Raw genomic sequence first — 125,829 nt, 5'->3', positions numbered from 1 at the left:
CGTTCGAGACACTTTATCTATATTGCGCATGCTTGAGAATGCGCAGAACCGAGCTGGAACATCGGAGGTTAGAGAAATCGTTGCCATTCTGTTTTCCTCAGTCGGAACAGCTTCCAATTACAAAAACTGTACATATAGAAGTATTACATAATATATGTGAGACATTTTTATCCCTCTGACGCATGTGAATGGAACTAACGTCAGACAGATAAGTTCAAGCTACAAGAATTACGATATCTGAGAAAAATGGCTGCTCAATCTCGTACTCGTGAAACGACAGTTCTCCATCACGTGCTGTCATAAAAATTCAACAAGGTCATCAGTGATGAGGGACGGTCACTATCACGACCTTTTGGAAACTGATAATTTACCTGACTGAGCTGACTATGAATTTCATGTTTTATGCGCTCAAGAACTTTATAGAAAAATAACGGCTTGATGGGTTCGTAAACTGTTCTGAACTGATCTGAAATCGATTCATCGCACCAAATAAATCGATTTATTAAATCGATATGTTGTATTGAATCGATTCAATTTATCGATATTACACCTTTGAAAATCGACATTTTTTTTGAAAACCATAAAATTATTTACAATTAGCTGTATGTTTTAGTAAGATTACGATGTTGTCGGTTATTGGTTTAATTACTCAAAATCTCGCAAGATGGCTTTGTGCTTAGTTTCCTTGTATTCTTCACTGGCAAGAACAAAAAAAAACTCGAGAGATCATCTGTTGTCTTTTTTCACCATGTCGGCAAGTGATTAATACGCTGGGATCCCAGTAGACTTGCAGGATGTTGTTTTTAAAAAGTTTAAATATTGAGCATTGGATACTATAAGTTATATTATCTTTTTCCTTAACTTTTTAATGTAACAAATACATTGAAAAAATAAATGTCTTCGTCTATATTGCTCTGATACTTTGATATGGAAATAAAAACAATTGTTAATATCGAATTCCCTGAACTATAAAATTCCTGTTTTTACTGATAAGAGATCCCAGAGATTGTTTATTATGGTATTTTTCTTGTTTACCATAAATTTAATTTATATTTACATGGTAAATATAATCTTAAAAAAACATCGAATTTTTAGAAATCGATCTTTTAGACCTCGATTTTTTTTAATCGATTCATCAGATTACGATTCGAAAATCAACCTTTTTTTGTAAAGAATCACCAACCCTATATATACGAGGCGGAGGGGGGCTCCCGAAATCAAGGTGTCGTCTAAAGAGATGAGGAATATGAAGAAATGGGCGTTAGTCAAATCGATGACAACCAGGATCGCGGCTAAGACTGAATTCTGGGACCGACGGGGACCGCTGAACGTTGACTTGGTGCGTACAGAACGTTCCATAAAAGCTGCATACTGCTCTAACTTTCTCAAAACACCTGTGAAACCCTCTTATCGCTTGAAATGGAGAAGCATTCCAGCGTGAAGGTGGATTCTTCTCCAAGATAACGCCTGTTCTCATACAGCGCGTCTCACGCTTGATAGAATATAAGAACTGAGGTGGAAGATCCTAGAACATATCCCCGACAGTCCGGACTCATCACCCTGCGACTACCACATGTTTGAACTACTGAAAGAAGCCCTCAAAGATCAAGAAGTAACACCAACGAGTAGCCCAAGGAATTCTTCGATACCGGCATCCAATAGCTTCCAAAGATGTGGTGAAAATGTGTAACTAGTGAGGAAAATTATCTGGGAAAACTGTAAATTCTTGTAAATATTTTATTATATTAATAAATAAATGTGTCGATCATATCGGAACCACTAAAATTTTATACAAGGTTTCGTATAACATATACACAAACGTGATTTTATTTCAAAATTTTCATTATATACATGGAGTACAAGTTTTGAATTTTGTTGTTTAACTAAACGTTTAACCGGGTAATAAATTACTAGTTACCAAATCTCCTGTCAGGGCAATATAACAAAACGCGCCATCTTCAGGAACTGGCTGGTTCATCAGAAACTCATTAGCTTCAGCACCGGTAGGATCAGTTATGGGTTTATTTTCTGCTGCGGCTTTCGCTGCTTCAGCTAAAGGCGGTAGAGTTTTCCAGCTGGGCAAATCAGCGAATGGTCCTACTGATCTCAAGTCTTGTAGATAACCCAGAAAAGCCATCATGTAGTCATTTCTGATAGCTTTCATGCTGGAACAGCAGTCGTTTCCATGTATTGAACATAACATTTGTAACCAAGCAGCTACTCGAGTGCGATCGCTTCCATTTCTTATCAAATAAGCGTAAGGTCGAGATATATACAAATAAAACTGAAACTCCTGATCTAATATCTTATCCAATGCATGATCATCTTTACATTCTTGAGGAGTAGCATGTACACTGCATTCCAGCATTTGAAAATCATCCGGTAATCCCGATAACGAATCTTGCCACATGTTATCTGTCTCCCATTCGGCTTGGGCTACTTTCAATTCTTCGAGTTGGTTGCAGTTTAATAAAGCACCCTCCGGAGGAATCGAGCCAAATGGACCGATAGCCTGATCCAGAAGTAGAGAACAACACAAATAAGCTAGATATCTGTTTCTTTTTTCTTTCAATTTAGAGCTATGATATTCTGGTCTAAATAATTTCTTCACCCACGGTATAATCAATTTTCTATCTTTTTCGTGGGTTAATGTTGGTCCTAGAACTCTCAAAGCTGCGCTGTAATACAGAAATTCCGTATTCATTGGATCTTGACCGACTTTGGGAGGTGGAACTTCTTCAACGGGCGGTGGTGCTTCCTCTGTTGGTTCTTCCTGTGGTTGTTCTTCTGCAGCCTCTTCTTCTGCCATGTTAGTTGATTATTGTACTAAAAATTTAGGTAAATATGTGCGAAAGAATAAATTAAACAATCATTTCTAACATGTCATACTAATGTCATTAAAAATTTTATTTCAACTGGCACATCATACGCGTCGACTGTTTTTAAATAACTACAAAATCTGCTACATGTACAGTGTTGCCAGGGCTAGTACAATTGTACAATTTTAGTACATTTTAGTGTATTTTATACGCTAGTACATTTTTCCTTTTTTCTAATACATTTTCCCTGCGTTCGCAAATATATAGTTATTTTATATTTTCGTTTAATAAAATAAACTAGAAATTGTACTAGATTGTAACAATATTTAGAAAACAGAGCCAAGTTGATTTCTATTTAGATCGTGAGATTTTTGTACTACATTGCTAATTTTATCGGTAAACTTTATATAAATTTTTCATCCTTAAAATAATAATTGACACAATCTATAACATTTTTGGAAAAAAAAATTTAATTTAAACTTATGTTTATACATCATTCTATAATTTTATTAAATTTGTTTGAAGTTGGTACAATCTGGTACATTTTCCAGTTCAATTTTTACATTAAATTGTGGCAACACTGTACATGTAGTCGCCCATCAGTTATATGTTAGAGATGGATCGTTACTACAAAATGTTCCCAAATCACTGTATACGTCTATAATAATTATGGTCTAACCTTAGACTATAAGAGGCTTAATGGGGAAAATATAAAAACTTTCCCGTTTCTAGAGCTTATCTTTTTATATAAGAATAGTATATTTAATTTTAAGGAACAGAAGGCTTAACATTTTATCAAGAGTTCCAAATGCTGGAATGGCCTTCTGTTAATAGAGTTTTATACTATATTCATGTTTGACAGATGACTTTGAATATATTATTTGAATTAAAAAGTTTGCCCAAAACATTCATTTTAAGGTTAGGTCTTTCCAAGAAACTGCTTCATTGTAGACTTGTATGTTTTGTCTATATTTCATGATTACGTTTACATTATCCACAATCTCATCATAATTTATTGTAAATAGTATCTTAAAATTGAACTAACCTCACATCAACCTCACACATGACCGAATTCTTCTTCTTCTCTATTTTGGCCTCCACCTAAACAGTATTTGACCAGCGCTGGTTTTCGCTTTGATCTATTTTAAACCAAAGCTTATACTTTTTCTTTTTTAATGACTTCTGTACTTCTTGTGAGCTAGACATGTTAAAAAAAGACAATCACAACAGAGGTTAAAACTCTTCTCTTCCCTGAGCGAGAAGAGTTTTAAAATTTTTCTTCGGTTAGGAAAAATGGGACCAGGGTATTAATAAGAATAATTGACTTATTTTCATATTTAGTTTTAAGTGTATTATAATTATTATTTTTGTTTATATTTCAATATTGTATATTTTGATAAATTTCATGTTGTAGTTTTCTATGTTTAAAATGTGGGATAACGTAATTGGTGTAGGTATTTTTAGTTCAATTAGCTTGTTATATAAATCTTCCGTGGAATAATGTATTGTCCAGTCAGCTGTCAAAATGAAACAGTTATTCAGGAGCGCCAACCTACTAGAGAAACTTACCAAAAATCGTTTAAGAATGGAGTCCAGTTTTACACGAAAATGCGTGCAAGAATAACGTTGTTCTAATATCGAAACAGAGAAAATGGAGGAACCACGCGATTAGGAAACTTCATAGAAGTGTATGTAGTGTAATTATGCGTTTCTTTTGTCAATAGAAAAGGATATAATATTTGTAATATTAAATTACTGGATCGAAGGTAGTCATGTTAACTCGTATAAACTAAAAGTTAGATATTTCGCTTGGCAACTAATTATTTTTCGAACTGTCCTTACTCAATAATTAAAAATACGAGTTTTAGAAGGTTATTAACCTTAGAAATGTCCACTCTGAATTTAGCGAAAATCATTCGTTCAACATGTGGATTTTAATCGCAGTCACGGAACAAAATGGAATCAGTATCGCTTAAAAACCATAATTATTTGGTAATTCTATATTAGTCGATTTCATTAATGGCATCCTAAAAGTTTAAACAACCTTGGTGCGTTGACCTTATTATCTTAGCCATTGTTTCAATTTTTGCAATATCATGTGATGTTAAACGCTTTAAAATTTATATTTAGTTAACGTTTTCAATGGAGTTAATTGTTATACAATCGAAAGATTCAATATACTCATTGATTCGTTGTACGTAAAATAATATTAATTTCGACTACCAAATACGAGGGTTGACAATATTTCGGCTACGGGTGATTATATGGTTAGTTTACTTTGTTTCTGATGTCATCTGTCAAAGTTTTACATTAATCTGACATGTAGATTAGTTTAAAGAGTGATAATTCAACATTATACAAATCTAAGAAGTGAAAAGTTGATGTAAATTAAACATTAATTTAACATTGAATAACAAAGTAAGAAATTGAGGGAAAGTATGGTAAATATTATTCTGTAAAGTTATCATTTAAAAGTCACAGTACCGTCAAACCTCCCTCGTATATAGCATGTTTTTATTAATAAATGGACATTTATACTACTTATTTTGTTTTTTTTTTTAAAATTTAATTGTATTAAACAGAGAACTATTTGAGAGTGGTGACCGTTGAGAACAAATTTAAATGTTTCCAATAAAAAAACTTTGTATTGATTCGAGCATCTGTGATGAAATGGTAGATTGTTGGTAGTAGTACCAGCACTGGTCGATTATTGGTCTACCACCTTGGATCTTCTAAAGAAACCATACATCGTCTCCTAAAATCATTAGGCAATATCTATAATTATGGAATAGTGTCACACAAATTAATCGAGATTCAAGTGAAACGTTCAATACGATGTGTAAACTCTTGATCTGCAGAAAAATCATCGTTTCCTTACATGCATTGTTACTTGCCATGGAAAATGGATTTACCTAAACAACCCGAATGTGGTCAGTTAACATACTGCTTAGAACAGGAGGCTACGAGAGTCGGTCGGAGACATCGGTCAACTTTTGTAATGAATTTATACGAGGGGCTACTTATAAGATCCTAAATTGTGCGTTATGCTTTCCGTTATAAGTATAAGAAAGAAAAATTTTAATATAAATATCGATATAAATGTAGGTATAAACAAAATGCTTCTATACCTACATCAAAGTAAAAATTAACAATATTGATGATCATTTTCTGCAGTGTTTGACTTGGATAGAACTGAGTTAACAAATTCTTTTAATATTTTAAAGTCCTCATTCCGGATATACTGGACATTGTTGACTTTTTGTTCTTCAGAAAACCATTGGTTGAATTCTTAAAAAAACAAATAAGTAAATCCCTCCGTTAACACTGAATCTATTCAGGAAACATGTGTCTTCCTAAATCTAATAAAAATTATTATTTTATACTCACAATCAAAACTTGGAAACTGTAAAATTGTGTTTGTGCTCCAGATGACTTCTCAAGTCTCCATTAAATTTAAAAAAGAGACTGCATTCCACACACATATATTTTGTTTCACTTCCATATTCATTCCATTTGGATGATTTATTATGAATGTTTCTTAAATGTTTATTTAAGTTAAACTGGGTTGAAAAAAATTTGTCACATTCAAAACACAATACCGGCATCTTGAAATTAGGACAAAAAAGATTCAGATTCAGAGTAGTTTGAAAAAAGTGAAAAGTATTCAAAAAATCAAAACAAAACCAAATTTAAAGTTAGGTTATGTTATATTATAATTTATTATTTATTCACATGCGCAGATGATTGATTTTCTATAGGTTTATCACTGAAAACATGACAATTTTTATTTTATCTATATTTTATTTATATATTATTTAAACAAAATTTTGCCTGATAATATCAAAAAATATAACAACTTTGCAAAACCAAGTTTGGACAATTATTGCGTAGGATCTAAAAATTAAAAAAAAATTTTGAAGTATGGATTTAGAACCGTCATTCCGTCAGCTTTCCAAATATGTAAATAACTTATGGGTTTAGTAACATAATAATCAAATTTAAGGGCAAAAACCAAAAATTTTCAAAAAATGTTGAACTTTGTCAATTTTTTTCAAGGTCAAAACATGACCTCGAAGTAATCGGAGTATTTTTCTCGTATTCCTAATTACATATCCTGAGATTTACGGTTTTTTCTTATGTGCGACGGTTTGTTAGATATTTACTGGATTTTATACGGGGAGTAAACATTATTTTTCATTTCTTAATTTGTTATGAGTGACGTACGTATTTATGAAATATTGATTGTTCCTCGTATAACTGTTTTCTGTATTTGATATTGGAAGAACTATAATTTACTATTGAAATATATTGAATGTAAATGTTGAAAAGAAAACTGAGTACAAATGATTTATTTATAAGAAACCGATTTTCTCACTACTGTAATTGTTTAAAAAAGAGTAGAGGAATTTGTCGGGCAGAACGAAATTGCGAAAAGTCATGCAACTGTGTCGGATGCATCTGATATTGGGTTTCTGTTGGAATATAGGTACGATTTTGTATAAGAATACTATGTCCAATTACAATTTTACGCTGAAAAAGATAGTACTACAAATTGTATTTCTTGGTAAAACAGTAGTTACCTTTTCTTCTTTTTAATAAAAAAAATTGCTATTACTTCGCACCTATTATTTAGCCACATTTATTATTTAATCACGTCAAAAACATCTAAACTTTATTAATACGGGTGTTCGATGGCAAAATTAGGATTTAAAATCTATATAATAAAAAAAAAAAACTACAGAACATATGCATTTCTAGTTTAAATCAATATAAGGTAGACAAATGCGAGTTTTATTTTGTAAAAATTACATCGTACAAATGTTGACCGTCGCATCCGACACATTCTTGGAACCAGGCTTCGGTATTTTTTGCCACTCTCTGGATATGCGATTGACATCGCGTACTATATTTTCTTTCCGCTCAGAGATTATCGCCGGGCTTGTTTCGTACACTTTACTTGGTCCATGTGGGTAAGATCCGTGGCCAAAAGATGTCACCGACATGGCTTATCAATTAGCTACGGAAGAAATCACGAAGAAGCTCCATGGTAGTAGCAGTACTTGGTCTGTGTCTGTAAAGTGGAGGTAGGATGTTCAATGTTGGAAATGAATAATCGTTAAGCAACAACGTCTAAGGAAATTACTTTCCCTTGACGATTTTCAAAAAAATAGGGTCAAATTATTCCCCTGCTTAACAACGCACACCAAGCCATCACTTTGGGACTGTGAAATGACTGTTGATGTTTTAAGCGGGGGATTTGTCTTCTAGGGGACCATTAACGACAATTTTGCTGGTTTATACTTCCATTCAAATGAAAATGGGCTTCATCACTCCAAAAGATACTGTTCGAAATCGCTCCAACAGTGTCTCACTGAAATTTTTACGTATATTGTGTTCATTAGGCTTAAGCGCTTGCACAATTTGAATTTTAAATGGATGAAATTTAAGATCTTTCTTCAATATTTCGGGCACTATAGTTTTTGGAAGCCCCAAGACAGCCGCTCCTCTTGCGAAAGACTAACGCGGATTATCGCGCAAACTTGCCGCGACGAGTTCAATGTTTTCATTCGTTCTCGACGTCATGCCGGGTTCCGGTGGTGGGTTTTTTTCAGCTGAATTGTTGCTCGGAACCTTCGCACCTATGAACTCAAATCTTCACTTGGGGCGTCACGTAACCGTCGAATATTATAACGTGAACAAAATCTTGCACACGTACCATTGGCTTTGAAATACGCTTCGATTGCAAACATCCACTGCGACGTCGCGACAAAATAACCCGCACGAGTGACTATGCCAACGCTGACCCCTTCCCGCCGCTCCGCTCAATGATTACGGAGATATTCGAAATTCAAATCCTAATTCTGCCAACTGACGATAGAACAAACATAAAATTTTAAATAATAATGTATTTTTCTTATTTATATAAACAATTTTTAATCGCAAGGGGTCATCCATAAATTACGTCACACGTTAAGGGGATGGGAGTGGTGCTTAATTTCGTGACGTCACATTTGGAAATGTGTTATAATCTAAATGTCTCCCAAATGTGACCAGCTGTAACAAGGACAGGGGGAGAAGCAATGATTGAAATTCGTGTGACGTAATTTATGGATAACCCCCAAAATGGTGGGATGAATTTTAATCCTTGAGCCCAGCGACAAATTTTTTATTTATGACCACACCGTTGAAACTTTTTATATCAGTTTTTAGTCGAATTTTTCAAGGAAAAATTACGGTAGGCATGACTAGAAGAAAAATGGGGGGCACATCATTTTTCCCATGTTTTGAGACCTCCTGAACACGATTATGATGGTTTTTCGAATGTCTGTAGTTTATATATATATAGCTAAAATTCTTATTTTCGTCTCTCGTGCAATTGCTATGGGTCCAATTTGGTTCAAAATTAGCATACATGGCTTCTTTGGCGGCGGATTGATGTTATTAGAGTTTGGTTGAAAACAAATGAATATTTCGAGGGGTCGCAGTGCAAAAAAGTGGTTTTTGACCTTTGCTCACCTCTGCAGATCAAACGAAAAGCGACTGAAATATGAAATTTCACATGTAGGTTCAATTAGTTGCGAGATGATTTCCTGTCTAAGGTCGAAACTTTCCATCTCCACCCCTCTCCATTTTATGGTCATTTTTGTTATATTTTCTTTTTTTTTTGGCCAGAAAAAGTTTAACTAGAGGGTTCGAACTTCGCATGCAATTAGGGGTGATGTTGAAGAATTGTCTTTCTCAAGTTCAAAGTTTTCTTCTTCAGTTCTTCTAGCACAAAACGCCCGAAATCATTTTGATCATTGTAATTGTTGAACTGGACCGCCTCCTATTTAATGAATAATAAGAGTATGATCGAAATTTCTTGTCATTATGACAATTTTTTCTTTGTAGTCAATTGGAATTGAACAAGAGTGTTCGAGACCACCGGATCTATTGAAATTATGAATTTTCATTCCAGAGAGAGAGAGAGAGTTAACTTGAGAAATGAAAAGTTATTGAGGAATAGCAAATTTTCCATATAAAGAAATAAGATTGAGAATTGATATCATTTCCAAGAAATTCATTTTGTGGAAAGATTTGTTTGTGTATTAGTTAAATTCTTCATTCGACGAAAAATTCGACTTTCGTGATGGAGCTCTGCTGCTCACGGCTTTTTTTGTCAATCTGACAGAAAGTTGCGAATTTTATACAAAAAAAGTATAACCACATTAGTAATTTTATTTCAATCAATAGTATTTCATATAATTAACGAAAAAAAATTGTGTGTGTCAGCTCCGACGCACGACTGGAGTTTACTCCTTAAGTTCGATAGTCTAACCAGACGCAAAAAGAGTTTATTTAACTTAAAAAAGATTGATACTGTATAAAAGGGTAAATTTGTTAATTAATGAAAATAATATACATATATAAATATATATTTATTCAATTTATTCATTTCATATACATTTATTATAACTAATCGACGAAATATTTTACATTAAACTTTTTACAATAGTCAATAATCTCGATAATTCATATTGGGTTGATTATCTAATTTTATGTCTTGTTTCAAATATATATTTATATGAACTACATCGATAATTATTAAAATATTTAATAAATACAAATTGCACATGCTCATAAATATAATACATGAATTATAACGTACCATGCAACCACGTGTTTGTTAGATGTTCCGGCAATATCATCTACACCTCTTTCTGCCATAGTTATTTGAAAATACTTTCAGTTCACTTTAGCGGAACACAATGATAATAAAACTTCACAATAACAATATTAATTATTGATATTTATAATAAAAACAGCAATATAAGTATATCGACACTGACAAATTAGAAAATTGCGCATCATAGGGTACGCACAAAAAACCTAACGAGGTCATTCATCGATAGATTTTACTCCTCACATTTTTCTCATACCGGGCCCATTATATATGCAAATCGATTCTTAAGGAGTAAACTCCAAAAATTTGTCGTACACAAATAATGGGTCACTTGATGCGTCGGACACGCCAAATATGTTGAATATATGAAAAAATATGTATCAACACAACAAGATTTACTATGAACAAATTTTGTAATAATGTGGTAACCTTGTCGGACAATTTTTACAGGGAGTTTGTACAGTAGAATGCGCCAAAATTGTTAATTTCCTGTAGATATGTTGTTTACAACCCTTTTTTCGACAAACCAAGTTATAAGTAATTAATCTAAATCTAATAATATAACCTAATTTTATTTTCATTGGTAATCGATATTCGTCAACTGAGCAGGGTTTCTACATCCCTTATTTCTACAACCATTTTTCTGAAAAAATTAGGAAGGAAAATATATTCTCAAACGTTAATTATTTCATTATTTTATACAGGGTGATTCATTAAGAATGTCCAATCTCTGAACTGTAGATTCTAGACCTCGAAATATGATGATTCTGTTCAACATGCTAGTTTCCGAGATAGTTCAAAGTTTAAATTTAAATTTTGATTTTCGCAATAATTTTTTATGTTTTCACAATTTCTCTTGGAAAATTGACAATTTCACGTTTTTTGACATGAGGAATCATAATTTGCACTCTAATTTAACATTGCTAATAGAGGGCGCTAGTTACACTTGTTTGTGTTAATTAAATCAAAGGAAACTTTTTTTGAGCTAAACTTACAACTAAAATAATAAACAAACAGCGATAAATTCTACAAAAAAAAGTTACTCTTCTTTGATTCGTGTTACTCAATCGATTATCGAGTTATTTGTTTCTAAAAAGTTCAATAAATTTTAATTTTTTTATAAAAAAATTTTATTATTCCTTAAATATGTAACAATAACAAATTTGTAAACAAAAATAAAAAACCTCCATAGCAAATACTCAAAATGCCCACCATAAAATTGCCAATTTTCAAAGAGAAATTGTAAAAACATAAAAAATTATAGCGAAAACCAAAATTTAAATTTAAACTTTGAACACTCCGTATCTCGGAAACTAGCATGTTGAACAGAATCATCATATTTCGAGGTCTAGAATCTACAGTTCAGAGATTGGACATTCTTAATTAATCACCCTGTATACATTGTTAAAGAATAGAATGATTAAACAAGTATTGTTCAAAAAATAGAAAGATAATAATGTTATTGATCTAATTATTATGTATAAAAACTAGCTTTTACCCGCGGCTTCGCTCGCATCGAATCCATTAAATAAGTATCAGAAATCATTACAATAGAAAAGAACGAACTCTGTAGCTATATTATAACCTGAGATATAGATCTTTGAATGTAGAAAAATTGCCAAAAACCTACAAAAATCCATAACTTCAGATTGAATGTCCGCGCCTAGCTCCTCTCCAACTCAACCGATTTAAGTGTTCAAATACTCACAAGAAAGAATGTGTTTCAGCGAGTGTTCTTAAACTAAAACGAACTCTGTAGTTATATTAGAACCTGAGATATAGATCTTTGAATGTAGAAAAATTGCCGAAAACCTACAAATATCCATAACTCCACATTGAATGTCCGCGCCTAGCTCCTCTCCAACTCAACAGATTTAAGTGTTCAAAAACTCAAAAGAAAGAGGATGTTTCAGCGAGTGTTCTTAAACCAAAACGAATTCTGTAGTTATATTAGAACCTGAGATATAGATCTTTGAATGTAGAAAAATTGCCAAAAACCTACAAATATCCATAACTCCACATTGAATGTCCGCGCCTAGCTCCTCTCCAACTCAACCGATTTAAGTGTTCAAAAACTCAAAAGAAAGAGGATGTTTCAGCAAGTGTTCTTAAACCAAAACGAATTCTGTAGTTATATTAGAACCTGAGATATAGATCTTTGAATGTAGAAAAATTGCCGAAAACCTACAAATATCCATAACTCCACATTGAATGTCCGCGCCTAGCTCCTCTCCAACTCAACAGATTCAAGTGTTCAAAAACTCAAAAGAAAGAGGATGTTTCAGCGAGTGTTCTTAAACCAAAACGAATTCTGTAGTTATATTAGAACCTGAGATATAGATCTTTGAATGTAGAAAAATTGCCAAAAACCTACAAATATCCATAACTCCACATTGAATGTCCGCGCCTAGCTCCTCTCCAACTCAACCGATTTAAGTGTTCAAAAACTCAAAAGAAAGAGGATGTTTCAGCAAGTGTTCTTAAACCAAAACGAATTCTGTAGTTATATTAGAACCTGAGATATAGATCTTTGAATGTAGAAAAATTGCCGAAAACCTACAAATATCCATAACTCCACATTGAATGTCCGCGCCTAGCTCCTCTCCAACTCAACAGATTTAAGTGTTCAAAAACTCAAAAGAAAGAGGATGTTTCAGCGAGTGTTCTTAAACCAAAACGAATTCTGTAGTTATATTAGAACCTGAGATATAGATCTTTGAATGTAGAAAAATTGCCAAAAACCTACAAATATCCATAACTCCACATTGAATGTCCGCGCCTAGCTCCTCTCTAACTCAACCGATTTAAGTGTTCAAAAACTCAAAAGAAAGAGGATGTTTTCAGGGAGTGTTCCTAAACCGAAGCGAATTCTGTAGTTATATTAGAACCTGAGATATAGATCTTTGAATGTAGAAAAATTGCCAAAAACCTACAAATATCCATAACTCCACATTGAATGTCCGCGCCTAGCTCCTCTCCAACTCAACCGATTTAAGTGTTCAAAAACTCAAAAGAAAGAAGGTGTTTCAGCGAGTGTTCTTAAACCGAAACGAAGTCTCTATCTTGAATAGAACCTGAGATATTGAGGATAGAACGTGTATATGTGAAAAACTCCCATAAGTAATGTATAGGGGGAAATCGCATTTGAGTATAACTTAAGAATGGTGAAAATTAGATGAAATCCGAAGGTTGATGGCTGATCTGTGCATCAATACCTTCCATTGAAAAAAAAAATTAAGCAAAATGATTGGGTAGAACGCCTGAACGGACTCGGAATGGAAATCATCAATTTTTTTAATATATAAGATAATAATTAAATGATTTTCTAATTAATCTTCTCATTATCCTCACTCTAGTCGGAAGATCCATTTATCTCCCACTCATCTTTATAATTAGAAATGAAACTTGCAAATGGAACATTTAATTAAAAAAACGTTATGAAAACTTTTAAAAGACATTATGAAACATTTTTTTAAATCACAAACAGCATATATAAAAAGTTTTAACGGTGAGGTCGTAAATTAAAAATTTATCAATGGGTCCAAGTACTATTTGTATATACATTACACGTTATATCTTGCTTACGTAATTTATTTACTTCTAATATTCCACGCTTTCAACAGTTGATCTAAAGATTCTTCGCACCGCTACCTTACTCAAGAAGCTCTCTTACAGCCGTTGTATTCATCAACCATCATCATGAGTTTCTGGTGAGAAATAATCTCTTCCTAATCTCCATATCGTAGATCACTGATTCATCCGCCTTTAAGGTCAGTTTCCCTACACTAGACAACCTCAATAATTGATAAGAAATCCACCATGCTAATTTATAACCTCAAGGGAGGAAGCGCGGCAGCGTTATCTACAATGTGTCTTTACATTTTAAACAGACTCTCGGCAATGGTGGATTTACCAGCAGACTGAATAGGCCTTAGCCGAATACGGCAGATTTCAAGGGATGTCTAATTTTGTAGAAAAATTTTATTCGACTTGAAACATAGCGGGTTTTCCAATAAGAGGTGTTATTTTGATAATCAAAGAAAAATGCCATTTTTTGAGATAAATGATCGGATGTTTATTTCATTATAAAGAGGAAGGTATGCCGTTAATAATGGAACACAACATCAGCCAAATGGCCGTCACGACTGCGCTTACAGGACCATATCCTTTTCATGAAATTTTCCGTAACCAAATTGCAAAGCGGCTGCCCTATGTCCTCGATAGCCTCGCGAATTCCATCTTTGAGGTCTTGAATCGATGCTGGACTGTTGGCGTAGACCTTATCTTTCACGTGGCCCCAAAGGAAAAAGTCGCAAGGTGTTAAATCACAAGATCTCGGTGACCAATTGTGATCACCTCTTCGAGAGATAACACGGCCCGGAAATTTTTCCCGTAAAAGATCGATGGTTTCGTTGCTTGTCTTGTTAAAAGTAAACGTTGTCCAAATCAATACCATCCAATTCCGGTCTTAAAAAATTATTAATCATCTCTCGATAGCGCAATCCTTTCACCGTAACTGTTGCTCCAGTCTCGCGTTGAGGATGGAGAGGATTTTCAACAATAACTCTTGGGTTTTCCGAGCCCCAGATTCGTCAATTTTGTTTATTGACGTAACCACCAAGGTGGAAATGGGCCTCATCAGTTAAGATGATTTTTCGATTAAATTCCGTATCATTTTCATGCATTTCAAGGACCCAATAAGCAAAGACACGACGTTGTTGATGATCGGCCAGCTTGAATTCTTGTGTTAACTGAACTTTATAGGCCTTAAGATCTAAGTCTTTATGCAAAATACGGGGTAATGACGTTTGTGGAATGGCTAATTCCAAAGAACGAAGAGAAATGGACAAACCTGGGTTTTCTTCAACACTTTGGGCTACAGCAGCAATATTCTCAGTTGTTCTTGAGCGACGTGTACGGGTTTTATTCTTCACATCACTAACTTGTCCCGACAGCTCAAATTTTTCCACCAATTTCTGTATTGCGGTCGGAGAAGGTGCTTCACGTCGACCCAAAAATTTTTTAGTTTTACGAACCGTCTCTGCCCAACTTTCACCATTTTTATAGTGAATTTTAATAATTTCAATGTGTTGTTGAAGCGTGTATCGTTCCATTTTCATTAATGGCGTAGTTTCTACTTGTCAAATGTCAAAAAATGACAGCTTCAAAAGTGACATTTACCGAAATAGCGGGCTATTCAAAATAACACTTCTTATTGGAAAACCTTTTAAAAAAAATTGTTAAAAAAATTGAAATATAGAATTATATGCAGTATACTAAGAAATACTTAAACTTCTCTAAATTGTTTCAAATTGTGAACCATGGTATCGAATTTCAGAAGGAAAATCTGTAAAACCGCCACTGACTTCGGTCACAAATTTCATAAGAAACTCATATTTTCTGATATCGAAATTATGGATTTTTTAACCCCTGTTTGTGTATAAAGTATTGTTATAGTGAATAAATAATCAATCAATCAATATTCACTGGAATGAAAATTCTTTAAACAATATAATATCGGGAATATTGAGGAAAAACGAATTTTTTTAATTGAAATTTTTTAAAACTACTCTTTCCTTCCAGAAAATTCTCGAATTTCAAAGTACTAGTCGGGATCTTCCACTTAAAACTTGAATAAAGACTCTATATGATTTTCCCAGCTTTCTCAATTATTCGACATCAATTTACTGGACTCTAGTTTACGCATAATAATTCCAAAGATAAAATTTTTGAAAAGCACTGTATATAGTTAGCTATAGCTAGTTATATGTAACTCTATGAACTCCACATTTATCTAAAATTTTTAAAAGTAATTTTTTTATATCAAGCTAAATAGCAAGCATAACTTAACCAATTATTTTTACTCTAAATTACTAATTCGCTACCTGAATTTGAAGGTGGCACCTTTACTAAAATACACAGTATTCACTTTACCCTTATAAAAATAAATCACATTGAAATGGGACTCAAGGTGCACAAGAGGGTGGACAAAGGAAAAAAGCACCATGCGGCAAGGTGTTGCATCTCTTTTATCTAAAAAAAAAGACGAAGAAAACTGAGCAGATGCAACCAATAATATACGGTACCCCGATACTTTTGATGTACTTAAACGTAAAAAAATATCTAAAAGAAAGACATCCATCTGTCGTGTCTTTTGTGTGTGAAATGAGGTGCTGTAAGTTCGATGGTTTATTTAATATAAAAGATATGTTGGAAAAATATTTTATTTTGCTAGTAAAAAGTCGAAAAAAGTGGAGTAATTTCTCTAACCAAAAGAAAAACACACAATTGAAGCCGGTGTTCCAGCTTTTGTATTCCTAAGTCGAAGAAGTCTCCAGCCTATTCGTATTTCCTCAGATCGAACTTTATCGTCGCTCGTGAAGCGTTTGCAGCCTAAGGTTCCTTTAGCTTGTGGAAAAGGTGATAATTGGGGGCTGTACGGTGGATGGGTCGTAACAGTCCACCAAAATTTGTTCATAAGTTCTTGTATTTGACGAGCGAGGTAGTAATGCATCTAGGTTTCATCTACAGCAAAAAATCTGATTCATTTTGTTTAAACCGTGTGAAGAAGGCCCAAAAATGTTCATTCTATTGCACTTCTGACGCAAACGCGGAACCCAACGTACGGGTCTCCGGTCAATATATGTCTCTAACCTTATCCTGATGATCCTCCAGTACCGTTTGGTAAATTTTTACGATAATATTGCTGGTTATCACAGTTTTTGCCCGATCAGAAGGCTCGTACTTAATCAAGCTGATATGGCCGCGTTTGAATTCAACTGCTCAAAATATCCCGGTCGTAAATGATAATCCAGAATCTCCTTTCAAAGTGTCTAATTCCTTTTTAATATGTGTAGGTGTATTGACTTTCAAAACAAGTATTTAATGAAAGCAAGATCTGCAAATTTTTCCATTTTCAGAAACAGAAACTAAGCGTCCAAAATGGCTGAAATTTTAGCCTAAATTTATTATTCAACTCATATTGGTACGTGCTGACGTCGGAAACTTTTCAAACATCCCCTGTATATGCACACAAAGTAACTTACGTACAGCTAAAGCTAAAATTGTTGGAATACGAGACAAAAAAGTGTATAATTATAATTCGTTCTAAAAGTGCATCCACCATTTTGTTCAATTCAAGTTTTCTAATGAATTTACAAAATGAAAGTAGATCGATTTAATCCATGTTTTTTTATTTATATCGCGATGTTTGTAACCGGGGGCGTAGCTCAGATGGTAGAGCGCTCGCTTAGCATGCGAGAGGTACCGGGATCGATGCCCGGCGCCTCCATCTTTTTTTTAGTTTGAAACGAGATATTTCGTAAAATCATCTTGAGGAATTAATGTTTCTATAGGTGTAAATAAATAATAAATCAATAAGATTATCCTAATCAAGGCTTTGGTTGCCGCGCTAAAATTTGCTTGCAATTCCAAATTTATCGAGGCAAAACTACGACCATTTTGAACATATGGTATTTAGTCTATGTCGTAGCGTTTTATTTGATAAGTTGAGGCTACCCAACTTAAAACATGGACATACGTAATCATCCATTAAAAATTCATAATGTTGTAAGTTCTGATTTCGCAACTTTAAACGCCTATAACTCATAAACGAGGGGTCGTATAACTGTATTAGTCCCGGAACAACCTGTATATAAATGAATTCAATATAATTTGTTTTTTGAAAATCACAACTGAATCAAGGGAATATCTGAAGCTGCAAAAAATATATTTTTTGCGTAATATCATTTTCGTTTGTTATTACGGTGTTTTACTTCTTATTCTTCAGTTATCTCTTCTTCCATATCTATTTGTAACTTTTTATTTCATCTGTCTCAATCCCGTTTATTAGTTTTCTTCTTTGTATAACTTTTTACAGAAAGATATCGACTATTTTTCCACAATCACTAATTTGTCTTACCTCAATATTCTCTTGAATTTCTTTCCCGTTTAGTCATATTTTGAAACAATAATACTTGCAGGTAGACTCATAAAATTATAAACATTTATCATAAAATTTCTCCTTATTAAGAAATATTTAATGTTTGTTGTCGATTCGACATCATTTTTCTAAACAAGATATTGTGTACCAAACATATTTCATAAAACAAATTTGTTGTTAATGTGGATATAAGTATTTTACTATAAAATAATTAATAGCACATTACTAATTTAAGTAAATAACCTTAACGTTTCTTGTATTTTGATACTAATTGTCTTTTAATAGTTGTATATACACTATCGGTCAAAAATTTCTACCCACTCCATAATCCATTGTTCACTTCTTGAAAATTCAGACTTGTAAGTTTTAAAATTGGTTGAATGATAGGTCCACACTCACCAATCTAAAAATACCTCGACGTACCGAAAAAATATGCATCCACCAGGAGCTTTAGCGATAGAAAACGTTCAGGGGCGCCCTCGAGGCGCTGAAGATTCACGGACCCAGAGATAGCAATTCAGATCAATAAATCCAGAGATCTGCGTTCGAGGATTTCTACAGTGAAAAGGATATTGAGAGAAGCTGGCCTTTTGTGAGGATGACAATGAAGAACCTCTTTTAAGACGTCAAAATGAAATTAAGAGGGTGCAGTGGGATAAAAAATTTGAAAATTGGAAGGAAGACTGTAAAACACGGCGGAGGCTCAGTGATAGTTTGGAGATGGAAAATATAATACGTTCTAGTCAGCTATTCCAGTATGACGACGGTCCCAATCATTTCTCGAATTGGTTCAAAGTGTATTTGAAAGACTTGGAAAGGAAAAGTTTACTGAAAGTAATGATTTGGCCGTCAAGTCGCCTGACCTCAACCCGATTGAGTTGTTGGGGGACAAATGGGACAGGGAAATCAGAAAGCAGTGTCCTTCACATTTTTGGAATATATTGAAAAACGAATAGAACCAAAATTGTTACAGAAAATGCCAAAATTGTGCAAAGATATTAAAATTGATGTGTTTCAATCAAATTAAAGAGTGGGCAAAAACTTTTAACCGGTAGAGTAGCTGTATATAGCTTCAAAACAGAAGAATCAGCTAAATAAGGGTTTAAATAGTTTATGAGTAGCAAGTATGGAGTTTTCCAAACCATAAGGAAGGAATGTGTAGACTATAGAGAAATAATTCACTGAAAACTCAATTGCATTTTCTCGGAATTTATACAAAACTACTAAATGTTTTCTAGTTTGTTTTCGGCCGAAGCCTTTCTTTCCTTGTATGCTCCATTGAGGTATTGTATATCTTTCTCTTCTAAGAACGTGACCCAAGTATCCAACCTTTCGCACCTTGATCAAATTGAACAACTCTCTCTCAGTCCCCGCTCTTCTTAGTACATCCTCGTTCCTCACTCTGCCTGTCCATGGTATACGCAGCATTCTTCAAAGGGTTCACATTTCGAAGGCTTCTAGTTTATTGATGGACTATATCTTTAATGTCCATGATTCCATGCCGTACAGTAAAAAAATTCAATGACTAGACCGTCGATATTCAGTTATCTGCTCTACTGTGAGCTCCTGTCTTATATTTGTGCTTTTGTAATAATTTTAGAGGATTGTAGAAACTTATTTGTATTTATAGGGTTCATAAACGTCTAGGAATAGCCCATTGTGGAAATGACATCCGATTTTGGACAACATTCGCCACTGGAGGACGCACGACCGAGACGAAATTGTGCAAACCAATTGTAAACCGTCTTTTCTGGTGGTGCTTCATTACCACAAGTTGTACGAAGCGATTCTATGCTTTGTTGTTGACTAAGACTTTTTTTAAAATCATAAAAATTGATTCAAGGGGGATTTCTGTTTTCGAACAAACTTGTTTCTTTTAAACGTTCACTAATAACAATTGTGTATATGCACTACCTAAAATTTTCTTTACCAACAAGTATAAGTAGGTATTCGTCAAATCTTTCCAATAATAAGAAAGGGAAGACGATTTTTTTAATAGCACTTTTTGGTGGAAAATGAATAAGACTATTAACTTAAATTATTCTGAAAATACTTATAGTCTAGAAAAAAAAAAAAAAAGAAATTGAGTCACAGTAAATTACGCACATAGATTCTAAAATCGTTTATAGTTATTTTAGTATCTACTTCATGCTAGAACAATGTAATCAGCATCCTCGATATCCATTTGAATAACAAGAACGTGTTAATCCGGTCAAATTAGACGTTCGAAGTTACATAAATTCCCATCAAGCTGAAAATATGTAAAATTGTTTAAAATGCAATTTAACTTTGAATGTTCCCCATCATTTCCGTGTATGGAAAAAGTTTTATTCAAGGTCAAAGGTGAAAAAATGAGTTTTTCGCAATTTTTTTGTATACTTTTTTCCTACAAGTCACTGTTTCTGAGATATAATGATTCAAAAAGTTGTAAAAGTAAACTTTTCTTACAACATTGAAATGAACCGAGAAGAAGAAATTTCTGTTGATTGATGGGAGCTATCATAAGTTCATCAAATAAATTATCAATTGACGAAGATGTTGCTAAACTTCGAGGATGTTGTTCTGCAGGTTTGGTATTTCTCGTGCAATCATTATAGCCATTAAATACGACAGTAAATCTGAAACATTATATCTCAGAAACGGTGGCTCGTAGGAAAAGAAGTATTGAGACGTTTCTTGTAAACAATTTTATGATCTACAATTTTTGTCTAAGGTATTTTTATGATAAAACTTACCGTTTTGCTGATAATCAAGAAAAACTAATTTTTTTTACCTTTGACCTTGAATAAAATACACGGAAATGATGGGGAACATTCAAATTTTATTTTCAATTGTATATTAAACAATTTTACTGATTTTCAGCTTGATGGGAATTTATGTAACTTCACTCTTATTTTTTGGTCTAATTTGACCGGACTATGTCGGTGAGCTTCCACCAACGCAATCGTGTATGCCACCGTACTGTTACCACTGTAGTTTACAGGAGTCGTCGAAACCTCTTTTCATACGCCTTGTATAATCAATTAATTCTTATTATATAATGAAAAATTAGTTTTGCCAAAGAAAAAAACTTTATAACGGCACTCTGTATAATTTTAAGCCTTTCTACTGTTTTTTTTTGTTTCAAATAAAAAATATGCAGGATATGTCAAGTGACTGTGGCCAATATCAACTTTCTCATTTCAAATGTATATTTTGGGACTTAAATTATAACTAAAATTTTTTGATGAACCAAAAAAATTATTAATATAGAGGGGGTTGCATTTAAAATAAGAAACTTCGTATTGGCTATTGTTACGTGTATATTTTTTTTTTCAAAAAAATGTGCATCTAAAAATACAAATCAACGTGCCCAAGGATTTTTACCCAACACACCTTCATTTATTTATCTATTAACAAATTTATTGTTGTTTTGCAAACAACAACAACAGCAACAAGCAAATAACTTTATAACTACACTCTGTATAATTTTTATATTCCCCTTGTGTATTTACATAATTTTTGTATAATCAAATACATCCACGAATTGTCTTGATTCATTAATCAATACGCAATTTCTTGTAATAAAAGGTAGTAGAAAGGGGATGAATTATGTGGGTGGCGTCCTACACCTAACCCTGGAACTGAAGGCACCTTAATTTTCAAAGCTCCAGAAAACTCAGGTAGAATCTGAAATATACCAAAATCGCCGAAAATATTGTAAAACAGCGCGTGCGCCGTCCCCACATTACGGTTACTATAGAAATGTACTTTAGATGTCATGACTGCTAAACAAAATATGGTTAGTGGCGTGATGGCGTTGTTATAGTGTGCACTGAATTTTGATGTGTGTACTTGATAATACATCGCGACGTGGGGAACTTTATTTTCGATTTGACATTTCAGTGGTTTTGTTGTTGTGAAATTTTGTTTCAAGGATTTGTATTTACCTTTTTGGAAGTACCAAGCAAGGTTAGTTATTTTTAAATTTTTTTTGTTCGTTACATTTCGCCAATGACATTGTTGTTTAATTCACTTTTTTGACCTTTATTGTATTGTACCGACGTTTCAAAATTTTGTAACACTAATAAAATTATTTGATTCATCTCGCCTTACGAAACTTATAATTACATTTTACTGTTTCATTGTATTGGGTTATTAACAATTTCGTTATAAGATTATGACAGAATATTATTACATTCAAATATGCAATTTTATATTTTTATAACAATTTGAATCATATATTTCCTGTTTTTATTAGAAATAACATAATTTTATTCGAGGAAAAAAATGTATTTTACATTTCTGGATATTTTTATATGTAGTAATACTTATTTCCGCTTCAACCACACTTTATATGACGTTTCTTTGAATAATATTAGAGTATATGGGATTGGAAAATTTTCCAGAGATATAATCATTTCAAAGATTCATTATTAGTCATTTCTCTTTGTGTTTTTTTTTATAGATCCATGATAAATTCAGTTTAGTAATCATTTCAATAAATTTGACAATGACATAATGTTTTCTCATATATTTTACTCATATTTCGATAATAATAGTTGTTTTTGTGTGAATAATTATTATCGAGTGGCTAAGGTTTTGGTATGAATTATTTTTATACGTCAAGGTCGATTTATTTAGGCTGGTAAATATATATTGATATTATAATTAACCACATTTACCATTATTGCGAAATATTATTCAAAATTTGTTTATTGGGACAATTAGATAAATCTTTTTATATCTATTCAAAATTTGTACAGGTCCCTACTTGAAAACCGATGAAATTACAATCATTTATAAAATATGTAAATTTCGCTGACTACTTGGACATGTGTTTTCCCACGTATGTTTGTATTTATTCAAGGAAATAACCCATGACGTTCATTATTAGATAATATATTTTAGTGATAAAAGAAATATATATTATTAGAGCGAAAAATGTATTAATATACAAAAAATTGAAAGGAAAAATATCTGTATAATATTCCTTTGTTTATTTAATGATTTTTCCACGTAAAAAACATGACATCAACTAACGATACAATAATTATAGCGAAAGTCAACTTCTCCAGAGTAATTTTTTTGTTAAATGGTCCTCGTACATAGATGATAAACAAGGGTGGAAATATCATCTTAAGGAAATTTTGAACACAGACATGAATAAGTCAAAAAAAAGGAAAATACTCGGAACACCAAGTCATTGATGTGAAAAAATTATCAGAAAAATTGTCAATATTGAAGAATGTTTATGTTTCTAAATGTCCTTGATTTTGGGTCTCTTCTGTTTAAAAATTTTGGAACAGAAGAGATCTAAAATCAAGAATATTTAGAAAGATATCAAAAGATCTAAGAAATACAAAATTTTAATTTTTTTTCCAATGAATTTAAGTTTCCTTGTGACGGTGATAACGAAATGAAGCAGACTAATATTTTTTATAGAAATTGCGTATTGTATAAAATGCAGTTACCATTTAATAACATAATTCAATCGCATACCAGGTATTTTGAAAAATAATATCAAAATTTGGGAGTACAAAATATATGTTATAAAAAAAATTTGAATTAGTGAAGAAGTTATCAAAATTACTTCATTGTATGTTAATAGCGTAAATATTTGATCCAGTATCGCTAATGACAATACGCCAAAACGGATCATTGTATATACAAGAAGAGACAAAACGAAGAAATTGTTTCTTAATAACATACAGAGTATCCTATTCGAGAAAGATTTCCACATATAGATGCCTTCAAATTTTCTTATTTTAAATCGACAAATATTTGATTTTCGCATTATAATTATGTGAAATGTCTTGAAAAACAGTATTCTCAACGAATGTTATTTTTCTTGGTTGCAGGATATTCATCGAACAGTGTAAATCCAAGAAAATCAATTGAAAAACAAAGCTGTCAATTCCGTCTTGTGCGCGTGTGTTAATTCTAATCAAAATGCAAAACGTGCACGTTCAAGAACCGCCGTCGAGCGTTCGTCGCGTAAACGACAAATCGGTAGAAGTGAGTCCATCTAGTGGCGATATAATGAAATTGCGAGTATCGCTACTCCGCGATACGCAATGTCGGGTTCCGAGAGTGACTTCGGATCGTAGAAATGTTCTTCTTGGACCTACTAACGGTGAAAGACTCTTACAGAATTCGATTATCGAAGATAAATATCAATTATTTGAACAAGTTGAAGGTAGCTCGCTTTATCGTTGCGTGGACATCAATACTAAGGAAGAGCTAGTATGTAAGGTAAGTTAAATTAAGTTTTAAACCGAATTATCTCCATGAAAATATTGACTGTGGTCGATTTAGGGTTTATGACGTTTCTAAAATTTTATATTTTACGTAACTGAGGTTTATTAATCAGTTGTTCTAATAATGGGATTGAAAAAGTAATAATATAGAAAGAGGTCTCAATTTTTGAGATTGATTCTTTGTTTCTTTTTCTACTTTATGTTGAAATATCATTTTGTAGCGGTATAACTTACTCGTATAGGTCTCGAACTGTCTTTGTGTAATAGCCCATTTCGAATGCTCCAATTTTTTTGGACTAGAAAAAAATCTTTTCTATTCTCCAAATCAAGAACCAGTATTGAATTCAAATTACCAATTTTTGTTAAGATTGCAACTTTAGATCTCGGAAATTTTACTATCCAGATGCAGTCATCAGTTACTTGTTTGTTATATATACAGGGGCGAATAAAGAGAATGGGAAGTAAGATTTTATGCAGAATACTATGTGGATTAAATCGCCGATAAATGAGAATATTTATAACTGCTCCGATATTATTTCAACTTTTCTGTTATTAATAGCGATATCTAGTAGGAAGAATCATGCGATATCATGTATAAATATAAAATTGTCGTATTTGAATAGGGCAAAGCACGTTCACGGAAAATATATTCTCTTCCACTGGGCCCTGGGTCTTTTGGGACATTAATAACATTTTTCTGGAAAGAGTAAATCTGGAATCGTCGGTAAACAAGACTTCGTCTAGTGTCGTGCTCAAATTCCTCCTCTTCTTTAAGATTTCACTCAGCTATGTTGATTGTTTCTTCTTGTTTTAATTGAATTTCCGTGAGTTTTGGTCCAACACGAATTCTGGCAAATCTTCTAAACGAAAATCCTGTTGGCAGCGCCAGAAATATAATATTCAGTTGCTGGTCTAGTGTCGTGTTCAAATTTCTCCTCTTCTTTAAGATTTCATTCTGCTCTGTTGATTGTTTCTTCTCATTTTCATTGAATTTCCGTGAGTTTTGGTCCAACACGAATTCTGGCAAATCTTCTAAACGAAAATCCTGTTGGCAGCGCCAGAAATATAATATTCAGTTGTTGGTCTAGTGTCGTGTTCAAATTTCTCCTCTTCTTTAAGATTTCATTCTGCTATGTTGATTGTTTCTTCTTATTTTCATTGATTTTCCGTGAATTTTGGTCCAACACGAATTCTGGCAAATCTTCTAAACGAAAATCCTGTTGGCAGCGCCAGAAATATAATATTCAGTTGCTGGTCTAGTGTCGTGCTCAAATTTCTCCTCTTCTTTAAGATTTCACTCAGCTATGTTGATTGTTTCTTCTTGTTTTAATTGAATTTCCGTGAGTTTTGGTCCAACACGAATTCTGGCAAATCTTCTAAACGAAAATCCTGTTGGCAGCGCCAGAAATATAATATTCAGTTGCTGGTCTAGTGTCGTGCTCAAATTTCTCCTCTTCTTTAAGATTTCACTCAGCTATGTTGATTGTTTCTTCTTGTTTTAATTGAATTTCCGTGAGTTTTGGTCCAACACGAATTCTGGCAAATCTTCTAAACGAAAATCCTGTTGGCAGCGCCAGAAATATAATATTCAGTTGCTGGTCTAGTGTCGTGCTCAAATTTCTCCTCTTCTTTAAGATTTCACTCAGCTATGTTGATTGTTTCTTCTTGTTTTAATTGAATTTCCGTGAGTTTTGGTCCAACACGAATTCTGGCAAATCTTCTAAACGAAAATCCTGTTGGCAGCGCCAGAAATATAATATTCAGTTGCTGGTCTAGTGTCGTGTTCAAATTTCTACTCTTCTTTAAGATTTCACTCAGCTATGTTGATTGTTTCTTCTTGTTTTAATTGAATTTCCGTGAGTTTTGGTCCAACACGAATTCTGGCAAATCTTCTAAACGAAAATCCTGTTGGCAGCGCCAGAAATATAATATTCAGTTGTTGGTCTAGTGTCGTGTTCAAATTTCTCCTCTTCTTTAAGATTTCATTCTGCTATGTTGATTGTTTCTTCTTATTTTCATTGAATTTCCGTGAATTTTGGTCCAACACGAATTCTGGCAAATCTTCTAAACGAAAATCCTGTTGGCAGCGCCAGAAATATAATATTCAGTTGCTGGTCTAGTGTCGTGCTCAAATTTCTCCTCTTCTTTAAGATTTCACTCAGCTATGTTGATTGTTTCTTCTTGTTTTAATTGAATTTCCGTGAGTTTTGGTCCAACACGAATTCTGGCAAATCTTCTAAACGAAAATCCTGTTGGCAGCGCCAGAAATATAATATTCAGTTGCTGGTCTAGTGTCGTGTTCAAATTTCTCCTCTTCTTTAAGATTTCACTCAGCTATGTTGATTGTTTCTTCTTGTTTTAATTGAATTTCCGTGAGTTTTGGTCCAACACGAATTCTGGCAAATCTTCTAAACGAAAATCCTGTTGGCAGCGCCAGAAATATAATATTCAGTTGTTGGTCTAGTGTCGTGTTCAAATTTCTCCTCTTCTTTAAGATTTCATTCTGCTATGTTGATTGTTTCTTCTTATTTTCATTGAATTTCCGTGAATTTTGGTCCAACACGAATTCTGGCAAATCTATACGAAAATCCTGTTGGCAGCGCCAGAAATATAATACATATTCAGTTGCTGGTCTAGTGTCGTGCTCAAATTTCTCCTCTTCTTTAAGATTTCACTCAGCTATGTTGATTGTTTCTTCTTGTTTTAATTGAATTTCCGTGAGTTTTGGTCCAACACGAATTCTGGCAAATCTTCTAAACGAAAATCCTGTTGGCAGCGCCAGAAATATAATATTCAGTTGCTGGTCTAGTGTCGTGCTCAAATTTCTCCTCTTCTTTAAGATTTCATTCTGCTATGTTGATTGTTTCTTCTTGTTTTCATTGAATTTCCGTGAATTTTGGTCCAACACGAATTCTGGCAAATCTATACGAAAATCCTGTTGGCAGCGCCAGAAATATAATATTCAGTTGTTGGTCTAGTGTCGTGTTCAAATTTCTCCTCTTCTTTAAGATTTCACTCAGCTATGTTGATTGTTTCTTCTTGTTTTAATTGAATTTCCGTGAGTTTTGGTCCAACACGAATTCTGGCAAATCTTCTAAACGAAAATCCTGTTGGCAGCGCCAGAAATATAATATTCAGTTGCTGGTCTAGTGTCGTGCTCAAATTTCTCCTCTTCTTTAAGATTTCACTCAGCTATGTTGATTGTTTCTTCTTGTTTTAATTGAATTTCCGTGAGTTTTGGTCCAACACGAATTCTGGCAAATCTTCTAAACGAAAATCCTGTTGGCAGCGCCAGAAATATAATATTCAGTTGCTGGTCTAGTGTCGTGCTCAAATTTCTCCTCTTCTTTAAGATTTCACTCAGCTATGTTGATTGTTTCTTCTTGTTTTCATTGAATTTCCGTGAATTTTGGTCCAACACGAATTCTGGCAAATCTATACGAAAATCCTGTTGGCAGCGCCAGAAATATAATATTCAGTTGTTGGTCTAGTGTCGTGTTCAAATTTCTCCTCTTCTTTAAGATTTCACTCAGCTATGTTGATTGTTTCTTCTTGTTTTCATTGAATTTCCGTGAATTTTGGTCCAACAAGAATTCTGGCAAATCTATACGAAAATCCTGTTGGCAGCGCCAGAAATATAATATTCAGTTGTTGGTCTAGTGTCGTGTTCAAATTTCTCCTCTTCTTTAAGATTTCATTCTGCTATGTTGATTGTTTCTTCTTGTTTTCATTGAATTTCCGTGAATTTTGGTCCAACAAGAATTCTGGCAAATCTTCTATACGAAAATCCTGTTGGCAGCGCCAGAAATATAATATTCAGTTGTTGGTCTAGTGTCGTGTTCAAATTTCTCCTCTTCTTTAAGATTTCACTCAGCTATGTTGATTGTTTCTTCTTGTTTTAATTGAATTTCCGTGAGTTTTGGTCCAACACGAATTCTGGCAAATCTTCTAAACGAAAATCCTGTTGGCAGCGCCAGAAATATAATATTCAGTTGTTGGTCTAGTGTCGTGTTCAAATTTCTCCTCTTCTTTAAGATTTCACTCAGCTATGTTGATTGTTTCTTCTTGTTTTAATTGAATTTCCGTGAGTTTTGGTCCAACACGAATTCTGGCAAATCTATACGAAAATCCTGTTGGCAGCGCCAGAAATATAATATTCAGTTGTTGGTCTAGTGTCGTGTTCAAATTTCTCCTCTTCTTCAAGATTTCATTCTGCTCTGTTGATTGTTTCTTCTTATTTTCATTGAATTTCCGTGAGTTTTGGTCCAACACGAATTCTGGCAAATCTTCTAAACGAAAATCCTGTTGGCAGCGCCAGAAATATAATATTCAGTTGTTGGTCTAGTGTCGTGTTCAAATTTCTCCTCTTCTTTAAGATTTCATTCTGCTATGTTGATTGTTTCTTCTTATTTTCATTGATTTTCCGTGAATTTTGGTCCAACACGAATTCTGGCAAATCTATACGAAAATCCTGTTGGCAGCGCCAGAAATATAATATTCAATTGCTGGTCTAGTGTCGTGCTCAAATTTCTCCTCTTCTTTAAGATTTCACTCAGCTATGTTGATTGTTTCTTCTTGTTTTCATTGAATTTCCGTGAATTTTGGTCCAACAAGAATTCTGGCAAATCTTCTATACGAAAATCCTGTTGGCAGCGCCAGAAATATAATATTCAGTTGCTGGTCTTGTTCAAATTTCTCCTCTTTAAGATTTCACTCTGCTATGTTGATTGTTTCTTCTGGAAGTTCTGCTTTATATTTAATTCGCGTGATTCGAAGTTTTGGTCCAACAAGAATTCTCGAAAATCTTCTACACGAAAATTCTTTATTATGAAAATGTTTATCAAAAAAGTTAAGACATATATAGTAAAAGTCTAGAGATCGGTGGTAAAAATTTTATTAGCTATAATTGTACATGAGTTCCAGGAATATCGGACTTTTCGTGCAGAATTTCACTGTATAAAGTGGAAAAAGGATTTTTTATATTAAATTTTGGGATAATGGTATTTCATTTTCATATTCAATTATAGCGTTCAAACTTCCCAAGATGTATATGCACGAAAATCCTATTTGGATATTATAAACGTAAACATGATTCAATTAAATGTCTAAAAGTCGTACAACTATTACTATTTAGTTGCTGATTTAGCAGATTCTTGATGCGGTGTTCACATTTTTTAGCCATGTGAAAAATCAGAAAAAATGTTATGTTTTTGTTTATTCTGTTTCTTTTCTTACAATTCAATATTGCTAATTTTTTTTTAAAATTTTATTTATATTTATTTCTATGATTATGTCGTCTAGTTTGTTAGTTGTTGAGCATTTGTACGTCAGTAGTAATTATGTTTTCGCCGCCCTTCTGATCATCCTCTACGGTGCTTTATTAAATGACATTAAAAAGATGTGATAAATTAAAAAATTAATGTATTCACGTCACCCTTCTTACTTTAGTGAGTAATAGCAAATTTTAATTCGAATAAACTACTTACTATTTAACTACGGACGGATAAAACCGGTTCGTTGGTCAAGGAGATGACCATAAACTGGTCCGACAACCAAAGATTTCGCGTTCCGAGTCTGGGAATGCAACGCTATAAAGTAGGGCCATCCGGTTTGATACTAAGACCTTTGCCCTTTTACTACGAACTAATATATTTCTCGATTAATTCGCATATATTGTGGGAAATTCGGGAGAAAATTGTGAAAATATATGCACCCTATCATCATATACAGGGAATTCTAGACTTATAATAAATGGTATTAGCATATATTGGTATTAAGTATTGAATGTTATAGAATATTGGGGTTTTATGTATAAAATTGAAGGGGTTTCGGGTAAAAAAAAGGCATTTCCATATCTCCTTGGATAGTGAGTGAACAGCTGTCATTTCACCGTATTCCCGTTTTCACCCTTTTTTTCAATTACCAATCATTCACAAATCAAGAATTTGGTATTTTTGTATTTTGAAAGGTTTAAAATTTTTCTCACATACCGCGTTGAAGATTGTTTACCTGTATGATTGATTTGACCCAGTAAAATTATTTATTTTTATATGATAAATGGTTAGTTCGTCATTCGGTTTATAAACGCTAGTTGGTGCATTGTAGAATCGCTTTAACATCGTATTTTCGCATTTATTAATCTTATCAATCAATTTATGACTTTCATAAATTCAAACGATCTAGATCTACGATTGTTACGTACTTTTTATAATTGAATGATTGTCTTGCGTAAATTTAGGGATACGATAAACTCATTTTACGATAACATCGAAAAAAATCTTTAAACTGGCCTCTAAATGAATGAAAATCGTAGGTATACAAACTATTCTTACACAAATACGTGGGCTTTCAAAGTAGATATTGATAATACTCTTTTCTATATCATAAAAAAGAGATTTCTTCCATAAAAATTGGAAAATTTCTTGGACAAAAAGAAAAAAACTATTCCCGATAACTACCGTCCGATTGCTTTAGTCCCAGCCATTGCCATGGTCATGGAGGAAGTCATCAACATATGGACTGAAGCTATAGAGAAATATGGAGAATCCAGAGCAATCGCACTGGACATAACGAATGCTTTTGACATGGTTTGGCATTAGAACCTTCTAAATAAATTGAAATCTCAAAGACCGATCCATGCAGGTCGCTATCGATGGACACACAGAAAAGTTTTAAGTCAACGCTGGTGTTCCCTAGGAATGCATCTTGTCACCTACTCTCTTCATAGCACGCTGGCGAAAACATTCTGGTATGGGGGGGAAGCATTCTGGTTGAGGTTAATGCAGCAAACACTCAGGCTGCTCTTTTTATAGAGCAAATCATCGCAAATTCGCTTGTTGGGTGTTGAGGTTGGAAGTAATATGTCCTGGCATAGGCACGTGGCCGATTTAACTAAGGCAGTTTCACAAAGCAACAACTTCTCATCCTCTACAAGTCCCAGATTCGTCCATATTTGGAATATTGCTCACACATTTAGAGTTCGGCTTCCAAGCATATCCTGAAGATGCTCGATTCAATACAGAAGAGAGCAGTTTGACTTATAGGCGATCCAGAGTTGACCAGAAACTTGGATTGCTTAGATCATAGGAGAAAGGTCACCGAAATCGAGAAATCTAATATTTTATAGATTAATCTAATAGTTTCACAATGTCAGTTATCATTTTGATAGGATTGATGATCTGTTCACGTAATCAGTTTATCTTCTCATAGAAATATTGCAAAAGTTACAATTTCAAGTATGTTGATGAGCAAGTAGATATTAAATATCAATATTTGAACAAGATGAAACGTTCCAAAATACAAATTACACTTTTATGTGAAAATATTGTTTATCAAATATTTATTTACGTATTTTTGTGTAAGCGTCTTGCAATATTTACTTAAAAATATCGAGCCTTTTGTAGAAGCTACTGTACGAGGAATATAACAAATGTGTTGGTTGAACGAGTTCAAAAAGCTCGTTGGACCAAAATTACTTGCGACAAAATGTGACTAGTAAAAATTTTCAATTATGGAATAAATAAATTTTTAATAATGATGATTCAGAAATCTGTTTGTCCATTTATTATTTTGTTTGTGACTGGCACTCGTTTTATGGCTCCAGAAAATCGAAAAATCATCCGATTTCGGTGAACTTTTTTTAAAATCTTCGTTTTTTCGGCGGATTTATGAAAAAAAATATGGTAATAAAAAAAATTAAAACTTATATTGGTTAGGTTAGGAGGGGTGTGCTAAAAATTCAGAACAAATGTTCAAAAATTTTCAATTTTTCAAAGTTTATTTTTAATATTGTGCACTTGATTACAATAAGTGATTTTAAAAATGTTTTTGTTTAAATAACTTTAATGATTACTCAATAAAAAAGGTATAAGCGATTATATGTGAGAAAACGTCAATTTGAAGAGAAATTTTTATTATTTTTAATTGCAATATCATGATAAATCAACATTTTTCTATAATTTTTATTTCAAATTGTTCGTTATTTGTGTAGATTAGGAAAAAAATATGTAACAACTTCATTTGGTTGTTTGGAAAAAAGTTATCAACAATTATACGTGATTGAGCGCATTTTCATGAATATTCAGAGCCCTGAAACCAATGTAAGTTTTCATTTTTTGTATTGTCTCAATTTTTTTCGTAAATTCGCCGTAAAAACGAAGAAAAATTCATCGAAATCGGATGATTTTTCGAGTTTATAGAGCCAAAAAAACGAGGGGACTTCGAAAGTACTAAATTACTCGATAAAAGGTTTCCAAAGTTTCCAAATTTCATGAAACAAAATTTTTATAAAAAACTTAAAAATAGAAAACTAAAAACTAGTTTTTTGAATTTTTGTCATAAATTTTGAGGTTATATTACCTACAACTTTGCCATGTGACTTTTTTCAATAGGACTTTTTTACCCTCAAAAACTCACTCCCTTTCGCGTCACTTATTATATTCTTCTCATTTTCCAATGAATTTCATCCTACTATTATTGATTTTTATTTAAAAACTTATCGACCTTTGTCTATATTTCATGTGATGTACATCCGCCTTGTTCTCCAGATTTAACTTCCAGTAATTTTACCTCTTCATCGAATAGATATGAACGACCAACTAAATTTAAATCAAATGAATGGAATGTAATTCAATCACTAGTAGTTGATGCTTAAATTTTTTTTTTGTAACCTTGTTATGTTTCAACTGGATCCATAATCCCAGACCTTCAAGTTCACCTTAAAGCAACGTATTTCCTATGTTAAAAAAAAACAACCGTGAGTCAAGTGAATTTTTTAATACAAAAACACGATGAAGGTTAATGTAAATCCACTAAATCCAAACAAAAATATAAAATATCCGGTTTAAGATATTTTAATAACATAAATATTTGCGTCGAAACGTGATGCAAATTTCCGTAAATTTGAGTTAACATACTAGTGACGGTGTCACCTTGCCAAAGAAAAAAAATCAAAATAATAATACAAGTAGGTACTTTACATCTCCTCGCAACGTGATATTGAATATCATTTACGATGTAGATGTGAGGTAAATTGTCAAACGAGTTAGTTTACAGCTTTTGTATTTACGAGCATTCAAAATTTGTTTTATTCTGGTATGTTGAAGAACTAGCAATAGTTATTATTTATATGTTTTTTACTAGATTTACTTTTATCTGTTTCAATTGGCGTCGTACTTATTACATTCTTTTCCAAACTTTACTTCTTTGTTAGAGAGTGAATTAACTACACTGACGACGCTAGCTTCGTATACATTTCGCTACATCAAAAGCAAAAAAAATATTTGTGGTATATTAAAATGAATTGCTCTACAGTGAATTGAAAATATATCTACAAGATTTACACAATTATATAAAAAAATACGAACGTAGGTATTTCAATTTTTTGTCTTTTGTTAACACCATTAATTAAAAATACAGATACCATCTTACTCCATCATGATATTCATCCATTTCTTTCTTCTGCAGTAACACGGATGACTTTCGTATTCCTTGAGGAATTCTTGTAACATCTCGTCGCTTCAGATGTTTGTATGAATCCGATCAAATCAATTTCTCGAATTGTTGATGGTACTCGTACGTTGTTTGTACAGTATGCTATCATCAATTGGCATTTATAATCAAAATGCTTACACAAAATTTTGCTATAGACCCATCATACTTACCATTGAGTTCATACAAGTTGATGGACTCACGAAAACCTAAGGAATGATAGGCATCTATAACAAGTAGCGGGCACATCAACGCTTCCAAATACATATACAGGGTGTTTCGAAAAAAAAAGAGAATTCCGTTTCTAGGATAGATAGAAAACGGAAAATATTTGGGGTTTGCTAAGTGAAAAATTTCAAATTTATTTGATCAAAATTCGACAGTTAGGCCGGGCGCAAGTTAAGACGCAGTCAACACGTTTCTGTAACTCTTGTTGTCTAATGGGACCGCGTGAATTGAGAGGGAGGGCAGTACTTCGCCGGACGTGGCCAATGTGGCTCTAGTGAATGTCACACAGAAACTGCGTCACACTCGCAAGGGGGTTTAGTTAAGAGCTCGTCATCAGAATTCGACTCAGAGCTCAAATTTAAGTTATCCATGTTCAAAAAGGAGAAAACACCTTCGTCGAAATGCAGCAGTGAACTGGTGTCTTAATATGCGGAGTCAACTGCTCCAAAACAGATTTCTCGAAATGCCTTACCTTTCGCTGTGCTGCCCTGCAGGTATTCACTGCATTTCAACTTGCGCTTAGTAGCGTAAGGAATGGGGCAAGACAAACAAATACGTCTTCTTCGAGTACTTGGAGGATACTTAAAGAGCAACAGCTACATCCTTATCATTACAGACAAGTCCAAGAGCTCTTGCCAGACGATCTACCGGTTAGATTAGATTTTTGTCAAACATTACAAGAAAGAACAGCCCTCAATCTAAATTGTTTAAAATGTATTTTTTTCACGGACTAGTCTACTTTTATGCGACAAGGTCTGCTTAACTCCCATAATGCACACTACTGGAGTTAATGGTGTTAATATTTGGGCAGCAGCTCGAGGTAACAAATTAAAAGGTTGTCACTTTCTATCTGGAAATTTAAATGGTGATATGTACTTGGATTTGTAAGCAATCACTTATACGAGATACTAGAAGATTTAACGCTAAAAGAGCGAAGATCTCTATTTTTTTTGCATGATGGAGTTCCACCGCACTTTGATAGAAGGTGTCGTAATTGGTTGAGTAACCATTGTCCGAATCGATTGATTGGTAGAGGTGCAGAAGCTCCGATTCATTGGCCTCGTCGGTCACACGTTTTTAATCCCTTAGATTATACAGTTTTGGTCGTATCTTAAAGAAAAAGTTTATGCTACAGAGGTAAATTCACCTCAAGAATTCAACCTCACTTTAAAGACCTCATAGCTAACTCCCAACTGTTAAGATTGGATTCGTTAAAAAATTATAGACTTCTGCATTCATGAAAACGGACGATATTTTGAACACCTACTCTGATTGAACTCCATCTTATATCATTAGCTTTTTTTAAATTTTTATCTTGTGATTTTTTGTTTAATGAATACATTTATCTTTACTTCATACCAGTATCGGTTATTACTTCATAATTATCAAATCAAAATATTCCTAAAAACGGTACATAGTATCGAGTTTTATCAAGAGTACCATTTTGGTACATATAAATTAAATTATGTTCAAGTTCACTTGAAATCTTGCTAAAATAAATCTAATATTGAAAAAGTTATGTTCAATACTACTTGGTACGTGTAACTACCGCCCTCTATAAGAGTCAGACATAACAACAAGTTCATTGCATGTATCAGCTTTCAAAACATATTCGTATAAAACTAGCTCTTACCCGCGGCTTCGCTCGCATCGAATCCATTAAATAAGTATCAGAAATCATTACAATAGAAAAGAACGAACTCTGTAGCTATATTATAACCTGAGATATAGATCTTTGAATGTAGAAAAATTGCCAAAAACCTACAAAAATCCATAACTCCACATTGAATGTCCGCGCCTAGCTCGTCTCCAACTCAACCGATTTAAGTGTTCAAAAACTCAAAAGAAAGAGGATGTTTTCAGCGAGTGTTCTTAAACCAAAACGAACTCTGTAGGTATATTAGAACCTGAGATATAGATCTTTGAATGTAGAAAAATTGCCAAAAACCTACAAAAATCCATAACTCCACATTGAATGTCCGCGCCTAGCTCCTCTCCGACTCAACCGATTGAAGTGTTCAAAAACTCTAAAGAAAGAAGATGTTTTAGCGAGTGTTCTTAAACCAAAACGAAGTCTCTATCTTGAATAGAGCCTGAGATATTGTGGGTAGAACGTGTGTATGTGAAAAATTCCCATAAGTAATGTATAGGGGAAATCGCATTTGAGTATAACTTAAGAATGGTGAAAATTAGATGAAATCCGATGGTTGATGGCTGATCTGTGCATCAATACCTTTCATTGAAAAAAAAAATTAAGCAAATCGATTGGGTAGAACGCCTGAACGAACTCGGAATGGAAAGCATCAATTTTTTTAATATATAAGATTTAAAAAAAATGTGTTTTTGCATTACGAAAATTTTTTTTATTGAGTAAATATTTTTCAGCTTTCTATCTATACTAGAGACGGGATCACCTTTTTTGAAACACCCTGTATGTAACTGTAGAACTTTTACTACAACATTTCCAGCGTTTTTTAGTTTGGATAACTAATAAACCCAATTGAAAATATTTTATTTTCCGGGTCCGCCTTAAGTTTTTCGATCACATTTTCTAGACCTCTCATATGTTTGTATACTAGTTCAGCCTAGGTAGATATAAAGATAGTGATCCATTTGCAAATACTCTTTCAGAACTTAAATTTGGGTACATCATTTATTGAGAAGAGAAGATACGCATCCTATGGAATTGTTAGGTTATTCTTAAAACTTGGTTGAAAGCCAGCGATCCACTTCTGTAGAACATCCATGGGCCATGGAAAAAAATTACCCAGACAGTTAAGACAGACGAGGTCTCCCCATTTTAGTAATAGTAAAAATTTGTTGTATGCAAATAACATAGGCTCCATAGATCCAATGGATTTTTGGTTTTTTTCGTAATGGTGTGAGTTGTCTATATACTTTTTTTCTAAGAATCATTTCTTAATGTATATTCTCACTTTCATTAAATTGTTAATATTCAATAATTCCAAGCAATAAGTTGATATTTTAATTTCCAATTCGTGTATTGATGGCGTTTTAATCTCAATTCAAAATATCGCGTTGTTTCTCCTATATAAACAGCATCAGAATTATTGCAAGCAACTTCAAGTGGTCCTTTATAGTTACCGTTTACTATTTATAATATTTGTTTATGTTTTTTTTTATATAATGTATTTATCATTTCCCCATTTTTTAAAGAAATATAATATCTAATACTTAGTATACATAAGTATTGATTGTATTAATATTTAATCCTATAAATCACGTTGCTCAATATCAATGATGTAACCGTATACAAGGTGAAGTACTTTTATTGTCTATTGACTCGATTACAAGGAGAATTTAGTGGTTCAGGAATAAACATGATTTCACCATATAATTCTATACGAGGACAACGCTGTAAGTGAATAATTTACCTGCAAAATCAATCTAATTAAATAATATGAATAAAAAATGACAATTAGTATGATGTACCTACGTTTTGTTCGAAATTGAGTCACAGTAAATTTTTTTACGTAACTGTAATTTTACTAATAATGAAATATTTCATGAATAAATTTGACGCCTACGTCTCTGATTGGAAAATTATTATTTTGAAATAGGTAAACATAATTAAACGCTACGCCCTGTGTGAATATATCGTAAATTCTTGAAATATCTAATTGTTAAGACAGCATGCAAATGTTTTCGTGAAGTGGCAATACCAGAATCGACACGAGTTTTCTGACATTTCCTTCGCTATTGTTTATATTTCTAATATCAAAAGGTGGCAAGGTTATTATTGCATACATCAATTATTTTATAGTTATAAATTAGGAGTTTCGAATCGACCAATATACAAATTGATTGGCAAATCAAAAATTTTACGTAATATTTAGTCTTATGTATTAAGACACACACATTTGAGAATTACTAATGTAACGTTTCGAGAATGTCACGTGAATGTTTTTTTTGCAATATTACTGATGGCTGGATATGATTCTAGGATGTCGAGAAACAAAAAAAATAGAGAAAAAGCAACTGAAATTTTTTTATTAGTTACGAGGTGTGATTTTATATAGATTGAGTTCACGAAATGTTAGAATTTTGCCGATTAAAATCGTTCATTAAGCTATTAAATTATACCGTTGGCCCATTATTCATAAACCACAAGAACCACATTTCTCCCTTGAGTGGAAAACAAAAATCTTTATTTCTCTAATAGCCTCGCTTAATTTAAATACACCTATCATTAATTCACCTTACGAATAAAGTACATAAACTTTATCTTCCACCCTCCTACCATCTTTTAACGCTATACTCATTTGTCACCCTTGAAAAGAACCATTATTAAAAGCCCCTGGGAAAATTTTCTTGCAGTTTCAGCAAACTCGTAGGGAGTCTTACAATAAAATAGGTAAATAACCCTTTGATTCACCCACCCTATCTTGTAAGAAGACTGCGTGAGCTTATATTATTATTTCGTATAATAAATACATTGGGGTGAGTAAATTATTTGTTAGCTTGGTAAAATGATTTTTTTTTGGATCTTTTATGAGGGAATACCGTGGGAGAGATAATAATGAAACACGCGATTTCGAAATATTTCCGAAAAATAATATTTCCAATACATTGCGCGATTCGAATCGTTAATCTAGTTCTTTTGTTCGATATATTCCACTCTGTATACTAATGTGAACTAAATCCACTTTTCTTGCGTAATTTTCGTTTCATTATAAATTCAATGGTATTGTGACATTTTCTCTGTTAGCTGCAACATATTCTTTTTTCTTTTTTTCAATTCACTCCTACTGACAATATAATTAATATTGAAATTTAAAATGCCTCTATAGATTTCTCGGAATAACGCCCGTTAAACGAAACGACCGAATAATTTCAAAAGCAAACTATGATCTAATAATACATTTGTTGTTACGTTATTTAGTATTAGTAAACCTTATATGGCAACATCTCGAGCCGTACCTAGCTACATAGGCGTGTAAATACAAATATTTATAAAGGATAATATCCTTACGAATTTAATTAGTTACATGTATCAATATTTGCAAATAGCTTTATTAATACGAGACTGGTCCAAGAGGTACCTTCCCCAACAAAGAAAATAAAAAAATTTTGGAACAAAATATTTTTATTTTTCAACGTAATCTCATTTTCCTTGCGATTACAATAAGTTCGATACCCGTTTTATAATAAGAATCGTCAAGACATCACCTGTTCGCTGTTGGAAAATCTTTAACCACCGAGCCAATTTTTCAAGTCTGGGAACAGAAAATCTGGTGAATCGGATGCATAAAGTACCAATTCAAACTTTAATTCTCTAAATTTGGCCATTGCAATAATGTGCGATGTAACATTTTCTTTTTAGCCAAATGCGGCCGTTTTTGCTTGATTTCTTCGGTCAAACGGTGCAATAAATCCTCATAATACACGTCGTTGACAGTTTTTCTTGTTTCAAGATAGTCAATGAAAATTATCCCGCATACATACCAAAAAGCCATGACCTTGCCTGTAGATGGAACGGTCTTTGCCTTCTTTGAAGCCAGTTCTACCTTTTCGATCAGTCAGTCCATTGTTTTGATTGTTTTTTTTTATTTCGGGTGTGAAGTGATGGACCCACGTTTCCTCCATGGTTATAAAACGGCTTTATTTCTGTGAAACATTGCCAAACACTCGATGGAAACAAACACTTTTTGAAATGCCTGCTATGTCTGCTAGCTTGCGCACTTTTAGTCGACGATCATCCAGCACCGCTTTGTTGATTCTATTAAAAATTTCTGGAGTCGTCACCCCATTTGGTCAATCACCGTGTGGCTGGTCTTAGCAGATCGTACGGCCTCGTTTAAACTCTACACCCCGACATATTACTGTTTATAACTAAGGACCATCCTCGTACAATAGAAAGAGGATTCTAATTGACTTTTCAGATTTTGACAGCACGATAAAACAGTTAGCTTCCGTCGTGTTTTTTTATGTCATTTGTCAAAATTTTACAGTAAATTGAGGATTAGTTTCAATTATTATAAGGGGTTTTCCAATAAGAGGTGTTATTTTGATATTCAAAGAAAAATGCCATTTTTTTGAGATAAATGATCGGATGTTTATTTCATTATAAAGAGTAAGGTATGCCGTTAATAATGGAACACAACATCAGCCAAATGGCCGCCACGACTGCGCTTACAGGACCATATCCTTTTCATGAAATTTTCCGTAACCAAATTGCAAAGCTGCTGCCCTATGTCCTCGATAGTCTCACGAATTCCATCTTTGAGGTCTTGAATCGATGCTGGACTGTTGGCGTAGACCTTATCTTTCGCGTGACCCCAAAGGAAAAAGTCGCAAGGTGTTAAATCACAAGATCTCGGTGGCCAATTGTGATCACCTCATCGAGAGATAACACGGCCCGGAAATTTTTCCCGTAAAAGATCGAGATGGTTTCGTTGCTTGTGTGGCACGTAGCGCCGTCTTGTTGAAAGTAAACGTTGTCCAAATCAATACCATCCAATTTAGGCCATACAAAATCATTAATCACCTCTCGATAGCGCAATCCATTCACCGTAACTGTTGCTCCAGCCTCATTTTCGAAAAAGTAAGGTCCAATTTTACAGCCAGACCATAAACCGCACCAAACAGTCTCGCGTTGAGGATGGAGAGGATTTTCAACAATAACTCTTGGGTTTTCCGAGCCCCAGATTCGACAATTTTGTTTATTGACGTAACCACCAAGGTGGAAATGGGCCTCATCAGTTAAGATGATTTTTCGATGAAATTCCGGATAATTTTCATGCATTTCAAGGACCTAATCAGCAAAGACACGACGTTGTTGATGATCGGCCGGCTTGAGTTCTTAAGTTAACTGAACTTTATAGGCCTTAAGATCCAAGATTTTATGCAAAATACGGGGTAATGACGTTTGTGGAATGGCTAATTCCAGAGAACGACGAGGAATCGACAAACCTGGGTTTTCTTCAACACTTTGGGCTACAGCAGTAATATTTCCAGTTGTTCTTGAGCGACGTGCACGGGTTTTATTCTTCACATCACTAACTTGTCCCAACAGCTCAAATTTTTCCACCAATTTCTGTATTGCGGTCCGTGAAGGTGCTTCACGTCGGCCCAAAAATGTTTTAGTTTTACGAACCGTCTCTGCCAAACTTTGACCATTTTTATAGTGACTTTTAATAATTTCAATGCGATTTTGAAGCGTGTATCGTTCCATTTTCATTAATGGCGTAGTATCTACTTGTCAAATGTCAAAAAATGACAGCCTCAAAAGTAACATTTACCGAAATAGCGGGCTGTTCAAAATAACACCTCTTATTGGAAAACCCATTATAAAGAAACTGTTTTTTTCTTCAACTTTCCACTTCTTACGTCTTTATAAATGTTTTTTTCTTGATAAATTTTAAAGCTAATTTTATATCAAAAGAGACTTGAAATCGAAAAAATTGAAAAATTCACTTTCACAATGTTATTTACATAGGACAGACACCTCAATATTGGAAAAATAGATTAAAAAGTCAACAAAACGATAAAAAAATAAAACTGCGTAATCAACTGTGAAATATAAAAAACACAAATTTTTTATATGGTTCACGTACACAAGAACGAGAAAGCTGTTAATAATAAATTTCGATGAAACTGTGAATAATTTGAGGGCTGCTATTTTTATAACAATAATCTAACAAAAATTGTTTAGTGTGATTGAAAATAGATTTTTATTTAGATATTCATGTGGTAGACGATCTATTGATTAATATAATTATGAAAATTGTCGATGTCAAATCATATTTTGATTAAGACTGCAATAGATTGAAAAAAGTCAGGATTTTATCTGTTTTTAAAAAAAAGTTCAATTAATAAGACCTAAAATCGAGACAATTTATTAACAAAACCATATAAAAATGGCTTGAAAAGAAATGAAAACAGTATAATTTTGTTTATATATTTATAAAAGTCAACGACCCATTTAGAGATGTCTGGTCAGACGCCCTGAGGCCCCTGAGGATAAAGAAATACTGCCAAGCGATGACGATGCTACAGAGACAAAGTGCACTGAAAATCGCTCCTACCGGACTGTCTCTCTGTATAGGGTGTCCTAGTTGCGGTGAGTATAATCCCCGTGGACCTCCGGTTTTCCACCGTAAGAAGATATACAGAAGCAGATCAGATATAACAAGGCAGGATGCGGCAACTATCGAACGCGCTAGAATCAGGTGAATAGACGCGACGACTAATAAAAGACTTTAGAGTGTGGATTGAAAGGAAATACGGAGAGATAAGTTCAGCGGTATCTTCACACAATGAGACAAGTACGAACACCCGAGTGTACATATTATGAAGACGACTCAGATGATGTTCCTTGTGTGAGGAGCTTAAAAGGGGAAGTAGAGAAGACTGTTGGGCCTAAACTCAGATAACATCGTCCAGGTGATGCTGCACAAGGTAAAATGGTGGTAACTGGCTGCTAGTTACACAGAAAGAATTCTTGGGCAAAACGTCCACCAGAAGGAATATCACCATAGTTTCTGGTTGGACAGAGATAACAGAAGATGGCGGTTTAGTGGGTAGGCTACGAGAGTTCCACATATCCATCAGCTCTCCTGGTGGAATCCGTTACTAGGATTCCGCATGTTTTTAATAAAAAATTTAGATTTATAATGAAAAATTCCGTACATCAAAAATGTACGTTTAAAAAAAAAGTCGTGATCATAATGAGTTTAATATTTATTCTTTTGCAGAAATTAACGCATGACTTATCAGCAAATACGTGTATCAAGTATGAATGCCGAACGGTAATAACTGTTTAATTGAATAAATAAAAAAGTTGGATCGGTGCAGATCGCATTAATATACGGTGTGCGGAGTAACCTTTACCTCAAGGTTTTTTTACTATTTTGATATCAAGGTGATTTTTCATATTTGATTTATTTGACCGAACAGGTGAATCTGGTTTGTTATATAAATATACCGAGATGTTATTCAATATCTGTTCAACGATGCATTAAAATATTTATACAAAAATAACAAATAACTTTTAATGTCATCGTCATATATATGAACAGATATGAAAATTAATTTTCTCGATAACATCGTAGCAACGAGTTATTTTTATTATTTATAAATTATAAATCAGTTAAAAAAATTATATTTTGATTTTTTGCGAAATAAAAAAATCTTGTTTGGACCAAATGGACCAAAATTTATCTGACTAGAAAGAAATATTTTTGCGTGTGCAAAAATAAAATTGGTCTATAAAAAACCTTGTAAAATCAGTCAAAACCACTCAAAACATTAGTATAAAAAAATCGTTTTTGATTTGCAAGATTTTGGCCTTCCTGTATATCCACATCTAGATTTAGCGACACTTCTGGATCTATTGACTCGAGTGCGTTGCTATCAAAATGCCATTTTATTTTGTTTTAAGTAAAATAATTTACTGTATTTTTTGATGACACCTCACTTGGTATTTGAATATTTTTTTTGTTACAGATTGTATCGAGAGAAAATCATTCTTTAGTATCGGCCCATTACAAATTAGATTTTCATCCGAGGATTTCTTCAATCCATGAATTGATAGCTAGGAATCGTTATTTATACCTGGTGTTTCCTAAGGCTCACGGCGATCTACATTCCTACGTAAGAACGAGGAAACGTCTACGAGAATCCGAAGCCAGAAGGTTATTCAAGCAAATCGCAGAAACCGTTCAAGTTTGTCACGAAAACGGAATTGTTCTTAGGGATTTGAAGCTGAGGAAATTTGTGTTTGCTGATCAACAACGGTGAGTTTTTTTTATTTGCTTACGTCTTATATTGGTACAACCTTTTTTATTTTCATATGAAGTTTGAGCCTCATATATCAATTAATGTGTGTTTGCCAGCTGTTTGTTCGCGATTCGGAAAGTTAAACAATGAGTTAGATTGAAATTTTGTGTTTCCTATAGAATTCCAGTTACATATCAATAAAAATGTTTCCAAAGTGTTTTGGGGAGTCTACTTTTTTCGCGTATGTAAAAATTTCAGTGGCACAAACAATTTAGTGACTCATGTGAGTCGTTCACTTCTGTTATCGTTGAAAACATGAAAAAGTTTAGGAGATGGTGTTCAAAAATCATCGTGTCGGTATTCGAGAGATAGTAGAGGCTCTCATTATCTCTTATTGATCGATTTGACATGTATGAAGCGTACTACTACTACTGATCGTACCAAAAAACCTGAATCTTGAGTAGAGGTTGCAAAAATATGCTTAACAACGTAGTTGAAGACCCCACATTAATCAAATCTTATTGACTGGTGATAAGACGTCGGTTTACGAACATGACGTCGAAACTGCTCAATAATCTAACCAATGATGCTACAAAAATGAGCCGAATCCGTTAAAACCGCGTCAAAATCGGTTAAAATTCAAGATTCGTTCGTTATCTTCGATTGCCGTGGTGTGGTTCACCATGAATTCGTTCCAGGGGGTCAGACGGTCAATAAAGAGTACTACCAAACCGTTTTAAAAAAAAATTTTTGGATTTTGGCCAAACACGAAACGGGAATCATCGCTCAGCTACCGTATTCGCCTGATTTGGCTTATTCTTCTTTCCAAAACTTAAAAATTTGATAACAAGGTATTTTCGATTGTATATTATAACTTTTTAACATATTAGGAACTTACTGCAAGTTAAAAAAACAAATTCTTACTTTGACACTATCTTTCACCGAATTTACTTTACTTTATTAACTAGAAACAAAAAACTCATCGAAACGTCCGAGGAACGTGCTGTTATTGAATTGATTATTTTACCTGCCAACCCCAACCTGCAACATGTAGAAAAGACATTTAACAGAAAAGCAAATGCTAAGGAATGCTACTAGGTGATACTAGTAGGTGAAGCTGCTACGAGTCAAAGTGTCATTAGACAACTTCGGCAAAGATATAAGACATAAGAAGACATTTGTATAAAGTCTCGAGCAGTCATAAATGCTCTGGGAGTGTACGAAGAGCTGTAGTTCTACGGTCTAAGATCGCGCAGCAAGGCTAGTTTTGTCTCGAGAACACAAAAACTGGACTAGAAATGAATGGTCAAGGATATTTATTGATGAATCAATGACTCCATCCACATAGTAGACGAGAAATATTATGGAGGTTTATAATGACTGTCCTGGTCCTCGCGACAAATGTTTAATAATCAATGGAGTAGTCGCCAGGACCTCCCGTAAGTGGGTCATCTTCTCATCACCAGCTAAACAACTTAAACCAATTTTTAATTATTGAAAATGATGGACACGAGTAACCTCCATTCAGTTTTTGTTGGTGTTAATCCTTATTTCGTGAAAAATTTTATAACAGCGCGAAACTCAAATTGAGAAATTTTTCAAAACAACTTTAGTGAGTGGTCGTTCCAGCTCAACTATAATAAAATAGATGAAAGCAGCAAGTTGAAACTTTGTGTAAAGCTTGTTGAGACTTGTCGCTGACGGGTGCATTAAAAATTTGACGAAAGCACTCTATTTATTATATGAGACCAAAAACTCATGGATTGGACTAAGTATATCTAAAAACAAACTCATGTAGGTATTTCCCTTTGTTCTGCCAAAGTCATCACACAAATAGACGAGTTGATGATATCAGTTGACATTGGTTTCGAATGTTTCAGACACTCCCGGAATTTATAGACATACTTGGCAACGTTGCATGTTATTTTCCCAATAATACTATTGTTTATGACCCTAGAAATCTTCAATAAAAGATGATATATTATTCTTGAGGCTTGATACGTTTCTCAATGTATTTCTTTTCAAGGATTATTACGATGTTTTTCTACTTTATCTATACGATTTCTATTCTATACACTACACTTATCTAATCAATTATATAATTCACTTATCACTATCACTTAAGTAAATTATTTCTTTCTATTTCGGTCTGTCCACTACGACTATTTATTATAAAGTAACTAAACTGCGCTATACAAACTCCTTATATATCCTAAAAGAAATTCTCCAAAGTTCTAGAAAACAAAACAAACAAAACAAATGAATAAATAGACCTAGAAAAAAGTGCAAAAGAAACAATGTAAATAAACCACCTGCTGTAATAGAAACTTACATCAATAAAAACAAACATCATAGGCGCCGCGCCTTCGCAGAACTTTGGAATTCCATTAAAGACAGACAGGACCGGCTCTAGGGCGGAGACGAGTACTACTTTTTTTCTAGTTTGTGACATAATTCGAATTGATTGTACGCCCCATGAGCATTCAAAGAAAAACTGAAAAAAAAACGGGCTTGTTTTTAAAAATATCGATATGTGTGTTTAACACAAACGATTAAATATTAAAATTTCATTTTTCCTTTCAAAAATTTCATCAATAAAACTAAACAAATTTCGGTTGGATAATCTCCTCGGAGCAATTTAATCTTTTAGTTTCATGTTCCAATCTCAATACATTTACTATTACAAAATCAAGTGTACACACTTGACGCATGTAATGCAACGTAATATATTGCGGCAAAACTCTTTGAGAAACACAATTTCCCAACGCCAAGAGAGAAAAAGAAACAGAAACAGAACGAGACAAGACTGGTATCGAAAGAACAAGCGGTTATTGGGAAATCGATAATGATAGGCGAGTCAAATATAAACAGGAATGTATTAAGCCTGAAACAAATTATTTTGCGGTGAATTTTTCATTTATCCCGAATTGTTTCGGGCTTTAAACTCGCAACGGATTTGTACTAGGTATTAATTAATAAAAGTGTTGGGTTAACAAAATATTTGTGTTATTGAATCAGTGGCCGTTCAATTATGATTAACCACAATAAATATTATTGTTGACAAATAACTTTTTGTTATTCTGAAATTTTTCAAGAGAACGCAAGCCATTAAATTCCAGGTATGTAGCTTAAATTATAAAAAATTAGTTTTTGTACGCCATTATAAACTAAATTATAGTTAATCTAATTGAAAAGTGAATTTTTCACAATGTAAAAAAATCGAGTCAAAAGATTTTCTTGTATGCTCCGCTACTGGTTCTGGCAAGGATAATCGTGCAAATTTATGAAATTATTGTATTATTATCGATCATTAATAAATGTGTAGACTTTTGAATTAATCCAACGTTTAGATTTAGAAATATTTTTTGATTTATTGTTATAATTGCTCCAATTAAAATTTTCTCCTTCATATAAGAAATACACTTGAACTCACCATTTTCTTAAAATTCTTCTCCCTACACCAGGAGCATTTCGGATCGTCCATGATACCTAAATCATGGAGATGGGATCTTCGATGATCGTGTCCGCTTAGAAGGCTGGTTACCAGTTGTATTTATGCCTTTTTAAGTGGAGCAGTAATAGCTAAACCAAGAATCATTTCTGGTTTCTCCATTGGTTGATTTTTCTGGTCTCAATTTGGCGAGCGAATCAGGCTCGTCGTACCTCTTATTATTTGAATGTCAACGGGCATCCAAACGAACCAGACGTGGCAGCCATTTTATGATTGAGATCTCTATGGCGTCGACTTAGTATCCAGTATTCATCCAGGTAGTTTCATTATTGCTCGATGGAATCGGTTATCATCCATCAAAACTTTTCGACGTTCATTTGCAACCTGCATATGGATTTGTACATTTGCACTTGGCCAGTAACTCGTACAGCGTACGTATCGTTGAGTTTATATGTTGGGTTCAACCATCAAGGTGTAGGTATATCTAGTGAAGGATCCTCGATGGAAAGACTATGTATAATCTTTTTTATTTTGGTACCCAGTGCAATTTTGTTTTGTTGTTGTTATTGCGACTTCTGATGAAAAGGAGGAACTCGTTATTTTGGATTAATCTTCAGCACTAGAAATTATGGTTCAACGTCAATCATGCAAATATCACGCATTTATTAAAATAATGAATTTAGGTTTGGGTAATATGGTGGCCACTCCTAAATATTCACATTTTGGCTTGAAATTAATAATTTTGTGTAACCTTAGCATTTATTCCTCTGATGATATAACTACCAAAGGGCGTAGTAAAATGTAAAAACTCCTTTTCAAGTACTGTCTTTTACTCACTAATTGTCTAAGAAAAAAAATGGAGTACCATGATATGAATGAAATTGAACAAAAAGATGCCGTTCGTTTTCATAGCAAATGTGTACCATTGTAAACTGGAATCTTTTCTTCGCGTCTAGTATTTTGAGGTGGTCTTTTTGTACCGTTAAAAATAATTTGTTGAGGCATTATGATTTCATTCTACTTTATGTGAAAATCCCAAATGATACGAATAAGTAGCTCGATCATGTACCAACAATTTCTTCCTTGAATCTACAATTAACTTTCGAGAAGCAACTTCTTACACTAAACAAGGTTTTGAAGCTTTACGATATTTAAAGGGTTTTTACCCTTCTTTGGCAGGTTTTGATACGGAAATAAAGACAAGCACTCTTACCTTACTTTGTGACAAAAAATTAAATTGAAAATATAATTAGAAAAACTACGCGTTCTGTCTATGATGTTTACGTATTGAATTTCTTCTTAGTACCGCTAGTACTAATTGTGACTCGTCCTTTCTCTTTCGACTTTCATTTCATTCTTCATAACGGATAGTAGATTAAGTTATTAATTCTCTAATGATCGGTAAGTCCCGTACTGCTTCGATGTGATGCAATTTTTTTGAATAATACTGCACTAAGAACTTGGCCAGCGGCCATAAAAAATTTAATCTCCGCAACTAAACGCTGTCAAAAATTTTAACTGGAGGTCAAGTTTAAAGGTTACTTACTTTATGTATTTGAATAATTGGTGGGTGGATGTACTGAGGTTATCTACTAATAAACAAAAATGACATGTCCAACTTTAATTCGGTCGTAGAATTTCAAAATATCTACTATCGTATTCATTAGATGGTAAATTAATTATGTCTGCAGCGATTAACAAAGAAATATATAATATTTGTACGTAAAAATATTAAAAAATGAAATAAATTGTTGTTGAATATTATCTTTTCACTATTTATTAATTAAAGGGAGAAAATTAAGGACATACTGCAAAATAGGGAAAGTTAGAGGTAACATGTACAGGGTTTTTTTTCACTAGGAAATGATAAATATATATCTTTATTATAAATAGCTATAAAAAAAATTATTTTGAATAATTATTTTTGAACCAAGGACGAACAACTGTTTATTATAATCGAGTCTGCAAATTCATAACCAAGGTACAGCTGGCGCTAACAAGCAGGCGAGATATAAGACTTTTTTTTAGCAAGGTCCACATTTTTCTATCGATCTCTACACTATGTTGCATTTTTTTCTATCGAAGAATTTGTTTTCTCTCCAGATTCAGATGCTCTAGCAGTACTTCTGAGTAATTTACTAAATTAAAACTTCAATGTATTGATGATTATTCAGGATTTCATTTTTCTGTACTACTCTCGAGTTATTCGATATCTCCTTCATATTATAGTTTTCAGTTTCTTCAGTACAAGGTACATTCAATATTTCATAAATACGCGCGGCACTCATACCAAATTAAGAAACGAAAAATAATGTTTACACCCCGTATAAAATTCGGTAAACATCTAATAAACCGTCAGTCCACGTGGACTCATTATCTCCACAGTTTAAACCAAACTCCCTTTTACATTTTACTCGTCTATTTACGTTTTATAATTTGATATTCATTTTAACGAATAATTTCTAGTATAAGATATTCGTATTTTTTAAAGTATTTATAAAAATAATAAATTTATAAAATGAGGTATGGTAGATTAAACAAAATTGTCGGCAAAGGTTTTTAAATAAGTTTTTATAATCTGCAATTGATATTGGAAGAACTATAATTCGTGTTTAATAGCTATTTAGATATAGATATTCAGATTAATAGCACCAAGCAATAAAACACATCATACTGTCACTTTTTGCAAGTAAAACATTAATTTTTTCGAAGAATCACTTTATATAATGAAACTATTTGTGAATCATTAACTTAATCGTGACCATTTGAACAAAAATAAATAGTAATTCCAAAATACGGCGTGTACGGTGCTCAATTATAATTCCAGGCCCCTAATGCTTATTTTGTGTATACTCTGATTCGTTATATTTTATATAGATATGATTGGGACAATCCTCTATTTGTACAATAAAATTTTCCTTGCTGCAAAATTTACGGGGAACCCGATACAAAAAACGAAACGATTATAGCATGAAGATTTCTGAAATTACAATTCTAATCATTCAGCAAAATAGATAGGCGATGTGGCAATAATTCAGCTACAACAGTCTGTTGTTATATTCTTTAGAGGTATACCGGAAACCAGCTGTGGGAAACAGGATGTCAAAACATATTTTCATATTAGTAATTGATGTAAGCGTAGAATAAAATCGAATCCCACACTTTTTACTTGAATAGTAGAATACCAGCATAGTAGAGAAGATTTGTTTACTGAAAATATTGCGTTAAAAAGTTATTGATGACTGTTATATACTGATTTTTGGTCTACCTTTGCTTTGCTGCATCACTTACATGTTCTAATTTGTTGTTGTAATTGTTTTTGCTCTATTCTGCTTACGAGGATGCTCCCAGAACTACACGGCTTGACCTAAAAACGGTGGTAGTACACTGTCTATATAAAGAATAAGTTTCAAGCTTGAAAACGCCACGTTGTTTGGTATTTGTTTGACAACCATCAATAGTGAAGGTTTTCAGTGAATTCGTAAACATGGAAAAAACTATGGGTAAGACTGTTCTTCGATTATCAACTGTAGAGTTTAAACTAGACTGTACGAAGACCAGCATCGTAGTGATCGACCAAATGAGGTGACGACACCAGAAAGTGCGGTATTATTGCTAATAACAATCATCATCAATATTTCAATCCTCACTTGAGGTTGAAGAAAGAAAAAACTATGATAACTTCAAATGATAAAAATGACAAAAAACACTCTGAAGCGATAAAAATATAGTGTATATTTGAGGGGCTTATATCACTAATAAAAACTGTTTAATATATGTAATATGTTTGATTATATCGCTAGTAAACTGAATCCCTAAGTTTCCTCAATTTTTGGAGGATCAAAAATATTTGGGGAGCTTCGTCATGTAACAATTTAATGATATTGTGCGTATAATAAAAAGCCGTGAGCAGCAGAACTCCATCACGAAAGTCGAAGTTTTCGTCGAATGAAGAATTTAACTAATACACAAACAAATCTTTCCACAAAATGAATTTCTTGGAAATGATATTAATTCTCAATCTTATTTCTTTATATTGAAAATTTGCCATTCCTCAATAACTTTTCATTTCACAAGTTAACTTTCTCTCTCGAATGAAAATTCTTAATTTCAATAGACCCGGTGGTCTCGAACCCTCTTGTTCAATTCCAATTGACAACAAAGAAAAAATTGTCATAATGACAAGAAATTTAGAAAATGGGGAGTAAAAAAAATCACCCTAGCAACGATCATACTCGTATTATTCATTAAATAGGAGGCGGTCCAGTTCAACAATTACAACGATCAAAATAATTTCGGGCGTTTTGTGCTAGAAGAACTGAAGAAGAAAACTTTGAACTCGAGAAAGACAATTCTTCAACATCACCCCTACTTGAATGCGAAGTTCGAATCCTCTAGTTAAACTTTTTCTGGCCAAAAAATAAGAAAATATAACAAAAATGACCATAAAATGGAGAGGGGTGGAGTTAGAAAGTTTCGACCTTAGACAGGAAATCATCTCGCAACTAATTGAGCCTACATGTGAAATTTCATATTTCAGTCGCTTTTCGTTTGACCTGCAGAGGTGAGCAAAGGTCAAAAACCACTTTTTTGCACTGCGACCCCTCGAAATAAATATTCATTTGTTTTTAACCAAACTCTAATAACATCAATCCGCCGCCAAAAAAGCCATGTATGCTAATTTTGAACCAAATATGTCTCAAAAGTCTCAAAATATGGGAAAAATGATGTGCCCCCCATTTTTCTTTTAGTCATGTCTACCGTCTAATTTTTCCTTGAAAAATTCGACTAAAAAGAACTTTTGTACACGTTGAAATATGAACTAGATAAATGATAATTTGATGAAGTAATAAATTTATGTTGTTTAAAAATTGAAATTGCATCAAAATGTACACCTGGATTAGGGAAGAATTAAGCAAGATTTTGAAATGTAGAAACAAGTTATAAATAAAACAGTAATTGCCTCATTTTCGAATTGGTGGCTGTGATATTAGCAAATACGTTTGGCTAGGTAGTTAGACGAGATTTTATATTTATCTTGTGTTATTGCAAAATTACGTACCTAGAATAAACGTACTGAGTGAAAAAGAATTATTTGTATCGACGTGTTTTCCACTACGATTAGTGTGATTCGATATATTGATCATATTTTACGAAACTATTTGTATAAAGATTTGAAAATTGTACGGAGTCGACGTTACGGGGGCGTAACGTGTCCTGTATCAAAATTTTTCGAGGGGGCCCTTCAACTTAATTGTAAAAGCCCAAATGGAGGGTAAATTTTTCACAAGGAAACAAAAGCACTGGTATTAAATAATATAAAACATTTATTATTTGTGAAAATAAAAGGTAATACAAGTGGCCAGGGGTCTCCAATTGAACCACAACCGATCTAGATCGAGGTTGCCATTATTAATTTAATTTACTTATTACTTACAAAAGGAGCTATTTAGTGAAACAATTGAAATCAATAAATAAAACTCTTTCTCCTTTTCTCCGCAAATTTTTTAATTGAATCATCTATAGCAGACAATTTCGGTTGTTTGGCTTCTATAGATACGAGGGTAATTCGATTATATATCCGGAATTTGGCTATAAAAAATTCAATTATCTTTTTCGTATATTCAGTATTGGTTTTAGGATGATTTTGTTAATAAGATACTTATGAACAAAATCATCCTAAAACCAATATGGCCATATGGTATAGAGTTATGAGGTTGCAGTGGTTTATAAGCAACCACGCATTACACACAGACCTCGCTATTGCAACCATCAATGAAGTTATTCATACATCAGCGATAAGAAACAAAAAACGCAACGAAAACCACCAAAATCTACTAATATCCAAGCTTTACACTGATCCACTAACCTTATAGATCCATCATACTCTGTATTTTTTGAGATTAAATTTACAAAAAAAGCCCATTCGAATGAACATTTTGGAGGCCTTATGACGCGATTTAACTGAAACGAGTCATGAATAGAATTTTTTCATTAAAAGTAGTTATACAACAAATAATTTTCTAAAACAAAATTCATCCATATGCGTTTCCGTTTGTTAATGACGGATAAGCAGATAGAAGATATATATTTAATATGTTATTTTTGTTGTTTCAATTTAGTTAACTTCCTTTCAAAAATAATAATTCCTCTCATCTTTCATCCAGAGTATTTTCTATTTATTCGTAAACACTTAAATGTTTGATATCATTTGTTGATTATCCAAAACTAATGAATGCTCCTTTAAATTCCATTGCTGTCAGTACAGAGTAATTCATATGTTTTCAAAAATTGATTGCTTCTGTATATTTAGTAACAGTAGAAGTAGCAGTTAGTAGCAACTAAATAGTTTAAACAAGGATTCAAATTGCAATATCAAACAAAGCGTATCGTTCAAATTGATAACTCGTCAACCTTAGCAATTTAATGTATGTGCTGGGGTAAGAATCACCTCTCAAGTGAAAAAAATGCCGATTTGCGATGTAATGGTTTTTGTTTCTTTCCACATTATATTTTATTTTTCAGTATAACAATTGTACGCAGAAAAAATTATTATTCATTTTTCAATAAAAACAAATAACAAAACAACGAAAAACTTTTAGGACATTTTAGTAAAAATTGATGCATCAAAAAGTGTCCCTTTCAATGGACCGAATAAATAATGGTGACAAATCGGGACTATAAAGAGGGTGTTTCAGTGTTTCTTAACCTAATTCGTTCAAGGTTTCCAGCGTTTTGATTTTTAGATCAGTTTCGTCTTTTTTACTGTAATACTGCCCATCTACAGTTGGTTGTTCAGTGCAAAAATCAACCACAATTACTCCCCTCATGTCGGTATAAACACCTTCACCGCTGACAGTGTAACTTCGCTTTTACTGGCGCCTTTGTTTGTCTTCCTACACTCTCGGGCATATAGTGGTGTACCCAATTCACGTCCGTGCCCCCACCACCACCACCGTTGCAAACTTCGCTGCGTGTGAATTTCTGCTCAAAATTCAGATGACTTGGCACTCATTTGGCTGAAATGATGCGGTACCGTTCGCAATTCCTCAGCCATATCGCGTACAGTACTACGTAGGTCTCCCAAACTGAATTTTTCTACAACGCTGACGGTCTCATCGGTAACACTTGTTCTGGGGAGTCGCGCCTTTTTCAGAAAGCGGAACACCATTCATACACTCAAGTCTTGGAGAGCGACTCATTCCGAATTGCTCGAAGAATTTTCAATAAATTTCCGCGGATTTAACATTATCTTTGACCAAAAACGAATAATAATGAAGCGTAGCGCACCAGTACATTCTTCTCACTATAATATTTCAAATTCTAGTTTATATTTGAGCCACCCTCGTAATAGGGACAAATCTGGAAGCCGTTCTTGTCTCATAGAGGTCCTTAAATAACGAGTCCTTAGATAGGTTGTTATCTGCAAGACAATTGCATTTTACGAAATGCATTTTCTGAAATCTTTCGGGATTCAAGCATGTTTTGGTTTGTTGTAAAATAAAGGGATTTACTATTAATATCAACAACTGAATTCATTCCAATTAAACAAAAAAAAACAAATTCATATTGTATATTTCAACTTCAATTGCATATCTGATACGCAACCGTAGTATTGATAAAAATAAAAACCACGTCTTAAGCTCCTGAATATCTAATATGAGATATATATAATATATTAGTCCAAATTCAATTGTGATTGCTTAATTTCATTTGAAACGTGTCGCTATAAAGATGATTCTAATCTTTGAAAAAATTATAAAACTCTTCCTGTCTATTGACGTTATTAAATTGTTTTTATCTTATGAAGATTATCTTACGAAATGATATTAATTCGATTATCCTATTAATTTGTAAAACATATTCACGTAGGATTATTAAAATCAAATTAGTCGCAACACTTTCATCATATGTTGAAAAAAACTAGTTAGCTCGTACGACGAAATAGAAATGCTATGAGTGTTCTTAAAGGCGTTAATTTTCGTAGTAGCTTTAATATTCAAATTTGTGGTTTGGTTTACTCTTAAAGGTACAAAGATTGGCTTGCTTATGTGCAACTGGGGTCAAGAAATCTTTCCCAACAGCTGCACTAAAAGTGATTCTAAATCTCCCACGTTGCATTGAAAACATTTAGCTATGAGAAAAACTTCACTTCAATAATAAACTGTAAAAGCAAATGGTACCGAAACAATGTACAAAAAATGAACAGAAATTCCATTAAATAGTATGCGGATGGATCAAAAACACCAGACGGAACTAGTATAGGAGTGTACGGTCTCTGAAAGTCCAAGCATTTTTCAAACAGTGCAATTTAAAAATGTGTTCAGTTCAATCTAGAGAGGAACTATCGCAAACAGCAGATCATCATCCTGTACGATATTCAACCAACCATTAGAGCAAAGAGAAATGAAATAGCTGATAAGCTCGCTAAAGCTGGGGCAGACCTTCATGGAACCCGAACCCTTCTGTGGTATCAGCTACAGAACAATGGAAAAAGCACTGCAAAACAAGGTAGATAGACTCTTCTGGAAAACTATAACCAGAGTAGATCTGCTGAATGGATCAACATAAGTAAGAACAATCTACGAATACTAACAGGAGTTTTGTCGGGGCACTGTTGCCTCAACCGACACCTGAAGACGTGGCGTGTAGATTTTGTTGCACAGAGGACGAAACCTCTATCCACATTCTCTCGAATGGAAATCCAGAGCACTACAACTGGGATCGCTTGAAATAGAAGACGAAGATTTCTATCAATTGAAGTCTTCCCACATTCTAGACTTCTTAAAAGGAGTGGGATTGATGGATCAACTGAGTTCTCCAGAATCGCAGCAAAAAAAGAAATAGATCCCTTTGTGTCGCAGTGTATACGAAACTCACATTTGAACAAGTATGTAGAAATACTTAAACCTATGAATATTTCCATCTATGGGATATTAAGTACTACTCGATAATATTTGTAAGTTATTGCCTTAAACTATAAATAATTCAATAAGCACGTGATAGTAGTAAAATCATCTTTTATAATCATAATTGTTTGTTAGATTATTTGATTTGGTAAACCATCGTCAACATTAGTTTTTATACGCTAATTAATCATATTTAATTTGAATAGGAGAATAGGAAACAGAGTCTCATCCGAGTCATCCGACATTCAGAATAAATTAAAAGATTTCGCAACGATAACCTTGCTTGAGAATAACTCGTGGAAAAATGAATTGAATAATTCCTTCACGGTTGTTTTTGAGAGACGGATCACGTGTTTATGTGGCAATGCAACGCTCGTAAAACTCCTCAGAGAGGTGGTATTTTTTCTACTGAAAAAATAAGGTTGAATTAAGTGGAGACAATTATCAAGGTCAAATTTAGTTCGCGTTCGGTAATGACACCAAGGATACGCACATTATTTTATAAAGACATCTTAAATTTATATGATCATCGAAACTAGAAAAAATAAAGATAAATATGGAGTACTTCCCATGAATTTTGTATAGCAACTAAATTATTCCGAAATTTTCGATTGGTTTTTGTCTTATCTCAACCTTCTGCTATTGATATAAAAAAATTGGCTAAAGCGGTGGTTTTTAACATCATCATTGGTTTTGGAACCTCCAAAGGCTTTTCATTTGAATGAATAAAAAATACTTTTGTAGCAAAAAAGTGTGTACAAAACTTTTTGAGTTTATGTGAAAAAGATGTTCAAAATTTGGGTTTCTATATTGTTTACAACAAAATCTTGTCATTTAATTTTTTTTATTTATTCACTTCGGAAATGCTACTTCTTAGAGTTCTGGGAATGTATATGCACAGGACGAAGTTTATCTTGTATGAACAGTGATGTCCTTGTGTATAATCCTTAATAATTAGGTAATTTAAGTTACGTTTATAAGAAGATGGTTCCAGAAGTGTCTGACTTGATCTAGAGATGGCGGTAGTTGCTTGAAAAATACCACGATATTATTTTTGCACAAGATGGGTGCCGCGTTTGCTCACAATTGAACGAAAACACCTCAAACAAAAGAACAATCAAAGACTGAACAGAGAGAAGCGGATTCAAAGAAGGCAAATCCCGTCCCATCTGTAGACAAGATCATAGCGTCGATTTTTGGGATGCGCGTGCGATAATTTTCATTAACTATGTCGAAAAAGGAACAACTATCAACGGCGAATATTATGCGAAATTATTGCAACCTTTGAGCGAAGAAATTAAGCAAAAATGGCCGCATTTGGCCAAGAAGAAAGTGTTGTTTAATCAAGACAATGCACCAGCTTACACATCCGTTATCGCAATGGCAAAAATTAATAAATTAAAGTTTGACTTGCTACCTCATGCATCCAGGGATTATTTTCTGTTCCCAGACTTGAAAAAATGGCTTGGTGATATGGAAAAGGGTATCGGACTCATTGAACATTGGGTTTTCTTTGTTGGGTAATTCTAGGACCATCCTAGTAGATAATGAGTATAGTTTTTTAAAGGCAAAGCTTCCATTTCTTTCAAATGCCAAATATCAACCTCCGAGCTCTCACATTGTGTATATCACGACTTAGTTGTTAAGTAACAGCATCCGTTCATAACACAAATCATCCGTTTTCTACATATCAATATATTTCTTTTTCACTGTTCGATTTTCTTTCATTGATTTCTTCCGTAATTCCTTGAGTATCTTCCATCTATTCCATCATATTCATTGTTAGATAATACTTCTTCCAATAATTTTAATAGCTTCTGCTGTTCTTTCCCTTAACTTGGGGCTAACTAAATTCAGAGGATCCAAAGGTTGATTATGTCTTGTTTATTCAAAGAAGATTTTTTGTTTTCTAGATAGGCGACATCAAAGAAACCAAAATTACTAGTAAAATAATTATGAACGTTCATAAATGTCTTAGTTTTTGATTTTTGGTTTTGAGGTTTCCAAAAAAATATGATTTTCAAAAATATATGGATTGAGGCTATACATAAAGCGTTGATTTGGCTCCACCTAAAGATGTTCAGTTTGAAGAGGCTTGTTTTTTTTTCTGATACAAATTGCTATTTTTGGAAAATATATAGATACTAGATTCCATTTTATCGCAAAACAAACCAAACTTTAAGGGAACAAAAAGACAGTTTTCTAATAAATTAATTCTTATAAGGGGCATTAAAATATGACATTTATTTAATATATTTAATATAAAATATGTTTTTATCTACAGATAAAAATAAAATAAATGTATTCAATAATCACTAGAGCTTGAATTATTTCCGAAAATTTTTCCGATGTGCGAATTTTTTGATAAACATTCAATTAACTCAAAATCGTAGGAGATTCGATACGAAAATTTTCTAATAAAAATAATAAAATGATAAATAGAATTTTTCACGTATTACCAAGGGTTTATTTTAGTTTGATGTTTGGTGACTTAATAAATTATGGTGGCTATGACGTAACCTCGAAATGACATTCGCACGTGACAGCTGTCGAAATGGTCACGCGACCGAAGAATTTTTCGAAAGATTCAGCGTACCCCTTACGCAATTTTGCGCGTTTCCTACATTTTCTATTTCTATGGGAATATTTTTAAATATATAAACGAACGTAATGATATCTTGTGTTACGGTAGTAATTCAATCTGGTATCCAGATACTACTTACTCCAAGGTTAAATGAATTTTATATAAAAATAAAATTTTATATTTGTATTACCATTTTTTCTTTATTTAGCGATTAGTAACTAATAACTAAAACTGTAAACGTAAATGTTTATATGAATTGCAGTATGTCATCACATAAATGCTGTAAACTGTTTTTCAAGTTAATATCTTTTAAAGATCGTGTCGAAACATTTTTGTGGGATGAGTTACTACATCGAAAATTACACCACAGCATGTATAAATATAGAAAACCACAAAAATATCGTCGATGCGATCCTATCTCGTTGTCGGTATTTCACGAAATGAGAAAAAATATTCATCGGCAAGGTGTGTCAACCCACTTTTACGCTTCGCAATGAAAACAATAAGAAAAATTTTCGCAATAAAACTATTAATAAACTTAACTTGTGTAAGGTTTTCAATCAGAATCAGTTGAAGCAACAAGGAAATTCTGAAGATGTCAACAGCGCGAGTCAGAAACGTCAGATAGTTATAGTTATTCTCGACTACGAATAGCTCAAGAAATATCAATGAACACAGGCGGGTTCATGCGTAAGGCATTAGTGAAAATTTCGTCAATTTATTAAATCGTCAGTTTCCTTATTGAATTTGTTTATAGCGGTATCTTGGAGTTGTTCTTAAACAGCAACAATTTTTTTTATGGGGTAATGGTAATAAGGTAATAAAAATGTTGTAATTTAATTTCCTACATACCAAATTTGAACTAGATACGAATAGTCGCTATTATGTCACAGACCAAAGTATAGGAATGAAAGCAATAACAAGACTTTACAACATAATAATTATTGTTTAAGATCTTATTAGAACCTATTATCAAAAGTAGACTCAAAAAAATTTACTTCGTATGACGTCGCTAGCAGATTTTAATATATTTTATACGGACAGTTTTGATCGGTTTCTATTACATCAACATTTTTATTTTGTCAACAATGTCAACAACAGTTAACCCTCAAAAATTTTATACAATATAATAAAGCCGGAAGTCGCCAGGAGTTGGAGAAATTTCATCATCAATGTATCATGTAGATAACCTAAAAATACTATACAAACTCACAAAAACTTATCATTCATATCAATCCAATCCGTATTTCATAAAAGTAAAGATGTAACACGAACCAAAAAATTGACTAACATAGTTCATAAAATTACCTGTTTAAATTGTGATTGAAAAATACTTTGGTCAGTCTAAGAGGTCACTCCCCAATCGGTAAACCTCTCACAAAAGTAACAGCAAGTTATACCCTCACAGATGGTCACTTGCCGAACACGTTTTCTATGGATTATAAATCTGCCCACTGAAAATGAGCAGTGTATCAAAAAAAAACTGATTCAAATAACCTTAGTGTAATCTATGCATATCTTTTAGATTTTTTAAAAATAAATTATAGAAAAATTTAACGACATTCATAACGTCATAACCTATCCTATCAAATTTCAAAGATCTAAACATAACTTTCATTTGAATGGATTTAGATTACAAAAAAAAACAATTGGTTAGCAACCAAAGTCAATAAACATCGAATTTATGTCTAATTTTGAAGATTGTTTTTTGGAGGAAATGAATTTAAAATTTCATGTGAAATGTATTTTACCTCAATTCTTAATACAAATAATTCTCAATTTTCATTCATATCTTCAAAAGGTTCAAGGGCGGAACCATGTATTCAAGTCTTCACGTGTTTTTCTTTAGTTACATGTCCTACAGCTTTTTTGACAAATTTTTTGACGAGCTTGTTCTCCAAGGACGATAATTCCACATTTCTTTGCTATTTTATCAATAGTATATTTTTCAAATACCTATGTGAACTGGCTAGGCAATTCACTAAAAGTTCTTTCCCTGAAATATCGCAGTAACCATAGGAATGGATCTTTGAACTTTGAAAGAGAGCTAAAACTGACGAAATCAATAGAAATTGATTCCAGTATACTCCTCAAACACAACTGCATTCTTTTTTTTTCGTGTTAATCATCGGTGGAATTTGACACAAATTTTTTAAATAGCAATTTTTGTTTTTACTTTCTTGTTGCTTTTTTTGCACATATAACGATCACAGACTTTATAGTGATTTCGCAGATTATTTGAAATGTTTTCTGTAATAAGGTTAAAATGGACAAAACTTTGTCCATATCTTCTACCAATTATTGGTAACGGGAATTTCGTTATAATACTTGTACGCGCTCTTGGCGTTGAACTTAACCAACTTTCTATTTTTTACGTGCTGTACGTCAAAAACATAACCTCACTTTCTAGTGTAGTTGGTATGGGGAAAAACGACTCTCTACGTTACGGCGCCGACAATATTAATTTTCTCTCTCGTTCGAGACACTTTATCTATACTGCGCATGCTTGAGAATGCGCAGAATCGAGCTGGAATCTCGGATGATAGAAAAATCGTTACCATTTTGTCTTCCTTAGTCGGAACAGCTTCCACTTATAGAAACTGTCCATATAGAAGTTTTACTTATATAGCTGCAGGTACCCTGAAAAATGACTTATATGTGTTTATATAACAATCAGGATACAAGAAAATTAGAAATTGACGACAGAATATATGGAATCAATTTCCCATTTGAAAATTCCACGATAAGAACTAGTGATTAACTTCCTGATCTAATCGACAATCAGGTTTTCTTATTGAATGTTTTGATAAGTCTCTAAGAATACATTCATCTATGTTTAAAAATTCGATTATTCGTTCATTTCGTTAATTTTAAAATATGTTGTATTAAAGTAACTGTAGATATATCTATTCAAATTCAAACACTATGTATATACAGCACTTTTAAGGTTATGTTTACTAGCGAACCAGCATCATGTTCGCTGTCATTCTGTACACCGCTTCACTAACTGCATGTATATGGTTTTTATCAGAATTGTTGAATGAACATTTGTTTGTCAAATTTTGAATAAAATTCCATTAAAAACTATCGAACGGATGTTCTCCGTACAACGAAAACATTTTGTTATGAAATATTGACCATTTCTTAACAAACAATAGAAATAATTGAATCATTTCCTGCCTTTTACCACAATCCATCAAATCAATCATTGAAATAAATATCTAACCTCACCTCAACACATCGATATCCGGTTACAAACACCAAACTAATTATATATAGGATCAAAAAACAAACAATATTAACTGTACCGGAAGCTGAAATATGGTGTAGCGCTTAAAATCGTTGACGTCAAAAATTGCTCGCGAAAATAGATCTGTCACAAGTGTATCCGGTTAATGTTTCAGTGCGAAAGTATGTATGCAAAAAAAGATCTACGACGTGCTGTAATATAAGATTTGCGTTCTGGTCTTAAAATATGAATCGCTGGTCGCGACCTACGGGAACGCGTAAATTAATTACGAGGTATGATAAAAAAATACGATGAATTTTAAGAGAAAAAATGACTCATTTTTAGAGATTATTTTTACATGTGTGTATAGAAATTATATTTACTAATATTTATCATTCATTATTATTTCAATCTTATTTAAAAAAAAATGATTTTCAACTCAAAAATCATTAATTTTTTTAGTTTTTGCAAATTATATTTATTAGCGTTATAATCTTTTTTTTTCTTTTATATAATAAAATCAAATAGTGACAGTCTAATATTCTCGTATATGGTTTCCACTACATACATCAAAAATAATTTGATTTTTCGAAGCTATTATTTAACCATATCGAAATTATTTAGGACGTGACCAATTTTTTAATGTATTAAAAATGACGTCCTTATTTCTGATGCTTCATGTACTGTGAATCTAATATAGATACAAAATTTCAAAACATTCATGTTACTAGATGAAATATTTCAAAACATGGTGTTGCATCAATATTTGTAATTATTAAACTTGTTTCTAATCACATCTGGTTTTAAATTTTGGTACAGTAAGCAGACACTGCCGCGTGGCCGAATCGCTTACGACACGTACTACTCACAAAGGAATGTACTTAAGGATAAAATTTATATACGGTATTGGACAAAATTTACCGTACAGGAATTCCAATGTAAAATCTTCAATCGACTTAATTCCAAACGTCGGGACGCATTAAAGTTATCCCACTGTATTCTGGGAGTATCCTACTTATTAGAATCGATTTAATGTGAAGGAATAATTGAGTGTCAGCCAAAATAAGGATAAAATTAATATACGGTATTGGACAAAATTTATCGTACAGGAATTCCAATGTAAAATCTTCAATCGACTTAACTCCAAACGACGGGACGCATTAAAGTTATCCCACTGTATTCTGGGAGTATTCTACTTATTAGAATCGATTTTATTTGAAGGAATAATTGAGTGTCAGACAGAATAAGGATAAAATTAATATACGGTATTGGACAAAATTTATCGTACAGGAATTCCAATGTAAAATCTTCAATCGACTTAATTCCAAACGTCGGGACGCATTAAAGTTATCCCACTGTATTCTGGGAGTATTCTACTTATTAGAATCGATTTAATGTGAAGGAATAATTGAGTGTCAGCCAGAATAAGGATAAAATTAATATACGGTATTGTATAAAATTTGCCGTGCAGGAATTCCAATGTAAAATCTTCAATCGACTTAATTCCAAACGTCGGGACGCATTAAAGTTATCCCACTGTATTCTGGGAGTATTCTACTTATTAGAATCGATTTTATTTGAAGGAATAATTGAGTGTCAGACAGAATAAGGATAAAATTAATATACGGTATTGGACAAAATTTAACGTACAGGAATTCCAATGTAAAATCTTCAATCGACTTAATTCCAAACGTCGGGACGCATTAAAGTTATCCCACTGTATTCTGGGAGTATTCTACTTATTAGAATCGATTTTATTTGAAGGAATAATTGAGTGTCAGCCAAAATAAGGATAAAATTAATATACGGTATTGGACAAAATTTATCGTACAGGAATTCCAATGTAAAATCTTCAATCGACTTAACTCCAAACGACGGGACGCATTAAAGTTATCCCACACTGTATTCTGGGAGTATCCTACTTATTAGAATCGATTTAATTTGAAAGAATATTTGAGTGTCAGCCAAAATAAGGATAAAATTAATATACGGTATTGGACAAAATTTATCGTACAGGAATTCCAATGTAAAATCTTCAATCGACTTAATTCCAAACGTCGGGACGCATTAAAGTTATCCCACTGTATTCTGGGAGTATTCTACTTATTAGAATCGATTTTATTTGAAGGAATAATTGAGTGTCAGACAGAATAAGGATAAAATTAATATACGGTATTGGACAAAATTTATCGTACAGGAATTCCAATGTAAAATCTTCAATCGACTTAATTCCAAACGTCGGGACGCATTAAAGTTATCCCACTGTATTCTGGGAGTATTCTACTTATTAGAATCGATTTAATGTGAAGGAATAATTGAGTGTCAGCCAGAATAAGGATAAAATTAATATACGGTATTGTATAAAATTTGCCGTGCAGGAATTCCAATGTAAAATCTTCAATCGACTTAATTCCAAACGTCGGGACGCATTAAAGTTATCCCACTGTATTCTGGGAGTATTCTACTTATTAGAATCGATTTTATTTGAAGGAATAATTGAGTGTCAGACAGAATAAGGATAAAATTAATATACGGTATTGGACAAAATTTAACGTACAGGAATTCCAATGTAAAATCTTCAATCGACTTAATTCCAAACGTCGGGACGCATTAAAGTTATCCCACTGTATTCTGGGAGTATTCTACTTATTAGAATCGATTTTATTTGAAGGAATAATTGAGTGTCAGCCAAAATAAGGATAAAATTAATATACGGTATTGGACAAAATTTATCGTACAGGAATTCCAATGTAAAATCTTCAATCGACTTAACTCCAAACGTCGGGACGCATTAAAGTTATCCCACTGTATTCTGGGAGTATTCTACTTATTAGAATCGATTTAATGTGAAGGAATAATTGAGTGTCAGCCAAAATAAGGATAAAATTAATATACGGTATTGGACAAAATTTATCGTACAGGAATTCCAATGTAAAATCTTCAATCGACTTAATTCCAAACGTCGGGACGCATTAAAGTTATCCCACTGTATTCTGGGAGTATTCTACTTATTAGAATCGATTTAATGTGAAGGAATAATTGAGTGTCAGCCAAAATAAGGATAAAATTAATATACGGTATTGGACAAAATTTATCGTACAGGAATTCCAATGTAAAATCTTCAATCGACTTAACTCCAAACGTCGGGACGCATTAAAGTTATCCCACTGTATTCTGGGAGTATCCTACTTATTAGAATCGATTTAATTTGAAAGAATAATTGAGTGTCAGCCAAAATAAGGATAAAATTAATATACGGTATTGGACAAAATTTATCGTACAGGAATTCCAATGTAAAATCTTCAATCGAATTAACTCCAAACGTCGGGATGCATTAAAGTTATCCCACTGTATTCTGGGAGTATTCTACTTATTAGAATCGATTTAATGTGAAGGAATAATTGAGTGTCAGCCAAAATAAGGATAAAATTAATATACGGTATTGGACAAAATTTATCGTACAGGAATTCCAATGTAAAATCTTCAATCGACTTAACTCCAAACGTCGGGACGCATTAAAGTTATCCCACTGTATTCTGGGAGTATTCTACTTATTAGAATCGATTTTATTTGAAGGAATAATTGAGTGTCAGACAGAATAAGGATAAAATTTATATACGGTATTGGACAAAATTTATCGTACAGGAATTCCAATGTAAAATCTTCAATCGAATTAACTCCAAACGTCGGGATGCATTAAAGTTATCCCACTGTATTCTGGGAGTATTCTACTTATTAGAATCGATTTTATTTGAAGGAATAATTGAGTGTCAGACAGAATAAGGATAAAATTAATATACGGTATTGGACAAAATTTGCCGTACAGGAATTCTAATGTAAAATCTTCAATCGACTTAACTCCAAACGTCGGGATGCATTAAAGTTATCCCACTGTATTCTGGGAGTATTCTACTTATTATAATCGATTTAATTTGAAAGAATAATTGGGTGTCAGCCAAAATAAGGATAAAATTAATATACGGTATTGGACAAAATTTATCGTACAGGAATTCCAATGTAAAATCTTCAATCGACTTAACTCCAAACGACGGGACGCATTAAAGTTATCCCACTGTATTCTGGGAGTATTCTACTTATTAGAATCGATTTTATTTGAAGGAATAATTGAGTGTCAGACAGAATAAGGATAAAATTAATATACGGTATTGGACAAAATTTGCCGTACAGGAATTCTAATGTAAAATCTTCAATCGACTTAACTCCAAACGACGGGACGCATTAAAGTTATCCCACACTGTATTCTGGGAGTATCCTACTTATTAGAATCGATTTTATTTGAAGGAATAATTGAGTGTCAGACAGAATAAGGATAAAATTAATATACGGTATTGGACAAAATTTGCCGTACAGGAATTCTAATGTAAAATCTTCAATCGACTTAACTCCAAACGTCGGGATGCATTAAAGTTATCCCACTGTATTCTGGGAGTATTCTACTTATTATAATCGATTTAATTTGAAAGAATAATTGGGTGTCAGCCAAAATAAGGATAAAATTAATATACGGTATTGGACAAAATTTATCGTACAGGAATTCCAATGTAAAATCTTCAATCGACTTAACTCCAAACGTCGGGATGCATTAAAGTTATCCCACTGTATTCTGGGAGTATTCTACTTATTATAATCGATTTAATTTGAAAGAATAATTGAGTGTCAGCCAGAACAAGGATAAAATTAATATATGGTATTGGACATAATTTGCCGTATAGGAATTCTAATGTAAAATCTTCAATCGACTTAACTCCAAATGTCGGGACGCATTAAAGTTATCCCAAAGAAGAATAATTGGGTGTCAGCTAGAATAAATAGAAAAGAGATTCCAAAAATAACTTGTCGATAATTTTAAAAAAGAAAATGAAAACCTATAGTTGTATGTTTCTCAGCTGTGCGGCTATAATTCTAACACAAAAAGGGGCTTCTGTAAACTATGATCGGATTAACCCGAAAGAAATCTGAATCCCGTTTAGTGTGATTTCGGGACTTAACGATGTAAGTAGGTCAAGCTTTTCTACTCTATTATATTATAGGTAAATGGCGACCAGCTGGCGGGTTGTTTCGTTTGTTTTTTGAACCTTATTAATACTTTGGTTTCTTTTAATTATATAATTCGTGATTAACTTCGTAAGCGATTATACTCTTAGCAAAAGATTTTAATCATTTTGGATTTTCAGTTCAGATAGTAATTTCTCAAAATGTCACAAAACTTCTTAAATTTGCTAATACCGGCTTCGGAATAACTTCAAGTTTAGAAATAAACGAAGCACTGAACACGCTGAATACTACTCGAACAATCGATTATAATTGTCATTCGTAATCGATTATTATCAAAGCTCATTCGGTTAAAACTTTGTTTGACCTGCCCTAACAATGGCGGTGCTTAACGTCAACACTCCTGTAGGCGAATTGACAAGTTACCAGGTTTTGCACTTTTTGTACTTTTTAGCTTTCGACAATAAAATTTATTGATATAGAAATTTGGTTCAAATTTCATCTGTGCTGGTAAATCACTGATAACAGTTCAATAATAGATAATAATTGAAGGTATTTCCTATGTTTTTATTTGAAACTTAATAAATATAAGGTGTTTTTTAAGTTGACTTAAAACTTCCCAAAACAGTGCCAATAGTTCCCAGGAAACAAAATCTATTATACAATTGAATTAATATTTGACGACAATTCGTTACTATTTTCAAAAAAATCTTGACGACGACTTACTTATACGATAGTCAAACAGAAACCAAGCGTACAAAATGGCTAACATTTGAGTGAAAATCGCTTGAAGCGTTAATATATTTCCAACCAACTTTTACTGATTACGTGCTTTAGATTGAGGTCGGATACTTTTCATTCAACCCTCGTATAGTATTCCGATTATTTTTTGACGTATATCTTTATGCTTTTGTTTCCATACTCGATCGATTTCGACTCTAATAATGATAATAAAGATTGAATGAAAATTAATTCATTTTTCTTTGAATTAATCTTACTTATCTGTCACCAATGAACTATTTCTATTTATAATATGGAATCGTCGAATGGAGTAAAAGCATAGTGAATACACTGTTTACACCAACACTCACAATTACACTATCTGACGCGCGTCTCGTTAACCAAGTTAACGTCTTCAGAGACTGGAGGTAAACAGTTTACCTTCAGAGTCTGAAACGCTTATTACTAAAATGTGGTGTTCTGGTAGAAAATATTTTTTCTGTCGATTATATCACATTTTTAATAGAAAAAATGAAATAGTGATATTTAAAAATAAGTTTTGTTTAATGTTTGTACAATATTGAAATGATAATGTTTTTTTAAATTTTATTACAACTGCTGTTGCTGTTACATCAAACACGTCGTCTATTGAATTTCATCATAAAAAATCTAGTTCACATTGGACAAAGACGTAGATAACATTCCCTTATTGAAAGGCATTCATTCCAGTCTTTTTATTGTTGAAAGAGGGGGATCGGCGCGACGTCTCACGTTTGGGCACGCGCCAGGAAGTTAACTAAAAAGGATTTAGCTTCGAGTTCTCTCACATCCTGTCGATAACGAAATCGAAAGAAAGAATGTTATTTGATGCTTGATATTCAATTCTAAAGGTTATTTGTTCCGCTTCTAAACCAGATATCATTGAAAGGAATAGTTATAATATTAGATTTATTACAACGTCTAGTAATTAAAGTGTACCATATCAAATTCTTCCATTCAAATGGAAAATAATATCTTTGCAAAATATTATAGCGCGAAGGAAATTGCGCTAGATCTACAATAGATACATATCTGTATCTTCTTAACAAACAAATTTAAAGAATGTTAGTTGTCATTACTTTATTTATAACTGTTGAATGTTTCTGATTAGTTGTCTAACTGAATTATTGTTTAATTCTTTTTATACCAGGTCCTCGTATTATATAAACTCCACATATTAAATGCCAGGGTGCCAGCCGTAAGCGTGTGTGTCACACTCTTGAGAATGTTTCATATTTTTACTACCACTTAACGATGACATAAACTTATCTAAGAATAGTAAATTCATTTTTATTCAGTTCATGTTTTAGACATCTAGGTTATAATACGAGTACCTAGTGAAAAAATTCCAAGATACTAGAAAATACAACCTTTTGAAATAATCTCGCACGGGCCTTACACAATATACATTGGGGAAATTACACCGTAACGTAGGTGGTCGGTTGGTAGTACTGAATCATATAAAAGTTTACTTATATCATTGTTTTTAAGGTTAAGTCTTTCCAAGAAATTGCTTCACTGTAGATTCGTGTGTTTTGTTTATATTTCATAACTATATTTACATTGTCTAAAAACTCATCATAATTTATTGTAAATAGTATCTTAAAATTGAAATAACCTCACACCGCCCTCACATGTAACCTAATAATGTATTATCCAGTCAGTTGTCAAAATGAAACTGTTATTCAGGGGCGCCAATCTACTACAGAAAATTACCAAAAATCGTTTAAGAAGGGAATCCCATAAGTAATTTTTTAAAAGAGCACGAAAAGATGTTGTATGTGCTCTTGAGTGGAACCTAACCTAACCTAACTTGAAAACAATGTACTGTACTTTATCAATTTCCTTAATTAAAGTTAGGATTCTACCTTTTTTCATTTGCGTTGCTATAATATTATTTATTCGCTTCGTTTCTCCTATTTCTAACAACTTCAATTCTCTTTCTCATTTTTCATTTACAAAAGTATCAATCTACAATAACAACATCGATTTCATATCAACCTATTACTACTTTGACCTACTGAAAACAGAAAACAATGTTGCAAGTCCTCGTATTTAGGACGAAAGATTAAAACACATTGAAGCAATAAGCAAAATTTACTAATGAATACATCCGATTTGAAACTATTTCTATCTCTTTCTAATACATACATTTTAAGCAGCTTATCATGAATTGATACATAAATAGGTACACGTGTGATGATTGTTAAAACTATTGTATTTTAATTGCGAACTTTTGATGAATTATATATGACAGTTAATACACATAATTACTATATAATTTTTGTGTATTGGCAACAATGTTTGCGTTTCCGACGCGGTGCTGGTTTACATGCAAAATTAAAAACCTCGAGTTTAGTTGTCGAGGCCTTAACCTACTTACCGTGTGAACTGAGTTGCATTTTGTTAGACTTGGCCTTCTTTTTCGATAAAATGCTTGACTCTTAAGGTTATTTCTCGTGATTTTTGCCGGCGATTGTCTGCTTTTCAATGAACGCGTACATGTATAATGTTATATGTATATAGTACATCCAATATTTATTTTTTACTTTCACTGTAATTATACTTAACTGAATATGAATAGATTAATTCTTTTTGTAGAGAACTATTCGATTAAATGCGTGATTGGACTAATGATTAATCTGAAAAAATTTGTAAGCATGAAACAATATATAGTCCAGTCAATTTAGACATACGAATAGAACTAATAGCTGATATAAATGTTTGGAATGCCATTATTAATGGATACAAGAAGAATTTTGTTTCAAGCTCAAAAGTTTCAAAATGACTTTCGCCTTTGACCGAACGAAGTGATTGAGACATTTGTCGTATCTGTGGACAAGCTTTTCAATACACTCTTCAAAAAAAGTTGCCGCCAATATAGCCTAACTGTTCAGTAACATTAGAGTACAAAACAGACCTTGAAACTTCTTGAAATTTCGTAGACAAAGCAGTAATGGCGAATCTGCGGTTTTCTTTAATCGTTTTGTCAACTCGTTGAACCAGGTCATCTGGTCCTTGGTCCCCTTCATCACGTACGTCATTACGGCCATCTTTAAACTTTCGACCATTCACACACAACGCCGACTGACACCTGAATGTCAACAATTTTCTTCTGTCCACGAGCGTCTTCACGAAGCGATTGGAGGTTGAAAAAAAGGCACTCGTATTTACAAAATAAAAATAACTGACTGATATCATCAAAGTATTCATATATCAAAAATTGACCATCCTATTCAATTCGTTTGGTTGAAATTTGGCACTGTATATCTGCAAAACGTGGTTGGTACGAACTTATTGCAGTGTGTAAACACAAAATTAAATGTTCATCTGTGAAATGTGACCGATGTTTGGTTTTTATGGCGTTCATAATTCACATTCGCAAAGATTCACCCATCCAAAGAATTTCAAATACAAAATCAATTTGTAAATATTTGGAAACGTTTCTTTAGAAATTAATTTACAAAAATCAGATGCTCTGGATTTAAGAAAATTATCGCATCTTAATTTAATAATTTCTTCGTCGACCGTGAAGTGTAGTAAGTAAGTAAGCAGTTTTTGTAGGAGATCCGTACATTGAAAGCACAAAGAGACTTTTTTAGTCAGTCACGTTGAGCTACATCTTGTTTGCAAACATGATTTTGACAGTTTGTAGATTTTCGGCGAGTACATATTTCTGATTAATGCCAGTAAGTTGATGTGTTAAAGCAACAGTAATGTGTATTAAGCATATTATGGAGATTACAAGATTTTCAACTTTCAAAATCGTTTTAAGGAATAACACTTACCATTTTGCTGAAAACCCCGTTTTTGAAACGCAACATTCAACATTTCTACCAATGTTTAACTGTATACGATATGTAATATAATCAGGACTAATTTGACCGGACTAATAAGAGAAGTTCGCGATTTGCTTGTGAAAGCCAATATCAAAACATCTAAAAAGCAGTCAAATTTTTTCGCGGCCATTTCGTTAGAATGTGTTGATGTATAAATCGTTCAACGGCATTTTTAAATCTTTCGCAATGAGATGTTTTGAAATGATTGAATGTATTAAAGAAAATAGCTCAGAAGCAAGACCAATAACCACAGAATGTTTTTAAATTCATGAGTATATTCACCCGATTCTTCTAAACTTTCTTCGTTCGGTATTAATATCTTTTGATAAATTGTTAAATGTTTTCTCGTCTTTCTCCTCCATTGAAGCGATAGTTTCAAAAATCACTATTCAATTAACAATTCTATATCGAAATCGTTTGATTTATTTACATAATCTTTTCTTTACAAAATGTTACGTGTATTTTTACAACAAATCTTAAGATATTGGAATTGTTAAATTGAAAATGAGAATAAAACCGATTATTTTGTAAATATTCAGTATATTCAGCAATAATATTAATTTACCTTACACAGTCGCGTGGCAGATGTTGTGGGCAAAAAAATCGAAACAATAGACAATCTTTTCACTGGTCCCATTTTAAAACATCTCCATACAATCCAGAGCACGAATCTCGAGGGCATTTAAGAATTTTTTTTCTAGTTTTTTGTTACGATCAGGTAAGAGTTTAAAGAGGAAATCATAAGGCAGATGTCCTACGTTGAATTCGGGTGGCTTTACATTTGTTTTGTTAGCTTTTTGTTCTCGTCCTGATTTTTGATTCATTTTATAATGCGTACAGGAAACATGTGGACGACTAATGGAAGTATGAAAGAGGGCGGATAATTAAGGGTTTCTTTATTAAAATAGGTGGACTGTTGACAGATATTTCAGAAAAAAAGTCCGATACTATCAATAGAATACTTTTTCGTACACATCTACAGGACATATATACTAAAATTTCATCCTATCAAGAATTAATCTGAATTTGTCTTTGTATGTACATGAATCGCAGACATGTCTCAGTTACTGTTGTAGGAATTGAAGCCTAATAGTAAGTAAAAGCAATAATTGAAGAAAATGATGAAGAAATAACAAACGCGACAGACCTTGTAATCAATCTCCCAACATATCGTATCTTCGCTCAAATAGTGTCATAAGTCAAAAAAACAAACTATCAAGTAATGAGCATTTGAAATTTTTCTAGCACTAATAGTACAATAAAAGAGATTTTGTAATTTTTTGACTTTTGACACTATTTGAGTCTAACCAGAGCTTCCATTTGTAGAACTTCATTGGCAGCGTTTCGGGAAAGCTTCTAAATGGTTTTCTTTGGCTATGTAGTGACTTTCTTAATGTCAAGAACGGTATCAGAATGTATTTCTTCTAGCACATTTCGGAAAAACCCGAGACGTTGTGAAAGACGAGAAAATTTAGAGCGAAATATATTGTGTCACAATAATGAGGAAAAAAGCCTTTGGTACATGTTTATTTGCACTCAAGTAGTAATTCGACTGTTTGAACAACCATTTTGTTAACTGTTTACACATATATTTTTGAAGTTGTTAACGCTTTATATGATTAACTTGTTTATGTTAATTACTTCCACAGTTTATCTTTCTGATTCTAACTTGTTATTTATATTGTCAGCGTAGTAACTTTCGGCAACTGCCGTTAATTTCCATTCCCTAGGATGAGGTGGTAAAATTCATTTGATTCGGTAAATGATTGCTTTGGTGACACGTATATTGACCATAAGAGCTCCGGTTTAACGTTATTCGTGTGGTAGGGTCTCATTAAGACCATGATTGTTGTAATTTCACAAAACACTAATGAAAATTTCGATTTTGAAGGCTTCGGTCAGAAGAAATGATAATCTGGTGCTTCTCTAAGAAATTTATTCATTCAATTCATCTGGTGTAAAAGTCTTGGCTTTTTTCATCGGTGGCTTTCGGATTATTGTTTTAGTGGCGCTTGCACCTCTAGAATAGAATGTTATAGTGAATATTTACCATCGAGTAGAAAGCGCAAGTTGTACTTTTGTTCAATTTATTAAAGTAATCCCTTGTCCCAATCGAAAGTACAGATTGGAAATGAACGACATCTTCTAGATCTCTGAGATTATAATTACACTAAATACAATTATACATAATTGTATATACACACACTACATGCAACTATTTAACAGTTTCTTTCATGGTGTCTATCTGAGACTGATATTATACAATTCGCGCTTTGTGTAATTATACGAATTGAGTTTTATATTCATGTTTATATAAATTCTTACGTGTACAATAACTAACTTTTAAATGTATAGCAATATTATGAACGTAATTTTGATTTCGATTAACCTTGTCATTTGCGTAGGTTCAACTTCGTTCATATTGGATTTTCATGACCTTCGCCATAAAAACCACCAAAATTTACAAATAGTCACTACATTTTATTCAATTTTAAAATAAATATAATGCCTCGCTAACAGGTTGAAATAGTTACAAGTAATAGCTGCTAAAGAAATTCAATTACTATATTTTTTTATCACACCTCGTACTCACGCGGACTTTGAGCGCCATCTATAGTTTTTGTTCACTTTATTCACATATTATTAAAAGATGAAATAATTTAATTACTTTTTCCCATCCTCAATTAATTTGAAAAAATATTTGTAGAAATTGTTGGTGAGTACTTGGATAAGTAGTACAATGAAATAGTGTTGCACTAATAGTTAAGAATGTCAGTGAACTTTCTATCCGTCTTTGTCTACTTTCAGTCTACTAAATAAATTTCTTACATTTCTTTCACTTAAACTTACGCCATCGAAAAATGGTAAAAAACTTTCTTCTGCTTCGCAATATCGTATTAAATAGACAAACCTAGAAGATTCTTAATCCGCCATCTCGATTTATTTCTGATTCAATTATTGTTTTTTAATAAAATACAAGTTATAGTCATAGTAGACGAAATTGGTCGCGGTGGGTAGTTATGGGTGACGAAAATGTGAAAACGTATATTTCTATCCTATTATAACTCATGGGAACTCCTGGAAAGATCTCAAAATTTCTGTAATGGTCTAAAAAGTTCTAAAATGTGTTTAACTATTGTAATCGATCTAGAAAATTTCTAGAATATTCTAAAAACTTCTGGAATGATATAAAATTAGTGTAAACTACTGTAATCGATTTAGAATGATCGAGAAAGTTCTAAAATGAGTGCAATTTATTAAAAACGATGATCGAGAAAGTTCTAGAATGATCTAGAAAATTCTAAAATGAGTGCAACCTGAAACGTTTTGTTTGTACGCAAAGATACCACCAACCCCCATCAACTTCTCGTTTGGGTGGTAAATATCTCCATCATCATCATTAGTTTACTATATATGATATATTCTATGTACACCGTATGCTTAATGGCCTCTCGATATCGAGAATAGATACAGATACAGATCTACAGTATCTATGTAAAAAATGTATCCTTATATATTTTCTATACCATTTAACATGCGCTGCCCATAAAATTTTGGTAATTGTTGATAGATATTTATTATAATATTATAAAGTATCAAAAGTGATCCGTTAGAGTCCAAAGTAGGCCAAACCAAATGATCTAAGACCATAAAAAGCTCGCATCGGTAAATCTAAAGTAAACATGATGCTAATATGGATCATATACAACTGCGGGGTGTTCTATAAAAATTTAATTCAACTATTTTATCGCAAAATACTTGACAGAAGGTCCACATAGTGCGCCCTGACTCTATGCGTTGATTGTGATTCAGTTTCTGCTTCCAGTGATGTACCACAGCCACCCTATTAACTAGATCTATTGCTCTACTACTTCTTTTTCTTTCCCCAAATCAAAATAACAACTGAGACGAGGTTGCAGCCAAAATTGCTACAACGCCTTCAAAAAATGTGGAAATCGGTGTATCAGTTAGAAAGGGGATTACTTTGAAAGGGATTATGTTGTCACCGAATGTCATGAATAATTTTTAAATATATTTATGGACTTTAATCGTAATTATAGTAAATTCAAAGAAATTTTTAAATACATTTTTAAACAATTACTTGAAACAACAGTTGATTTATTGTTGCGAAAGTCCAAGGACGCTTACGGAAAATTATTTGCGATTTGCGTTTATAGCCAATTTATTAGTTCAAATAGAATAAAAAGGCCGAAGTGATATTGAAGAGAACTATATATTGATAGTCAATAAGCTTAGAGTAATTTGTTCAGGTCAATAATGACTTTACTTTGAAATTTCACTTTATAGAAAGATATTATCGATTAAAAGAAAATCTTTTACCAAATTTCAACTTGAAGATAATTGACTATACCTCATACAGCTTTATGTCTTGCATGATTTTTCATTCTTCGATTTTTGATAAAGTTTGATACGTTTTAAGTCCTTATGATTTTCTTTATCCTTCATTTTTAGTCCATTAAGAAGTTACATAGACCTTGGATTTACCAAAGTGGATTCTGAAAAGCTTAAATTCAAATTTGTAGGGTTGCATTGGGAAACTTCGTCATATTGAAAAAGGGATGAAATCGTTTTTGCGAAATAACAATGAAACTATCCACCGCACGAAAAAATATTTATAATACTAAATGTTGTTTTCTGTAGAAAAATCTCTACAAATTCCTTTTTTTGTAAAATTTAAAATAACAAATTTCGTGAGTGATTCCAAAATTTCGCGACACCTCAAATATTTTTCAAACCATTTTTCAAATTTGAAAACTCAATGGTTATTTTTGTTAATAATAAATTAGTTAAATGAGACGAGGATTCCTAATTTAAAACAAAAACATATTCTTTGCTATTGAAAAGGACATGAGCCACGTGTTTCCTTGCATAACACATCCTTGTCGTTGTGACAATACAAAAAGGTTCGAACCATATTTTTTTGCATTCGTTTAAACACCTGGTGTGTACCTTACACCTACAATAGTTTCAAAGATGCAACCATTGTGATGTAGCAAACAATGCAGATGGCCTTATGCATTAGACCAGTTTAACATTGGCTACGGTTATAGTAAAACCACGCCCGTTCACGAGAAGAACTACTGTAGATCCTGTCAAAAAGGACGTACAGGATTTCGTACATCTGCTATAAGTATAAATATATAAATTTTCAACCAAAACAGCTTTGTTTGGGAGTTGAATTATTGGAATATTTGTTTTATAAATACGATGTCGTAATAATTGAAAATTATTTTGAATCTATCATTAAATTAGTTGACTTGTATTAATTTTTATACCAACGCATTTTTTTATAAAATTTGGCAACAGTGGAAATAATGACCAAGCAACAAAAAGCTTCAAAAATAACAAAAAGTCGCTGCACTGAAAAGTGTGTGGATGAAAATAAACGTATATTTTTTTTGGAAACGAAAAAAAAAACTTACACGACAGATAATTGGCAAAATTGATGGTTTAGCGGGCTATATAAATTTGAACCATAAAATCAACAGAATGTCTACAAAATTAAAAAAAAAAAAACTTTACGTAGCTCATATTACACAAAGCTAAAAGTCAATCTCTGACATCTATTGTTCTTTTGTAATTATTTATTTCATTTTTGGCAATTTTGGAAGCCAAATAACATCCAATTTATATGTTGACGATAAATCCTTCTTAAATTAACAAATCTTCTGTACACAGTTTGTTCTCTACAGGAAAGCAAAGCACTATCCAAAACTGACGGATTGACCATTCGATAGAACATTCATTAAAAAGATTGGTATTATTTTCTTCACTGTACACGAACAATTCATGTAGAAACTGTCTTTCCAATTACGATCGGTTTCCATTCCAATCGTTCCTCCACTTTTTCTTTGTTTATTTGTGAGTGAATCCGCAACCTTTCGATTGAATTTTAAGGTACTCAAATTCTATTGTTAAATGTCCTCTCTTACAAATTGAGTTATCGATGAGTTAGTTATAAAAGCTATGAAACTATGTGTGACGGTTGTTGAACCGGAAAGTCGTAAAAATAAAGTAAGGTTAATAATAGGTCACGATAAATCAAAAACGTGCAATTCGAGTTGATCAACAATCAAGTACTTTTAGAAACGAGACACTAAAATATAACAAACCTTGTAATTCATAAACATTCAATTAAGTAAGGTCAAGATACGTAATATTTTGTATAAATACCGTATTCAGCATAATAGACGGAGAGATAGTTGTATACGTACCGACAGGATATCGGAGGTCAGTATCGACATCGTTAGATACTGTTAGCTGTTATTAAATCTGTAAGTTAAAAATACACCAGTGAATCTAAAGATATGGTTTGTTAAGTTCCCACTGATTGGAGGCCCCTCATCTTCAATCAACACATGGCGACCCTGCCACAACACATGGATCCTGATAGCATCGGTATTGATCTTCGACAATCTGTCGGTACTTGATAACGACAACTATCTCTCTATTTATTAAGCTGCATAAGGTGTTTATACAAAATATTAGGCAGCTTGACCATACTTAATCGAATATTTATAATTATAAGGTTTGTTATATTTCGTGATTGTTGATACACTCGAATCGCACGTTTTTGATTTATGGATGCCTTCACTTTATCAATTTTAGAATCTCGAAAATTTATTGTTGAAACTAATGCTTTTTAAGTTTTATTTAACTAACAAATTTTATCATTTTTGTTTTGAATCTTTGCAACCAATCACTACTGATATGATACAATATGATTTTTCGACGAAAGTTAACATTATTTACTTGTTCTGATGCGGTATATAAAACCATTCATTTCATTAAATTTTCATCATCATCTTCTTCACGTTCAGTAGTGGCTTGATCAGTGTAGTCACTTTCAACAATACTTGCATTATCGATATTGTCGTCAACGTCTTCTTCGTCGTAATCTGAATTTTATGTTAGTTTTGAGAACCCTTCTAATAGAGTCGTATAAACTAATATATTTCCTTTAATTATACCAACGCTTTCTAGTTTTTAAATGTATTTGCTCATGTTAATTTTCATATCTCGATTTTTTCCTGCATTTTTAAAAGCTCTTGCCTTCACTATGTTCTTTCAATTTTTGTTTCGACTCCTGGGTCTTTCAATATTCAACTGACACTAGTCATAATAAAGTCCATTCAATATGTAACCAAAATGATGAAGTTAACTATAGATTTGTTCCAACCTGCTAGTCTGGACCGTTCTGGGAGGGTTTATAAATATTTTCTGCGCAATATCCGGCTATGCACGGTTCTTGTAACAGTATTTGATATCAACCAAGTATCGAAAAGACTGTCCCGGAAACGGTTCATAAACGAAATCTAAAACAGAATCGTTTGTATAAAGACCACCGCCCGATTGGAATACGTCATCTCTATTGCGCAGAATCTTCACAGTACCCAGGACGGTTTTTTGATGGATTGGAACGAATCTTATAATAGTAGATTCTGTAATTGTCGATGTTCCTGCTCGAAATATTTTTTCACAAATATGGCTATTGACAATAATGAATAGATACGTTTCCAAATATTTTTAAAATGATTTTAGAAAATCCTCAAAAATTTACTTGGAAAATCTTTGAAAATTGAGAACATATTTCCAAAAACCCTCTTATTTCTTGAGGATTTTATGGATCAATAAAAATCGCAAAGAACATAATCTTTGTACGCAATTTTGGAAGAGTGATTTACCCCTCGGATTAAAATATAGAGGGTAGTATTTGAAATGTAGATTGACAAATTTTATACGAGAACTTTTTATTATCCATCAGATACAATGACTGCAACATACAAAAAAATAATAATTGCAAACATAATAAATTACTGGTACAAATTTATTGCAACTTAAAATCCTTGATCTATATATTTGTATATGTGTTTTTGTTTCGATATTATAATTAAAAAAAAGAAATAACGATACGTTTTAATATTTAATTGATTCGACATTTATATCATCTGTCATAACGTCTTTTTTTATTCGAATTGCTATTCTAGAATAAGAGAAACTAATTAGTTTTTCTAAAAAATCCAAATCTAATCTTACAATCAAATCCATTTCAAAACTATAAAAAATTAAGAATAATTATTTCTTTCGATATTTTTTTTCGATCAAAGGTAATGCAATAAGCTGCCAGTTTATGTAAATGATTACAAACAGTACCTGTCATCGCAACTCAGTTGTTTATTTCTAAATATTGCAACAGAAAAAAAATTAGGTAATTTTAGTTTCATATTATGATACGAATAGTATACAAAAGAATATGGCGACATGGCTTAATACATATTGCTTACGGTGGAATCTTTTAATAAATGAATCAACTTACTTAAATATTACGAGGAAAGTTCAAAGGTTTATTTAAGTATTATTTTATGAAAGGAAAAAATAGTTTCTGCATGTCTTTCAACATTTTGTAGGCACTTATCATAGCGCAAGTTTTTGTATGCCTTTTTTTCGAAGGTTACCGTCTGTGTTTTGAAGATGTTCTTTCAGCTCCTCATCATCGTTAAAGTGTTAACCACGAAAGAAAGATTTTAGGTGTAAGAAAGTCCGATAATCAAACACGTCCCAGCAGTATGAGGTCAGGCAACTTTTTCTGACAGTAACCGGGATTGAATTTTGTCCGGAAACTTCGCAGATTTGCCGATATTTCACATATTTGAATTTCTTTACGTCTCAGATCGGATTTTACAAGCGACGGTGTTTTCAATTGAGGCTGACATCATATACAAACATTACAAAGAACACTGGGCGGCAGCGATCTTAATCTTTCAGAGCAATACAATCATTCCAACGTCCCTCTAACTTCTCGATGCCGTGCTTGTAGAAAGATTTGTCTTTTGCCTCAAAATAGTCTTCAGCTTCAGCAGTTGCTTCTTCATTTGAGCTGAATTTCTTACCGAGGACCATTTTTTGAGATTAGCGAATAGCCAATAGTCACCGAGGGCAAGATCTGCACTATACGGTGGATGAGGAAGTAATTCGAAGTGTAATTTAACCATCGTTGGCATTGACTTATGAATCGGTACATTGTCTTGGTAAAAACATTGGTTTTTTCTTTGTCATATGAGGCCGTTTTTCCTTAATGTTTGCATTCAAACGATCCAACAACTCGATGTAGTATTCGCTATTGATTGTCTTTCCCTTTTGGAAATAATCGATGAACAATATTTCAGATGATTGTTGTGCCTTTTGTCGCTTCGGGCGTGAATGAATTCGTGTTTCATTCATTGTCATATATTGACGCACGAAATCTGAGTTATTACGTGTAAACATGACCAAACACTGCTCTGAATCATCAACACGTTGTTGTTATTGATCGACAATGATTATACGCGGCACCCACTTTGAAAAAAGCTTTCTCATGGTCAAATGTTCATTCATAATGTAAAACACATTGCCTTCTGATATCATTACGGCCTCAGCTATCTCACGCAATTTCAATTTACGATTAGATATATCCGATTTGTGGACTTTTTTGATGTTTTTTAGAGTAACCATCTTAATTGGACGACCAGAACGTTCACCATCATCGGTGTCTGTACGACAACGTTGGAATTCAACGAACCAATAATAAATGGTTCTTTTCCACGGAGCAGAGTCCGGATAACACTTTTGAAGCCATTGCTGAGCTTGTACAGTATTTATTTTTCATCAAGAAGCATTATTATAAATTAACACACGAAATTGTTTTGAAAATAACAAAAGTAGCTTCACTTAAATGGCTGTCACTTTTTTCTGACTACTCGAAATGTCATGAAATTTTACACATGGTGTTTTGAAAGTTGGTACTTCATAAACATCTAATGGATTTGTAAAGGTTGCGCCATCTGTGTGTCAGTCACACGAGTTATTGAGTGATGTTATACATGTACAAGACGAGGTTTCTAGTGAGAAAATGGAGACATTTTCCATTATTTTTTCTCACAGAACATCAATTATTTTCAGACATTCACTGACAAACAAGACATATGATTGTGTTGAATAGAACGCTCTAGATTTGTTAAAATTTTTGAATTTTACATGGAAAGCTAGGTTTTATCTACCTAGGGTTTGCCGTTCTTAAAAAATTACATCTATTTTGATTTTATCATCGGGAAATATTGTTTGTACTTTGAAGCAATGGCTTTATTTCATTCTAATCCGAACAATTATCGACTTTTACCTCCCTCTTGTTTTGATACCGATCAATTTCAATTATAATAGGTGATAAAACAGTGCAGTTTGTAGCCGGTGAAAATTTTAAGTTTATTATAATTCATCGCATCGTCCTATTGAATAAATATTTCCAATAAACTATGTATAGATGTTTCTAGATCGACGAGTGGCTGCTCCTAATTCGATGGATGTTCATGAAAAGTTGTTTTAGGTTTAGTTCACCACAGTAACCGCGTATTTTAGTGATCAATAAAATTATTTTATAACTTTGTAAATAATTAGTTTGCCTATATCGTTACGTTTGAATATTATGCAAAATAATATGCTAAGCTCAGTAATTTATCACCGCTTTATTATGAAACGTAATTATGTTTGACCTAAAATCATCAATAAACACAATTGAAGGAAAAAATTAAAATTGTTTCCAATAATGGTAAAATGTTTTGAACGCTTTACATTTAATTTTCTGGGTCAAAATCGTAAATTTATCATTAACTCACATAGTTCGATGCCACCAATAGGTAAAGTGATTTACTACATGTTTATAGCACATTCATCGAATCAGAGGGAATCAGAAATAGAATAAATTGATAATTCATTTCATTCGATTGGAGTATTTTTTTGACCAGGGTCGATCTGAGACCGGGAAGTGGTAAGAGGTAGGTTTTTAAGAGTAAAAAACGGTTTATTTTGAAAAAAATCATATAAAAAGTTAGAGGTAATAAAGACCCATAACTTGAACAAAATTGAACTGACCAAGTTTTTGGTTTTGTATTTTAATTTTTTCACATAAATTTTGGAAATATGTGAAAAAGATAAAAATTGTAGATCTTTTCATTGCCTATAATTTTGCTGTTTACCTTTTTTCCATACGGCATGTAGTTTTACCGCAAATTGTATGAAAAATAATTATTTAGTAAGTTATATTGTATTTTTTCATTCTGAATATATTATGTAAATAGCAAGGACTAATTTAACTGTGCAAGTAAGGCAGCAACGGTGCATAATGAATTCACGCCCAAATACGTAAATTGTCGGACGACGGGCCCACAAATCTCCCACTCCCGCTGCTCGACTACCATCACAATATTTGGGTGTAGTTTTATACATTAAACCAGATCAAGATGTTTCATATACAGGATGTCCCGCATTAGAAACGGCACAGAACAGAGCCGTATAGAGAAGCCCAAAATATGATTTTACCTCTATATTAAGTAGCATACCTGAGATGAGATTCTACAGTAGGACCCAAAATTTCGAATAAAGTTAGTTTCTTTTCAAACTCTCAACTTAAAAATGGCAAATTTAGTAAACTGTAGTAGACTGCTGAGGACATTAAGTAATGGTAAGTTGGAAGCGATTTTCTAGCAGTATTAACAATTAAATTACTATGATTGAATTGCAATTTGTCAAATTTGATGTAGAAATTCATAGCCTGGACTATTGTGTAACTTTTTAAGTTACATTGTTGAAAACATGTCTTTGTTTATTCCTTGAAAATGACAAACTTAATGAAAAATATTTTAGAAATAAATTATCCCAGGTATGAAAATCTTTTGTTTTAATCAACTCGCAGATAAAAAACTTCTGTGAATTTTGAGGTTAGGTCACCATTACCACCATTACTTAATGCTATTATCATACAGTATACCAAATTTGATATTTTGAAGGTTCTAAAAAAATGTATTTTTTAAGAAATTTTGGGCCCTACTTTGAGGACCTATAACTCCTCAAGTCAGCAAATGTCAAAATCGAAAGGTCCATATCAGAAGAGTTAGCAATAAGAAGAGGCGTGCGACAAGGATGTGTGTTGACTCTCCTACTGTTTAACCTCTACTTTGAGTCAGTATTCAGCGAAGCTATCGAGAATACAACTGCAGGTATAAAGATCAATGGAAACATTATAAACAATCTTCCAATCTACCAGAATTTCAGTCTCTTATGGAGGTTATTGTAGAATGTAGCGAGCAATCCGGTCTTGAATACGTCCAAGACCAAACTATTGGTATTCTCAAAAATAAAAAGAAACGCTACCCTAAGTATCCATGTAGAGATCATTGAACAAGTGTCATGTCTAAGATGCCTGGTCACGTTGTTCAACCAGCAATGCGACCCATAATTCTAAATCAGGTCAAGAATTGAGCAAGCGCGGAAAACTCTGAACAACATGAGGACGCTTCTAGCAAACCGCAACCTCAACCTGGAACTTGACCTGACCAGAATGCTTCGCTGTTACATCTTTCTTGTTCGGAAGTTCGAAGGAAAACGATCGGTCGGCCATAGACAAAATTCGTGGTTGGAAAACATGCGCAGATGGCTCGGACAGACGTCTACAGAAATTTTCAGAGCTGCGGTTTCTCGTGCGACAATAGCCATTTGGATCGCCAATCTCCGTAGGGAGACGACGTCGTAAGAAGAACTTCTCAAGGATATAACTTGGTATGGAGGTAATTTCTCCCAACTTCATATTGCTCTGCTACTTATCGGTTCTTTTGCAGGGCACCCTGTGTATTTCAAATTATTTTTTTCCACTCTATATTAAGTATATGTATTATTTCACAATTCTATTACTGACCATCTTCACAGATCATTTGTTTCTAGCGATACTTTATCACAAAAATATTTCTGTAAGTGGTCAAGTGTAAGTGAAAACGAGTTTTTGAGTGGGCGACTCGAGACATTTTTCATTTGGTTTAGCATGAGACAAACTCGGCCGATGTTTTATTTTAGAAGTAATACTCGTTTACGTAGGATAATATCAAAATCGAAACAGGTTCGAGTGAGTCATGCTTTTAAAATAAAAGCTACTTACGTGCTAAATGGTATTTGTGGGTTTTGAAAGATTCTTGACCGGTGATTTAGTAACTACTAAAAATTTTTTATTCCTTAGTACGGGGTGGGATGTGTGGTTTTTTTAATCGCCATAACTAAATTTAAAATCTACCGGTGGGAGGTAAACATAAGGTCAGTAAATAATAAAATGAAATCAATTTAAGTAACCTCCAACTTTCTTAGGTCAAAATTTTGAGATTTCGGATCAAAATATCAGCTCGTCTCGTACGTCTTATTATTATTGTTGTTAAAGAGAAAGACAGATAATTATTTTTATGTAGAAACGCCAAAAATGGGTTTCAAACATTTAGAAACGAGCTAGAGCTATTTTCTGATACCTCTTATCGTATACAAGACTTTTCTATAATCAAAATAATCAAATCACTTCTAAATCAATTCCAGAAATTACCCAAAACAGTCGAAGGTCCTTCGAAACAATCAAATTTGATTGCTCAAACAGATCTAACGACGTCGTGGTGATCGCTGCCAGGGTGTTTCGGAATAGCACTCAAATCTCTCGAGAAATATAAGGAAAAAAGTTGAAAGAACAAAACTTCTAAAAACGCTTTTTATTGAGCGATATATTTCGCCAGAATTCCTGATCCACCATTAATAGGAAAATAACTTCGTTAAATGCCTAATAAATGCATTAAACATTTAATTATGAAGAGAATGATGTGTACAACCTCAATAAGAAGTTAATGCAAGTTGAAAATATGCTGTATTCAACAGAATGGTGGCAAGGTTACTTACACAACTGCTCATTTTTCTTTTGATTTTCATTCAGTAAAATAAAGATATTTTCAACTTGCATCTACTTTTTATTGAGATTGTACACATCATTCTCTTCAGAATTAAGTTTTATTTGAAAGTTTATTGCATTTATCAGGCATTTATTACTCCAAACGTGAAAAAAGTGTATTTTAGAGTTGAGTTTTTTTGTATTTAACGTCAGTTAAAGTAAAAACTATTACAGATCTATTTTATTCAATTTTTCAGGTCAAAATACGTATAGATCAAATAAATTTGCATGACAATTTCAGACCCGAGACCTTCAATTTGGCTTCTTATTATTGGTGGATCAGGAATCCGCTATAACTCGGTTAAAAAGCGTTTTTGGAAGTTTTATTACACCAACTTTTTTTCGTATATATGATTGGAGTGCTATCCCGAAACACCCAGTGTATCACAAACAGTTTTTATTATATACAAACTTATATGTATTGAAATAATCATACCACTCAATTCCCACAATCACTTAAAACAGAAGTTCCACGAAACAATCAAATTTGATTGCTCAAACACATCTGACCATCTTTGGAAAACGGACGAATTCGCGTAAATATGGTAACTGTAGCATTTTGCTGTGTGTAAATTATTTTGATGTATATTTCTGTAATTTTTATGCTCGGATCTTTCAGTTTGTAATAATTGAGGATGAAAAGCGATATCCATCATTTCACACGAACATTTTTATAGTTGTATTCGGAGTATAGTTTAAAATAAGACCAGAGCTGGAGAAGCAACAGTTATTAGACTTTTGAAGCAAGGAAAGGATATAAGTATTATATCTATAAATGGTACTATGGAACAATCTGAAGAAATGGAGACAAAACCTCGCCAACAACAACAAACTACTAATATAATAAATTAGTATTATTTATTGTTGTTATGTAACCAGCGAATGGCAAAAAGAAAAATCGCAAATTTCTATTGATTACAAGGAAGATAATCCTTATAGAAATTATTTTCATTACGAGTTTTCGTGTTCGTTTGGAGACTTTCCAAACATAAAACTAAATTCGCGAAGCTCATTAACCGAGATAGACGCAAGCACAATTTCTAATTCCGCAAATAGTGCATTGAACTAAAGCTGCGTGCGCAATCTATTATAAGATAGTTTAGACAGGCCATCGGGCATCCATCGACTTGATATGCGGAAATATTCTTTATAAAGTACGCCGCGTATCTACAAGGAGAATCGTGGGAGGAGTAGGCAAGGCTGAATGGAGTATCTGTTTAAAGTCACAAAGCATACACGGGAGGATAATAACTAGATCGATTAACGCGGTCAGCGACATTGTCTCAATTTCGTATAATTATCAATATTACGTAATTCGGTCCATCGTTTCATTTAGTGGACATACCTTTAAGGTGTTGAGGAATTTTTATGGACAAATTGCAAATTATAATTTGATAAACTCTCTTTGAAAAATATTTATGTTGCTTTATATTTTCTAGTTAAAAGGAAGCTGACTGCATAATATCGAATTATAATTTATGGTAACACATATATATGTGTAAAGCGATTATGCAAAAATCATTGCATCAAATAACATAATCAACAAATATGTAATATTGCTGCTCTGTTAGATTGTAGGTTGTAAACTGTTACCTAAACCTGAGCAATTACCTCGCAGAGTAGGCAAAATGGGCGAATGCAAATTACTTATTCGACATTAGCGTAGATATATAACAAATTCAAATATATATGTAGATTAGATTCAACTATTATTGACTCGTTCTTTGTTCTGTGTGGAGCCATAAAAAATCGTAAAATTCATAATTTTTTTCATTCTTTCTGAGCATTCATGATAAAAATTACACCTAAGTTTAAATACCGAAGTTTCAACACTTTTTTGATTGATAAAAAAATGAAAAACGTATCATTACTTTTATCCCCGACTGTTGTATAATATACCCATTACACGTCGGTTTTCTCGACCTTAATAATACCCATTAGTCACTGCATTGACCATTTATCACTGCTGTCAGATGCTTCCTTGAATACATACATAAAATCGGTTTTTAAAATTTTATCTTGTAAACCATTGAATATTTTCAATTCAGTTCTGTAGAAAATTGAATTTTCTTGGACCAGAAACAATTTATAAACCAGATCTGGGAAACGATGCATTGCAACTAAATTTTTATTAAAATTCATTAAATAACCACCTTTTTTCTCTTAATAATACATTGTTCGCGTTGGATAATAATCTACAAAATATCATTAAAAGTTATTGGAGATTATAAATAATAATTTAATTGCATTTGAGCTAATCTTAATTAGCTTGTTATGATTTTATTCCGTACTTTCACAAACTGAATGTAACTAAACTACTATTTTCTTATCTCCGATATAAATACCAAACAACTTCTTCCGTTGTTTTGTATAAGACAATAATACCGAGCGGGAACTTAACTTTAAGAGTTCAAGAATCTATCAAAAATTGCACAACCGAGCAATGGCACTTTTTCCGGGGCTTTTGACTTCACCATATGCCGTTCATCGACCCAAATGCGGTTATGTTGGAGAAAGCAATACGTCTTCCATCATTATAACGAAAGTTTATGCATTTCTTCACAATCGTTTCTTGCAAAATCACTAGTCATTACCATCTCTTGTTATTGTTGTTGCATTATTTTGTCAGATCGAAGCGAAACTTGAAAGCATTTAAGGTGGGTTCAAATTGGGTAATAATTAGGCAAATGCGATACGACAGGTCTTATTAACATTACTATCCCCGCATCACGTAACTTCACGTTTACTTAAGAAAACAGGTTATGTAGAAATAAACAAATACATTAAAAAAAAAATAGATATAACATTTATTAACCTTTTTTCGCTTATTCTAAATAATGATTTGTAAATAGAAAGCCGAGTATTTTGGCAATTCAATTTATGTTTCAAAAGATACTATTATCGTAGTTAATAAAACTATACTGTAATAAACTAAAAACAAAATTAGTCAGCTATATTATCAGTACATAAAAGCAATTATTATAATACGGAGTAATGATGAAGTAATGCCCAAAAAACCGTCTTACAATTAGCGTCATAGCAATTTTATTATTAGGGCTTTTTTAACCCAAAGAGAAAAGATAGAGAGATCCTAGTGATGGTAAGTTTGAGCTTTATTCAACGACAACACATTTTGGAACACCATCAATTGCTAGAAGTACAGAAAGCCGAATTTTTGTAAGATTTCATGAAATTGGAAACGCGAGGATGCTTCAAAATCTGGAAGACCAGGAATAAGTTATGATGGAAGTACACCTTATAAATTTACGTTTTGTTTAATGGTGAAAACATAAACAGTTGTAAATCCGTGGTTTCGTAATTGGCTCTATTTAACAGTTGCAGTTAATTCTCCTTTAGTTGTAGTATTATTTCATAACTTTTCGACTATTTTAAACGAAAATACCATCTTAGAAAGCGTTATCCATTATAACAAAAAGATATCTTAGACTTGCTGTATGACAATTAGTAGTAGTAGTTCGAAGCAATTTCACGGTTTCTTGAGTTGTAAGTTATACTTCCTATGTGAGTTTCTGTAAGCTGTTGCCCTTTTGCCTCCTTATTTTACCCATATTTGAGCATCGACTTTAAGGGTATGAGATGCTTAATAAGAATTTTCATACGGCCGTACAAGAAACTCTGAATCGAACAAATTTTTGTATCTTCCGATGGTGTGGCCTTGAAGTAGTACAGAACAGAAAATTGTGTAATTGAATGTTGCAGAGCCACGGACTGTACATAACTAGGAAAAAACAAAATACATTGGACAGAGGAAACAGATGTAATAAATACTGAACTTGGTTTTGAAAGGGTGACAAAATTTGGTTCAACTATTACTGGAAGAAATTAATTGAATCCAGATATAGAAGCTAGACTTATAAGAATTAGAGCTAAAAAAATGAAATGACAATTCGACTTATTGTCACCTTTGCAGACGAAAATGGGATTGGGATAATCAAATACAAGAAAAACTGACTATTATTTTTAAAAAGACCAATAAAGGATGGAAATACTTTGAGAAAAACAAGTGCAATGGTTTGGACAGCTGTAGCGAATGAATAATGGAGAAGTAAAAACTAAGGTCTATAGAGAAAGAGTAGGAGGAAAAAGAGGGATTGAACGCCCTGTTAAAGGTAGTTAGATAAAATCAACTTTAAGATAATGAAAGTTGAAACTTGGAAAAAGGGATGAAAGTTTATGAAAAACTTGCAATAACGCCGACCATCTTATCTCTATCAGTACTAAACTAAGTTGTAGAGGAAAGTTTTTAATGTCTGAAATTGAATAACAATTTATTTTTGATTAGCTTCTAATCTTTTTGTAAATGAATACGTACGTCTAATTTCGAAATGTCAAGTGTTATTTAAGAGATCATGAACTCTCATTCATTGACTTGGGCGAGTCTTGCGAAAATTCTTCTTGGATATTCGAATGAAATCGATAAAATGATGTTATCTGAATGCGAAATAACATTTCAATAACAATTTCTATTTATGGGACGATATTATTGTACATTTCTACCATTTCCTCAAAGTGTAATTTTTACGTATACTTTCAATTTAATTTCAATAGCCGTGATTTGCAATAAACTTTTCGACAAATACTTAAACTTTAGTACAATAATTATAAGGAATCTATAAAGATAGAATATACATTTAAATTATTTCTGACTGAGTTGTAATATGCGAAAGAAACCATTGCCAAAACCATAAACTGTTGCAGTAACTTCATACACTTACCGTGTACAAATATTAACAAATTGTAGTCTAAACGAAGCCAATTTTGTAATATCTCGCTGTATGTATTCTGTTTGGTAACATATTTACTATGTTAGCAAACTTTATTAACTAATATTAATTACTCATTATATAGCTATTTTAAAAATCAACCAGTGGCGTATTATGGATATAACGGAATTTTCCCAACAATAATTATTAGATTTTACGTAACCCTAAATTCGATGAGCTTTATCGCTTATCTCTAAAAAAATACGATTCGAGTTAAATCGCGATTAAAAATCTTACTAAAATTGTGTGACGACACTAATGATTATTTGCAAAAAATACTGCGCAATATAAGAACGATGCGCACGAATAAAACAATACATCTTTCCGAATAGGAAACAGTGCAATAAGTGGAAAAAGTTCAACTTTTCTCACGAGTGTGGAAGATTGTAAAAAGCGAGTGCAGCAAACACACGAGTGAGAAAAGTATTTTTTCTACGACCGTGCGTTTTAACCCACTTTCCCGCACTAGTGCGGAAAAGAAAAATAATGCAAATTTTGACCTAATTAGATAGTTTTTTACTTCTGAGATTATAACTATTGTTACTACAGGTAAATAAATATTTACGAAATAGTCCATCAAATAAAATTTAAACCTTTCCTAGCTTTTTGTAGCATTTTTAATTTTTTGAAAATATAAAATAATACAGATATTTTTTATATAACCATGTAATTGTTACTAGAACGTCAAAGTTGTTCAAAACGTCTCGGAAATGACCGAATATGTGCAATCTTCTTCTAAATTAAACCACATTAAACCGAATCCGATACAATAATATTAATGGATTCATCCGACGAAGAACTTTCCGAAGCCATTTTGAAGGCTGCAAATGAAACTAATTCCGAGCTGTTACCTGCCAAATGACTTAAAACCGTTGCCGTCATCGTCATCTTTATGCGACCTGCAACCGATGCCATCCTCATCGACATCATCTACCTTCCAGTTGAAACCAAATAACTCACTCCACTGGGCCGGCAATTCTTACTAGTCTACAGAATGCAACAAATTGTGTTTTCAATATTAATATTTATAATAATTAGTAGTTTTTAGTTAAAGTTTTGTACATTATTATGTTTGCTGGTATAAAATAATTTTGGAAAAATGGGTTGGTATACTTTTTTGTATATACAGTCGTAGAAAAAATAATGTTCCTAACTAACTATTTCCCACATGTCGCACACTATACTTTTCCTATAACTGCACAAATTGAAATAATAATAGTAATGGAACTTGATGTTTATTTCTATGATTAGTCAAACCAAAATAATATTAAAGTATCCTCTTAACTGTTGAATAATATTATTTGAAATTGTAGTTGATTGTGAAATTTCTACTATTTTGTATAGTTAAACCCGGAACGTCATTTCTTTTTATTAAATTTTATGTTATGTTAATTTTAGATGTTGAGGGTTGATCGTTCAAATAAGATGTATTTTCTGCCTACATTTCTGTAAAGGGTTCGTTATTTTTAATGGACTCTTCGACGTATCCTTCTGCCATCCTCCATGGCGCTTTGAGGTTAATATGTCCTCTTCTGAATTTACTAAAATTGTTGCCGAAAAACGTCTGAAACAGTGACCTTTGTATGGATGGGGATTTTCTAATTTTAAAAAAAGCCGTTGGCAGCAGAGCTCCATCACAAAAGTCGAATTTTTCGTCGAATAAAGAATTTAACTAATATACAAACAAATCTTTCCATAAAATGAATTTTTTGGAAATGATATCGATTCTCAATCTTATTTCTTTATATGGAAAATTTGCTATTCCTCAATAACTTTTCATTTCACTCTCTCTCTCGAATGAAAATTCATAATTTCAATAGACCCGGTGATCTCGAACCCTCTTGTTCAATTCCAATTGACTACAAAGAAAAAATTGTCATAATGACAAGAAATTTCGATCATACGCTTATTATTCATTAAATAGGAGGCGGTCCAGTTCAACAATTACAACGATCAAAATAATTTCGGGCGTTTTGTGCTAGAAGAACTGAAGAAGAAAACTTTGAACTCGAGAAAGACAATTCTTCAACATTACACATTGCATGCGAAGTTCGAACTCTCTAGTTAAACTTTTTCTGGCCGAAAAATAAGAAAGTATAACAAAAATGACCATAAAATGGAGAGGGGTGGAGTTAGAAAGTTTCGTCCTTAGACAGGAAATCATCTCGCAACTAATTGAGCCTACATGTGAATTTGTTAATGCCAACTACCAGTCTTGTACATTTTCCTTGTTGGTAATATAAAAAGAAACGTTTTTCCGGCAAATCAATCGGTCGAAGAGCCGCATATTTTTTATATATCTCATAAAATTCTCCTGTTACAATTAACATTGTGGCTTTTTTGTTTTCGTTTTATCCAATTTCACAAGTAAAGCTGAATTTGAATCCTCTAAATCCACTACACCATTGACCATTAATTTAAATGTATTTGTTAAAAGTGCCATCTATCATAATTTGAAATAGAATAATGATTATTTAATACTTTTTATCTACTGAAAAACCCACTAATTAGAAAAATCTATCACGTCTTGCAAATTCTGACTTTGGCCACATAATTTTTTTTTATTTCGTTGTTTCTCCAATAATTACTATTTTATCATTCTATCATAATATTTTTAATCAAATTAACTCGAATAAATCATTATATTAGCAATGAGCAAGATGTAAAATAGTTTCGGCAGCTCAGTGGTACATCTACGCGGCTTATATACCTATGGTTAGCGAGACGTGAATAAAAAGGTCAAATTTTGAAAAAAGCCCTTATGATTTCGGTCTAAAACTAGCTTAAGTCATGTATAAACAAATAATTATTTATTTTTCTTGCATTAACCACACTCATCTAACAGTTAGTCATTCTCTATTTATTTATTCTACTGTATCGATAAGTATCAGAACTAAAAGCAGGTATAGACCTGTGATTCATTATCAACAAGTCCGTGCAAGCTCGGATTGGTTCACTAAATGTATTAATCACAAATTAGACGCAATAATCTCGAGTCTAAACATGTTTAATTTAGTTGTAAATCTGAAAATCAAAGACAGATATATTAAAAATTATACAATATTTACCGCTAACTGTTTACAACTGAAGTCTACCTATTAACACGCTTTCAATAAATATTTATAAGTATAAATTTACCGTTAAATCGTACTACGTTATAAGTAATAACATGGTCCATCATTAATACTTGAACCGACCCAAAAAATGCTCAAACTTGCATAAATTTTGCACTCATTTAATTTCCTGTTGTAACAATTATCTCTGTCCGTGTATATATTTTTTTATTACCGCGTTTGTTGTTATGCTACAACAAAATTTACCGTACGGTTCGGTGGAAGGTCAATTACCGCGAGTCCCTCATGGAATTGACAAATTTTATATGCAAATAACACAAACATTGGGAACTACTCGAATTAGTATTCTGCCCAACACAATTTCCAATACGTACAATTCAATTTCGTTGAACTACTGGAAAATAAATAATTTTCAGAGAAATTGAATAAGTTTTTATTGGAAGTAGTATCTATTGAGTTTTAACATAAGTTCTAGTTTCAATCATAAGACTGAACACGATGTGAATGCATTTTATCTAAAGGGTGTTTCATACCTATAGACAATAATTGATTGGAATCATTTTAAAATCGTGATAAGAATTTTAATTTGAAGAAGAGGCTTTTAGTTTTCAAAAATTATACAAATTACAAATTTATTTACTCATTATAGCGTAAAGCTATTTACTTGTCATCAGTATTCTCATTGTGAAAGAATAAACGAGAGTGTTTTAGCGAGCATTCCATCGAGCACTCTGGCGAGCATTTTATCGAGTTTTCTGATGAGCATTCCAGCTAAAGAATGGTAAATGGGCGTGCCTCAACTTGAGATTTTAATGCCCGCCATGAAATTTCAACTTCATCTCTTATAATGTACCAACTCGTGATTGTGGTGGTCATGAAGATTAGACAACTCGTGATTGAAGATTATGCAGCTCGTGATTTTAATTATGTTACGAAAAACAATAAAAAATATTACGTATCTATAAGAGTCCTGCTTCATAAATTTATATTCTGTTATTTTATTTGACTAACCTAATATAACACAAGTGTGCATTATTATGTTATATGGTATTTCACGATTCAAGGCCTAATTACCTGCCTAATTTTAGGTTAGGTTAGGTTTAAATGCACTTTAAAGGATTTAGAAATGTTAGGTTTCAATTTTTTGATTTTCCAACTTTACAAATTGGATTAGGTACTGAATTCCAGGTAATACTCACGAGTTGTCTTATATACTCGGACTACCTTTTCGTTTACCTGAAATATCCCCGTCAACGGATTGAAAATCGTCATGAGCTGTAGAGCTCCTCTTTGCATTTGCTTAGAGTTTTTGTCGAGCAGAGGCTAGCTGTTATTTTTCAGCTGCTTCTGTGGCTAGTAAAACACTTTATCACTAGATGTAAAAAGTCAATCATTGGACGACGTAAATGCATTTCTAAATACGTAGTAGTGCTGAAAATAAAGGCGCTTTGAGCCTTTTCCTGATACGAAAATCAACAGTTTGTATTCACTCCGTCTCTGAAGGCGAAAACTTGCTTATCGAAACTCGCTTCAGACAGTGTAATTGTGTAGTTCCGATGTAATGTATCCAAAGGAATGTCTTTGGATACATTAAATCGTTGCTAAAAAATGGAGCGTTACTGCTAATGTTTCAAATATCATGATTGCGCTAAACTTTGTGTCCTGATTAGCTATTTTAGGAACATTCATGTTTAACAGATTGTCTGTTCTTCAGATCATCAAAATGTTCCTATCGATTGGTTCAACGCTTAGCTCTGTTCGTTGTTCAATTCGACAAATCTAAAACAGTAAATGCTCTATGTTTTGTTACAAGTGTCTAAAGGGTCCTTTACAATTTTTATATGCTAAATTACTTGTAAAATATCATAAATAATCTTTTCATTTCAACACCTCAACGATTTACTCCACGTAAAATTTCCTATTCATGGTTTTGTAGTTTTAAAATGAATGAATTCTAGAATTTGCTGAATGCGCCGCTTTTTTATGAAATACTCGGAATTCATTTGATCTTTTTATATCAGTTTTTATAGCAAGCGGTTTATTTACATTGTTTCTTTTGAATAATTTCTAAGAATAGAAATCGTATTAATCAAGAAGAAAACATTACAGTATGTTATGGTATATATAGAGGTGTAAAGTAGAACCTATAATACAGTACATCATAAAATATAAATAAGGAAACTCTAAGAAATTAACCAATAACACGAAATTAGTTTATTATAGAAATATTAAATATTTGGGCTAAATTTTTTGCATTTTACAGAATCTCTATCACTTATTTTATACAGAGGTTTTTGCTAAATTTCCAGAGAAATGAAAATTTTGAACAAACATTATGGCAAAGCAAAAAAATAGAAAAGTTTAACGGAAATTTGTACGTAAATAAAAAGACACACTCAATTCCAATGTGGTTACCTAAGTTTTATGAAATGTATTAGTGTTTATTCGAAATTTCTATATAAAACAGTTTTAAAGAAATATCTCAAATACTTCTGGGACAAGTGGAAAAGATTAGGGTAATTAGGTAACTAATAGACGTGTATCAACGTGATTATTGCGTACTTCTGTAATCGTCAAAATGATACTGATAAGAAAATTTAGGTATCATGCAAACACGTATTTCACAATTTTCGCTAATATAGATTTTATGGGATTTGCTTGCTTAAACTGCGCAAATAGAATGTTTCACAAGAAAATTGGCGGCAATGTCGAATAAAAGTCGCACGATGTATTTGCATATTATATAGTTTTTATTTTTAGTCATGACCCTTAAAATACAGGGTGGTTAATAAGTATTTGGCCAAATTATAAGTACACGTGTCCAAAAATAATTTGGACACGTGTGAAATAGAGAATATTAAACAAATGTGTGAAAATAATGTGGTTTGGTGATGATTATGAGCCTTGCGCAAGTTTTTCGTTGGCATGAAATGTCAAGGTGGACCGTGAAAGCCTAGAAAACGAAACCCAATCAGGGAATCCGGGCAAGGTGCTTCCTCCCGCAACGTTTACGCGCCCTAAATCAGTAAACGATCCGAATGATAGCAGACCAATTAAATGTCTGACTCTATACAAAAATTGTTCCGAAAAACTAGAAGAGTAAAATCAACACCGAATGTTAATCGCTGAAGACTATTTGGAACAGGTAGAAAATGATCCTACTGTGCTAGATTGCACTATTATCAATGATAAAGGTTAATTTTTTGAGTACAATCCTGGAACGAAACACAGTCAATGATCCAAGACCAAAAAAGTTTGTAAAAGCATCGCGACTATGGATCCTGACATTTTGCGTGAGTTTGACATAGTTTTGAACCTCTACAAAGATTCCAATACTATCCCAGCCACCCTATTATTCGGAACTAACACCCTGTCGCTTCTTCGTCTACCCCAAAATCGAAAACGTCGTGAAAGAAACGCATTTTGAATCCCTTAGTCAAGTCATTATCTCAGAAAATAGCTGAACTATCAAGTTATGGTTGAAAAATCTTGTTAATATATGAAACTTTCTGTATTTTCATTAGTTATTGACAATTGTGCAAAAATTTGAATTTATACGTTTATTATAGATACAAAATTCCAAAATCTGTGATACATACTCTCGACTTTATTAAATGATTCTTCTTCCCCGACTCCATCTGGTTCACAACCTTGTTGTGGTGAATTTGTGGCCACAATGAACCAACCCAAAGCATGCGCGTTAAGACAACGACAACTTATTTAATTTTTTTTAATATTAAATTAAACTGACCAAATATTTATATAAACTGACTTATTATCAGCGAATGTTTCTCGATCGCGCATAAGTGGAATTTTTAGTGAATGGGGTGCTGAAATTACTGAATGTCCTGAACTGAATGTTCTAACGTTGACCAAGTAATAAAACCAATTGACCTTTTATAACCAATTTCTGACCTTTCAGATGGTATAATTGGCCCATCGAAATTCCACATATGGGGTGCTAAGATCGCGGAGCCGATTTGTATAAGTAACTCATAGAAACCATTTTTGTAGAGAATTTCAAGATCTACAACTTTGGTTTAAGTTTTTTTTTTTTTTTTTCGATAAAACTTACCGATTTCGAGAAAAATCCAAAACACCTCAAATTTTGACCTTTGAATTACTTTCGTAACACACCGTAAGATCGATGAGGATTTTCAAAACTTTATTTCTAGTGATAAACCCCAGCTCTCCACCAATATATGGTTTTCCGGGAATTTTTGTTATTCGACCACTATTTTTATGTCTAAATTGACCGGACTACAAATCCACATTGGGCTGTGGGTATAAATTTCGGTCAATGCCCGAATTCGCCAAATCAGTACAAACAGAAACAAAAATCTATTTCAGAAACCAAAATATAAATCAAGCATAGTAGGTAATAAATTTTTTTTTCATACAGTGAAACTTGCTGTTTCGAGGTTATCGTATACCATAACTATTTGGTCTGCGCTTGTCGATACAAGTTTCAACAAGTAATTTGTAGTTTCTTCTTCAGTTTTTTTACCTTAAATGACAATGCTTTACTCTCCAAATGGGTATTATACGTTTTTTGCTGTTATTATTCTGTAACAATTAAGATGTATTTTTTTTAATACTTGTCTAACGGAATTGTATGTACAAGGAATGGACATAAGCTCTCACCGATTCCGTTTAGAAAATTTCAAACATTGAAAAAACAATATTATTATTCTTGTTCGATCAAGAATGTTTCGTCCCCTGTAATAACATGTGATTTACACTCATCATCATTTTGTTGGGTCCTCTTGATGTTTATTAGGATCTGCCATTTTGAAATATCTTTAAATAATAATATAATAAAATAATAATTGATTTCTATAAATAGAATTTATATATTTATCGAACATTTTTCTCTAATTTTATTTAAAATATGAATGGGCCTAAATCTAAATTGACATTTTTTTTTTTCATTTTATTTCAATTACGAGATAGAGATTGAATATTCATGATATCGAATACTACGATTTTACGAAAAGTTCTTAGCCGATTTACTGTTAAATTGCCAAAAAAGAAGTAGCATGAATATGATACGAGATTATCCATTTCGTTGTTGAATACAGAGAACCTGTTTTCTGGTGGTTGATAAATATAATTATCGTGTCCCGTCTAATTCGAGAAGCCATAATTTGAAAGGTGGCACTAAAAAAGCGTCTGTACCACATGGTTAACAATGTAGGTAACATCTTTCGTCTGTCTGGTCAAGTCAGGTCAACTACACCAATTGCAAATACTTAAATTTTTGAGGTGAGGTCAAGTCCTTGGCAATATTTAAAAAAAAAATCAAATATTAAACCATGGAAATTTTTCAAACGTAATAGTCAAAGCCCAAACAATATTAACGCAATGTTAAAACGTTACATAACATATTATAATACAGGACGTAACAAAAAGGTGAACCATAAATAAAATTTACTATTTCTCTTCGTAATTAGTTTACTACTTTTCAAATACTTTGGAAAGTTATTTACGTTACAAGCCTGGGAAATCCAAAGAACAAGTCCAGAAGTTTCTTGGCGAATAGTTTAATGTACGGTACAATCTTTTTTTGTTAAATTAATCGCAGTTTAAATATCAGATAACTTTCTATATAAGTAAATTTGGTATAAGTTACTTCATTGTAAATTGTTCAACATTAACTTGTGTTAGTTAAACTTTATCTAATAAAGTATGGAATAAATTATAGTTTAACTATACTAAAACTAACCAATAATCAACCTAAAAAGTAAATTTAGTTATTGGCATAAGAATAAAATTACTAATGTTAAAATTAATGGTACTGTTATGAAAGCTGTATGACATTTTTGAACTTTTTGATACTAATAGATTCCCAGTGCGGAAACTGTTTGATTGATTTTTTGATTACTGAAAATGATTCACTCTTCATTTCCTCATTCAATTGCTCAAAAAATTCAAGACTCGTTGTCACTAGATATAATTTTTTACTAGTTTCAATTCGAAATACAGATTTAGTTTAAAAATGTCTAGAAAGCATGTCACGCTTTTTATCATCAGTAATTTTATTCTTAAACCAAGAATTATTTTTCACTTTTTAATTTAATTATTGCTAAAATCATATTTCTCGCTATTTTTAATTATTATTATTTCATTTTTTGCTTATTAGCTTGATGTTAAACTCGTCTTCAATATGTACAGATGTTTTGATGGTTGCATCTCGATTTTGTAGGTCTGGTACTGCGCGCTTACGTAAATCCCCGATTAGTTCTATCTTTTTTATTGTTATGCGAAGGATACAAATAAAAACTCATGAATCCTGCAAAATCTAATCAGGATAATCAGTATTTGACAATTGTGCAAAGTTTAAATTAAATTTGATCGTCCAAAGCAGAACAAAATCGAGTCTGGTAAAAACAATAAAACCATGATCTTGTTAGAAGACAATTTGATTGATTTCTAATAACTGTGGCTTAGATAAAATTAGAATTATTGATCCTGACAGTCTTTGTAATTGAATAGTGTATGAATAAAAAAGGATCGCATCACTATAATTTCTGATCATTGCAATGATAAATCTGATCGGTCAAAGTAAGACAAAATTTAGACCAAAAAGTTTGTTACAAAGAGATAACATCTATTCGAACATGAATGTTCAATGTTACAATTTCATGATTATTGTTGCATCTTGATTTCGAAAATATCAAGTTTTTTCTAATTACGTTTGATTTTGTTACAGAACCGAATTGAAATTAGAATCTTTAGAAGATGCTGTTGTATTAGAAGAACCGGATAGCGATTGGTTACATGACAAACGCGGATGTCCCGCTTATGTTAGTCCCGAAATTTTAAAAGCTGGTGCTCATTATTCCGGGAAAGCTGCGGATATGTGGAGTCTCGGTGTGATACTTTATACCATGTTAGTTGGAAGGTAAGGAAATCTTGTTAATAGAATCATCATTTACACTTGTGAACCATATAAAATAATAGTGAATGAAATATACAAACTTTGTTTTCATTGTTCCATGATTTTTCTTTCTATATTCTTCTGATAAAGTGAAGCTTCTCTACTCACAATATCGTTTAGTCAATTGTTGTAAAATCTAGACATATTTTAGCCAAAAGTATTGTTGCTATAAGGAGGGAAATAGGTTCTCAATTATTTTCAGAAATCTTTTCATAATATAAAAAGTGACTATAATCTATTGAAACTTTCAGAATATTTCATACATATATTCAAGTATATACTATAAAATTTTTAAAAAAGATATTGGAGAGTCCATATTGCAAGTCCCAATCAGATTAAAGCATTTTGCGTGCTTTATGGAAGCCGCTATTTCCATCTAAAACCAAATGAGGTTAATTTTCACTGTTTTATGTATATATCTCTTCTATATGAACCTAAATGGTATAAAAAAATTGGATTTACTGGATTTCAAACAAAAAATATGATTTTCTGTCATTTTTTACAACTTTTATGCAAAAATAAAGTATGTATCAATTATCAAAATTGGTTGAAAATGGATAAAAAAATTACGCTGGAAAAAATATTACAAAGACAATATGAAAGCATTCATACATGTTTTTAAAATGACTTAGAGGTTAATTTGCTATCCAGCATCATAGAGATATCGCTCTACTTTTTGAAATACCTCATTTTGAGCTCTTGGCTCGTTTTTTTGGGGCAACAAGTCAGGTAGTAAATGGATCGCTCGGGGCCTGAAGGAGAGTTACTCACCCAATGGCTTGATAACAATAGAAGGAATCAGAATTTTCATAACTCCATATATAGATGACTATAAAGAACTCCTGAAAGGACTAGACAAGATATGACTTACATTTCTAATTACGGAGGAAATTTTTCAGGACATTTTCACCACGTTTATTATTTTGTCGCTTTATTTCTGAGATAATTTTTCATATAAAGAAAACTGCTTACATTGTTGGGTAAATATAAAGAAAAAATCATAATCCAATTGAATTTTTTCATCAATATGTCATAGTATATGAAAATTGGATACACCAATATATCCTAGAAATAAAAAAACAGTCTAAAAAATGGATTTCACACAAAGAACGTGCTCCTAAAAAAGCGAAAACCATTTTTCAACCAATAAGTTCACGGTCATAGTGTTTTGAGATTTCGTCTCAATTAATTACTAAGAAAAAGTGTAAATAGTCAATATTATAGAAAAAAAAAACAATCACGTACATAGAAAAATGTCTAAAACTCATAGTTATATTTCCGTGAAACATCCTTGCCTACATTTTCCTCTTATATTCATCATTAAGTGACGGCTCTGCCCACCCAAATATATTCATCCAATTCTTTTAGAGTCGGTTGAAGACGATCTTATTGATCTCGACAATAGTTTCCTATCTATCCTATCTGGAAATACAGTGGAAACTCGATTAACCGGACTAATTGTTGTCGTTAGAGAATCGGATAATCGAATGTATGAAGAAAAGTGGGTTTTGGGAAATAAAATAAGTTTAATAATAGTAATATTTATTAATAAATAATAGTATTTTTAATAAGAAATAATAATAAGTTTAATTTGGTTTAAAATATTTGGTAATTGGCATTTGACGTAAGCTACTCTTTCTCTTCATCGCTGATATATCACGAATTCGTTTCAGCTGTAGTAAATTCACAGTTTTAATCTCTATTTGTTTTTCAAACTATTTGAGAGCTGCTTCATCATGAGATGGTCCTACATCATTTTCCGCGTCTAGATTTTCTTCTGTTTCATCTTCTTCCATTTCCTGCTATTCATTTATCTGCAATATATTTTCTACGATTTAGTCATGCGACATAATCTGAAAGCCTCAATCATTACTGTCACAAATGACCCACTCTTTGATATCTCATATTTTGTAACGTGGCTCAATATTACTTAATGATTTAATTGGTCGCAATTGATAGTGCGGATAATCGCGAATCCGTATAACTGAGGGCCGGATAATCGAGTTTCTACTGTATACCGCAGCAGTCATATTTGCTCCTAGAATCTCAATAAAGTTATATCACCGAGTTCAAACAACTTGGCATAAATATTTCATTTCCATTTGTAGATATCATTGTTTCTAAACGTATAAGAATACAAGGAAGATTTTAATTATGTAAAAAAGTGATATCTTCACGTATAACTTTTATTGATACCTTTAAAGTCTATTAATAGCAATTATCGAATAGATTCTTAGGCTCCATCCAAATAGAATCCTGGACATTCTACTGCAGGAACGAGTTTTATCAATAAAGATTTGTTTATTTTATTTAATATAGTAGACGCAAAAAATCACGAAACTTAGAGCACTTTAATGATTACAGTCGTAAAACAAAACTGTGCATAGGAAAGTTAACAAGAATTATATGTAAAACTGAGGTCAAAGTGCAAAGCACTTTTAATAAATGCCCAAAACAACTCATCAGCGACTAAAATCGGATGTATATCAATACGTTGCCATATTAAAAACCTCGTCGTCTCACTTGCCAATTATATAATATTCAACAGGTTATTTTTCTCTCTTTACAACCACAATGAAGATCGCAAGTACGCAAAGGCACTTATCGAGTTACACCTGCCTGGTGCTCGTGGCATGGGTTATTCTTTTGTTTTTTTTTGATACCCCTATGGCTACCGACATGAAAGAGATGTGGGGCAGGTGAAACTCTTTCGTTTCACATGTATACATTATGTGATCGAAACAGGGTTGTTGCTGGACAGGGTAACAGGTGTAACGGCGTGGTACAGAAATCAACAAAAGTTCTTTATCTTACCATGATCGGTGAATAAATTTTAACATAATATTACGATGAAAAAAAAAAGAAGAAGTGAACATGTTACTGTCTTTGATTATAGAATTTCTTTATAAACAATATTGCAAGCTCATTTTCGTTACGTAATATGACAAATCTGCGGCCACGAGAAGAGCTTCAACGTTTCCTGTCACGACTAATACGAACTTCACGTTTTAACATTTCCTCATTCAAATTATTACTTTCTATTACATTAGATCAGGGGTCCTCAAACTTTGAAACCTTCGGGCCAGGAGAATTTTTTTCGTTACATCCCGAGGGTCAAAACAATAGTCGGTGAAAAATCACAATTCCATAAATCTCATTAGTGTTTTTTTGTTTTTGTTTCATTAGTTGGGATTAATTCCATATTTGTTAGTTAATAAATTTGCTTAAGTTTAGATATTTTAGTTGAGTTTTCTCCATCATCAAAATTTTACGTTGCAATTAAATAAAGTAATTATCATTCTATTCCATTCAACTTATCACAGTACATACATAGTACATAGTAACACATTAGTCTTAAGCTGTCGCGGGCCGGATTGATGGAACTGGCGGGCCGGATATGGCCCGCGAGCCGTAGTTTGGAGACCCCTGCATTAGATGATCGGATCCAACAATCAGATGCGAATGTTTCGTATTTATGATGGTTTTCTGACAAGTTTCCGACTTAACAAAGAAATAATACGTTTTTAATCATAATCATACTTATTTTTACACAAACTCACCGTCTCTTTCTTCAAAATATGCGTTTATATTTGAGATAGTGTCCTCGTCTCTCTCCTGCAAATGAAACTTTAATGTGAGGAAATAGGAAGAAGTCGCTGGGTGGCAGATCTAGTGGTCACATTGAAGTGTATTATGATACGTTCACCTAGTTATTTTTTCTTCAATTGCGGTCATTTTTTCCTCAATTTCTCCCTTTACTTTAATGTCGATGAACACAATCCCACGACTATCGCAAAAACGGCCGCAATCACTTTTTCGGTCTTATTATATATTATATAAATTATTATATTTGTAACCCTGAATTTGTCGAAAATCAACGATAAATCAATAAAAGGAAGCTGTTGATTATTATGTGTGTTTAATACTTATTTAGTTTTAATTCATGTGACATATCTTTCCACGCATCTTTGCGTTTATTAGAGTTTTTGTAGTCAGTGAGATGTTTATAGTATAGAACAGCTCCTCTACACTTGAAAAATTAACTATTTTCCCTTTTTTTCCTAAAAAACACCGCGACGAATCGGAATCAACTGATGCCCAAACCAAAACGTGCGTCGACCTGCCGCATCGACGTCATTTGACATACTGTAGTAGGTGGGAGGTCAACCAATCAATTGCATAGAAAATAAAATGTATTCGTGGCTAGATTTGGTGGAATGTGGTCATAATCCACTGTCTTGACTGTTGCTTTGTTCCAGAAATGTAGTGCTAGATTCAGGTTTCATCTATAGTTATGAATCGTCTCATTTGGCTTGACCGCCTCAATAAAATCTGGGAAATGTTCATTCAAATGCACTGAAGTGAGAAAACGCGTCACTCAATCTGCGGTTACCTCACTCATGATAATTCTTTGGTCGGTATATGACATAATGCGTTTTTTATGCCGATAAACCTCTATTTTTTTAACCTTAACCCGAAGGTTATTCAGTACAATTTGAACCTTTTTTTTGATTATATTGAAGCTTTTGGCCGTCATGAACTCTCGTCGTCAGCCGAGGAAATTTCACGATAATAAATAATGGTACAGAGTCTCCGAGCGTAGTGTTTAACTCCTCTTTCGGGTGTATTGCCTTTCAAAAACAAAAACATGACAGTTCTATTCTCAATTTGTTCCATTTTCATAAAAATCTTCCTAACGACTCACTTACAAGAGTGTCAATATGAAGCTAAGCATTCAAAATGGCTTAAATTTTAGTAAGAATCCCTCAGCGCAAATATATTTCCCAACTTGAGTGCTGACATCTTCAGATTGAGCTGAGAAACTCTTCAGATCATCCTCGTACATTTACCGTCACTTAATTGAATAGAAGTAGAAACAAAATTGGTTTTTCCAACTAGACTTAAATCATCCTATGAATTGATTAAGTTATAAATTCGAAGAATGTCACTTTTCCTTTCTTAATCGGCCATTCTTTTAATGTTGAAAGTTAGCGATCTATTTTACTTCGAACTATAGAATGATGATCATAAAAACTGATTAATTATTTGTGGGTACCATCACGAGGAAGGAGAAAAAAAATACGATAACAAATTAAGACGCTAATCGATATCACGACATTACTCGCTAAAAGATTGGTTAAACTGTCAGTTAACGAGAGTTGGCAACTACCGTACTGTATAATTTATCATTTGCCCTACTAACACTAATAATATTCACATGTTTAACCTGACACCTACTCTGTACCACTTGCTCTGAGATGAATAATATTAATTTTGTATTTGTACAATGTGTTATTTGTAACACGTGAAAATACGCATTAAACTCCGAATGGTTTGCCATCTTTTTCATTAAATCGAATAAAAAAATATCTGAAAATTAACAGAAGAACTGAACTATACTAATTGTGACTAGAATACGAGTCGTTTACATATCAGAAAATGCCAAATACTTCATCCAACTAGACAAAAAACTTAACTGGAAACAACACATCACAAAAACAAGAAAACAACTTGATACAAAAGGAAGAGAACTACATTGGTTGATAGGGAGAAAATCCAAAGTCCCACTTGAAAACAAAGTCCTTATCTACAAGTTTATCATGAAGCCTATATGGACATATGGAATAGAGCTGTGGGGTTACGCTTCCAAATCTAATACAATCTAACTCCGTCAACTAGTAGATGCTCCTTGGTATGTAACAAATCACACCATTCAAGTGGACCTGGGAGTGCCCACTGTACAAGAAGTTATCCAAGAGAGAATCATCAATTACCCCAAAACTATAGAAACCAACCCAAATCCACTACTAGAGGAGTCGTTAACGCCACGAAACGCGAAAAGACTGAAATAAAGTTGACCAATAGACCTAATACAAGAGGTTGCATCACTTGATGTAAGCCTCACCAAGACATTAGATTATCTAACAATCGCGAGCAAATTAACCTATAGAATGTAAAAAATATTCTGATCTCAGAAAAGTAGATAAGAAATCACTAATTTGTCAAAATTTGAGAAAATTTTTTCATGAATATTGAGAGTTGTCACTTTTCAATTATTTTAATCCGACTGGGAACTACGGTACCAGTTCCTCAACAGTTAAATGCTGAACAAGCTAATACAAACAAAACGAAAGTTTTATCCTTTACCTCTTCAAATGAACCATGATACCGATTCGGTTCTGTCTCCCGTTAATCTTCTGATTTCATCTAGAGCAGAAATTCCCTAGCAAACCACTTTCAAAATACTTATTACTAATTTTAGTTGCAACATTTACATCATATTACCAATTCGTCAAAAAATCGGATCTTACTATGGAAATTCAAGTACACTCCTGTACCGTGGACCCCCGGAGGTGCACCTGGACTACTTTGGGAATCACTGATCTAGAGTTTTCCTTTCTTATTTTATACTTCCCTCATTTGGTCTATCCACTTTTTCTCAATCTACCTCTTCTTCGCTTGAAATTACTTGCTTTATCCATCACGTTTCTTGTGAAAGTATGTCTGTTTCCATTTTGTAAATGTGCTAATGAAATTTAACTGCTTTATTATCCGTATTACTGGTTCTTGTTTTGTTGTTGGTCTTATATCTTCATTTTTACATTTATCTTACTTTCTTTTCATTCCTGATCTTCTTTTTATCTCAAATATATTTACTTTGGCTTCATTTTTCTTTTTAATAGCCAACGGATATTGACATTTTGTATTGAGAATTTTTTGGTGTGTATAGTACAATCTTATTTTCCTTATTTGTTGTTTTTTGCTGTCTTTGCATTTATTTCATTTGTATTTTCATTTCAATTTATGATCATCTGTATTCAATCCCATATTCATAGTTTCTATTGTCAAATTATGTGTTATCCAACGCCAATAAATATTTTTGACAGAAAAATTTTCATGCAATACCGAATTTGTTCGAGTGGAACAATCTTTCGGCATGTCACATGACGATCTTGCAATATTAGTTTACGCACAGCATCGATGTTTACTTATACGAAACCGATTTTGTACGACCTTCACGAAATTCCTCCTGTAGCAGAGTACGACCACGATTGAGGTTCGAGATGGTACTCCATCACCAAAAGTCGAAGCGAGTTGATCGGCATATTGCTGTTGGTTTAATCTACGTCGAAAATCATCGCACGAAAATGTTAATTCCATTTTTTGATTTTTTGACCAAGACACATGTCTCAAGTATCTGTAAAGAACTCAAATTGCACTCGTCATACAACAAGATCTGAGTAGGTACGTTTACCATTAAAAATGTCAAACTTCATGATGGCAATGTCAGATTTGACATATTCACATCAGTTGCTATATCTCGAAACTTAACTAGCAACCCTCGTATCCCTTTTCTTAAATAACCCTGTGGTAGTAACATTCTTACTAAAATGGATGTTTTACCCGCACGCATGTTATTGGAATATCTGATAAAATTAAAAAATTATACCTGAGTTCTCGCGAAGGGTTTTTAAAGGGCAGGTGCAGATTTTTAAGGGTTTATCAGCGTCAATTTCGAACAAGACATTAATTGGGGCAGGTGTCTCGCGCGACTTTTCGTCACAATTGTTTTTCTCATTGAAAATTTAGAAATGAAATTCTAAATAATCTTATCAATTGAAAATAAGCGATCTACAAGACGTATTATTCAACAAGGAAATAAACTCATCCATTTAAGTTTGCTTATAACCATATTGAATATTTATCGCAACCTACGAGGTTCAAGGCCCAATTAAATACACACAATCTAGTTTGTCTGTTAGACCGTAACATAATTTAAAAAAAAAATCGCGATCCGTAATGTACGGCATTTTAAAAGATGTATCGAACCATGAAGCGGCCTGTTGTGATATCAAGTACGGTATATGCATTACTTTATGGTTTTAGTTAAGGTTATGGGCCAGTGAGTTTGATGTCTTTTTATCAGCTGTATTGCTAGGCGTGTGTGTTTATATATATCTAAAGAAGGAAATCCTGACTAGCGATTGTTGTATATTTGAAATTTGAAATAATATTTTCATAATTTTTATCAATTAGTCGAAGAGCGGGAACTTTTTTATGTGAAATTTATCCGAGGTGATTCCTTGAGATTCAAATTAGACGTTTGAAGACTACGAAGTTAACATAATTGACAAAACACGGCAATTTCAATCTGCTCGGATAGCAGAGGTGCTATAAAAGCCACAACGGGTGTGCTCTAGGCTTGTACTGGAGTGTAAAAAAAATGAGAAGTGGTAGCTGCAAGATCTAACTCGTTTAGATGCCAGGTCACTTGGTCAACGACGAGGCTGATTCTCCTGCTAGACTGGGACCAACAAAACCACCAGTGGGCTCATTCTTGGTGTAGGCAAAAGTGTAGCTAGTCGGAGACGGGTGGACACATATGACATAAGACAAGTGAAGTACGCAGTTTTTTGTCTCACTTACTAATCAACGGCTTCGTTTAAATAGTCGCGAAATACGTCATTTAACTCAACATGATGATTTTAGATGCCATCTGTATGCTACAGGCGTCATAGACAAACTGGAATGTCGCTAATTCTGCACGTCACGTCAATCACGAATATGAGGCTCAAACACATAGGCAAGCCTTACAGTTTTTTAGTGACGTTCAAGGTCAGTCACAAGGAGTTTGATTGGCTTTAATATCGATAGTCATAACTATGATTTATTAACTATGATAAAATGTGGATGAGCTCTATAAAGTTTTATCACTTTTTTTACATCTGGTTTAAACGGTGTTCTCAATTTTTAGAATATGGATTATTACTATTCAGAAAGTCGTTTCGTCTGACTTCTTACTTTCTAAGTAGTCCTCGTGTATTTTTTAGGTTACAGAACGTTGTACGAAAATTGTTTTTCTATCATTAATTCATTCAGTAAAATCTGAACAGGTAATACAATAAAGTTGAAAAAATATTATTTAATAATAATTTTCGATATTCCAATGTAATTAAAATTACTCATGTGATTTTTAAGTTTATTTAATAATTATTGTACTTTATACCGTACAAAAGTGTTTTATTGACATTTTTAATGTAACAGCTTAACAACGTGCTCATTCACAATATTTAAATCATAAATTTTTCAAACAACTGGAAAAAATCATGTGTAACGCGAAAAAAAGCGATAATTAGTTTTTAAAGTACTAAATTTATATTTGTGCGCACGTGTATCTTTGTGCAGAGAGCGCATGATCTCCTGCATGTGTAGATGAGCTCATGCGCACGACTCGTGCCTTCACAGGGCCCAGCTTTATGTAAGATGTTCTATTAAATAGATAGGCTTCAACTTCAACGTCGAATAACTTTGAAAGTAGTGAATTTAATAATTGAAAATTGTAAGAAAGCTTTTTTGTAGAGTTTTAAATTTTCCTAAAGTATTTTCAACCGTAAAAATATTGATACTTCTGTTAGTTACAAAAATCCAAAACCAAAACGCTAAATTGAAAAAATTAACCAATGTTTAAGGCACGATTTTTCTAGGAAATTCAATTTCCTAGAAAAATATTGTCAAAAAAAAGCGATAGTCGTAATTTTTTTATCAACATGAATGATATTCTCAATGTATTGTTAAAAAAAATTAACAGAAAAACACGCGAAATTCAGAATCGACGGGATTTACTCGGGGACCTACAGAACGACCGCAGGAGTTAGACAGGGTTGCATTCTTTCACCTACGTTATTTAACGTTTATATCGAATACGTCATGAGAAAAGTTCTAGATGAGTGGCAAGACGGAATATCAGTTGGCAGCAAAAGGGTCAACAACCTGCGTTACGCCGATGAAAGACGAAAACAACAAGACAACAATTCTCCACAAACATCAGAAATTGCAGGCTACGAAGTGGTAAACAATATTAACTATCTTGTTGGGAAATGCGAAAGCGACTACCAAGTTAAATAAAATATGGAAAGACAAATCTATCACGAAAACAACGTTGATACTCTTATCTTCCTCATTGCAACGTACCCAGCGGAAACATATACTTTAAACAAAGCAGATAAAAACCGAATAGAGGCTTTCGAAATGTATTATAAGAAATTGATCCACGTACAAGGCTGCTAATCAGAATAAATCGCTTGTATCTGCAGTACCTGTGACAACAGAAACAATTAGAAGGCAAACGCTCAGGTAGATGGGTAGACCAAACCTAATCCTTAATAAATATGAGACTGTAGCATGCCGAAAAGATTGCACAGGATAGGCAAGCATGTAAACAACTGCTGAATCAAATATAAATGGTGTGGAAAGAGTAGGAGGATGAATGATATTTTCACAGTATCGTTAAAAGAAATAGTCGTTTTTTTGGCTCAGCCTAGTGTTCCTACATACCATCATAAAATAAAAATCCATCGCAGTTAGACACAGACATAAATTATTTTAAAATGCAAAATAATCTAATGGACTATGAAACGTTGCGTTTTTAACCCCTCTTGAAGAACATGGATAAATATTACGAGAATCTACATTTCCTGTTCGTAAAGACTACTTTACGGAAAACGTCCGTTAAATTTCGATACATAACCTCAATTTTTTATTTCCCAAGCTTTGATGCGTAACGGATGCACCATATGTCGTAGAAAATTAGTAACCCTGACTCACAGGTGAACCTTTCTTTTATAATTTCTTATTGTTTCGTTTGTTGTACAATGTCTTACCAGTGGCGTATACCACATTGGATATTTTCAGTCCATTCATACCACGCGTGATAAATCCAACTTATTATCGTCAGTAAAATAAAGTTTTTCTAGTTATCTAATCTATGTGTAATATAATAGTATTTCGTTGGTAATTAGCTAAAATAATGATTCGAAAAATGTGCAACGAATTTTATGATGAATAAAATACCTAGAATATAGTTAATCATTTTAATGATCACGATGACATCTGAAATTATTAATCTGACAATTTTTCTTGTACTTTTCCATTTATATGTTTATTTTCACGATTATTTTTGTTGGTGATATATTAGACAAACGTTTTCCTTGGTTTTCCGGTAGTCAGAAACTAGTCAAACTCCATAGATACTTTTTAGATTTGTTTCAGAGCTGAAGCTGAGTATTTTTTCAGTTTTTTTGTCAGCCTGCAAGAAAGCTTTCAAGGATTTTACAAAATTTAGGACATTGATTTCTGTTTTATGCTTAAATTAAAGGAGTTTTTTGAACATAAGTTTCAACTGTTGCATTCAAATTCATCAAACATGATTGAATATTTTTTAAGATTGCAAAGTGATAACCCAGTGTCGACTAAACGATACAAGGACAAGCTTAAAGCTTTATGTGGAGTTAACTTCATTAAATGAAAAGAGCTTTAGTCAGAATCATATTTAATTTCCACAAGTTTCCAGTATACTTTATTTACCGTTTGTCTACGCTAAACAATACATTGCACGAAAAAGCCACGTTTTCGAGAGGAAATTTTGCTCTTTTTTCAGTAGCAAATCTTCGAAAAGCACTTTCGCAGAACTGGAAATAACAAGGTCTAAAATCGTTCACAAACCCCCACGGCGGGTATTTTCACAATTTGTTTTTTTTTATGGACGACACTGTCTAATAGGTGTATCAGCTGATTATTTCCTTAATACATGTTGGGGTTGCTTGATTGTATCTCTGTTCTTTAGTCGCTCTCCATATGGCGGGAAATCATTCTCAAAAATAATTTTGCGAAAAAGTAAACGGTTAGAATGAAATGCGATTTTATTTCAATATGTGTTTCAATTATGTTTCTTCAAATTTATTTGAAAATACATTATTTATTGGCCGAAATATGAAGTTTATCTTAGATTTCTTGAAACTACTGAGAATTTTAGGTTTTTTGCGAGGTCTCTAACTCTTTTTTGTTGTTGGATTACTAATTACCGACTTTTGGGTTTTAATCAATCATTGATTTGCTACTACCCCAGCAAACAATCATGCATTCCAACAGAATGCTTAATTGCCACACTATAGATATTCCACCTGGTCGTGTTAACGCCACGATATCCATTGAAATGGATAGTCTCTGATTATTATCAATTGTTTCTTGTTCCCCTTTTTTGCAAATAATTAAATATGCCCAATTTGTTTAATAGTATTAAATATAAAAAGTTGAATTTATATTGAGTAGTGTCATCCACACACGTCTCAAATCTCGCACGAGATTCTCACCAAGTCTCGAAGTTTCGCAGATAAAAATAGCGATAAAAATATCAATTAATTATTCTAATTATCCCGAATGTTGAAGCGTAATAAATTATAAGTCAACTCAAGATGCAATACGTTTAATAACAAACATTATTTACGAATGCATAGATAAAGATAAACCAGTAATAGGGATATTTCTTGATTTGACAAAGTCTTTCGACAGCCTGCATCATTCCGTTTTACTATAAACCTAGGGACCTAGGAATAAGAGGTCGAGTATATATATTTTTTGAAAGTTATCTGAAAAATCGAAAACAACACAGGTCAAAATAAAAGATAAAATAAACATATGAAAATAAAAACATACATTGATTGTGATACCATCTTATGTATTGAAAAAATTGATGATTTCCATTCCGAGTACGTTCAGGTGTTCTACCCAACCGATTTGCTTAATTTTTTTTTCAATGAAAGGTATTGATGCACAGATCAGCCAATAACCATCGGATTTCATCTAATTTTCACCATTCTCAAGTTATACTCAAATGCGATTTCCCCCTGTACATTACTTATGGGAGTTTTTCACATACACACGTTCTATACGTTCTATCCTCAATATCTCAGGTTCTAATATAGCTACAGAGTTCGTTTTGGTTTAAGAACACTCGCTGAAACACCTTCTTTCTTTTGAGTTTTTGAACACTTAAATCGGTTGAGTCGGAGAGGAGCTAGGCGCGGACATTCAATGTGGAGTTATGGATTTTTGTAGGTTTTTGGCAATTTTTCTACATTCAAAGATCTATATCTCAGGTTCTAATACAGCTACAGAGTTCGTTTTGGTTTAAGAACACTCGCTGAAACATCCTCTTTCTTTTGAGTTTTTGAACACTTAAATCGGTTGAGTTGGAGAGGAGCTAGGCGCGGACATTCAATGTGGAGTTATGGATTTTTGTAGGTTTTTGGCAATTTTTCTACATTCAAAGATCTATATCTCAGGTTCTAATATAGCTACAGAGTTCGTTTTGGTTTAAGAACACTCGCTGAAACATCCTCTTTCTTTTGAGTTTTTGAACACTTAAATCGGTTGAGTTGGAGAGGAGCTAGGCGCGGACATTCAATGTGGAGTTATGGATTTTTGAGGTTTTTGGCAATTTTTCTACATTCAAAGATCTATATCTCAGGTTCTAATATAACTACAGAGTTCGTTATTTTCTATTATAATGATTTCTGATACTTATTTAATGGATTCGATGAGAGCGAAGCCGCGGGTAAAAGCTAGTTTTTATATGATAATGATTTTATGTTTTGGTTCATTTCTTATAAGTTAACAGTTAACTCATATACGTTTAGACGAGACTTTTTTCTTGTCTCGTCTCGAAGGCAGCACAAATATGGAGCCAGGAATAAACTGAATATGAAACGAATTTTCAATTTATATTACAAAAAACTGTATGAACGATAAAAACAATTTTCTTCTAATTAAACGATAAAATGTTCCTGTATAAAGAATATTTTCCGATACCAAACATACACTGATGGTAAGTGGAACTCTTTGACCATACAGTTACATGGACTGCTACTCCTTTTATCCTTCGCAGTAAAAGAAAAGTGGAAAACAACATCTATTATGACTAACGTCAACTAAAGGGGATTTTCGATTCGTTTTTTTAAAAAGGGATTCGATTGTCAAGTATTCCTATTCTTTTTGCTTTTAAATTATCAAAAGAGAATCCTTTTTATTTTTTTTTTTAGTAATTAATAATCGAATGAAATAATTATTGATTATTTTAAAACCATTTTCGAACCATAGAATCATTAAACGCAGTCAAGGGAAAATAGAAGCGTTAAATATCGTTTTGACGTTAGTCTTTTTAGATGTTTTGTCTCGGGCAACTGTACGGTCTAAGCTAGAACTACTTCAATTTATGATAAAATGAAGAAAATTATAGACAATAGTCATAAATGTCGTATCAAACATTATCATTAGTTTACTTATACAACTAACATCGATTTACTTTTGTTTTAGGTATCCTTTCAATGATTCTGAGCATGCGTCATTATTCGCCAAAATTTCCAGAGGTCATTTCGTCATTCCGGAATGCTTATCCGCTAGAGCGAGGTGTTTAATTAGATCTTTACTTAGAAGGGAACCATCTGAACGTATCACTTCAGAAGATATTCTCTATCACCCCTGGCTAGCGAAAGAAGACAAAGATTGGTCTTCGAGAGCCTGTGATCAATTAGTGCCGGAATGTAGTCTTTATGATGATTAATTCATAAATTTTTTCTGTGAAAAAATTGTGCAAAGTGCAAATGTTGTGCTGTGTTTTTAGAATAATATAAAATGGTAATCAAACTTATAACAGAAGATATCGATCGTGATAAGTAGGTATTAATTAATTAAAAAAAAATCATTTTTAGTGCCACAACTTTTAATAAATGAAATTCCAGTATTCGAAACGATAAAGTCATTTTCAGTTCTTTTGTTATAAGTTCGTTTATCAATTTAAAAGCCATTATTAGCTCTAAGTTCAATAAATTGTGGTATTGTTTTTATTTCTTTGTTGAATATTTGTGTCACGCAAAAAATTCTTTCAAGTATATTTTTTTTTATTTATTCTGTTATCTAATCTAATATTTGCTTTTTACTTGAAAAAACTTTTTTGATGCGGGCATAATATTGATATTAAATTGTTTGTAGATTTGTCGATGAATAATTCCGTTTTTGCAAATATAGGTCAGCTAGGAGAACTGAAAGACGTTGTATTGATTTTCGTGAGCATCACGTTAGGTTTAATATGTAAGACTGAATAGTATGTTTTCTAATTATTACTATTAATACTGCCACATTAAAAAAGCACCCCCCAGTAACATCTAAACTCAATATCCAAAGTATTGGTCCACTTTATTATTTCGTTTTTTTTAATACAATTTGGTTCAATTTTTTTCGAATAATATCAACTGGGGTTCACCTCATTTTTGGTCATAAAAGATCGAAAAATTAATATTTACAATATTTTTTTTATTTCGTTCATTTTTCGGTGCACTTTAGATTAAAATGTGACCAGAGTTTGAGAACCAAAATTTCAACAATTTTTTGGTTGATAAAAAATAATAATCATATTTTAATGGTATTTTTAAAAATTACGAACTAATTAAATAATTATTTTTTACGCAACGTTAAAAAGAAAATATGGGGAACCTAACCTAACCTGAAATTTTTCAATCATTTGTAAAAATTGTTTAAATTATTACAATCGAATGTTTTTTTTCAAAATCTCGTTTTTGTACGTACAGTTTTCGGAAACAAATCGGGTAATTTATGGGTTTTGGATTTTTATTTGCCAAAAAAAACTATTTTGAAACTTAGGATTTACTTTTATCTAAAATGCGCCGGAAAAATGAACTAAATGAAAAAAAATTATTGAAAATATCAATTTTTTATGATCAAAAATAGGATGGACTCCATTTCCCAATTAAAATCCGAATAAGTTAAATTGATAATTTAATTAAAAAAGCCAACAGTCTGTAATAAGTATTTCAAAATGATTTTTTTAAAGGATATCAGCTGAATCATAAAACAATAAAAATAATATTCTAATGGTATTTTTATTTTTGTTAACAAAAAAATTATCATTATGAAATTCAAAAAACGTTAAATAGGGGCACCAAACCTAACCTAAAAATTTTTTTGTATGGAAGCAAATCGGGTAATTTATGGTTTTTGGATATTCTATTTGCCCAAAATAAAAAACTGTTTTGAAACTTAGGACTCAATTTTATCTAAAAGGCGCCGAAAAAATGAACGAAAAGAAAAAATAAATTATTGAAAATATCAAATTTTCGATCTTTTAAGATCAAAAATAGGATGGACTCCACTTGCTAATAAAAATCGAATAAGTTAAATTGATAATTTAAATAAAAAAGCTAAAAGTCTCTGATGATTCTTTAAAAACGATCATTTTTAAAGTATATCAGCTGAATTAAATAATAATATCGAATTTTTTTGACGCATTTAAGATCAAAATGAGACTAGAGCTTAATTTCAACCCAAATTTCAAACTTTTTTTGTTGATAAAAAAAATAATAATCATATTTTAATGGTATTATTATTTTTGTTAAAAAAATAAAATTACGAACTAATTAAATCATTATGAAATTCACGCAAAGTTAAAAAGAAAGCATGGGGAACCTAATCTAACTTAAAAACTTTTCAATTATCAATTTTATATAAAATGCGCCGAAAAAATGAACGAAATGAGAAAAAAATTATTGAAAATATCAATTTTTCGATATTTTATGTCCAAAAAAAAACCGAATAGTGATTATTTCGAAACGAGTTTTTCAAAGGATATCAACTGAATCGTATAATCAGAGAATCATCTCCCATTCTTCTACCGCTGCCTCTTGAAGTTCAAAAACCATGGTGGGTGCTGGATTTCGAGTTTGGATGCTTAAAAATTATAATTTTTCCAATATTTAAACACAATTTTTAGTTGTAATTTTGTATAAACAGTTTTAGATATTGCGAAACATCAAAATGTGAAAAATATATATTTTTACATAAACCTCGTATACTATTTAAAAAAAATTATGTCTGATGATAGTGTTTCAGAGTTTAAAATACGCAGAACTTTTTATTTGAACACAATAACAAAATAGTACTGGAATTTTAAAATAGAATGTGCCTTTTTTAGAAATCGATTTAAATTCTTTATTATGAAAAACAGAAATTATTATTTACCGAGTTATTAATGTTAATATTTTGATAACGAAATAATTTTTGCAAATAATCAAACTTTTTATGTACTAGAAAAACATACATATCAAATCAAGATATATTGATTGATAACATAAAAAAATCGTCACTTTATTGAGCTACAATCAATAGATTATGATTGTTTTGTTAACATTATTTATTTATAAAAAATAAACGCCTTCGTGATGCGTGTTGTATTGTGATCTCGGTCAAAACTATTGACCTCACTGTATATTTTGAACTGAACCTGTACATAAAATTCGTTGTATATTACGTTTTTAATTTATATTTAACATTAGTTGGTATATGTATATCTCGTTGTATATCAGTGTACATAGCTTCGCATCTGTGAGGTAAAAGTTCATGGGTGGTATATATGATGTTGTCCATATTAATTAAAAAAAAAATCATTTTTACTATTTTGTGTTTTATTCAATGATATCCTTTCGAACACCAATCATCTTGACTTACATTTAATCCAATTTAAATAATAAACTCCTGGACGAAATTAACGCACCAATTCAATTAATCTAAATGTTTACAATATAAACACAAAATAAAACTAAGTTACATTGAAATAATAAGGAAAAAGCACCAATTGTTGACGCTATAAGGAAGACAAATCATTCAATTCCGCCTTCTACAAAAGTGTTCAAGAGAATAAAACTTTTAGGTAGTTACGAGGTCTGGTTATTAAATAACGAGACTGCGGGCGCCAATGACGGGTGGGGTAAAAAATGAGTAGTGCGTTGGGTATCTAAATATCTTGTCCATAAACGTCCCAAAACACGTTTCCGTCACTATTATAGTATTTGTGCAGTAACGGTTTGAAAAGAACGTGTTTTTTTCTCCTACCGAAAACCTTGTGTGATAAATCAACGTATCAATCTCAAATTTCTTGTTAAATTGAAAAAAACTCCGACTGAGTGATATACCAAGAGGTATATGGAGACAATTCTCTATCTCGTGCGCGTATTTTTGAGTGGTTGAAACGCTTTAGTGAGTACTGAGAGAGCATTGAAGATGACCAGCGCCCAGATCGCCCTGTGACTGTTTCAATTCCGGAAACAGTGACCAAAATTAACCAAATTGTGCGTGCAGATCGGCGAATGAGCATCAGGATGACTCCTGACGAAAAGCTCTTGCGTCAACAGGTCTGCTCAGATTTCCTTGAAAGTTTAGAAGAATATCTGCTTTGAAAAGGACCCGATTTGTGTTGATGAAAGCGGTCAAGCAAAAAACGGCAGAGCTGCTAAAGGTACTTACCAAAGAAGACTTCAAGCAATGCTTCGATCAATGGAAAAAACGTATGGAAAGGTGTGTGGCGAGGGAAGGGAAGTATATTGAAGAGGAGCCTTAGAATGTAGAATAATTTTTATAATAAAACACTTTTTTGTAACCAGTCTCGTTATTTAATAACCAGACCTCGTATTATTAATTCTGAGCTCCTTATGAACAGTTTGCAAGTATTGGACGTACCAAAATAGTTTTTTTTTATTAACACAAACGAATTTTTTCGATTTTTGCACGCAATGTTGACACATTTGTTTGCGAAAACTCCATATGTTGACATTTGCAGTTCCTAACGTTGACACCAAGTTAAATATTGACCCTTCGCTTTCATGAAGTTATTACTCAAGGTGTAAATAGACAAAAAGATATTCAGAACATGATAAAATATATTTCAAGAAGGTATGTGACCTTTGAGAAAAGAAGGTAAGTGAACTTTTAGCATACCTGCCTAATTAAATTAAATTAAAGTGGAACAGACACAGAAACAGCCTTCAACGGGATTGCCCCTGTAATATCTAAGCTTGGGCAGTTTGTATTGTACGTTGCTGACCGATATGGTGAAGTGGTGTTACTTCAGCATCAATTTTTTGTTAGGCAACGCAGTCACAACCCTGTCACACCTTCACACCATGGGCATCACGGATGATCTGGAGTGTCGCTGGTGCATGGAGGAAGACGAAACTGCAGACCAAGTTATCTGTGAGTGCCCCACACTCACTCAGGCGCGGTTTAAACACCTGGGCAAACCCAACAACCTGCCTAACGACATCAAAGGGTTTAAGCCAAAGCGCCTGATCGGCTTCTCAAAGCTTTGTTAACGTCAAGTGGCACATGATGGGACTATCTGAAGGCATATGTGCTCAACGGCTTCAACGGTCGTCCACACCTTTGAACTATATCTCCTTAATTAATTCGTCCTACTTCTTCTTCGTCACCACTCTTCCTCGTTACGGCACAACGTTCTATTTCTTCCACGGTGGTGCTTTTCTCATCAACACAGAGTTGTAGACTGCCTAGTCAAATACACTGTTTGAAGGTACGCTTAACTTAAATGAAATTTGGGGCATTAATGCTTTATGCATTCTTCCTTATGTTTTCCATAGAGCAGAGGATGTGAAATAATAATTTTGACTCACAATATTTCACATGAAAAGTCTAAATTTGTTGACTTACTTCTGGACAAGGTTGGCGTCGCTGGCGTATCTGCTACAGATGTCATCGACTTGAATATCAGCCAGATGTTTTTATAGGAGTTTTTAGTGGTGTCATCCAACCTCAATAACTACATTCTTATCAGCAGAATGACGCCAATTTCAAGTACCTACAGTGGCCCAATACCTTATTTTAACATTTTGAAAGTGAGGTGTTAACATTGGATTAGTTTCAAAAATTGGTGCTAGTACAATCAAAGTATGTTTTTGTTAGAAATACATGAATAAGCTATCATACCTCCAAATTAAAAAAAAAAGCTGGTTGTAATTAGAAACAGAGGGACTATGACTTCGAATCTCCTTTTTGAGATAGTCCCATAGATGTTCTATAGGATTCATATCTGGACTGTTAGGTGGTAACTCTAATAAAGGGATCTTAACATCATGTAAGTAATCAATAATATGTCAAGCCACGTGAGGACTAGCGATGTCCTGCATGAATAAAAATACTCAACAAACAGAACAAAAGGTATTACATGAGAATAATTTTGTCTAAGTAATATTGGGCATTCATAGACCTCGTACGTATAAGGGACCAATTCCATTCGAGCATCGAAGCGGAATCCTTCCCAAAACATTTTAGAGACACCACCAAAAGGCACATTAGGAGAGATATTACAGCTGGCAAATCTTTCTCCTTGCCTTCGTTAGACAAGCTTACATCCATCTGGAGCTTTAAGGCTCACTAAGTTTCATCGAAGAACGAAGCCGACAATAATGTTTCTAATTAATTGGGCATTCTTACGAGCATCGAAGTGATTTTGTCCCCAAAACATTTTAGAGCCACCAGCAAAAGACACTTTTTAGAGATTAAATCGTTTCGAATCATTGATGGTGGTATTCTGATGTAGTCTTGAAAAATTTAACGTCTGAACTGTTTTTGGCTGGTCTTCTGTTGCTTAACCCTGCTTCATGTAAACGTCTTCTAACCGTTCGAGACGATATATCGATATTTCGAACATATGATAAATCATTTTTTAGCAGATTGCTTGTGACTCTTCTGTTTCGGAGAGCACGTTGTCTCAAAAAACGATTATTAATTTGATTAGTGCAATATGTTCGCCCTTGTCCTGTCCACCGATCGTACGAATTCGTTTCATTATGTCGCCATACTATGCAATTGATGCTGGAATGATGTCTTCCTAACAAACCAGCAACATATTGCATTGAATATTCTTCATTCAGGAGAGTCGATGCTCGCACTGCCTCCTCCATCAACAAATTTCTTCTCGGTACATTTTTTCACTTGATATAATCTCAAATGAACTTCCAAACATGCATGTAATGAAAACAATTCCAATAAACAGAAACTTTGTCATGATCAACACTGTTTTAGTATAAAACGAGGTTTAATTCGAAAATATTGTCGAATCAAGATATGTGGTACTATAGTTAACTTAAATAACAACTACTGTACACACTGTTTACACCACCACTACACTAACACTCACAATTGCTCTGTCTGAAGTGCGTTTCGATAACCAAGTGATCGTCTTCAGAGACTGAAGGTAAACTAAAATCTAATGATTCGACTTACCTGTTTTATACTAAATTTTCCCACCAATAAACCTTCTTTCGCAAAAATTTATTTCATTAGGAAAAACTCCTTGATGGGAATCTTCATAATCATTCCTTGATTACTAAATTATAGTGTGGGCTTAAGGAATTGGCCCTTTGTCTCTATTTAAGCTACTCTTACATCTAGCAATTTCAATGCTTTCAAATGATGGGAGAAGGTTTATTGTTGGGATAATTTAGTATAAAACAGGTAAGTCGAAATGCACGTCAGACAGTGTAATCGTGAGTGTTGGTTAGTGGTTAGGGTTCGTCAACGGTTCCAGAAATTCAACTTAATCAAATAACAACTCTCAAACACTGTCAACTGTTAGTTATCAATGAATAATACGTTAATTTTGTCCAGGAATTTACTAGGCACTCTTCTACTTAAGTCCAGCACAAAGGCGTCAAAAGGAAGTTAAGGATCGAATGCAGCCACAGCTCTTACTGTCATATTTGGATACGATCTATCTCCACACACACAAATCACCAACGTCATTCAACAACATCCAAAGAAACAAAATCTAATAACCCAATGAAATTTATCTTTGGATATCTTTTCTCTTTCTCCTCTCTGCTGGTACTTAGTGATTTTACCGAAAAATAGCAACCTTGCAAGCTGATAAAAACGACTATTGCAGTATAAAATATGGGTGTGTATAAACATTACTGAGAATTCTCTTATTTTGTAGAATATAATCTGCATACGTTCATTGTAATCGGTACTAGTTGAATTCTTAAAACGTGATCTGACTGATTTATGTTTAAACAAGCTTAAGCTGAACGCATGGGAATTTTAGATACGCACACTGGAGAGAAAAAATACAAATGTTTACATTGAAAGCGATTATAGTACGGATTCATATTTCACCAACTGAATTTATTGACGTTGTTAAGTTGAGTCCCTTATAAGTGTGTAAAATTATATGCCATCAATTAATGAAACTATTCTTTAGATTTACCCATATTGCAAAAGAATTTCAAATAACAAAAACACAAAATCACAATTAGAACAATTTATGAGTTTTCGATTATTTTGGGTTGCTTCTTCTTCTTCATAATAAATTAAGAAGAAGAAAAGTGCTGTGTTTGTCAAAAATTGGTCACAAAAGATGTACATAAGAGTTTGTAAATAACTATAAAACAATCACACAAATAACTATATCAAATCCAAAGCACACACCAGAAAAAAAAATAACGATATTATCTTTTAAAATGTACATAATACATATTTTGTATTAAAATCAATATTAACATTAACTTTCTAGTAAATATGACTTCAAATTCTTGCAAAATGCGGGAAAAGATATTATAGATTTGATTTCCATTGGTGAATGATTGTGCATTGTATTCGCATTGCACAGTATTGAGCCTTTAACTAATTCTGAACGTGTAGTAAGTAAATAAACATCGTGCTCTACGTTCCTAAATGGATAGCTTTCCAATGACTTCTCTAAAAAAAGAGAAACGGATTTAAATATGAATAAGGAAGGGGTGAATCAATATTTTGAATCTTCTAAAGAAGTCCTGGTAGTATTTAGCGTAAGTAAATATCTAGCATCTCCCTAACAGGCAAAACTTTATATTTAAACCCCATTTCAAAGAATTGTAGAGACAAACCCAGAATTTTAAAGATTCAACGACGTCTATGGTGGTGCTATGTAGTACAAAAGGCTGCAGTGTATTTTTATATGACAAAACTCTAGTTTTGAAACCGTTGAGACTCACAAGGTAAGAATCGCATCAACAGAATAAACAAAATAGGGCCTAGTACTGAGCCTTGAAGCACTCACACATTCTATTGGTTTGCAAGAAGGCATCGTTGTATCAAACCTTAACTTCAATAATTCTTGTATAATATATTCGATCTTCCATGTTATTACTATTTATCCTTCGTGCTCTTATAATTTGTTTGCTTCAATCTTTGTCCATCAGTACCTTTACAGTAATTATCTTTGCCGTGTTTGAAATGTTTTAGTATTTGTCGTGTATGGTATCGTTTTTGAACCTCGGCTTCTACGTCTCCATATTTTGTCACTACACCCTGATATTTCAAATAAATTACTTGTACGATGATTTTTTCGCCAATATCCAACTTACAATGTTACTACTTTGGTTGCCGTCATGGATGTTCCAAAGTCCGTCCCTTTCAAAATGAAAAGGGCGATACTGTAATGATACAATACACTTAACTTCTGATAATTTATTCATGATTATCAAATAAATAATTTCTGTGATTACTTTTACTAATTCGTTCTTTTTACTACGACTATTTATTTAAATTAACTAACTGCGTTTACACAAATCATTTATATACCTAAATAAATTTCTAGAACAGAAGGAAACAAAAGAAATAAATAAATAGACTTTTCTAGAAATTATTTAGAAGAAATACTGTAGTTAAACCGCCTGCCGGAAAGCGCCGCGTGAATTCGCCGAAATTTTAAAATTCCAAAGAAACTGGACAGGGGCGGCATAAGGAACCATTTTGCGAACTTGTTTGTAACGATACATTCAGAGAAGATATTTCTGCCACCCAAAAGCTCATCAGAAGGTTCGTCAGTTTTCTTTGCTGCTCGGTCAATCATAGCGAGTATATGTTCTGTAATAACAGCGACACAACTGCAGTTGGAGCTTACTACTAATGGAGGACTCTTCTATTTTCGAGAAATATCGGAATATACAGATATATAATACAACAAATTTCTCTTTTATCTTGTCAAGAGCAGACAAATCTAGGAAAAGTAATCGTACTACTGCAACTTGTTCCCATTCCTCAGCTGTTTGCGGTAACTGAAAATGAAATAAAAACAAATTATTTATCTTTTTTAGGAGGATTCCACAACTGTTGTAGTGGATAAAACACTATTTATATCCTTTGCAGTTTTGAAGACTAAACACAAGAATTTAAAGAGAAAACTAGATGATGAACTTTAGCGAGAAACCAGATTAAAATCAAACATGGGCTTTGTCTTGAGCTGCAGATTTAAAGATAATGAAACCAATGCAACAAATGCTGTTGCTGCCATTATCATGGAAGGACAATCAGGACTTTTACATCGTAATTACGTTACAAATAAATACTCCAAAAGTTGCGGTAACTTCATCTCCGACCTATACCAGACCCACGCCAACTCCAACAAATTACAGCAGAGCACCATCGCCTCGATATTTTATAAACTATTCTCCAGAGCAAAATTCTAAATTTCCACCTGAGCAATTGACAAATAACCAGCAGAACATGTACTTCCAACAAGATAATCACCAGAACATGAACAATTTTCAACATGAAAATGATGCCGATCACTCAGAGGCAAACGAACGTTCCTTCAAAACATGTATTATTGCAGCACGGGTTTCCATAACTATTGAAGAAAGACTTTGTGGGTAAATAGCACTATGAAACTTCAAATCTTCCGTTGAAAAGGTGGTATTGCTTCCTTCATGATTGTATTTTTTTTCTCAATCAATGGCGTGACGAATTCTAGTAGATTTTGAAACTGTTTCAAGTTCAGTCGTACAAAATTTTTGAAGTCTGCTTCCTCAGATATTATCAAATCTTTTGAAAGATTTTCGTGAGTGTATTTCTACCTTTTCTTGTACCCCAATCTTTCGACCACCGAGGAGTTCGTTCACGTTTAAGTTTAGTCACAAGCAGCACAACTAAAGCAGCAGCTAAATCTTGCTCGGACAAGTTGCTTTATGCACAGTGCACACCGGGTCAACACTATTCTTTGATTAAACACGGTTATTTTGCAATTAAATTTATAGTTTGGATTCTAAGCGCCTTTGTACAATGTTATTGTAGGGTTTAGGGGTCCCCTTAAACGACTCACGGGCTCAGAGATAGCAGCTCAGATCTATAAATCTAACGATCTGCCTTTTAGTACTTCTACAGTGAAAACGAGAGAAACTAGCCTTTTTGGAAGAAATCTCTTTTAAGACAAAGAGCATTAAAAGTTCAGTTATGGCTTAGGAATTATCTGAAGGAAGGGCAACTGGAGACCTGAATTGAAGGAATTTTGAAGAAAGAAAGCTTACAAAAAATTTCCTAGGAAAATTTAGTACGTTTAAGTGGGCGGCTGAAACAGAAAGATAACGATCCCAACCATTCCTTGAACCTGTCCAAAGAGTAATTGAAAGAATTGGAAAGGAATAATGTACTGAAAGTAATAATTTGTCCATCAGTCACCTGGTTGAGTTGCTGTGTAACACATTAGACAGGGAAGTCGAAAGAAGTGTCCGAATTCAACCAAATGGACAAAGAATATTTTGTCGACATTATTATAGAGAATGCCGAAATTGTACAGCGAAATAACAAAAGCAAAAGGGAGTTCTATCGATGAATCAAAAATTTAAATATTAGTGTAACAATTA

General features: G+C 32.7%; 2 protein-coding genes and 1 non-coding gene across 3 annotated transcripts; 2 read left to right on the top strand and 1 right to left on the bottom strand.

The window, feature by feature from the left end:
• Nucleotides 1-1,891: 1,891 nt before the first annotated feature.
• On the bottom strand, nt 1,892-2,809 carry LOC130450433 (uncharacterized). Its single transcript, XM_056788807.1, has one exon. It carries the CDS (start codon nt 2,807-2,809, stop codon nt 1,892-1,894), a length of 918 nt encoding a protein of 305 aa, XP_056644785.1.
• A 14,891-nt stretch (nt 2,810-17,700) lies between these two features.
• Nucleotides 17,701-17,773, top strand: Trnaa-agc (transfer RNA alanine (anticodon AGC)). The gene has a single exon. It is a non-coding gene; the product is annotated as a tRNA-Ala (tRNA).
• A 4,413-nt stretch (nt 17,774-22,186) lies between these two features.
• LOC130450066 (tribbles homolog 2) lies at nt 22,187-117,810 on the top strand. Its single transcript, XM_056788238.1, has 5 exons — nt 22,187-22,375; nt 24,265-24,658; nt 43,849-44,138; nt 100,280-100,471; nt 114,659-117,810. The coding sequence occupies exons 2-5, from the start codon at nt 24,356-24,358 to the stop codon at nt 114,903-114,905; spliced, it is 1,032 nt and encodes a 343-aa protein (XP_056644216.1). The 5' UTR covers nt 22,187-22,375; nt 24,265-24,355; the 3' UTR covers nt 114,906-117,810.
• Nucleotides 117,811-125,829: the final 8,019 nt, after the last annotated feature.

This window comes from Diorhabda sublineata, chromosome 11, assembly GCF_026230105.1.
Source record: "Diorhabda sublineata isolate icDioSubl1.1 chromosome 11, icDioSubl1.1, whole genome shotgun sequence".
In the NCBI taxonomy this organism is placed as follows: Eukaryota; Metazoa; Arthropoda; class Insecta; order Coleoptera; family Chrysomelidae; genus Diorhabda; species Diorhabda sublineata.
This window is presented reverse-complemented; position numbering and strand designations above follow the sequence as displayed.

Excerpts from the sequence above, each read along its gene's own strand:
- LOC130450433 (XM_056788807.1), bottom strand. The coding sequence starts at position 2,809 with ATGGCAGAAGAAGAGGCTGCAGAAGAACAACCACAGGAAGAACCAACA.
- LOC130450066 (XM_056788238.1), top strand. The coding sequence starts at position 24,356 with ATGCAAAACGTGCACGTTCAAGAACCGCCGTCGAGCGTTCGTCGCGTA. Across the intron at positions 24,659-43,848 it reads AGGAAGAGCTAGTATGTAAG|ATTGTATCGAGAGAAAATCA; the intron begins GTAAGTTAAATT and ends TTTTTGTTACAG. Across the intron at positions 44,139-100,279 it reads GTGTTTGCTGATCAACAACG|AACCGAATTGAAATTAGAAT; the intron begins GTGAGTTTTTTT and ends ATTTTGTTACAG.